The sequence below is a fragment of the Pseudophryne corroboree genome, chromosome 4 (genome assembly GCF_028390025.1).
Source record: "Pseudophryne corroboree isolate aPseCor3 chromosome 4, aPseCor3.hap2, whole genome shotgun sequence".
NCBI lineage: Eukaryota > Metazoa > Chordata > Amphibia > Anura > Myobatrachidae > Pseudophryne > Pseudophryne corroboree.
In genome coordinates this window covers 503,923,899-504,068,077 of record NC_086447.1, presented here as the reverse complement: position 1 = coordinate 504,068,077, position 144,179 = coordinate 503,923,899, and the positions used below count along the sequence as shown (strand labels likewise).

The following is a 144,179-nucleotide window of genomic DNA, read 5'->3' as shown; positions in this document are numbered from 1 at the left end:
GTAGAGAGGGCTCAGGCCAGAGACCTGGAGGGGACTCAGGCAGAAGGCCTGCCTACCGCGGGCACAGGCCAAGGGAGCCTGATTGTACCTGCAGGCCTAGCGCCTGTCCCTGGTGGTCTAGTGTGGAGCTAAAGGTAGGTGGAGGTGGCCCAGGGCCGCCTACCTGTCTCGGAGGGAGAGGCTGCAGCGGGGAGCTTTGTTAGCTCTTTTGCTCTCCACACGCTGCAGCACTCTCCGCCGGACTCCCGCCGCTGGTCGCCGTCTTCCGCCTTCCTGTTCTCCACTGACGTCTTCTTCCGCTTTGCCGACGTCTTCCTCCGCTCTGCCGACGTCTTCTTCCGCTCTGCCGCCGCCGGACCCGCTGGCTTCCGCTGGAGCTCTTCTCCCGTCGCCGTCCGCCGCTCGACTGACTCTTCCCGCTCCGCAGCGCCTCTTATATGACGCTGGGAGCGGGCGGAGCTATGATGCGGCGAGCCCCGATTGGCTCGCCGCGGCGAGCTCTGATTGGTGGCCAAGGCGCGAGCCCTGATTGGCTCGCGCTTGGCGCGCCGTTTGAAATGAGCCGCTGTGATTGGAGGGGCTTGAATCCTTTCGGATGCAAGCCGCTCCAGACTGGGACCTGCCCACCGCGCCGCCGCCCGTCGCTCCGTTCGGGAGAAGGGGGCAATCCCCTTCACAGAGACAAGTCTCTAGATTTGACCAGAGACCTTGGAAATTTCTTCCCAGTGTGACTGCTCCCCAGCCTCGGAGGCTTGCGTCCGTGGTCACCAGGACCCAGTCCTGAATGCCGAATCTGCGACCCTCTAGTAGGTGAGCACTGTGCAGCCACCACAGGAGAGATACCCTGGTCCTGGGAGACAGGGTGATCCTTTGAGGCATTTGTAAATGGGACCCTGACCACTTGTCCAAGAGAAGTCCTTGAAAAGTCCTCTCATGGAACCTGCCGAAGGGGATGGCCTCGTATGAAGCTACCATCTTCCCCAGAACCCGTGTGCAATGATGCACTGAAACATTTTTTTGGCTTTAATAGGTTCCTGACCAGGGCTTATGAGCTCCTGAACCTTTTCGATCGGAAGAAAAACCTTTTTCTGGTCTGTGCCCAGAATCAGGCCCAAAAAGGTCAGACGCGTTGTAGGGACTAGCTGGGACTTCGGTATATTGAGAATCCAGCCGTGTAACTGCAACGTCTTCATGGACAGAGACACGCTGTCCAGCAACTTCTCCCGAGATCTCGCCTTTATGAGGAGATCGTCCAAGTATGGGATAATTGTGACACCCTGCCTGCGCAGAAGCACCATCATTTCTGCCATTACCTTGGTGAAAATTCTCGGGCTGTGGAAAGCCCAAACGGCAACGTCTGAAATTGGTAGTGACAGTCCTGCACTGCAAATCTCAGGAACGCCTGGTGAGGGGGAAATATCGGAACATGAAGGTAAGCATCCTTTATGTCCAGGGACACCATCTCCAGGCTGGCGATGACCGCCCTTAGTGATTCCATTTTGAACTTGAACCTCTTCAAGTACAGGTTCAGGGATTTTAGATTTAAAATGGGTCTGACCGAACCGTCTGGTTTCGGAACCACAAACAGGGTTGAGTAATATCCCTCTCCTTGCTGGAGATGAGGAACTGTGATAATCACCCGTTGAATATCCAATTTTTGGATTGCAGCCAACACTATCTCCCTCTCTGACGGGGAAGCCGGCAGAGCCGATTTGAAAAACCGGCGAGGAGGCAAGTCTTCGAATTCCAGCCTGTATCCCTGAGAAACAATCTCTAATGCCCAGGGATCTACCTGCGAGCGAACCCAGACGTGGCTGAAAAACCGAAGACGAGCCCCCACTAGATCTACCTCCCCCCGGGAAGCCCCAGCGTCATGCGGTGGACTTTGCAGATGCAGGGGAGGACTTCTGCTCCTGGGAACTAGCTGTGTGCAGCCTTTTTCCCTTGCCTTTTTCTCTGGCAACAAAGGACGATCCCCGTACCTTCTTGCTCTTATTGGAACGAAAGGACTGCATTTGATAATGAGGTGCCTTTTTTGTATGCTGCGGGGGGACATAAGGTAAGAAATTTGACTTACCAGCCGTAGCAGTAGAGACAAGGTCCGAGAGGCCGTCTCCAAACAACTCATCCCCCTTGTAAGGCAAGGACTCCATATGCCGGTTTGAATCGGCGTCTCCCGTCCACTGTCCGGTCCACAAGAGCCGCCTAGCAGAAATAGACATAGCGTTTATTCTGGAGCTTAGTAAACAAATCTCTCTTTGAGCATCTCTCATATACAAGGCAGCCTCCCTGATATGCTCTATGGTCATTAAAATGGCATCCCTATCTAAGGTGTCAAGCTCCGTAGATAAGGAATCTGCCCATGCCACTACAGCACTACAAACCCAGGCCGACGCCATAGCAGGTCTAACAATAGTACCGGAATGAGTGTAAATGTGCTTCATAGTAATTTCCTGTCTGTGATCAGCAGGATCCTTGAGGGAAGCCGTATCCTGCGAAGGCAGTGCTACCTTTTTGGATAAGCGTGTCAGCGCCTTGTCTACTTTAGGCGAAGATTCCCATCGTATCCTATCCGTTTGTGGAAAAGGATACGCCATAAGAATCCTTTTGGGAACTTGTGGTCTCCTATCTGGAGATTCCCAAGCCTTTTCGCACAATTCGCTCAGCTCAAATGAGGACGGAAAGGTGACCTCAGGCTTTTTACCTTTATACATGTGTACCCTAGTGTCAGGGACAGGGGGTTCCTCAGTAATATGCAAAACCTCTTTAATGGCAATAATCATGTACCGAATACCTTTTGCAACCTTCGGCTGTAATTTTGCATCTTCATAGTCGACACTAGAGTCAGTATCCGTGTCGGTATCTGTGTCATCGATCTGGGATATGGTGCGCTTCTGAGGCCCCGAAGGTCCTGGCGCCACAGGGACAGGCATGGTCTGGCTACCTGACTGATCCCTAGCTTCAGCCTTGTCTAACCTTTTATGCAATAGATTGACATTTGCATTTAAGACATTCAGCATATCCATCCATTCCTGTGTCGGCGCTGCCGACGGCGATATGACATTCAAGCACTCCCCCTCCACATTAAGCGAGCCTTCCTCGTCAAACATGTCGACACACGCATACCGACACACTTCACCCACACACAGGGAAACTCTTTTCTGAAGACAGTATCCCTTTTAAGGCCCTTTGGAGAGACAGAGAGAGAGTATGCCAGCACACACCCCAGCGCAATGACCCTGGAGACCAACACAAAATGTTTTTCCCCAGCCGCACTGTATAATATGTTATCCGCCAATTATGTGTGTCCCCCCTTCTCTTTTAAACACCCCTTCAACGTGTGTAAGCAGGGGAGAGTCCGGGGAGCTTCCTCTCAGCGGTGCTGTGGAGAGAAAATGGCGCTGGTGAGTGCTGAGGGAGAAGCCCCGCCCCCTCGGCGGCGGGCTTCAGTCCCGCTCAAAGTTATTAAAAAATGGCGGGGGCTCTTTTATATACATGTACAGTGCCCACCTGTACATGTATATTGTCTTTTGCCATAAGAGAGGTGTTATATTGCTTCCCAGGGCGCCCCCCCTGCGCCCTGCACCCTTTCAGTGACCGGAGTATGTGAGGTGTATGGGAGCAATGACGCACAGCTGCAGTGCTGTGCATTACCTCAGTGAAGCTCTGAAGGCTTCTGCCGCCTGAGACGTCTTCTGACTTCGTTTCTTCTGGCTCTGTGAGGAGAACGGCAGCGCGGCTCTGGGGGTGGACGCCCAGTAAGAACCTGCGTTCACCCCCTCTGGAGCAAATGGTGTCCAGTAGCCGAGGAAGCAGAGCCTATCAATTAAGAAGGTCTGCCCCTCTCTCCTCAGTCCCTCGATGCAGGGAGCCTGTTGCCAGCAGTGCTCCCTGTAAAAATGTAGAAAAAATCCAAACAAAAATGCTTCCTAGGCATAGAACTCCGGGGAGCTTCCTGCAGTGCACCCATCTCGCTCTGGGCACAGTGTAAAACTGAGGTCTGGAGGAGGGACATAGAGGGAGGAGCCAGTGCACACCCAGAATCCAAAGCTTTCTTAAAGTGCCCTATCTCCTGCGGAGCTCGTCTATTCCCCATGGTCCTTACGGAGTCCCCAGCATCCTCTAGGACGTTAGAGAAATAAAGGGAACACTAAAATAACACATCCTAGATCTGAATGAATGAAATATTCTTATTAAATACTTTGTTCTTTACATAGTTTAATGTGCTGACAACAAAATCACACAAAAATTATCAATGGAAATCAAATTTATTAACCCATGGAGGTCTGGATTTGGAGTCACACTCAAAATTAAAGTGGAAAAACACACTACAGGCTGATCCAACTTTGATGTAATGTCCTTAAAACAAGTCAAAATGAGGCTCAGTAGTGTGTGTGGCCTCCACGTGCCTGTATGACCTCCCTACAACCCACACAAGTGGCTCAGGTAGTGCAGCTCATCCAGGATGGCACATCAATGCGAGCTGTGGTAAGAAGGTTTGCTGTGTCTGTCAGCGTAGTGTCCAGAGCACGGAGGCACTACCAGGAGACAGGCCAGTACATCAGGAGACGTGGAGGAGGCCGTAGGAGGGCAACAACCCAGTAGCAGGACCGCTACCTCTGCCTTTGTGCAAGGAGGAACAGGAGGAGCACTGCCAGAGCCCTGCAAAATGACCACCAGCAAGCCACAAATGTGCATGTGTCTACTCAAACGATCAGAAACAGACTCCATGAGGGTGGTATGAGGGCCCGACGTCCACAGGTGGGGGTTGTGCTTACAGCCCAACACCATGCATGACGTTTGGCATTTGCCAGAGAACACCAAAATTGGCAAATTCGCCACTGGCGCCCTGTGCTCTTCACAGATGAAAGCAGGTTCTCACTGAGCACGTGACAGACGTGACAGAGTGGAGACGCCAAGGAGACCGTTCTGCTGCCTGCAACATCCTCCAGCATGACCGGTTTGGCAGTGGGTCAGTAATGGTGTGGGGTGGCATTTCTTTGGGGGGCCGCACAGCCCTCCATGTGCTCGCCTAGGGGTGTGCAGCATGCTGCGATTGTGTTCGCCAAGGCGCAATGCCCTGCGGTACCAACAACCTCTCAGGATGGTGGAAGCGGCTCTGACGTCTGAAGAGACCGGTAACCGTCCTCCACCTAACTCCCATGGTGTAGGTATACTGTTGCCCAAACAATATACAGAAAATAACAAAGTTTGAAATAAACTAAAGAAAAAATCCTTTGGAGCTCCAGAGTGTGCATCCTCTCCTGAGGGTACATTTTTCTAAACTGGCTGTAGGAGGGGGCATAGAGGGGAGGAGCCAGCACACCCAGTTGAAGTGCACTGGCTCCTTTGGACCTCATCTATACCCCCTTCATACTAAGTGAACCCCAGTATCCCTTATGGATGTTAGAGAAATAGAGATTTCACCATTTCAAGTTCAGGGTGGGTCTCATGGAGCAGTCCAGCTTCGGAACCACAAACACTTTTGAGTAGAATACTTACCATCAATGATGCAATGGAACTGGAATCAGTATTTCTGAATCCCGAATGTGCTGCATCACTTGCTGGAGTACCACCCATTTCTATGTGGAGATCGGAAGACCCATAGTGAAGAATCGCACAGGGGGTGAAGCTGAAAAATCTATTTTGGAATCTAGGGACATCAGATTCCAAATCCAAACTGCTGAGGAAGTCTGGAACCAAGCCTCCCTGAGCCATAATAGGCAGGCACCCACCATGAGAGCTAACAGGTGGTAAAGGAGCCCATCACGATACGTTCCTGTCAGTAGGCTTGGGGTCCTGATGATGTGCAGTGGTCTGCTGATGACCTCTGCCCCTAATACTTCTACCAGTCGCAGCGGCTTCTCTGGGCTGTCCACAATAGGAATGTGGGGCCCAAAAGGAGCAACCACCATAGTTACGGCAGGGAGTCAGAGTAGCATACGGTAGACTTACCACCCGTAGCCTGGGAAATCCATTTGTCCAGATCCGGACCAAATGTTCTAACCTTAAATAGTTTAAGACAGAGTGCAGAACCCCAAAGGAACCATCATCAACCAGCATGTGCACGCCGTCGAATCCCACTGACGTCACGGTCTACGCAACACACGCCTCCCAGTGCCATTGCCATTGTGACCTGTCCTACGTGAGCTGAAAGAATGCAACATCAAAATAGAATACAAAGTGTAGTGCGCAAAAAGGTGGCAGCAGAGCTACAGCAATGTATTACTTACTATGTGATGAATATGCACATAATACAGTCACGTGCACTTGATAGGACGTTCTGGTGGGCGAGTTGCTTTTTCATGTATCTTTGGAATTTAATATAAAACCAGTGCTACCGGGTATTCACGTTTCAGTGCATATACACTTTGTCAGTACTGTATTGTTGCGTGACTCCAAAAGATAGTAAGTCATCCAGCTCTTCTTTAAAAACCTGGGTAGGATCAGAGTGTAATTTTCAATAGACGATGGGGTCTTTAAGTTGTTCTAATAATTCATCTCGATAGTAGTCTAAATCAAGAACCACTACACCCCCGCCCTTGTCAGCGGGGCGTATTACAATAACATCATAAGAGCTTCAATTGTTGAGTGCAGTTCTCTCAGCTCTCAAGAGCAGTGACGTGCGGTGGGGTGAGGCAGAGCCTTTCATACTGTTTGCACCAGAGTTTTGACTGTATAAAGTATATGAAAACACAAAGAATGTGTTAGAAATATCTTCGTTGTATTATTCTAGTCATTTTTATAAGCAAAACTCTGGAGGAAAAAATAAGATTTTACACTTACCGGTAAATCTATTTCTCGTAGTCCGTAGAGGATGCTGGGACTCCGTAAGGACCATGGGGATGCTGGGACTTCGTAAGGACCATGGGGGGATAGACGGGCTCCGCAGGAGACATGGGCACTTTAAGAAAGACTTTAGACTCTGGGTGAGTACTGGCTCCTCCCTCTATGGCCCTCCTCCAGACCTCAGTTAGAGAAACTGTGCCCAGAGGAGATGGATAGTACGAGGAAAGGATTTTTGTTAATCCAAGGGCAAGATTCATACCAGCCACACCAATCACACCGTATAACTTGTGATAAACTACCCAGTTAACAGTATGAACAAACAACATAGTCTCTGTCCAAACCGATTAACTATAATATAACCCTTATTTAAGCAATAACTATATACAAGTCTTGCAGAAGAAGTCCGCACTTGGGACGGGCGCCCAGCATCTTCTACGGACTACGAGAAATAGATTTACTGGTAAGTGTAAAATCTTATTTTCTCTAACGTCCTAGAGGATGCTGGGACTCCGTAAGGACCATGGGGATTATACCAAAGCTCCCAAACGGGCGGGAGAGTGCGGATGACTCTGCAGCACCGATTGAGCAAACAGGAGGTCCTCCTCAGCTAGGGTATCAAACTTATAGAACCTTGCAAAGGTGTTTGATCCCGACCAAGTAGCTGCTCGGCACAACTGTAATGCCGAGACCCCTCGGGCAGCCGCCCAAGAAGAGCCCACCTTCCTAGTGGAATGGGCCTTAACCGATTTTGGCAATGGCAATCCTGCCGAAGAATGTGCTTGCTGAATCGTGTTACAGATCCAGCGAGCAATAGTCTGCTTTGAAGCAGGTGCGCCAACCTTATTGGCTGCATACAAGATAAACAGCGCCTCTGTCTTCCTGACCCTAGCTGTACTGGCCACATAAATCTTCAAAGCCCTGACCACATCAAGTGACTCGGAATCCTCCAAGTCTCGCGTAGCCACAGGCACGACAATAGGTTGGTTCATATGAAAAGATGAGACCACTTTAGGCAGGAATTGAGGAAGGGTTCTCAATTCTGCCCTATCCACGTGAAAAACCAGATAGGAACTTTTATATGACAAAGCCGCTAATTCCGAAACACGCCTTGCAGAAGCTAAGGCCAACAACATGACCACCTTCCAAGTGAGATATTTCAACTCCACTATTTTGAGTGGTTCAAACCAAGGTGACTTGAGGAAACTTAATACCACGTTAAGATCCCAAGGCGCCACCGGAGGTATAAAAGGAGGCTAAATATGCAGCACTCCCTTCACAAATGTCTGTACTTCAGGAAGAGAAGCCAATTCTTTTTGAAAGAAAATGGACAAGGCCGAAATTTGAACCTTTATGGATCCTAATTTTAGGCCCAAATTCACTCCTGTTTGAAGGAAGTGAAGTAAACGGCCCAAATGGAACTCCTCTGTAGGAGTAGTCCTGGCCTCACACCAAGAAACATATTTTCGCCATATGCGGTGATAATGTTTCGATGTCACGTCCTTCCTAGCCTTAATCAGGGTAGGAATGACCTCCTCCAGAATACCTTTTTCCGCTAGGATCCGGCGTTCAACCGCCATGCCGTCAAACGCAGCCGCGGTAAGTCTGGGAACAGATAGGGCCCCTGTTGCAGTAGGTCCTGCCTTAGAGGAAGAGGCCACGGATCTTCTGTGAGCAACTCTTGCAGTTCCGGATACCAAGTCCTTCGTGGCCAATCTGGAACAATGATGATTGTTCTCACTCTTCTTTGCCTTATTATTCTCAACACCTTGGGTATGAGAGGCAAAGGAGGGAACACATAGACCGATCTGAACACCCATGGTGTCACCAGAGCGTCTACAGCTACCGCCTGAGGGTCTCTTGACCTGGCGCAATATCGCTTTAGCTTTTTGTTGAGACGGGACGCCATCATGTCTATCTGAGGCAGTCCCCACCGACCCGTGATCTGTGTGAAGACTTCGTGATGAAGTCCCCACTCTCCCGGATGCAGGTCGTGTCTGCTGAGGAAGTCCGCTTCCCAGTTGTCCACCCCCGGGATGAACACTGCCGACAGTGCGCTTACATGATTCTCCGCCCAGCGAAGAATCCTGGTTGCTTCTGCCATGGCCACTCTGCTCCTTGTGCCGCCTTAGTGGTTTACATGAGCCACTGCTGGGACATTGTCCGACTGAATCAGAACCGGTTTGTCCCGAAGTAATACCTCCGCTTGACGTAGGCCATTGTATATGGCCATCAACTCCAGGACGTTGATGTGGAGACAAGTCTCTAGAGTTGACCAGAGACCTTGGAAATTTCTTCCCACTGTGACTGCTCCCCAACCTGGGAGGCTTGCGTCCGTGGTCACCCGGATCCAGTCCTGAATGCCGAACCTGCGGCCTTCCAGGAGGTGAGCACTGTGCAGCCACCACAGGAGAGATATCCTGGCTCTGGGAGACAGGGTGATCCTTTGATGCATTTTTAAATGAGACCCGGACCATTTGTCCAGTAGGTCCCATTGAAAAGTCCTTGCATGGAACCTGCCGAAGGGGATGGCCTCGTACGATGCCACCATCTTCCCCAGGACACGTGTGCAGTGAAGCACTGAAACCTTTTTTGGCTTTAATAGGTTCCTGGCCAGAGCTATGAGCTCCTGAGCCTTTTCCATCGGAAGAAAAACCTTTTTCTGTTCTGTGTCCAGAATCAGGCCCAAAAAGGTCAGACGCGTTGTAGGAACCAGCTGGGACTTCGGAATATTGAGAATCCAGCCGTGCTGTTGCAACGTCCTCAGACAGTGACACGCTGTCCAGTAACTTCTCTCGAGATCATGGTGCAGGAGCACCATCATTTCCGCCATTACCTTGGTGAAAATTCTCGGGGCCGTGGAAAGACCAAACGGCAACGTCTGAAATTGGTAATGACAGTCCTGTACCGCAAATCTCAGGAACGCCTGGTAAGAAAAATCGGAACATGAAGGTAAGCATCCTTTATGTCCAGGGAAATCATCCAATCCCCCCCCCCTCCAGGCTGGCGATGACCGCTCTGAGCGATTCCATCTTGAACTTGAACTTTTTCAAGTACAGGTTCAGGGATTTCAGATTCAAACTGGGTCTGACCGAACCGTCCGGGTTTCGGAACCACAAACAGGGTTGAGTAATACCCCTTTCCTTGCTGGAGAATAGGAACCTTGACTATCACCTGTTGCAGATACAATTTTTGAATTGCAGTTAACACTAACTCCCTTTCTGACGGAGAAGCTGGCAGAGCCGATTTGAAAAACCGGTGAGGAGGCATCTCTTCGAATTCCAGCCTGTATCCCTGAGAAACAATCTCTATTGCCCAGGGATCCACCTGTGAGTGAACCCAGGCGTGGCTGAAAAATCGAAGAAGTGCCCCCACTTGAGCTGACCTTCCCAGGGAAGCCCCAGCGTCATGCGGTGGATTTTGCAGACGTAGGGGAGGACTTCTGCTCCTGGGAGCTAGCTGTGTGCAGCTTTTTTCCCTTGCCTTTACTCTGGCAAGAAAGGACGATCCCCGTACCTTTTTGCTTTTATTTGAACAAAAGGACTGCATTTGGTACTGAGGTGCCTTCTTAGTATGTTGTGGGGGAACATAAGGTAAAAAATTCGATTTACCAGCCGTAGCAGTAGAGACAAGGTCCGAGAGGCCTTCTCCAAACAACTCCTCCCCCTTGTAAGGCAACGACTCCATATGCCGCTTTGAGTCGGCATCCCCCGTCCACTGTCGGGTCCACAAGAGTCGCCTAGCAGAAATAGACATAGCATTTATTCTGGAGCTTAGTAAACAAATGTCTCTTTGAGCATCCCTCATATATAACGCAGCATCCTTGATATGCTCTAGGGTCATTAGAATGGTATCCTTATCTAGGGTCTCAATCTCCGTAGACAAGGAATCTGTCCATGCTGCGACAGCACTACAAACCCAGGCCGATGCCATAGCCGGCCTAACAATAGTACCAGAATGTGTGTAAATGTACTTCATGGTAACTTCCTGCTTACGATCCGCAGGATCCTTGAGGGTAGCAGTATCCTGGGAAGGCCACTAGTGCCACCTTCTTGAATAAGCGTGTCAACGCCTTGTCTACTTTAGGCGAAGATTCCCATCGTATCCTGTCCTTTTGTGGGAAGGGATACGCCATAAGAATCCTTTTGGGAACTTGTAGTCGCCTGTCTGGAGATTCCCAAGCCTTTTCGCACAATTCGCTCAGCGCAAATGAGGACGGAAAGGTGATCTCAGGCTTTTTCTCTTTATACATGTGTGCCCTCGTGTCAGGGACAGGGGGTTCCTCAGTCATATGCAAAACCTCTTTAATAGCAATGATCATGTAACGAATACCTTTAGCCACTTTTGCCTGTAATTTTGCATCCTCATAGTCTACACTGGAATCTGAATCCGTGTCGGTATCTATGTCAGTGATCTGGGATAATGTGCGTTTCTGAGACCCAGAAGGTCCCGGTGCCACTGGGACAGGCATGGTCTGACTACCTGACTGATCCCTAGCCTCAGTCATGTCTAATCTCTTATGCAATAAATTTACATTAGCATTCAAGACATTCCACATATCCATCCAGTCCGGTGTCGGCGTTGCCGATGGCGACCTGACATTCATGCACTCCCCCTCCTCCTTAGGCGATACTTCATCGTCAAACATGTCGACACACGCATACCGACACACTCCACACACACAGGGAAACTCTTTTCTGAAGACAGGTTCCCCTTTAGGCCCTTTGGAGAGACAGAGAGAGTATGCCAGCACACACCCCAGCGCTATATGACCCCCCTCTACTTTAAAACCCTCTTTCACCGTGTGTCAAGCAGGGGAGAGTCCGGGGAGCTTCCTCTCAGCGGTGCTGTGGAGAGAAAATGGCGCTGGTGAGTGCTGAGGGAGAAGCCCCGCCCCCTCGGCGGCGGGCTTCTGTCCCACTCAAACTTTGTAAAACATGGCGGGGGCTCTTTTATATACATGTACAGTGCCCACCTGTACATGTATATAGGTCATTTTGCCATAGGAGAGTTATTCATTGCTGCCCAGGGCGCCCCCCCTGCGCCCTGCACCCTTACAGTGACCGGAGTGTGTGAGGTGTATGGGAGCAATGGCGCACAGCTGCAGTGCTGTGCGTTACCTCAGTGAAGCACCTGAAAGGCTTCTGCCGCCTCAGAGTTTTCTTTCTTCTTTTCTTCCGGCTCTGGGATGAACGCCCAGGACGAACCTGTGTTCCACTCCCTCTGGAGCTAATGGTGTCCAGTAACCGAGAAGCAGAGCCTATCATTTAAGTAGGTCTGCTCCTCTCTCCTCAGTCCCTCGATGCAGGGAGTCTGTTGCCAGCAGTGCTCCCTGAAAATAAGAAAAAACCTAACAAATATGCTTTCTTAGCAGGAAACTCAGGAGAGCTCCCTGCAGTGCACCCATCTCTTCTGGGCACAGTCTAAAAACTGAGGTCTGGAGGAGGGGCATAGAGGGAGGAGCCAGTGCACACCCAGAGTCTAAAGTTTTTCTTAAAGTGCCCATGTCTCCTGCGGAGCCCGTCTATCCCCCCATGGTCCTTACGGAGTCCCAGCATCCTCTAGGACAGGCATGTCCAAACTGCGGCCCTCCAGCTGTTGAGAAACTACACATCCCAGGATGCCCTGACACAGCTTTAGCATTCTCTGACAGCAAAACTGTGTCAGGGCATGCTGGAATATGTAGTTTCACAACAGCTGGAGGGCCGCAGTTTGGACATGCCTGCTCTAGGACGTTAGAGAAAAAGTCTATTGCAGGGGCCAATCTTTTCCACACTTCTCTGATCAAAACTCAGCAAATTTCCAGGTGTTTATTCTGCTGCACCTTTGTATAAGGTCTACATGAACCCTTTGGCTCATATATTGTGTAAATCTGGCTCTGGTGCTAGCCATTTACCTCACATGCCATTTACCTCACTTCTCTGCTCGAGAGGTTGTTAGGCGGTGCTGGTAACTTAAGTGTATTTTTCATTACTCCTTGATTCAGGATTCTTGAGAAGACTCTAATGCAGTGATTTTCAACCTTTTTAAACTCGTGGCACACTAAATGAGATTTTAAAATTGCCAAGGCACACAGTTTTTTCAACTAATATACTGATATTTCCCGCAGTAATAAAACAGACACATTGGCCCCCATTGTAATAAAAAATTCATTCACCTCCACAGTAATAAAATATAGTAATAGTAATTCCCCCACACACTGCCACCCACAGTAATGTCACACATTGTGTAGCCCCCCCAGTAATTCCACCACACACTGTTCCCCCAGTAATGTCACACACTGTGTCCCCCCCAGTAATTCCACCACACACTGTTCCCCCAGCAATGTCACACATTGTGTGTGTTGTCCCCCAGTAGTTCCACCACACTGCCCCCCCCCCAAGTAATGTCACACATTGTGTCGTGTCCCCCCCCCCCCAGTAATTCCCCAGCAATCAATTAAATAAATAAAATACATTGGCCCCAACCTCAGGTTTCTCGCTCAGCACGGAGCAGGGGAATGGGTAGGTGCGGCGAGCAGGAGAGCTGACGGCCGGGGCAGGCGTGCAGGAGAGCTGGCGGCCGGGGTAGGCGGGCAGGAGAGCTGGCGGCCAGGGTAGGCGGGAAGGAGAGCTGGCGGGCAGGAGAGCAGACGGGTAGGCGTGACGTGCGTGACCTATGAGTCACCCCACGTCACCATAGGTCATGGGCCGGGCCACGGAAGAGAGCAGTGTGCTGCCCGAGCCCAGTAGCAATAATAGGGGCAGCAGAGCGGCAGACATCTCTGACGGGCGACAGGCAGCGGCACATCTGACAACCGCACGCGGCACACTAGTGTGCCGCGGCACAGCGGTTGAAAAACACTGCTCTAATGCATGGGTCTTCAACCTGTGGCCCTCAAGTTGCTGTGGAACTCCACATCTCAGCATGCTCTGCCACAGTTTAAGCATGCCTTAATAGCATAATTGTGGCAGGGCATGCTGGGATGTGTAGTTCCACAGGCACAGCAGCTGGAGGGTCGCAGTCTGAAGACCTATGCTCTAATGGATTGATTATTTGAGGGAGGGTCAAAACGCGATGTGGGTTTTTCTTTATAAAATTTTTATATCTATTCATCATATATTGTATGAGAACGTCTGATAATTGTGTCATTCGTGACTTAATTAGCTGTCTCTTGCTTATTTATATTCATTTATGTGCATATTCATCACATAGTAATACTGCATTGTTGTAGCTCTGTTGCCACCTTGTGCTGTTTTTTGAGCACTACACTTTGTATTCTATTATGGGGTTGCCTTCTTTCAGCTCACGTAGGATAGGTAACCAAGGCAATGGTACCAGGAGGCGCGTGTCGCAGAGACCGTGACATCTGTGGGACCCAACCGCATGCACAGGATGGTTGGTGATGGTCCCGTTGGGGCGTCTTCACCTTCCTAAACTATTTAAAGTAAGAACATGTGCCTTCTGTATATCCCGACTAAATTTTAGAAATTGAAATGAAACATTGACTTATTCATCCGAGCACTGAGAGTCCTGCTAAAATGCTGTGGACTGTTATGTGACCGATAACTGGATATACAAGACCTGTGAGGTCCGCAGTCTTTGATCCACTGTTATCTTTAACCATTGAAGGCATCGTTACTATATTACACACATATACAGTGCATCCGGAAAGTATTCACAGCACTTGACCTTTTCCACATTTTATGTTACAGCCTTATTCCACAATGGAATAAATTCATTTTTTCCCTCAAAATTCTACACACAATACCCCATAATGCCAATGTGAAAAAAGTTTTTTTGCGTTTTCTGCAAATTTATTAAAAATAAAAAACGAAGAAATCACATGTACTGTACATAAGTAATCACAGCCCTCAGGTGCATCCCATTTCCACTGATCATCCTTGATATATTCCTACAGCTTAATTGGAGTCACTTGTGGTACGTCGACATATTGCCTGTCAACATTTTAACAATGTCGACATCAAAACGGTCATTATGATTGACAAATTTCATTATGGATGGACATCATAATAGGAATAAACTTTTGAAAATTAAAATGTATTGCTCTTAACATTTGAAACATACACCAATTAGCCATAACATTAAAACCACCTCTGTTATATTGTGTAGGTCCTACTCATGCTGCCAAAACAGCTATGACTCGTCGAGGCATGATCTCCACAAGAGCTTTGAAGATGACCTGGCATCAAAACATTAGCAAAAAAACACTTTCAAGGTTGGGCCTCCAAGGCTCAAACATATGCTCGATAAGACTGAGATCTGAGGAATTTGGAGGCTATGTCAACATCTTGAATTCTTGGTCATATTCCTCAAACCGGAGGTTCTCAAACGTGGCCCTCAAAGCACCCCAACAGTCCAGGTTTTAAGTTTATCCATGCTTAGCCACATATGACTCAATTAGCACCTAAGTTAATTTGATTTAACCATCTGTGCTGAGCCATGGATTTATCTAAAACCTGGACCATTGGGGTGCCTTAAGGACCGCTTTTGAGAACACCTGCCTCAGACTATTCCTGTAAATTGTTTGCAGTGTGGCAGGGTGCATTGTCCCGCTAAAAAAATGGCAATGCCGTCAGGGAATATGTCACGGCCGCCTCGCTTACCCTGCCGGGTGCGCTGGCCTCCAGGACAGTCTCTCTCCCTGCCAGCTCCTGGACCCCGGCGTGCGGGTGCGCTGCCGCCGGCGGTTCCCCATTCCATGGGTGCCGCCATGTTTGATCACACGTGGGGGCAAGGGGGGCTGGTGATGTAATCACTGCTCCCCCTCCAATGAGAAAAGGGCAGGAGGTTCAAAAGGAGACACCGGGCAATGCCCATCACCTGAGTATCGTTGCTATTGTGCTACCCCCCAGGCTCACGTCCCACAGTGCTCCCAGCGTCTAGCAGGTTCTTTCAGCTTCAGTGACTTAATGTTTCCAGCATTTCAGCGTGTCTCTCGGACACAGACTCCAGTGCTTCCAGCATTTCACAAGAACTGGGTATCTGCACACTTAAAATATATTAATCTGAGTGTATGTGACTTATCACCATGCACTCACTAGCGTACACCCCTATTTAATATTGGAAACAGTGTTTGATGTATTTAGGGGGTACTGTCAACTATAGTATATCAGAACTAGAGTGTGAAGGGAGAAGCAAGAGGAAATCTGTATTGTCGACGCACTAGAGGAAAGTTAATTCTAAAATATAACCTTTATTAGATATGTATTAAAATGTGATTTAGATTGATTTATTATCCCGGACTACAGTGAAACAGAGGTTAAAATCACAAACTAACAAATAAGTGAATCTAAAAGAGAAATTGAGAAAATGTGAAGAGAGAGTTTAAAAAAACGTGTCCACGTGTGTTTATTTGTGTTCTTATACTTAGGGTTACTGTATTAGTATATGTACTGTCAGTATTTATTCATCCATCCAATAGTATTCGGCCACTATCACTATCTATAATAGATAAACCCACTATTCTAAATTTTCAATCTTGAGGATCATATATAGTACTTGATCACCAAATGAAGGTTAAATCACCTATAGCTGTATTACCAGATCTAATTCCATATATCAGGAGCCTTTCACACCAACTGTCTATTTTATTGGAAGATTTATTTATGCATGTGGATGAGTTGCTTTAAGGGGTATAGCAATCCCCGCTTTTATAAGAAGCAACTAACATATACAGTGGTGCTGTTCAATTATGTAGTATCTACCTCTGATAAGAAAGTATTGTTGACTCTAGTGCGTCTACAATACAGATTTCTTCTTGCTTCTCCCTTCACACTCTACTTCCAGCATTTCAGCATGTCTCCCGGCCACAGAATTCTTGTGTCTTCAGCATCGTTCTCAATCATTTCTTCATTCAGAGTTCATCAGCATCGTTCTCAAAACATCAATTACTTCTTCATTCAGTAATCTTCAACATTGTTCATTCATTATCAACCATTTCGTTCCGTGATTTCTGGCATTGTTCTCAAGCATCTGCTATTAATAAAGCTGCATGAGGAAAACCTACATCCGTCCGTCTTTATTGCGAACCAGCTACGGTTCCTCTTCCCGACCATCGGAAGAATCCCCGAGTACCCAACCCTCTCAGCCCAGGTCTGCGATAGTATACTGAGGCCAGATGGACTCGGAGGATCGGAACGCGGAGGCAAGCGTCATACAAAGTCTGGCTTCCCATGTACAGAGTCAAGAGGCAGCACACGGTCAGGTGATGCAGTATCTCCAGGAGTTGTCTGGTCGTTTGGATCAAATACAGGCAACTTTGGCTTCCGTGGTTCCAGGTCTTGCTCCAGTTTCCGCTCTGGTAGTAGATTCCAGCAGTGTTCAGCCTTCGGCAGTGGGTAGGTCTCGTCTCCAGCTTCCTACTCCTTCCCGATGTAATGGAGATTCAAAACATTGCTGCGGGTTTTTGAACCAGTTCGAGGTGCACTTTGAGTTACTTTCCCACAACTTCCCTATGGATCGTTCCAAGGTGGCGTACATCATTTCCCTGAGCGAGGGTTCAGCGTTGGATTGGTTATCTCCATTGCGGGTACGTTCGGACCCATTAGTCTCCAATTACACCGATTTCATAGCTTCTTTTGGAAGAATTTTTGATGAGCCTGGAAGGTCTACCGCAGCTTCTACTGAATTGCTCCATGTCCGCCAGGGCTCCCGCCCCGTAGGGCAGTACGTAGTCCAATTCCAGACCATCACTTCGGAGTTGCACTGGAATAACGAAGCCCTCAGGGCTGCCTTCTGGAGCAGGCTCTGGGATCGCCTTAAGGATGAGCTGGCCACCAGGGATCTACCTGATCAACTTGAAGAGTTAATTCCGCTCTGCGTCAAGGTGGATCTTAGCATGCGGGAGCATGGTAGTGAGCAAAGCTGTTCGGATCGGCCTAGGTTCCGGCCTCTTCCTCCCAGGCAGTCTGCACTACCGGGACAGGACAAATCCATGCAGATCAATCGATCCCGCTTATCTCCTGAGGAATGCCAGGGACGTTGTGAAGGGAAACTTTGCCTTTACTGTGGGGCTGCTGATCATTTTATTAAGTTCTGTTAGTCACATCCGGGAAACGGGCAAGCCTAGCTTGTTCCGGAGGAGTCAAGTTGGGTGCCACGTCTAAATCTTCTCCAGCAGAGGACTGTTTACTTTCAGTAACATTGTTCTCGGAATCTATCACTAAATCCTTCTATGCCTTGCTAGACTCCGGGGCCACAAAGAATTTCATTTTTGCCTCGTGCCCAGGAAATGGGTCTAAAGCTGAAGTCCATCGAACGACCCATAATGCTGACTGCCATCAATGGTACCCAAATCTCCAATGGTCTCATTTCTAGCCGCACGGAATCGACCAAGCTGCAGGTCGGAGCTCTGCATCAAGAACATCTAGAGTTCCTGGTGATCCTGGAGACGCCTCATGACATTGTTCTCGGCTTACCCTGGCTCAAGACCCACAACTTCCACATCAATTGGAAGTCCTCGCAAATCTGGTCTTGGAGCTCCTATTGTCGTTCGAGTTGCCTCACGCCCATTTGTCTGCTTCGTGCATCCTCCAAGTCAGACAAAGAATCTATTGCCGCAGGCTATCAGGAATTTGAAGACGTATTTTCTGAGCAAGTAGCCGATCAGCTACTGCCCCATAGACCCTGGGATTGTCCAATCGATCTAATTCCTGGAAAGATGCCGCCCCAAGGTTGCACGTATCCACTGTCTTTACCAGAGACCCAAGCCATGACAGATTATATGAAGTCAAATCTTCAAAAAGGTTTCATTCGTCCCTCTACGTCCCCAGCTGGTGCTGGTTTCTTTTACGTAAAGAACAAAAGACGGGGGGGGGGGGGGTTAAGACCGTGTATCGACTATCGTGGCTTGAATGATATTACCATCAAGAATAGGTACCCGTTGCCTTTGAGCACGGAGCTTTTCGATCGGGTTCGGGGAGCCCACGTCTTCACGAGGCTTAATTTGAGGGGAGCGTATAATCTCATATGCATCAGACAGGGGGACGCATAGAAGACCGCTTTTAATACCAGGGATGGGCATTACGAGTATTTAGTAATGACGTTTGGCCTCAGTAATGCTCCTGCCGTCTTTCAAGGATTTGTGAATGAGATCTTTCGCGACATGCTATATCAGAGTGTAGTGATTTACTTGGACGACATTCTAATCTTCTCCAGGAATCCCACAGAACATAGAGTACAGGTCAAAGAGGTACTTCACAGCCTGCGTATGAACCATCTATACGGCAAGATCTCTAAGTGCACCTTTGAGGTACCGTCAATCCCTTTCCTCGGTTATATTATCTTGGGCACGGAACTTCGCATGGATCGGGAGAAGGTTAAGGCCATTCGGGACTGGACTCAACCCCTCTCCTTGAAGGCGGTGCAAAGATTCCAGGGATTTGCGAACTATTATAGGAAATTCATAAAGGGGTTCTCCACCATTGTAGCACCTATTACAGCTTTGACCAAGAAGGGGTCCAATCCGGGTCTGTGGTCTCCCGAAGCCGTGGTAGCATTTTCTCAGTTGAAATCGGCCTTTATGTCTGCTCCGGTGCTCCGGTGCTCCAGTAGCCAAATCTTGGGTAGCCGTTCTTCTTGGAGGTTGATGCATCCTCAGTCGGTGTCGGAGCTGTCCTTTCACAGTACTCTTCCGATGGGAGATTGCATCCATGTGGTTACTACTCCCGAAAGTTTACGCCTGCAGAACACAACTATTCCATAGACCAGGAGCTTTTGGTGATAAAATCTGCATTGGAGGAATGGAGGTATTTATTAGAGGGTGCTAAGCATCTTATTACCATCTTTACCGATCACAAGAACCTGCTCTACATTAAGACCGCTCAATGCCTGAACCCCAGCCAAGCTAGATGGGCACTCTTTTTCACTCGGTTTTCATTCGTTATTAAATACAGGGCCGGGACTCTCAATGCTAAAACGGACTCCTTGTCTCGCTCTCTAGCCGCCTCTGACGAAGAGAATTCAGTTGAAAGGAGTCTTATTCTCAGTCCAGTCTCCATCTCCGCAGCTCCCACCTCCCTAGGTCCTCCTACTGGAAGGTCTTCCGTTCCGGTGAAGCTTCGCCCAAAATTGTTGCAGATGGCTCATAACTAAGTTTTTCGGACACCCAGTAGTACAATTTTTTTTTAAATTCCTGCAAAGGAATTATTGGTGGTCCACTATGAGAAAGGATATACAGGATTTCGTCATCTCGTGCTCACAATGTACCCAACATAAAGTTCCACATCTGCCTCCTGCCGATTTACTCCGTCCTTTGGCCATTCCTAAAAGGCCTTGGACTCATATCTCTATGGACTTCGTCAATGAGTTACCTCTTTCCAAGGGATATAACACCATCTGGGTGATCGTTGATCAATTTTCAAAAATGGCACATTTCGTTCACTTGACAGGTTCCCTACGGCTCCCAAGTTGGCCCTATTGTTCATCCGAGAACATTTTCGATTGCATGGTTTACCACAGGAAGTGGTCTCTGATCGAGGAGTGCAATTCACTGCAAGGTTCTGGAGAGCTCTCTGTTCTGCTCTACAAATTAGACTCAAGTTTTCTTTTGCTTACCATCCACAAACCAACGGACAAACTGAAAGAGTCAATCAGGACCTGGAGACTTTCCTTCGCATTTACCTCTCCCCATCACAAAACAACTGGGTGGCGTTATTGCCCTGTGCAGAATTTGCCCATAACTATCAGTACCATACTTCTACTGGCGTGACTCCATTCTACATCAATTACGGATTCCATCCGCGTGTTCCAGAATCACCGCATTTCTCTTCTGAGGATGTACGAGCCGTAGCTGCCACGCTCCAAAATTTCAGTCACATCTGGAATAAAGCCCATGTCCATCTCAAGAGTATCTCCTCCAGATATAAACTCTTTGCGGACAAAAAGCGGCGGGCAGCTCCTCAATACAAAGTTGGCGACAGGGTATGGCTCTCTACCTGCAACCTTCGTCTAAAGGTTCCTACTATGAAATTTGCTCCGAGATTCATAGGTCCTTATCCTTTTCTGCAAGTCGTGAAACCTGTTGTCTGCTAATTGGAGTTGCATTCCCACTTTCGAATACCGAACTCATTCCATGTCTCTTCTACGTCCTCTCATTCTAAATCATTTCCAGTCAGATTCTTCTAGATCAGCTCCAGTGGAGACTGTTCCATTTTCAGAGTTTGAGGTCAAGAGTATCCTCGATTCTATTGCAAGAATCTGCAGTATCTAGTGGAATGGAAAGGTTATGGACCTGAGTAGAGAAGTTGGGTTAAGTCCTCGGATGTCTCTGCCCCTCGACTTGTGCGGATCTTTCACTCCAACCACCCAACTAAACCGGTGAAGTGTCCAGAAGCCACTCCCAGAGGAGGGGGCACTGTCACGACAGCACAGCAGGGCTGCCACTTACCCTGCCGGGTGCGCTGGCCTCCAGGGCGGTCTCTCTCTTTGCCAGCTCCTGGACCCCGGCATGCGGGTGGCGCTGCCGCCGGCGGTTCCCCGTTCCATGGGCACCATGCTTGATCACACATGGGGCGAGGGGGGCTGGCGACGTAATCACTGCTCCGCCTCTAATGAGAAGAAGGCAGGAGGTTCAAAAGGAGACACCAGGCACTGCCCAGTGCCTGAGTATCATCGCTATTGTGCTACCCCCCAGGCTCACGTACCACAGTGCTCCCAGCATCAAGCAGGTTCTTTCAGCTTCAGTGACTTAGTGCTTCCAGGATTTCAGCGTGTCTCTCAGCCACAGACTCCAGTGCTTCCAGCATTTCAGCGTGTCTCTCAGCCAGAGACTCCAGTGCTTCCAGCATTTCAGCGTGTCTCTCAGCCACAGAGACTCCCGTGCTTCCAGCATGTCTCTCAGCCACAGAGATTCCCGTGCTTCCAGCATTTCAGCGCGTCTCTCAGCCACAGAGACTCCCGTGCTTCCAGCATTTCAGAGTGTCTCTCAGCCAGACTCCCGTGCTTCCAGCGTGTCTCTCAGCCACAGAGACTCCAGTGCTTCCAGCATTTCAGCGCGTCTCTCAGCCACAGAGACTCCAGTGCTTCCAGCATTTCAGCGTGTCTCTCAGCCAGAGACTCCAGTGCTTCCAGCATTTCAGCGTGTCTCTCAGACACAGAGACACCAGTGCTTCCAGCATTTCAGCGTGTCTCTCAGCCACAGAGACACCAGTGCTTCCAGCATTTCAGCGTGTCTCTCAGCCACAGAGACTCCAGTGCTTCCAGCATTTCAGCGTGTCTCTCAGCCACAGAGACTCCAGTGCTTCCAGCATTTCAGCGTGTCTCTCAGCCAGAGACTCCAGTGCTTCCAGCATTTCAGCGTGTCTCTCAGCCACAGAGACTCCCGTGCTTCCAGCGTGTCTCTCAGCCAGAGACTCCAGTGCTTCCAGCATTTCAGCGTGTCTCTCAGCCACAGAGACTCCCGTGCTTCCAGCATTTCAGCGTGTCTCTCAGCCACAGACTCCAGTGCTTCCAGCATTTCAGCGTCTCTCTCAGCCACAGACTCGGGCTTCCAGCATTTCAGCGTGTCTCTCAGCCACAGAGACTCCAGTGCTTCCAGCATTTCAGCGCGTCTCTCAGCCACAGAGACTCCCGTGCTTCCAGCATTTCAGAGTGTCTCTCAGCCAGAGACTCCCGTGCTTCCAGCGTGTCTCTCAGCCACAGAGACTCCAGTGCTTCCAGCATTTCAGCGCGTCTCTCAGCCACAGAGACTCCCGTGCTTCCAGCATTTCAGAGTGTCTCTCAGCCAGAGACTCCCGTGCTTCCAGCGTGTCTCTCAGCCACAGAGACTCCCGTGCTTCCAGCATTTCAGCGCGTCTCTCAGCCAGAGAGACCCCCGTGCTTCCAGCATTTCAGTACGTCTCTCAGCCACAGAGACTCCCGTGCTTCCAGCATTTCAGTGCGTCTCTCAGCCACAGAGACTCCAGTGCTTTCAGCATTTCAGCGTGTCTCTCAGCCAGAGACTCCAGTGCTTCCAGCATTTCAGCGTCTCTCAGCCACAGAGACTCCAGTGCTTCCAGCATTTCAGCGTGTCTCTCAGCCACAGAGACTCCAGTGCTTCCAGCGTCTCTCATTTCAGCGTGTCTCTCAGACACAGAGACTCCAGTGCTTCCAGCATTTCAGCGTGTCTCTCAGACATAGACTCCAGTTCTTCACATGCATTTATGAGCCTAGAGCACCAGTGACCCTGTTGATGGTTCACCAGTCATCCTTCCTTGGACTTTTTGGTAGGTACTAACCACTGCATAACGGGGACATTCCACAAGACCTACCTGATTCAGTCATCTAAACGTCATAATTTGGCCCTTGTCCTAGTCAGATCTATACACTTGCCCATTTTTCCAGCTTCCAACACATTCACTTCTAGAACTGTTCACCTGCTGCCTAATATATACCACTCAGAGGTGCCACTGTAATGAGATACAGTAACCAATGTTATTCACTTCACCTGTTATGACTGAAGGGTGGTACAGCATACAAGTAAACAGTTGATCGTCATGCTATGGAAAGTGTACTATGCAACACAAAGGAGAACAACAAAAAATAATATTTTACTTACCGGTAAATCTATTTCTCGTAGTCCGTAGTGGATGCTGGGGACTCCGTAAGGACCATGGGGAATAGACGGGCTCCGCAGGAGACATGGGCACTTTAAGAAAGAATTTAGATTCTGGTGTGCTCTGGCTCCTCCCTGTATGTCCCTCCTCCAGACCTCAGTTAAAGAAACTGTGCCCGGAAGAGCTGACAGTACAAGGAAAGGATTTTGGAAATCCAGGGCAAGACTCATACCAGCCACACCCATCACACCGTATAACTTGTGATAAACTTACCCAGTCAACAGTATGAACAACAACAGAGCATCAGTTCAACCCTGATGCAACAATAACATAGCCCTTATTGCAGCAATAACTATATACAAGTATTGCAGAAAAAGTCCGCACTTGGGACGGGCGCCCAGCATCCACTACGGACTACGAGAAATAGATTTACCGGTAAGTAAAATCTTATTTTCTCTAACGTCCTAGTGGATGCTGGGGACTCCGTAAGGACCATGGGGATTATACCAAAGCTCCCAAACGGGCGGGAGAGTGCGGATGACTCTGCAGCACCGATTGAGCAAACAATAGGTCCTCCTCAGCCAGGGTATCAAACTTGTAGAACTTTGCAAAAGTGTTTGAACCTGACCAAGTAGCAGCTCGGCATAGTTGTAATGTCGAGACCCCTCGGGCAGCCGCCCAAGAAGAGCCCACCTTCCTAGTGGAATGGGCTTTAACTGATTTTGGCAGCGGCAATCCAGCCGCAGAATGAGCCTGCTGAATCGTGTTACAGATCCAGCGAGCAATAGTTTGCTTTGAAGCAGGAGCACCCAGCTTGTTGGATGCATACAGGAGAAACAGTGACTCCGTTTTCCTGACTCTAGCCGTTCTGGCTACATAAACCTTCAAAGCCCTGACCACATCCAGTAACTCGGAATCCTCCAAGTCACGAGTAGCCACAGGCCCCACAATAGGTTGGTTCATATGAAAAGATGACACCACTTTTGACAGAAATTGTGGATGGGTCCGCAATTCTGCTCTATCCATATGGAAAACCAGATAGGGGCTTTTATGTGACAAAGCCGCTAATTCAGACACACGCCTAACCGAAGCCAAGGCTAATAGCATGACCACTTTCCATGTGAGATATTTTAACTCCACCATTTTAAGTGGTTCAAACCAGTGTGATTTAAGGAAAATTAACACCACGTTAAGATCCCAAGGTGCCACTGGAGGCACAAAAGGAGGCTGAATATGCAGCACTCCCTTCACAAACGTCTGAACTTCTGGTAGAGAAGCCAACTCTTTTCGAAAGAAAATGGATAGGGCCGAAATCTGGACCTTAATGGAACCCAATTTTAGGCCCAAATTCACTCCTGACTGTAGGAAGTGAAGGAAACGGCCCAGCTGGAATTTCTCTGTAGGAGCATTCCTGGCCTCACACCAAAAAAGATATTTTCGCCATATACGGTGATAATGTTTCGCTGTCACGTCCTTCCTAGCCTTTATCCGCGTAGGAATGACCTCGTCCGGAACGCCCTTTTCTGCTAGGATCCGGCGTTCAACCGCCATGCTGTCAAACGCAGCCGCGGTAAGTCTTGGAACAGACAGGGCCCCTGTTGCAACAGGTCCTGTCTTAGAGGAAGAGGCCACGGGTCCTCTGTGAGCATTTCTTGCAGATCTGGATACCAGGTCCTTCGTGGCCAATCTGGAACAATGAGGATTGTTCCCACTCCTCTTTTTCTTATCCTCCTCAGCACCTTGGGTATGAGAGGAAGAGGAGGAAATAAATAGACCGACTGGAACACCAACGGTGTCACCAGTGCGTCCACAGCTATCGCCTGAGGGTCTCATGACCTGGCGCAATACCTCTGTAGCTTTTTGTTGAGGCGGGGTGCCATCATATCCACCTGTGGCAGTTCCCACCAACTTGCAATCTGCGTGAAGACTTCTTGATGAAGTCCCCACTCTCCCGGGTGGAGGTCGTGCCTGCTGAGGAAGTCTGCTTCCCAGTTGTCCACTCCCGGGATGAACACTGCTGACAGTGCGCTTACGTGATTCTCCACCAAGCGAAGAATTCTGGTGGCTTCTGACTGAATCAGAACCGGTTGGTCGCGAAGCAGGGTCTTCGCTTGACGTAGGGCGTTGTATACGGCCCTTAGTTCCAGGATGTTGATGTGAAGGCAAGTCTCCTGACTTACCCACAGAGCTTGGAACTTTTTTTCCCTGTGTGACTGCTCCCCACCCTCGGAGGCTTGCATCCGTGGTCACCAGGATCCAGTCCTGAATGCCGAATCTGCGGCCCTCGAGAAGATGAGCACTCTGCAGCCACCACAGGAGAGACACCCTGGCCCTGGGGGATAGGGTGATTAACCGATGCATCTGAAGATGTGATCCGGACCACTTGTCCAGTAAGTCCCATTAAAAGGTCCTCGCATGGAACCTGCCGAAGGGAATGGCCTCGTATGATGCCACCATCCTTCCCAGGACTCGAGTGCAGTGATGCACTGACACCTGTTTTAGTTTTAATAGGTTCCTGACCAGTGTCATGAGCTCCTGAGCTCTCTCTATCGGGAGATAAACCCTTTTGTCTAGAATCATGCCTAGGAAAGGCAGATGAGCCGTAGGAACCAACTGCGACTTTGGAATATTTAGAATCCAGCCGTGTTGTCGTTACACTTCCATTGAAAGTGATACGCTGTTCAGCAACTGCTCTCTTGATCTCGCTTTTATGAGGAGATCGTCCCAGTATGGGATAATTGTGACACCTTGCTTCCGCAGGAGCACCATCATTTCCGCCATTACCTTGGTGAAGATTCTCGGGGCCGTGGAGAGACCAAACGGCAACGTCTGAAAATAAGAATTTACTCACCGGTAATTCTATTTCTCGTAGTCCGTAGTGGATGCTGGGAACTCCGTAAGGACCATGGGGAATAGCGGGCTCCGAAGGAGGCTGGGCACTCTAGAAAGATCTTAGACTACCTGGTGTGCACTGGCCCCTCCCACTATGACCCTCCTCCAAGCCTCAGTTAGGTACTGTGCCCGGACGAGCGTACACAATAAGGAAGGATTTTGAATCCCGGGTAAGACTCATACCAGCCACACCAATCACACCGTACAACTCGTGATATGAAACACAGTTAACAGTATGAAACAATAGAGCCTCTCAACAGATGGCTCAACAATAACCCGATTTAGTTAACAATAACTATGTACAAGTATTGCAGATAAACCGCACTTGGGATGGGCGCCCAGCATCCACTACGGACTACGAGAAATAGAATTACCGGTGAGTAAATTCTTATTTTCTCTAACGTCCTAGTGGATGCTGGGAACTCCGTAAGGACCATGGGGATTATACCAAAGCTCCCAAACGGGCGGGAGAGTGCGGATGACTCTGCAGCACCGAATGAGAGAACTCCAGGTCCTCCTCAGCCAGGGTATCAAATTTGTAGAATTTTGCAAACGTGTTTGCCCCTGACCAAGTAGCTGCTCGGCAAAGTTGTAAAGCCGAGACCCCTCGGGCAGCCGCCCAAGATGAGCCCACCTTCCTTGTGGAATGGGCATTGACAGATTTTGGCTGTGGCAGGCCTGCCACAGTATGTGCAAGCTGAATTGTACTACAAATCCAACGAGCAATAGTCTGCTTAGAAGCAGGAGCACCCAGCTTGTTGGGTGCATACAGGATAAACAGCGAGTCAGATTTTCTGACTCCAGCCGTCCTGGAAACATATATTTTCAGGGCCCTGACAACGTCTAGCAACTTGGAGTCCTCCAAATCCTTAGTAGCCGCAGGCACCACAATAGGCTGGTTCAGGTGAAACGCTGACACCACCTTAGGGAGAAACTGGGGACGAGTCCTCAATTCTGCCCTATCCATATGGAAAATCAGATAAGGGCTTTTACATGATAAAGCCGCCAACTCTGACACTCGCCTGGCTGAAGCCAAGGCCAATAACATGACCACTTTCCACGTGAGATATTTCAGATCCACGGTTTTTAGTGGCTCAAACCAATGTGATTTTAAGAAACTCAACATCACGTTGAGATCCCAAGGTTCCACAGGAGGCACAAATGGGGGCTGAATATGCAGCACTCCTTTCACAAATGTCTGAACTTCAGGTACTGAAGCTAGTTCTTTTTGAAAGAAAATCGACAGAGCCGAGATCTGTACCTTAATGGAGCCCAGTTTTAGGCCCATATTCACTCCTGCTTGCAGGAAATGCAGAAATCGACCTAGTTGAAATTCCTCTGTTGGGGCCTTTTTGGCCTCGCACCATGCAACATATTTCCGCCATATGCGGTGATAATGCTTTGCCGTAACATCTTTCCTGGCTTTAATAAGCGTAGGAATGACTTCCTCCGGAATGCCCTTTTCCTTCAGGATCCGGCGTTCAACCGCCATGCCGTCAAACGCAGCCGCGGTAAGACTTGGAACAGACAGGGGCCCTGCTGCAGCAGGTCCTGTCTGAGCGGCAGAGACCACGGGTCCTCTGAGATCATCTCTTGAAGTTCCGGGTACCACGCTCTTCTCGGCCAATCCGGAACCACGAGAATTGTGTTTACTCCTCGCTTTCTTATTATTCTCAATACCTTTGGTATGAGAGGTAGAGGAGGGAACACATAAACTGACCGGTACACCCACGGTGTCACTAGAGCGTCCACAGCTATCGCCTGAGGGTCTCTTGACCTGGCGCAATACTTCTCTAGTTTTTTGTTTAGGCGGGACGCCATCATGTCCACCTGTGGACGACCCCATTGATTTACAATCATTTTGAAGACTTCTGGATGAAGTCCCCACTCTCCCGGGTGGAGGTCGTGCCTGCTGAGAAAGTCTGCTTCCCAGTTGTCCACTCCCGGGATGAACACTGCTGACAGTGCTAGTACATGATTCTCCGCCCATCGGAGAATTTTTGTGGCTTCTGCCATCGCCGTCCTGCTTCTTGTGCCGCCCTGTCGATTCACATGGGCGACTGCCGTGATGTTGTCTGACTGGATCAGCACCGGCTGGTGTAGGAGCAGGGATTTTGCTTGACTTAGGGCATTGTAAATGGCCCTTAGTTCCAGAATATTTATGTGAAGGGCAGTCTCCTGACTTGACCATAGTCCTTGGAAATTTCTTCCCTTTGTGACTGCCCCCCAGCCTCGAAGGCTGGCATCCGTGGTCACCAGGACCCAGTCCTGTATGCCGAATCTGCGGCCCTCCAGAAGATGAGCACTGTGCAGCCACCACAGAAGAGACACCCTGGTTCGTGGAGACAGGGTTATTAAACGATGCATCTGAAGATGCGATCCGGACCACTTGTCCAACAGGTCCCACTGAAAAATCCTGGCATGGAACCTGCCGAATGGAATTGCTTTGTAAGAAGCTACCATCTTTCCCAGGACCCGCGTGCAGTGATGCACCGATACCTGTTTTGGTTTTAGGAGGTCTCTGACTAGAGAAGACAACTCCCTGGCTTTCTCCTCCGGGAGAAACACTTTTTTCTGGGCCGTGTCCAGAATCATTCCCAGGAACATTAGACGTGTCGTGGGGACCAGCTGTGACTTTGGGATATTCAGAATCCAGCCGTGCTGGCTCAGCACTTTCTGAGATAGTGCTACTCCCACTAACAACTGTTCCTTGGATCGTGCCTTTATTAGGAGATCGTCCAAGTATGGGATAATTAAAACTCCCTTTTTTCGAAGGAGTATCATCATTTCCGCCATAACCTTGGTAAATACCCTCGGTGCCGTGGAGAGTCCAAACGGCAGCGTCTGGAATTGGTAATGGCAGTCCTGTACCACAAATCTGAGGTACTCCTGGTGAGAATTGTAAATGGGGACATGCAGGTAAGCATCCTTGATGTCCAGGGATACCATGTAATCCCCCTCGTCCAGGCTTGCAATAACCGCCCTGAGCGATTCCATCTTGAACTTGAATTTTTTTATGTATGTGTTCAAGGATTTCAAATTTAAAATGGGTCTCACCGAACCGTCCGGTTTCGGCACCACAAATAGTGTGGAATAGTAACCCCGGCCTTGTTGAAGTAGGGGTACCTTGATTATCACCTGCTGGGAATACAGCTTGTGAATCGCTGCTAGCACCGCCTCCCTGTCTGAGGGAGCAATCGGCAAGGCGGATTTTAGGAAACGGCGGGGTGGAGTCGCCTCGAATTCCAGCCTGTATCCCTGAGATACTATTTGAAGGATCCAGGGATCCACCTGTGAGCGGGCCCACTGATCGCTGAAATTCCTGAGGCGGGCCCCCACCGTACCTGGCTCCGCCTGTGAAGCCCCACCGTCATGCGGCGGACTTGGAAGAGGAAGCGGGGGAGGACTTTTGTTCCTGGGAACCTGCTGTTTGCTGCAGCCTTTTTCCCCTGCCTCTGCCTCTTGACAGAAAAGACCCTCCTTTTCCCCGCTTGTTTTTCTGGGACCGAAAGGACTGAACCTGATAAAATGGCGCCTTCTTAGGCTGTGAGGGGACATGGGGTAAAAATGCTGACTTCCCAGACGTTGCTGTGGAAACTAGGTCGGAGAGACCATCCCCAAATAATTCCTCCCCCTTATAAGGCAAGACTTCCATGTGCCTTTTGGAATCTGCATCTCCAGTCCACTGGCGAGTCCATAAGCATCTCCTAGCAGAGATAGATAATGCACTTATTTTAGATGCCAGCCGGCAGATTTCCCTCTGTGCATCTCTCATGTATAAGACTGAGTCTTTTATATGGTCAATTGTTAGCAGGATCGTGTCTCTGTCTAACGTGTCAATATTTTCTGACAGTTTATCTGACCACGCAGCGGCAGCACTGCACATCCATGCTGACGCAATAGCTGGTCAGAGTATAATGCCTGAGTGTGTATATACAGACTTCAGGATCGCCTCCTGCTTTCTATCAGCAGGTTCCTTAAGGGCGGCCGTATCCTGGGACGGTAGTGCCACCTTTTTAGACAAACGTGTGAGCGCTTTATCCACCCTCGGGGGTGTTTCCCAACGTAACCAATCCTCTGGCGGGAAAGGGAACGCCATTAGTAGCTTCTTAGGAATTACCAATTTCTTATCAGGGGAAGCCCACGCTTCTTCACACACTTCATTTAATTCATCTGACGGGGGAAAAACTACAGGTAGTTTTTTCTCCCCAAACATAATACCCTTTTTTGTGGTACCTGGATGTAAATCAGAAATATTTAACACCTCTTTCATTGCCTCAATCATGCAGTGAATGGCCTTAACGGGCATTAAATTTGACTCATCGTCGTCGACACTGGTGTCAGTATCCGTGTCGACATCTACTTGTGCCACCTGAGATAACGGGCGTTTCAGAGCCCCTGATGACTTTTGAGACACCTGGACAGGCACGAGCTGAAGACTCGGCTGTCCCACAGTCGGCATGTCGGCAAATTTTTTATGTAAGGAGTCTATACGTGCACTCATTTCCTGCCATAATACCATCCACTCAGGTGTCTGACCCCAGGGGGTGACATCCCTGCTAAAGGCATCTGCTCCCCCTCCACATCATTATCCTCCTCAAACATGTCGACACAGCCGTACCGACACACTCCACACACACACAGGGAATGCTCAAATAGAGGACAGGACCCACAAAAGCCCTTTGGGGGGACAGAGTAAGAGTATGCCAGCACACACCAGAGCGCTATATATATATATATATATATATATATATATATATATATATATATACAGGGACTAACTGAGTTATGTCCCTAGTAGCTGCTTTTTATATAATATACTGTATACAGTGCCAATTTTAATGCCCCCCCTCTCTTTTCCCTCTTACTGTACTGTAGAATTGCAGGGAAGAGCCAGGGAGCTTCCTTCCAGCCGAGCTGTGAGGGAAAAATGGCACCAGTGTGCTGAGGAGATAGGCTCCGCCCCTTTTTCGCGGCCTATTCTCCCGCTTTTTATGGGATTCTGGCAGGGGTATTTACCTCATATATAGCCCCAGGGGCTATATATTGAGGTATTTTAGCCAGCCAAGGTGTTTTTATTGCTGCCTCAGGGCGCCCCCCCCCCAGCGCCCTGCACCCTCAGTGACCGGAGTGTGAAGTGTGTATGAGGAGCAATGGCGCACAGCTGCAGTGCTGTGCGCTACCTTGGTGAAGACAGGATGTCTTCATGCCGCCGATTTTCCGGACCATCTTCTTGCTTCTGGCTCTGTAAGGGGGACGGCGGCGCGGCTCCGGGACCAAACATCAAGGCTGGGCCTGCGGTCGATCCCTCTGGAGCTAATGGTGTCCAGTAGCCTAAGAAGCCCAATCCGGCTGCAAGCAGGCGAGTTCGCTTCTTCTCCCCTTAGTCCCTCGCTGCAGTGAGCCTGTTGCCAGCAGGTCTCACTGAAAATAACAAATTCTAAGACTATAACTTTCTAAGAGCTCAGGAGAGCCCCTAGTGTGCATCCAACCTCGGCCGGGCACGAAATCTAACTGAGGCTTGGAGGAGGGTCATAGTGGGAGGAGCCAGTGCACACCAGGTAGTCTAAGATCTTTCTAGAGTGCCCAGCCTCCTTCGGAGCCCGCTATTCCCCATGGTCCTTACGGAGTTCCCAGCATCCACTAGGACGTTAGAGAAATTGGTAATGACAATCCTGTACCGCAAATCTGAGGTACGCCTGATGAGGTGGATAAACGGGGACATGAAAGTATGCATCCTTTATGTCCAGAGACACCATAAAATCTCCCCCTTTCAGGCTTGCTATGACCGCTCTTAGCGATTCCATTTGAACTTGAACCCTTTCAGGTATATGTTCAGGGATTTTAAATTCAATATGGGTCCGACCGAACCGTTCCGGTTTCGGGACTACAACATGGTCAAACAATAACCCCCTCCTTGTTGAAGGAGGGGAACCTTGACCACCACCTGTTGAAGATACAATTTGTGAATTGCAGTTAACACTATTTCCCTCTCGTGGGGGGAAGCCGGCAGGGCCGTCGGTGAGGGGGCATCTCCTCAAAGTCCAGCTTGTATCCCTGAGACACAATATTGCCCAGGGATCCAACAGGGAGTGAACCCACTTGTGGCTGAAATTACGAAGACGTGCCCCCACCGGGCCTAGCTCCGCCTGTGGAGCCCAGCGACATGCGGTGGATTTTGTAGAGGCCGGGGAGGACTTCTGTTCCTGGGAACTAGCTGTGTTGTGCAGCTTCTTTCATCTGCCCCTGCCTCTGGCAAGAAAGGACGTACCTCGGACTTTCTTGTTTCTTTGTGATCGAAAGGCTGCATTTGATAATGTCGTGCTTTCCTAGGCTGTGCAGGAATATAAGGCAAAAGATCAGAATTACCAGCCATAGCTGTGGAGATCAGGTCCGAGATCCCTTCTCCACACAATCCTCAGCCTTCCATATGCCTCTTAAGTTGGCATCACCTGTCCATTGCATATCTACAGGACACGTCAAGCAGAAATCGACATAGCGTTGACTCTAGAACCCAGTAGACTAATGCCTTTTTGGGCATGTTTATATATATATATATATATATATATATATATATATATATATATATATCTCTTAAGACAGCATCTTTAATATATATATACATATACACATACTAGGGTCTCAATCTCTGCTGATAAGGTACCTGTCCACGCTGCTACAGCGCTATAAACCCATGCCGACACAATCGCCGGTCTGAGTAGTGTACCAGAAGGTGCACGCTATCTGCAGGATCACTGAGGATAGCTGTTAAGTCAGGGCTACCTTTTGGGCAAACGTGACACCCTAGGGGAAGATTCCCATCGTATCCTGGCCCTAGTAGGGGAAGGATACTCCCTGAGAATTCTTTGTGGGAAACTGCAGTCTCTTGTCTGGAGATTCCCGCTCTTTTTCATCATGAGAGGAGGGAAATTTACCTCAGCTTTCTTCCCCTTAAACATGTGTACCCTTGTGTCAGGGACAGATGAGTCATCAGTGATATGCAAATCATCTTTTATTACAATAATCATATATTGAATACTTTCCTGCCATTTTGGCTGTACTTTGCATTATCGTAGTCGACACTGGAGTCAGACTCCGTGTCGATATCAGTGTCTATTATTTTGGATAGTGAGCATTGAGAGACTCTGAAGGTCTCTGCGACATAGGGACAGACATGGGTAGATTCCCTGTCTGTTCTCTAATCTTTTGTGCAATAAATTCACCTTAGCACTTAATTACACATATCCAAACAGGTGTCGGCGTTGTCGACGGAGACACCCCTCACACACATATTTGCTCCATCTCCTCCTTGGGAATGCTTCCATCTCCTCAGGGAATGCTCATCTGAAGACAATTCCCCCACAAGGCCCTTTGGAGAGACAGAGAGAGCGTATGCCAGCACACACCCCAGCGCTATTAACCCAGGAATAACACAGTAACTTAATGTTAACCCAGTAGCTGCTGTTTATAATGATTTTTGCGCCTAATTATGTGCCCCCCCTCTCTTTTTACCCTCTTCTACCGTGTATCTGCAGGGGAGAGGCTGGGGAGCTTCCTCTCAGCGGTGCTGTGGAGAAAAACATGGCGCTGGTGAGTGCTGAGGAAGAAACCCCGCCCCCTCGACGGCGGGCTTCTGTCCCGCTTAAATATACATTTTCTTGGCGGGGGCTCATACATATATACAGTGCCCAACTGTATATATGCTAAACTTTTGCCAAAGAGGTCCCAATTGCTGCCCAGGGCGCCCCCCCCCCCCCCCCCTGCGCCCTGCACCCTTACAGTGACCGGAGTATGTGAGGTGTGTGTGGGAGCAATGGCGCACAGCTGCAGTGCTGTGCGCTACCTCAGTGAAGACTGGAGTCTTCTGCCGCCGATTTCGAAGTCTTCTTGCTTTTTATGCTCACCCGGCTTCTGTCTTCCAGCTCTGCGAGGGGGACGGCGGCGCGGCTCTGTGATCGGACGACGAGGGTGAGATCCTGTGTACGATCCCTCTGGGAGCTAATGGTGTCCAGTAGCCTAAGAAGCAGGACCTATCTTCAGAGAGTAGGGCTGCTTCTCTCCCCTCTGTCCCACGATGCAGGGAGTCTGTTGCCAGCAGAGCTCCCTGAAAATAAAAAACCTAACAAAATACTTTCTTACAGCAAGCTCAGGAGAGCTCACTGAACAGCACCCAGCTTGTCCGGGCACAGATTCAAACTGAGGTCTGGAGGAGGGACATAGAGGGAGGAGCCAGAGCACACCAGAATCTAAATTCTTTCTTAAAGTGCCCATGTCTCCTGCGGAGCCCGTCTATTCCCCATGGTCCTTACTGAGTCCCCAGCATCCACTAGGACGTTAGAGAAACAAAAATTTATATAAATATTCCATTCTAGTTAATATCACATATAAGCCAGCACCAAATATAAAGTATAAACTTACAAGAATATGGTGTCAAATCTAGAAATACAATTTAACTCAAATAACTGATTTTAAACCAATTTATTCAGCATCAACTTTGAAAGTGATCAGAAGAATATTCTCCTGATAATTAAAATAGGACTTAAAAAAAAAAAAAAAAAAAACAACAGCAGTGAGTGTATACGTATTAATAGTCACAGATACTGTGACCATTTTATTACAGGACTTTAGTCACTTTCTATATCAATCGGGTTAAAGTCTGGATCGTCTTCATCATCAAGTTCTAAATCATCCAAATCTTGGAATAGAGATTCATCCACTTCAACACTGTTTCCAGCTGTAAGGTAAAGATGACAGTTTATGCATTTCATTGTCAATATTTGCAAACGAGCATATTTGATCTGGTGTCACAGTATTATATAAAATAAAGCAAACAATTACTGATTGTAACTCTGTAACAATCAGGAAATGACAAATGCTGTAATAAGGGGGAGATGTATTAAATCTTCGAGAGAGATAAAGTGGTGAAGTTGCCCAAAAGAAAATCAATCAGCTTCTAGCTATCATTTATCTAGCACAGTCTATTAAATAACCGATAGAAGCTGATTGGAGAGATATAAAGTGGCAACTTCTCCAATTAAACTCTCTCCAAGGTTTGATACAGCTCCCCTTATGAGGCGATAGAATCAGAAATGTAATGTAAACACAGATATTGTAACAGTGGCAGAGCATGTCTGACACAGCAGTGTATAGGCTATGTGGTGTTACACTGTTTAATTAGATTCATTAAATAAATCATTGATAGTTGTTCCGTTGTAATGTAGCTGACCACATCACCCTCAATATTACCTACTAGGTACGTATAACAGCCTGGGAATTCTCTCACCGCATACAGTGATGTTATTCCCACAGTGAACAAGACCACAAAGTTATACATCAGATATGGCATAGTACACTTGCCACAAATCAACAGAACACAAAAACTCTACTAAACCATAAAGAACTGTTGCACATGATCATTAAAAATTAACATGAGTGTAAAACAAGCATAATGAGTGTAACAAGTATGAAAATGAAAAGAAAAACTTTATAATATAATTAAACTGTACAGGGACAGGATTGAACAGGGAAATGGTAGTGGAACTTTCAAAGACTAAAGTGATTTTATTTTTTGTAATAACTTTGTAACAGTAACTTTTTCAGTTAGATTTAGGTGAGGATGTAGAACAGATATAAAGACTCATATGCCATCTAGTGGCTGCATCTTCCAGTTCCCTACAGAATGGAGTTGCAAATAATTATCATCCTGTAATAAATATCATCCTTTAAAATTAATTCCGAATCCCAATAAATTGCACAATATTTTGAAGGCTTGAATTTACAGGTATTAGATCTACACTAAAAAGGTCTACCGTTAATAGGTCTACATACATTAGCTTTACAAGGTCAAAAGGTTGACATATAATAAGTAGACAGTAGAAAAGGTCAACAAGGTCAAAAGATAGACATGGAAATGGTCGACAGAAAAAAGGTAGACTTTTTTTTTTTTTTTTGGGGGGGGGGGGGGGGGGTTTGTTACTTTTCTGCCACAAGCAAGCCCCATTAGTGAACTGCATCCCCTCGCATGTCTTCGGGCAAGGTTACCATTTCCAATTGTAGTCCACGTGGATGGTAAAGTTTGAAACAGTTGAAAAAAATGTATGTATGTATGTATGTATGTATGTATGTATGTATGTATGTATGTATGTATATACAGGTTGAGTATCCCTTATCCAAAATGTTTGGGACCAGAGGTATTTTGGATATGGGATTTTTCCGTATTTTGGAATAATTACATACCATAATGAGATATCATGGTGATGGGACCTAAATCTAATCACAGAATGCATTTATGTTACATATACACCTTACACACACAGCCTGAAGGTCATTTTAGCCAATATTTTTTATAACTTTGTGCATTAAACAAAGTGTGTATACATTCACACAATTCATTTATGTTTCATATACACCTTATACACACAGCCTGAAGGTCATTTAATACAATATTTTTAATAACTTTGTGTATTAAACAAAGTTTGTGTACATTGAGCCATCAGAAAACAAAGGTTTCACTATCTCAATCTCACTCAAAAAAGTCCGTATTTCGGAATATTCCGTATTTCGGAATATTTGGATATGGGATACTATATATATATATATATATATATATATATATATATATATAAAAACATGCGTCGACCATGTGTGTCAGCCACAAAGGTCATGACAACATTTTGACTCTGTTGATCTTTTGAACCGGTCTACCTTTTGCATGTCTACCATTGGTGGTCAACCTATTGACTCTAGACATTTTTAATGTAGAGCTATACACCGGATACCTGAATTTACAACATATACTTCAATGTTCTAAACAACATACCCATAGGATTTGCAAAAGTCCTTTGGATGCCCCAAAAAACTACAGTAATTGGACACAAATACTTTTTTTGGTCAATTTAGCTGTTTACCAACACGTACTCATGTTACAGTTACTGAGAGATAGATATATATATATATAGATATATATATATATATATATATATATATATATATATATATATATATATATATATATATATATATATATATATATAGTATTTACAGCCAAATTGGAAAAAGGGTTATAGAGTTACAGCCGTTTAATGTATAACCCCCTCTTTTTCAAGGGACCAAAAGTACAGATGTGTCCTCATACATCTTTGTATTTCTATTTTCATTGCCACAAAAATTAAGGTACTCAACACATCGGTGGTTAATGCAATATTACTTTATGGTTCAGAATCATGGACAATCCTTAAAAACGGCCTGACAAGGCTGGAACGTTTCCAAATGACATACTACAAGCAAAAAGAGGATTTTGGTACTTACCGATAAATCCATTTCTCTGAATCCTCTAGGGGACACTGGAACAGTACTTAGACATTAGGGGTGTGAAGCTTGCAACCGGAGATGTGGCACAATCTAAAATTAGCATTGTCTGCACAGCCGGTTCCTCCCCCTTCACAGCCCTCCTCCCTCAGTTTGGAAAATTTGACTGAGAGAATAGGACATGACACTTGAGCACATGGCACCGAACCGTACAACCTATCAAACAGCACCCAAGAACTCTTAACTGGAAAATCAACGCTGTTTGGACAAACTTCGTAAAATCAATATTAGGCACAGAGCCACAATGTGATTTGATCCTATGACCTTGTTTGTCAAAGTCCTGGGACTAACTACGCGAGTCACAAGAGTCCTTTGAACAGGAAGTGTGAACCCAGCAGACTGATAGCACCGAGGCGGGCGTCCAGTGTCCCCTAGAGGATTCAGAGAAATGGATTTATCGGTAAGTACCAAAATCCTCTATTCTCTTTCATCCACTAGGGGACACTGGAACAGTACTTAGACATTAGGGGACGTCCCAAAGTTTACTCCCAGGGAGGGAGTGCTGTCGGTTGGCTGCAAACTTAAACGTCCGAACTTAGAGCCCCCGGACGCAAAAAGCATCAACCTGTAAAATCCTGCGAACATGTGGGCTGAGGACCACAATGCCGCCCTGCAAAGTCGAGCCTTGGAAACCCCTCTGGCCGCCGCCCAGGAGGGTGGTAGAAGCACTCGTCTGAAACGGAACCTGTTTGTTTGCCGAAAGGCAAGACTAGACCCAGACTGCTGAGATGCTGGCTAACGGTTGTGAGGCTCATCACAAAGAACCAAGACATAGTCCGACTTTCTGAAGGATGATGTAACCCTGTAGGCAAACCCGGTAAACTCGGACAACAGCCCAGGACACGTCTCTATCTGTGAGACCCGGAAAATATGATACTACAATTGGTTGAGTTACTCGAAGTTCAGAAACCACCATAGGAAGGAAAACTGCTTTTGTACTGAGTAATGCCCTAAAGCTCCCAACCTAGAAACCCGCCTTGCCGGAGCCAAGGCCAGCAGTAACGTGACCGTCAAAGATAGCTATTTCAGGTCTGTTTAAACACCAAATTTAAATGCCAAGACGCAGTAGGAGAACGAAGAAGGGGGTTGGATACCCCGAACCCTTTGTAAAAAGGTTTGAAACTCTGGCAAGGATGTCAACCGCTGTTGAAATAGGACGGATGGACCCGAAACTTGGCCGCTCAGAGAACCCAGCCTCTGTCCTACTTCCTGACCTGCCGAAAGGAACAGTAGAAGTCAGAAGAAGTGGAAGAACGCTGAAATTCACCCACCTCATGACACTAGCCTTAGCAGAACCTCTACTAATTCCTGTAGTAATGTATGTCTGTTACCGGCTTCCTAGCAGCAATCATCGTAAGAATAGTCGATCCCGGTCGGTATCCCTCTGTTTCAGAGGATCCGGTTTTCAATAACCGCGCCTTAAACAAAAACAGCCAGTTTCTGGATGTTGGCAACGGTCCCTGAGATAGCAGGGCCCCTCACTGAGGTGACTTTCAAGGATCTGCCGTTAGTAACCCACGCAGCGGGCCAATCTGGTGCGAATAGAATCACCGACCCTAGCTCTCGTTTCAACCCACTTCAGAACCCTGAGAATGAGTTGTAAAGGTGGAAAAAAATGTAAACCTTCCTATAACACCAAGAAAGTGTTAATGTGTCCACTCCCTTAGCTGCTGGATCTCTTGTCCTGGACACATCCTTTGTGGCTTCCTCTAACGCCATTCCGTTCCTCTTTCCTCCTTGACGGTTTCCGTATGCCGTCATCGTGACGTTGTTCGACTGCATCCTTATGTGTTGACCCATGACTTGGCCCTTTGGCCAAGAAAGAGGTATTCTCCAGGAGCGTCCAACTGTTCTGAAACTAATGCTATTCTAAGACGGCACCCCAACCTTTGAGGCTGACGTCTGTTGGCAGGAACCACCAATTTCAACTGCCGAATCTCTAGCCTGCTGCGAGATTCCTGTGCAATGGCAAATAAAGTAAGGAAGCGTGTATGCGTGGTGGTAGTCGGAGTCTGACCTTGCTCTTTGAGCAATGAGGTTCATCTGTAATGGACGAGAATGAAGCCTGCCACCAACTGCCTGAAAAATTTCCACACAGAGGTGTAGAAAATAGTCTGTGACCTCAGTACCTGAGCCACTAATCTCTGTAGGTCCTGGACCTTGTTCCTTTGTAGGAATCCTCACAGTTGTACCCTGTCCAATAGGAGACTGAGGAATTGAATCCGTTGAGCTGGCCAGAGATTGGATCTCTGGAAATTCAAAATCTCCCCAAGTTGAACGAGAATTGGATGGGATGTCTGAACATCTCTGATCAACTGGTCCTGAGAGGATGCATTGATTAGCAGGTCGCCTAGATAAGGACCTATCGTGACTTCAACAGTCCCGAGTCTGCATCCATGAATGCCATGATCCTCTGTAAAGAGTCTTGGGGCCAGTGAGAGACTGAACGGCAAGGCCCTGAATTGGTATCGATCCATCAGCAGTGCAAACCTTAAGAAAGCCTGGTGAGAGGCCCAGATTGGGATATGTAGATATGCATGTTCTAAACCAGCAATGATCGACTGGATTGATTCCAGCTTGAATTTGTAGACAGTTACTGGTTTAAAACTTTTAAATTGAGTATCGGCCGGACTGTCCTGTCTGACTTGGTATGACCAAAGGATTGGAGTAGAGAGCCATTTCTCACTGAGAGGCGGCAACCGGGAGAATGACCTCTGAACGTAGCATTCTTTCCATTGTCGGCCGTAGCTCTTATTCTTCCTGAGGGCACCGAGGCAACTTCAGACCTTCGACCACCAAGGGGAATCCCAGGTGAGCCGTGAGACCGTCCTGCCACGGTCTTGTCAGCAGATTTATCCCGCTTTCTGGCTGCCTGTGAGCGGCCTCTACCTCTGCCCCCACGTACTTGTGTACCAAAAACTCTTCCTCGGGCTCGCAAGGACTGAGCTCTCAAGGAATTACACGCTGGTCCCGATAACCTTTCCTAACCTGTGTAATGGTTCTTGTATAAGGAGTAGGCAGACAAGTGGATGCTGTAGCTTGCAAATACACTTGTCCAACACTGGACCGAAAAACATCTCATCCTCAAAGGGTGGTATTCTACCGCACCTTGGTGTCAGAGTCTCCACGCCATTCTCTGTTCGTCTAGCCGATCTGGCTAATGTAGAGATGCGCGATGCTATTCTGTGAATATCCCCAGAGGCTTGACACAAGTGTGAGGCTGAATCTCGAATGTGTTACGCCAGTTAGGTTACTTCTTCCAAGCCATTTTCCCCCTAAATAGCCTGTACCATGCGTCCAGACCATACTCCCATGGCCTTGTCAACCCACGGCAGACGACCGTAGGCCTCTGTGCTGCACCTGCCATAAAATTTTGACATTAAAGCTGCGTCAACCTCTTAAGGTCGTTATATGAGGTAACGGTAAGATTGTCTTCTTCGACAACCTTCCTAGTAAAACACCCACAAGCTGCGGAAACTCCCACTTATGCTTATACTCTCAGGAAGGGGATAGGTTACTGGAAACCCCTTTTGGAAATTGAAAACGTTAGTCAGGTTGGTTCCCAAACCTCCTCCATTCGAGACTGGAGGGATTTAGGAATTGGAAAACGCTTTTGGAATTCAAACAATTCGAATCTACGGGCTCCTTTACTTCTTGGACCTTAAAGTCTAGGATCACAGATTGTTGTGATTGCCGTGTCCTCTTCTGGAAAATCGGCGTCTAGGCTAGATTCAATGAACTCACCCATCTTATCAATGAGAAGACCCGCTTCCTTCTTGTTTCCGGTACGAGAGGAAGAGGCCCGTCTAACTGCCTTGCACGTTGTTACCGCTTGCGTGAGAGGCGTTAACTGGATGAAAAATTCATCCATTGTCTTTGAGAATCCCGCAGCACTGATTGTTGCGTGCGGGATTCCGGTATCCCCTTGGAGATCCTATCTGCAAGGTTATCCTTGTCCTAGTTGGAGCACTGCTCCCGGGTGGAGCGTCTAAGTAGTAATCGCACACCCCGGGACTGCCTTCCTCGGGCTTGAACCCGTGTGCTCTTCTTGATACATTATGTACAAACATACCAGGTCTCTTCCCGTTGGAGTCCTTTGCATGGAAACCCCCTACGAGGATATTTCGTGGCGCTTTCACCCTTTAACTAGGAAAAGAAAGGCTGTGAGAAATGACGGAAGCAAAGTTATCGGGTCCGGCTGGAATTACTATTCCTTTCTTTATATAGAAACAAGAACAGGACAAAAATATATTTATATATACAAAAAAAAAAAAAAAACACAATAAAAAATAAAGTGAAACACCAGCCGACATGCGACCTCCATGCTGCGATGGTTGGGTTTGTATCCGCTTGCTTCTTAATATTTTCGTTAGGATCTTTATAATAGAAGTCCGTTGAAAATATAATTAGTATAGTAAAATTATATGTTCAGGAGATCTCACATTTCTGAGTATATGTTGGCACCAGTAGAGGGAGCTAGTGCTACACATGCAACATGATAGTTATACTAGTGGGAGGGCTTACCCTACCCTGTAGCTGGCGCCAGATAGGGATTAATAAAATGTCTGACATTGAAATTTTCATGCCACTTCATTATGTACTGGCCACTAGTTTAAGGGATATGAGTTAAACATATGGGGAGGCACGCCTATGTACTGAGTGCCCTCCATTCTTCCTTTTATCACAGGGTCATCTAAGTTTAAACCGTTCACCCGGGCTGAATGATCTCTTCAGCCATTCTGAAACTGCAGTGTCTATGGCGCGCTACGGGACCGTTAATACCAAGTCCCGTAGCGGCGCTGTCTCTGCGCGGCTCTCTGCACTCTATGGATCGCTTCTCTAAGACCCGCAGTGGCACAGGGTCCTATGCTCTATGTGGCTCTCTGCACGCTACGGGATCGCTTACCAAGTCCCGTAGCGGCGCTTCTGTCTCTCCTGGTGACACACGCTACGGGATCGTTTCACTCAGTAGATAATGGCTACATATCGTTGTAATAGCTGTTATAGGGAAAATAAAATCAATATACCACCTAACTGCTGCGGGGGCCATTTTAAAAACAATCTGTACTTACAGTTGTTAAGGAGATGCAGACCCCTTCATCTGCAATCATTGTCTCCACTCCTGAACTTTGTCCCCCTTTTACTAGGGGGACGCAGTCTTTTTATCTGGTAAAGCCTGCACCCCCTTTCATTTAGGTGGGATAGGGCATTTACCATCTTTTAGTTTAAAATCCTGCACCCTCCCTTTAGTTAGGAGGGATTGAGTCAGTATAAAAAAGGAAAAAGAAAGAAGAAATCAAATAAATCTTCAAGGAGCAGGAGCTCCCTTCTGTACTTGCACCTCCTTTGGCACAATTTTCCAAACTGAGGGAGGAGGGCTGTGAAGGGGGAGGAACCGGCTGTGCAGACAATGCTAATTTTAGATTGTGCCACACCTCCGGTTGCAAGCTTCACATCCCTAATGTCTAAGTACTGTTCCAGTGTCCCCTAGTGGATGAAAGAGAAACTAACAGACCACTGGAGAAATTAAAACTTCTGAAAACTATGCCTAGACCAACACACAAATGAATCCTATATAAAAAGACAGTGTTTAAAGTGGTTCGGACATGTCTGCAGAATGGAGCCTAAAAGAATACCATATCGGTGCCTAAATAACACGCCTAGATGGATAGCACGTGATGTGCCATAGAAAACATGGCCAAAGCAGGTTTGCCCGAGACCTTCAACCGTTGCACTTCCATAGTGATGATACCAAGCAAGCCACCCTAAATCAATCCTATTGGCGTGAGATTATTAGAGAGTCCCTGCATTTGGCTGTCACAGTGCCGGTCAGCTTACCATACTGGCACAAATGACAATTAACTCTAAGTCTATGCATCTTTTCTGCAGTCATACCAAACAGCCCCTCTTAGCACATAAGGTCCTGTGAGACTCTGCTAGCTTGGGGCGTCTCTTTTGCAGACAATGCGCACCAGGAGACTGGGCTGATTAAGCTGATATGCAACACTTGTATATCTGTGTGTGACCGAGTCTATAAATCTGTACACGCAATGCTATGATGCAGTGGCCGTAGCATTTTTCCATACAAATTTTGGTTGTGCTCCATATACAGACTTAGGGGGTCAGTCCGACACAATCGCTTGCTGCAGTTTGTCACAGCGAATCGATCGGGTCGGAATTGCGCATGCGCCGGCGCCTCAGTGCGCCGGCGCCTGGCAGACGTCGGTGACCAGCGATCGCCTCCGAGACAGAGGCGGTCGCTGGGCAGGAGGGGGCTGAACGGTGGCGTTAAGCCACAGTTTAGTAGGCGCGGTCCGGCCAACGCAGGCGTGGCCATACCGTTGGGGGGGCGTTGAGAGACGTCTCACGCAGCCGCTGCGGCCAGCGGCAGACAACTCTCGGCCAGCCGCTTTTGTATTTGTGCGGGAAGGGGGGGGGGGGGGGGGGTCAGCACTGACATGCAGGGCAGACTAGCCCTGTGCTGGGCGTCCCCCCGCATGCCTGAGTTTACGATTGTAGCTGTGCTAAATTTAGCACAGCTACGATCAACTTGGAATGACCCCCTTAGTCGTATACAGCTATACAAGTGTCGCATATCAAATTCATCAGTACAGTCTAACCTGTGCATCCTAGCTGCATCATACTGCATTTGCAACGCATTTAAGGCAAAAAAAAAAAAAAAAAAAAGGCACCCTATGCTAGTGGTGATGCACCTGAACTATCATTTCACTCATGTCACACATCTCCAGCTGTGTGGCGTACGGAGGCAAGATGTATGAGGACACATCTGTATTGGACAATTGACCAAAAGCTATTTCCTGACAAGGTCTGATCTGTCCATTTGAGATTTCTTCATCAATTAAGCAAAGAAGAAAAAAAAAAAAGGTTTGGAGTTGATTCCAAGTGTGGAATTCAGAAGTTGTTGCTGTGAAGGCACAAGAAGTGAAATATTCTGCAATGGCTGAGTCAGTCACCTGATCTCAACCCGATCAAGCATGCATTTCACTTGCTGCAGACAATACTAATACTAAGGGCAAAAATAACAACAAACAAACAAACAAACAAACAAACAACTGAAGACATCTGCAGTAAATTCCTGGAAAAGCATAACAAGGAAACCCAGGTATTTGGTGATGTACATGGGTTCCAGACTTCAGGCAGTCATTGTCTGCAAACATTCTTGACAAACTATTTAAAATGAAAATATTTATCCAATTACATTAGAGCCCCTAAAAACAGGGGACGGTGTATAAAAATGGCTGCAATTCCTAAACGTTTCCGTGTGCGTGAAAGGGCGGCACTCTAAGATTTCTTAGTATGGTGAAAAGTGATGTTTTACACACACACACACACACACACACACACACACACACACACACACATTCTAAGATCAGCGCACCACATGCTGAACCACATATTGGTGGACCCAGTTCGGATTCTATTACACGGTTTACTAACATTTACAAATTCTCAAAATTATAATTGTGTATTAATCACTGATATATTATGGCTCCACATCTGTCTGACATACATATTAAACTGGACCTGTCATTCCTAATTAAACCCATGAAGACAGATGGTTAATTTACTTGGTGGTATTAACTTTGTACTGACCTACTGTGTTCACAGCTGAGACTAAAGTGGGAAGGTAAGCTTTCTTTATAAACTATGGGATTGCCTTTCTGCTCCTCCTTCTCTTTTGTATATAATGTTGCTTGCAAAAGAGTTGGCTAGACACAAGTTAAAAGGCAACAACATACTGAAAAAAAATTTAAAAAAAAAAGGGAAAAGATGAGAGGGACAATGGCCCCTTCCTCAGCACAACATGTTGCACTGCGGAAGGGGCTATCGATTTGCCTGTTTTATGATGTGTACCTGTACATTATGTTGTATTCATAAAAAGCTCACTTAAGATGTTTTGTTTAAAAAGATTTATTGTTGGCGAATAAGGTTACAAGGTTATGCTTCACTTATGTGCTCAATACTAAAGTTTGAGAAGACCTAGATTTGTAAGAACTCTGCCCCTCCACAATGCCTGCTTTAGACACAAAGGGGTATATTCGATTAAAGACGGATCCATTTCGACATGTATCTGTCAGAATGGATCAGACAACCCCTATTCAATCCCATCTTAGGGGGTAATTCCAAGTTGATCGCAGCAGGATTTTTGATAGCAATTGGGCAAAACCATGTGCACTGCAGGGGAGGCAGATATAACATGTGCAGAGAGAGTTAGATTTGGGTGGGTTATATTGTTTCTGTGCAGGGTAAATACTGGCTGCTTTATTTTTACACTGCAAATTAGATTGCAGATTGAACACACCCCACCCAAATCTAACTCTCTCTGCACATGTTATATCTGCCTCCCCTGCATGCAGTGCACATGGTTTTGCCCAATTGCTAACAAAAATCCTGCTGCGATCAACTTGGAATTACCCCCTTAATTCGACTTTTTCAAGCGTGCTGGAGCCGGGTGGAAGCTGCAGTGAGGTCGGGCGGCTGAGTGATATCCAGCTGCAGCGCTACTGTAGCGCTGATCTCCCTGTATGCCCGCCGGCTGTCCCCCCGTCTCCCTGCGGCTCTTCCCCCTCGTCTCCTCTGGGTCCGCATCTCAGTCCGACATCATTTTGATATCGGACTGAGATGGTCGAAAAGGGGGCAAAACCGACACAAGCACGTGGATCGGCAGCTATTCCACCGATCCACGTGCTTTTCGACAAAAATTTAGGGAAATATTGAATAGGTCGAATCAGGATTCGACCTTAAAAAGTCGAAAACTGCCGTCTTTTCGACAGACGGCAGTTTTCGACTTCAATTGAATATACCCCAAAATCTAGCATTTGCTACATAAATGACTAGCATGTTAAAAAAGCAGTTTGTTAAAGAAAAAAATCTAGTGCGCAAATGTGTGCTAAGAACTTCAATTATACTCCATGCTAATTGTGAAGGTTTATTTAAATTATTTTTACTATCAGTGTGCTTAGTGCTAGGAGTGTGCATCTGCATCTCTCTTCCCCCAGCACAGTATTAGAAGCCTCAGCATGATAGCACCTCTTGATATCTTTAGTAATAGGATGTGCAATCCAGGTTCCCCCTTTTTTCCTCTATATTTGTGTATATATTGTACACTGGAAGGCAAGGCTTCCTTCCTCTGGTATTGGCACTCCTCCCAGTCACCCTCAGGTGTTTTAATTAGCTGGGTTCCTGCACTTCAGATCACACATTGATAAGGCCCTATTTAGAGGTAAGTCCTGTATAAATTTATATAATGTGATAGTCTTAGGAATGTTAGGGACCCATGTGATGAAGTCACCTGGTCACGGTACATGGGCCCGCATATTTGCGCAAATGTGTGCTAAGAGCTTCAATTATACTCCATGTTAATTGTGAAGGTTTATTTAAATTATTTTTACTATCAGTGTTCTTAGTGCTAAGAGTGTGCATCTGCATCTCTCTTCCTCCAGTCTAGTGTAATGTAAGCAGTCCATTTAGCAAATAACTGTTTCAAAATGACATTTGTTTTCTGTGTTGATACAGTATATCTAAACATTATGTACAAATAAAGCGGGCAGGATAATAGCTTGCATACAGATATGCTATGGAAGAACCTGCTCTGTAGTCTTCTAACCTGCTTACCACATATAAAAAAAAAAAATCAACAAACCTTCTTCCAAGAACTTGATGTCAGATGTATCGAGGTTATGATCTGTTTCAAATAATTGCTTTCCTGGACAAACACAAAAATATTGCAGATTAAGTGGTTAAAAAAAAAAAAATATATACAAATGTAAAAAAAATGCGTCACGTGTTAAAAATAACAAACAAAAAAAATTGTATTAAATGAACCACGGGAGGAATATGAACACAGCAGGAAGCATAAAAAGCCACATTCAGAGCTGATCACTATGGCTACAATTGCTCTCACTGCTGTCCGCACAAGGGCAATGGCTGCAGTGCGCGGGCTGTCATGATGCGATCGCATCCCAGAAGGATGCGTTTGCATCATGATTAACAGGTGACAGAAGTCCGGGGGCGGCGATGCAGCATTGGGAGGGAGGAGAGCAGGAAACGCAGGCATGTCATGGCAATTTTCGGGGCCAGCTGATGATGCCGCCTGAGATAGGAAACATTGCGCCAGAACACCTGAATACGCAGCCATGCTGCGAAGGCAGGGGTCAACCTTTAGTTGAGGTTTTGGTGATACGATCTCAATTGATTTGCGATCGTATCGCGGGGCAATGCCACACATGCTGGACAGCCTTGCCCTGTGTTGGGCAGCCCCCAGCACGTTAGTAGAACAATCACAGTTTTTGCTAATTTAGCAATCAATGCGAGATATTGCAAAATTTAGGAAAGGTTATATGATTGCAAGAACTTCCACAATACATTGTCTACAAAATGAATTATTAAAAGTCGTAGGATAGCTACATGTCCAGATAAACACCTTGCCTATCTGAGCACTGAAGAACAAATGGGACCATGCTGTAGCCGTAGCGGAATCAATATCATGCAAGTTGTGACGGGCTTACCTGTTAATTTACTTTTTCCCGATTGTTCCTCTTCCTTCAGTTTTTTCCTACTCATTTCTACTAATTCTGCTTCAAAATTAGCTTTCCAATTCAGAAAGCTTTCTATAGATACAGGAGTTCCATGGAACACAACCTAAGAGAATTATCAGTTAGTGATGCTGAAATATTCCTGCTAATCTGTAGGAACTGTGCATCACACTAGATTTCTTGTACATCAAAATGTTACATCAGTTATACAATACAACTTAAAAGGTTTTTTCTGGTTTACTACTCTCATAGCGTGCCAAGGACACCACTAGTAACAGGAACATTGTGGAACATCCAACAATGTGATCACTTCTTCTTTCAGCACAAATCTGCCCCCAGCACCCATGTACAGTATGCACATAACAGAGATACTGATTTACAGCTTGTAACACATTTTTCAGAGTTACCATCGCCTACAAGCAGGATACAAATTCATATACCCTGCTCAACACATTATTGAGCACATGAATATAGACAGATAGTGTTCATTCTAGAACCCTGCACCTATTTAGTAAGGATGGAATATTTTAATTCTGAAGGGAAAAATGTAAGATGTTATGTATCGCTACACCATCATGTCTAAAATTCTGCCCTTCAAAAATAAAATAAACCCTCCTCATTTAATAAGTGCAGGGTTCTAGAATGAACACTATACAGACATATAATTGTTGCCTGATAGATGCATGTAAAATCTTCCCCAAAGAGGGTTATCGTATTGTCATGCTAGAAGCAGTGGCTCTCAAACTCGGCCCCCACACAGTTCACATTTTCCAGGTCACCCAGCAGGTACACGGTTGCACTCATTTCTCACTGACACATTTTAGAACATCCATAGGTGGAACCAATTGTTTCACTTGTGATTCTGTGAGGAGACCTGGAAAAAATGAACTGTTTGGGGTTCTGAGGACAAAGTTTGAGAACCTGTGTGCTAGAGTACGGTTTCTACCATTTGTGTAGGAACTAGAACAGATATATAAGGAAAAACAAATAAGTAAAACAAAAATACTATAGCAATATCAGCACTGTAAATCCAACTAACAAGACCCAAGCAAATGCATAAATAATTGAAATGCGTCCATTTAGAGAACAGCAAACATTTCTGCTACATATGGAGCAGCCCAGGACATGACAGTCTGGTCTGTTTAATACACTTGGATGTATTTTTAGAAAACATTCCAAAAGACTATTTCCTATACACAACTAGAGTATTGGATGGATTAGGTATTTCAGCTTTACCCACTCCCAATGCAGTGTCATGTCAGCATGACTGCTTACAAGCAGCACATACAGGGACAGGCTTCACGTTGCACAAACTGTTTAACATATCTTTACTCTATCAGCATATTCTAATCCGATTTGCATTTACAGCCCTGATAGCGACAGGCAATAAACTATAGCACTACCCCTTGCAAAGCATATCTGCTTCTTGAAAAATACTGGGGCAGATGTATTAACCTGGAGAAGGCACAAGGAAGTGATAAATCAGTGATATGTGCAAGGTGATAAACACACCAGCCAATCAGCTCCAATATGTAAATTAACAGTATGATCTGATTGGCTGGTGCCTTTATCACCTTGCACATATCACTGGTTTATCACTTCCTTATGCCTTCTCCAGGTTATTACATCTGCCCCAATGTTCCTATAGTTCGTTATGACTCATATCATCATCATGCAAGCGACATGCGTACCTTTTCTGCTTCTTCTGCCTCTTTTTCCTTCTTGACTTTTTCCTCTTCTATTCTGGATTTTATTTGGTCTACAATTTCATTTAGTCTGTCTTGGACTGCAGACACTAAAGTAAAAATCATCACCATTCCCAGGTTCTCTTGAGCCTAGAAAAGTTTAGAATATGGCATTTAATCCATCAAGTTAATTTTTCTGCATTTACCATAACATACTGGCTTGCTCACTATCTTTAGGCATGTGCAGAAAACACATCTTACTCAATCTTACAAAAATCATTACATTTCATTATGGTGTTCAAGACTTGTACCCATCGGCCCTTTTACTGTATGTATCTGGAAAGAATGGGTACCTCATGCCATTACAGAAGTCTTGGGACAGTCCCATAATATATTAATACTTTAATTTCTAGCACGGCTGCAAAAGTAACATATGGTTTCGATTCAGAGCATTATTTGTTTTAGTCAGTGGGATATTGTGTAGAGGGTAGCACAACATATTCTAAACACAGGCAAACAGTACAAAAAAAACACTCATGTCAGTAGAGAGGTCCTTTCTCCTTTATGCATCAGACCAAACTGCCAAATGTTCTGTTTACTGTATATGGGCCCTCATTCCGAGTTGTTCGCTCGGTAATTTTCTTCGCATCGCAGCAATTTTCCGCTAATTGCGCATGCGCAATGTTTGCACTGCGACTGCGCCAAGTAAATTTGCTAAGAAGTTTGGTATTTTACTCACGGCATTACGAGGTTTTTTCTTCGTTCTGGTGATCGTAATGTGATTGACAGGAAGTGGGTGTTTCTGGGCGGAAACTGGCCGTTTTATGGGTGTGTGTGAAAAAATGCTGCCGTTTCTGGGAAAAACGCGGGAGTGGCTGGAGAAACGGAGGAGTGCCTGGGCGAACGCTGGGTGTGTTTGTGACGTCAAACCAGGAACGAAACTGACTGAACTGATCGCAGTGGCAGAGTAAGTCTCGAGCTACTCAGAAACTGCAAAGAAATTTCTAATCGCAATTTAGAGAATCTTTCGTTCGCAATTTTGCTAAGCTAAGATACACTCCCAGTAGGCGGCGGCTTAGCGTGTGCAATGCTGCTAAAAGCAGCTTGCGAGCGAACAACTCGGAATGAGGGCCATAGCACGATATAGCTCACGAATCGACAGGTGCCAGGATGACCAAGATTTTGCACCTGGCGCCGGGAATGATGGAGATCTCAGCTATAAACCTAAAGGTTGCCTGGCAGGGACTCCATTTAACTGATGATTTTTTCCCCAAAAAAACACTCCGAAATTTTCATTTTTTTTTCTTTATTAGTGAATTAGGTGAAGAACAGGAATATAACCTTATCCAAAATGATTTTAGCAAGAAAAAATGTTTTTTTCCTGTAAAATATAAATTTCTTAAACATCGGAACATTGGTCGGGAAGGTCGCTAACATCAGTAACATCGCGACCATCACAATGTCACGTTTTACCCCCAAGACAGCTGCCAGGTACACAGGGGGGTCATGGAGTGGCTTCGGGGTGGGGTTGTTTTACACATTCCCAGCAGCTGCCATTGTCTGCAGCCGCTAAGTGGGGGTCCTGCTGTGCTGACCGATCAGCAGTGATCGGCAGCACGGAAAAACTGATGGGAGGGTGCAGGGAGGCACCATCCTGTGTCGCACCTTCCGGTCCTTCTGAGAGCAGCAGCAGAGAGAAGTTACTCTTCCCTGCAGCTGCTAACATTGTTTATCTGACTGGTCGCATCCTGTGCGACCAGGTCAGATAAAGCACTTGCTGGTATGGTCGCATCTGATGTGACCACGCCAGGCAAATGGTTAAAAAATAAAAATAAAAAAAAATGTGCAGGTCCAGTTTCTCAGGCTAGATGTTAGACAAGGAGTGATCAATTGACAGCGCTCACTCAGATAGCCGGGAGGCTAAGAAATGTATTGGCCGGACACAGAGTATGAAATTCCCCCCCTATCCACTCTGATCTGCTACCAGTGACATGGTGGCGGAAGCGCCATCCAGGCTGTACCAGCAGCAGGCGAGATCAATTCTGCCGTGAGAAGGAAGTGGCGTAGCCCAGTCAATGGAGCCTTAGAAGTCTCCCTGTTCTACTGTGACGTTGCACATTGCGTACTGCAGTGGTGGAAGCAGGAAGGGGTACTCAGACATTCTTTAAGACAGACACATCTCTCTATAGACGGACTGCAAAACAGCACTTCATAAGAAAGCTCTCATCTGCAGCTTAATTTCGGCCTTTTAGTCCCAGCGATTGGTTCACTGTCTCCATACATTAGGTTTCTTAGAGGATTCATAGGCCCTTCCTGACATGAGCAGCTAACTACAGCTGTCTGACACTATCTGTTATTCTAGCAGGGACATGCGGTGAGGTAAATGGTTGAGGAGGCACTGGCTAGCACCAATGCCAGATATACACACAATATATGAGCCAAAGGGTTCATGTGGGCATTATGCACAGGTGCAGAGGTATAAAAACTCCTGGAAATTTGGTGAGATTTGATCAGAGGAGTGCGGAAAAGATACACAGGTGAGGCACTGCCTCACCTGCCATAGACTTTTTACTACAGAGTTTTGACTATAAAAATGATTAGAATAAAACAAAGAAGATATTTCTAACATATTCTTTGTATTTTTTATATACTTTATACAGTCAAAACTCTGCCTCACCCAACCACACGTCACTGTATTCTAGTATAATAAAACAACACTGGCTCTATAATATAATAAAATGAATGGCAGTATAGGACCCTCCACTTCTAGGATTGTCCAAATGCATTCCTTACTTCGGCACTGCCGGAGCTGAATGGTCTGTAGCATAACCCTCTACTCACTTCATATCAGAGTATCATAAGCAGCATAGTAACTGAACGCATCATAAAATGGTTCTCCTATTTAAAGTCTAAGTAAAGAATTTGGTCTGTTTGATGTTATCAGGACTGCAGTAGTTGTGATCATAGGGTTTTTACCTTGTAAATGCTTGCATTATAAATTTCTAGTGAGTAGGGTATGTTTTCAGAATTCTTATATCTTATGTGTTTTCCCTGCAACATTTGCTATGTGGTCTGATCTGTAAATATGTATATTATTCACATCTGGGTTGTCTGTTCATTTATTTTAGATTTTTAATATCACTGATCACTTCGCTAATATGCTTTCGGGATTATGACATCACAATGGAGATACCATGAATCAGGGGGGCACTGCGCCGTGTCATACCATGAATCAGGGGGGCACTACGCCGTGTCATACCATGAATCAGGGGGGCACTACGCCGTGTCATACCATGAATCAGGGGGGCACTACGCCGTGTCATACCATGAATCAGGGGGGCACTACGCCGTGTCATACCATGAATCAGGGGGGCACTACGCCGTGTCATACCATGAATCAGGGGGGCACTACGCCGTGTCATACCATGAATCAGGGGGGCACTACGCCGTGTCATACCATGAATCAGGGGGGCACTACGCCGTGTCATACCATGAATCAGGGGGGCACTACGCCGTGTCATACCATGAATCAGGGGGGCACTACGCCGTGTCATACCATGAATCAGGGGGGCACTACGCCGTGTCATACCATGAATCAGGGGGGCACCACGCCGTGTCATACCATGAATCAGGGAGGCAATACGCCGTGTCATACCATGAATCAGGGGGGCACTACGCCGTGTCATACCATGAACTGGGTTCTGGAGATGAATATGTAGTAGGGTCTGATGGCATGAAGCATGAGGGGCATGTGTATTCTAAGGAAGATTTCATATATTTTGGTTGTGGATGAAAGTCTGGCTCCTAGACTTTAGAAAAATTTGCGAAGCCCTGATAGTTATTATATATAGCACTAAACTACTCCTAATGTTCGCTCCATCACATGTGTCGAACAGAAGCACGAACAGTTAGATTTAACACAGAAATATGCAAATCCAGAAAAGGGGGGGGGGGGGAAGACACTAAATGCTATCAATAAGCTTTCTATCAGTAGCACTCAGGCTGAGCAAATTTCATAGAAAAGTCTAGGACTTACCTGCTCCTCTAATACGGTCAGTATACCAGATGCATCAGAATCTTCAAGGTTCTCTTGGGAAACTATTTCATAAAGAGGAGCTTTGTCTGGATACGACCCCACATAAGTAAACTTTAGTGTTACTTGTACATCTGTAAAAAAAAAAAAAAAAAAACACAATCATGGCATATTGAAGAAATATCTTCACAAAAATGTTGGCCTTAAATACCAGCAGATTCATATTCACAATGATTTAACCAGAGCGGCACTGATAATTTCAGCTTAGATGCCTAGACAGATGATTTCAGATGAAGTCCTTTTCACAAGCATAATAATGAATATAGCAAAATCTTGTATGATTGCTAATGCATTTATTGAAGATGACAAAAAAGGTATAAAGCTACTAAAGCAAGCATATCAGTTTACACAAGGTGCACACACTACTTTATAAATCTTCATATTTTAGGATATGACATTTGTGGACTTCTATTTAAACATAACAAATCCAAGGTAGGCCTTCTAAATGAAAGTAATTAGCTATCTAAAGCCATTAGTTAAATACATAACAACTGGAGCCAAATTTAATACTGTGCACCATTCCGGTGAAATACTCGCTGAAGTTTGGTTGTTGCTGCCTTTAAATTAATTGCTGCTTTAAAGCTAGCAAATACCTTGCTGGTTCCATCAAAACATGGGTTATTACATTTGGCCTCACATGTATGTTTCAAAGATAGGAGCAATATGACAAAATTTGGCACCCCCATTTATCAAGCCTTGGAGAGTAATAGCATGGTGATAAAGTACCAACCAATCAGCTCCTAACAGATATTTTTCAAACTAAGGGGGACATTTACTAAGCAGTGATAAGAGCGGAGAAGTGAGCCAGTGGAGAAGTTGCCCCATCAACCAATCAGCAGCTCTGTATCATTTTATAGTATGCAAATTATAGAAGTTACTTCAGTGCTAATTGGTTCCCATGGGCAACTTCTCCGCTCTTATCACTGCTTAGTAAATGTCCCCCATAGCCTGTGACATGGCAGTTAGGAGTTGATTGGTTCGCATTTTATCACCGTGCTGCTTATCACTCTCCAAGGCTTGATAAATCTGGGCCTTTTTGTTTACTTATAATTTACTCTCTCTGTCTTTCACATATGCATTAGCAAAATAAATTCAACAAGAATGGAGGAGTTCACTGGTGCCTCTTATAACCAGGATGCATCAGCACAAATTGTGATAGTAACAGCGTACAAAAATAATGTTCATTCAAGAAAAAGATTCCACACACATACTTTCTTCATCTTCTGCTGCTTCAGATGTCACAGTGATAGAGAAACTTGCTGGCGATTTAGACAACACTGAAACAAAATAAGATGTATTGTGCATGAAAATGACATCATGACCAGTTCACATCAGTGTGGCACGAAGGTTGTATACATATGTTAGCTAAAGGGGCAACATGTTTGATGGTAACAAATATTCCCAACAGGTGTGATACAGAAGATAGACATTATAAAAGGTCCACAGCACTAGGTCCACAGGGTCAAAAGGTCGACATGAAAATGTATTCTTCTTTTTTTTGTTATTTTGTGTTTGTTAACATATTTCACCATGCTTTGGCCTCTGTGGCTCACTCCACTCACCACAAGGTTAGTAAAGGTAATAGTTTGTGATATGTCTAGCGACCACCTCCAATCCCCACATATCCTCACAGATCTCAACATGTGAGAGTTCTGCCCCTCATATGCTGTAGAGATTACAGCTTGTTTTACAATACTAAAAAACTTTTCTCCTAAAAATACCATTAAACCTAAAAAATAACTTCACTGATATGAAAAGAACTCTGAAATAAAGGTGTATATATTCTCATACCAGTTACCAAGTCATTTTTCTTACTGAAGATCCAATGTGATGTGCTGAAGCAGTGGGGTCAGTATGATTGACCGCGGGATAGGATGCCGGCAGTCACAATACAGACGCTGGAACACCAATATGTGAAACATGCTTACCTCACCCCGACTGGTCCCCCCCTCACCCCTAACCCTCCGTATCCACAACCTGACCCTAACTGCCCTGATAGGTTTAGGCACTAACTCCCCCTTCCCCGAAGCCTAACCCTCCCCCCTTAGTGCCTAAACCTAATCTCATCCCAGTGGTGCCTAACACTAACCCCACCCCCCTCCACAGCCTAACCCTAACCTCCACTCAACATGGCCTAAACCCAAAGTGTGGCGCCTAAACCTAACCCCCCCGGCCCTATCCCTAACCCGCAGTCTATACTTAAGGGAGGGATGCCGGCTGTCGGGATTCCGACGTCGGTCTCCTTACCTTGTCGAGATTCCACTATCTATATTTTGAGGGGTGTCGAGATTCCGGCATCAGTATTCCGACTGCTGGGATCCCTACAGCTGGCATCTTACCCGCATAGATAACAAAACTTAGAGTCAGTGCCTTTTCTCACCATCAGCTTTATATAAAATGAAAAATTCGGGTGAATTTCTGAATAGTGAATTACTTTCTAAAGCAATGTGCGAGGATCCTCATTACTAGTTACAGGTTACCGATGCCAGTACAATGTCAATGACAATTGCAGCACTTGGCTAAATGTCAAATCAACGCAGACCAAGAGTTTTCCCTTGATGCAGCCGTAATTAAGTATTCAAGAGACTTGTTTTGTATGCCCAACTTCTCATCCATTCCCAATGTGTGTTATGCTGCTGCTCTCATTCCCATGCCAGTGGGTGCAGAGGGTGGCAGAAGCCGTGCCTATCACTACTGCACCAGGCACCCGAGTACCCGCACTGCCGGGGTAACTGCTGCCATACAGCACGCCCATAGGTGACAGCAGCCGCAGACTATACGGGACAGCGGGTCCGATCCCCGAGCGCAAGAACAGATGCCGGCAGCGGGTCAGTGCCCGGAACACAGCTGAGGGGAGCCGCATATCACATCGCGCCCGACAGGGGAGCCGCGTATATATGGGGGAGGCAGGGGCGCTGCTCACCTGTGAAGGAGTCGGCATATATAGACTCCAGAGCTTCAAGCTCATTGCGCTGTTCCTCTGCGTAGTCCGTCATGGCTGGTCGGCCATGGGGCGGGCACACGGGCTGCTGCTCGGCGTGGTGCGGCCTTCCCGGTGCCGGGTCCTGGCTATGACTGTGGAGCCTGTAGACGGCTGCCGGCCACGCTTAGAGAAGGAGCGACCGCTCCAGCATCGATTGCTTCTGCCTAGGCCGCCGCCCGCCCCTGCTGCTGCGAGTGCTACAGGTGCTACAGCACAGCTGAGGGCAGGGAATGTGTCGCACTGACGGCGCTGGTGCTGACGGAAACACTGCCGCCCATTGCCATTCTACTCCGATCTACATCACACAAGGGATTCATGTACATTAGGCAGAAAGTACACAGCAGGCCTGTTATTGATTAGTTAAGTCTTAAACGGCGCTCGTTATGATGTCATTAGAAAGCGCCGTTGGCACGTTCTGCTGCTGTTAGAGTAGACGGAAAAGGTCCCTTAGGCCACTTGGATCTAGCATCAACCCTCTGAGCATAGCCATAGCGGATATAGGGCATCTCTATCAATGCTTTGGAAGAGGTAAGTACCAACCAATCAGCTCTAGTCGTTGTACAGGCTGTGTTTGAAAAATGACAGGAGCTGAGTAGTTGGTACTTTTCATCTTTCCAAGCATTGTCACACATGCCACACAGTAGGCTCACCATACTGTCCCTTTAAACTGGGACACTAATGAATTACATAGGTTGTGTGACCAATGAACTACATAGGTTGAATTAAATCCTGCCTTCAGGGGTGTATCTTCCTATTGGCCAGGATGGCACTTGCCAGGGGCGCCGGCCAAGAGGGGGGCGCCGCCCGGCAGTGCCACCCGCACCAGAGGGTAGAATGACATAGTATTTCTCACTGAGTACATCCCTTAGCAGTGCTCATCCACTGCCGGACTTTCAGAAGCGTATTGCACTCTGACACTCTCTGTGACTACAGTCACAATGATGGTGAATATTGCCAGGGAGCAGGGCACTTCCAGGTATGGGGAGGGGCGAAGCACCTGCTCTTCCTCATCCGCTCTCCTTCTCATTGGTCCCACACAGTATGTCACTAAACAGCAGCCACTACAATCAGCACCATACCCTCCAACATGACCCGCCCCACTAGGTACAAAATGCTCTGTTTCTGGACTTCCCTCTTAATTTATTATTGCCATCACCTGTGAAGAAACAGCTTTCTTATCATGTAACTAGTTCAACACAGGTGATGGAAATCATAAATTAAGAGGGAAGTCCAGGAACAGAGCATTTTGTACCTAGTGGGGCGGGTCACGTTGGAGGGTCTGAAGCACCAGTCAGCAGTGCAGCATGAGCATACCTGTACATTTTCTGGGGTACCATAGCTGCACTGCATGGTCTATCCTGGCTGTCTGGATTACAGGTTACAAAGAGCTCTGTATGGAGAGGTATCTAGACCAGTGACTGCCTGTCCAGCTGTGTTGAGACTACAAGTCCCAGCACACCTTGTCAATTGGAGTTGCTGGGACATATAGTGCAATCTCACCTAGAGAGGGGTTTTTAACTGTATGTATGTGTGCATATATCCCCTTGGTGCCCCTGTCCACACCCTCCTTGTAATTCCCCCTTAGTGTCACTGCCCGCACCATCCCTGTAACTGCCCCCTCAGTGACCCTGCCCATACACTCCTGTAATTCACTCAGTGTCCCTGCCCGCACCCTTCCCATAATTCCCCCTCAGTGTCCCTGCCTGCACCCGCCCCGTAATTTCCTCTCCGTGTCCCTACCAGCACCCTAACCGTAATTCCCCCTCAGTGTCCCTGCCTGCACACTCCTCGTAATTCCCCCTCAATCTCCCTGCCTGCACCCTCCCCATAATTCCATCTCAGTGTCCCTGCCCGTATCCTCCTCATAATTCCTCCTCAGCAGAGCCGTAACTAGGTGTGTGCCAGCAGTGCATGGCACACAGCGCACATGAACTGTGGGCGCAGTACCGCTGGTAACACCCATAGTTCCGCAATGCAATGTGAGCCTGCGGTAGTTAAAGTGCAGCCGCGGGCAGTAAAGCTTTGCCCCCACCCTCGGAAACATGATTTTACAGTACAGCCAAACCACTCGCCCCCCCCCCCCCCCCCCTCAACCAGAGGTTATAATGAGCCGCAGCAATACTGCCCAATCCCCACCGCCATCACCGTAGGTTAAAGTGAGCTGTGGGTTGCTGTAGTGCCTGATCCTCCCCTCACCTCACTCCGGCTCCTGCCAGAGTTACAATGCAGTCCATACAACGGCATGTCTTCCCCCTCCTGCCTGGAGGTTACAGTGATGATCTTCTGCACTCCTGTAGACCTGTAATCCCAGGGGACATGCCGGCGGAAAATCTCTAGATCTACAAGCACACACAGCGGCAGTGAGCGGTCAGCGAGCTCCTGGACTGCACCTAAGCAGCCCCTCTGCCCCAGCCTGGGCTTGTCAGTGAGTGGCCTGGTCTCTGGGCAACGGATTGACAGTGTCCCATGAGATCAGGATCATGCTGCAGCCACACAACTACAACTGGGTGAGCAGAATAGCAGTGAGTGGTAGGGACACTTCATGCCAGCCCTTAGAAAGGTGAGAGGACAGTAGTACCTGGGTCCTGATGCTGTGGAACCACAAGTCCCATCATGCCCTGACAGACATTACATGATAGAGCATGCTTGGACTTGTGGTTCCACCATAGCTGGAGAGCAGACATTGCCTACCTCCGAGTTCTCATGATTTTTGTACAGGGCCGTAGCTAGGTGTATGCTGAGTATTCTCGGCCCACAGCACATAGGCACTGAGGACAGAGAACCACATCTAATGCGTAAAAGGGAGCTCTGCCTGACGTAACATGTAAAAGGGAGCTCTGCCTGCCGTAATGTGTAAAAGGGAGCTCTGCCTGCCGTAATGTGTAATATGGGCTCTACCTGGAGTAACGTGTAAAATGGGGCTCTACATGGTGTAATGTGTGTAAGTGGCGTCATTTGATTAATGGAGACCACTGTGCAGCATAATTTGAATTGGTATTATTTTGTTGCCACGTCCCTAACACAAAGCCACATCCCTATAGTTTTGGCGCACACCTACAGTGCGCACTGCCCCTTTCTCTAACGTCCTAGTGGATGCTGGGGACTCCGTCAGGACCATGGGGAATAGCGGGCTCCGCAGGAGACAGGGCACATCTAAAAAGCTTTTTAGGTCACATGGTGTGTACTGGCTCCTCCCCCTATGACCCTCCTCCAAGCCTCAGTTAGGTTTTTGTGCCCGTCCGAGAAGGGTGCAAACTGGATGGCTCTCTTAAGGAGCTGTTTAGTAAAGTTTTTTTTTAGGTTTCTAATCAGTGATTCCTGCTGGCGACAGGATCACTGCAACGAGGGACTTAGGGGAGAGACTTGCAACTCACCTGCGTGCAGGAGGATTGAAGTTTTAGGCTACTGGACACTGAGCTCCAGAGGGAGTCGGAACACAGGTCAGCCTGGGGTTCGTCCCGGAGCCGCGCCGCCGATCCCCCTTACAGACGCTGAAGAAAGACGGCGGAACGGAGGTCCGGAAACAGGCGGCAGAAGACTTCACAGTCTTCAGAGAGGTAGCGCACAGCACTGCAGCTGTGCGCCATTGTTGCTACACGGCTCACTGACACGGTCACGGAGGGTGCAGGGCGCTGCTGGGGGCGCCCTGGGCAGCAATATAAATACCTATTTGGCAAATAAATACATCACATATAGCCATTAAGGCTATATGTATGTATTTAACCCAGGCCAGTTTTCCTAATAACCGGGAGAAAAGCCCGCCGTGAAAGGGGCGGAGCTTATTCTCCTCAGCACTCAGCGCCATTTTCCTGACCAGCTCCGCTGGTGAGGAAGGCTCCCACTCTCCCCTGCACTACAGAAACAGGGTTAAAGAGAAGGGGGGCATAAATTGGCGATATAATTATATATTAAGAGCCCATATATAGAAACAACACCTTCTAGGGTTGTTATATACATTATGGCGCTTTTGGTGTGTGCTGGCAAACTCTCCCTCTGTCTCCCCAAAGGGCTAGTGGGTCCTGTCCTCTATCAGAGCATTCCCTGTATGTGTGTGCTGTAGGTCGGTACGTGTGTGTCGACATGTATGAGGAAAATGTTGGTGAGGAGACGGAGAAAATTGCCTGTAATGGTGATGTCACTCTCTAGGGAGTCGACACCAGAATGGATGGCTTACTTATGGAATTACGTGATAATGTCAACACGCTGCAAGCCGGTTGACGACATGAGACAGCCGGCGGACAAATTAGTATCGGTCCAGGCGTCTCAGACACCGTCAGGGGCTTGTAAAAACGCCCAATTACCTCAGTCGGTCGACAGACACTGACACGGACACTGACCCCAGTGTCGACGGTGAAGAAACAAACGTATTTTTCCTTTAGGGCCACAAGTTACATGTTAAGGGCAATGAAGGAGGTGTTACGTATTTCTGATTCCACAAGTACCACAAATAAGGGTATTTTGTAGGGTGGGAATAAACTACTTGTAGTTTTGCCTGAATCAGATAAATTAAATGAAGTGTGTGATGATACGTGGGGTTCCTCCGACAGAAAGTTATGGGCGGTATACCCTTTTTCCCGCCAGTAGTAAGGGCGAGTTGGAAAACACACCTTAGGGTGGACAAGGCGCTCACACGCTTATAAAAAACATGGCGTTACCGTTTCCAGATACGGCCGCCCTCAAGGAGCCAGCTGATAGGAAGCTGGAAAATATCATAACAGTATATACACACATACTGGTGTTATACTACGACCAGCAATCGCCTCAGCCTGGATGTGCAGCGCTGAGGGGGCTTGGTCGGATTTCCTGACTGAAAATTTTGATACCCTTGACAGGGACAGGATTTTATTGTCTATAGAGCATTTTAAGGATGCATTTCTATATATGTGTGATGCGCAGAGGCATATTTGCATTCTGGCATCAAGAGTAAATGTGATGTACATATCTGCCAGACGAAGACACGACAGTGGTCAGGTGAGGCAGATTCCAGACGGCATATGGAAGTATTGCCGTATAAAGGGGCGGTCCATTGGACCTGGTGGCCATGGCAACAGCTGAAAAATCCACCTTTTGTTACCCCGAGTCACATATTGGCAGAAAAGGACACAGTCTTTTCAGTCTCAGTCCTTTCGTCCCCATACGGGCAGGCGGGCGAAGGCCAGTCATATCTGCCCAGGGGGAGAGGAAAGGGAAGAAGACTGCAGCAAGCAGCTCATTCCCAGGAACAGAAGCTCCTCACGGCTTCTGCCAAGTCCGCAGCATAACGCTGGGGCCGTACAAGCGGACTCAGGTGCGGTAGGGGGTCATCTCAAGAGTTTCAGCAACACTCGCAAGGGAACTCCGGGATCCTACATGTAATATCCCAGGTGTACATTGGAAATTCGAGACGTCTCCCCCTCACACAATTCACAGGCTGTATTCCCAGCAGGTGATAATCAAAGTACCCTTCTTACAACAAGGAAGGGGGTAGTATTCCACACTATATTGTGGTACTGAAGCCAACCGGCTCGGTGAGATCTGAAATATTTGAACACTTACATACAAGCGTTCAAATCAAGATGGAGTCACTCGGAGCAGTGATAGCGAACCAGGAAGAAGGGGACGATATGATGTCACTGGATATCAGGGACGTTTACCTACAGGTCCAAATTTGCCCTTCTCACCAAGGGTACTTCAGGTTCCTGGTACAGAACTGTCACTATCAGTTCAGACGCTGCCGTTTGGATTGTCCACGGCGCCCCGGGTCTTTACCAAGGTAATGGCCGGAATGATGATTTTTCTTAAAAGAAACATGGACGCTTTCCTGATAAGGGCAAGGCCCAGAGAACAGTTGGAGGTCGGAGTAGCACTATCTTAAGTAGTTCTACGACAGCACGAGTGGATTCTAAATATTCCAAAATCGCAGCTTTTTCCGACGACACGTCTACTGTTCCTAGGGAAGATTCTGGACACAGTCCAGAAAAACGTGTTTCTCCCAGTGGAGAAAACCAGGGAGTTATCCGAGCTAATCGGGATCCTCCTAAAACCAGGAAAAGTGTCAGTGCATCATTGCACAAGAGTCCTGGTAAAAATGGTGGCTTATTACGAAGCAATTCCATTCGGCAGATTTCCCGCAAGAACTCTTCAGTGGGATCTGCTGGACAAATGGTCCGGATCGCATCCTCAGATGCATCAGCGGATAACCCTATATCCAAGGAAAAGGGTGTCTCTCCTGTGGTGATTACAGAGTGCTCATCTTCTAGAGGGCCGCAGATTCGGCATTCAGGATTGGATGCCGGTGACCACGGAGGCCAGCCTGAGAGGCTGGGGAACAGTCACACAGGGGAAAAAAAAAAAAAAAAAAAAAAAATTTCCAGGGAAGTGTGATTAAGTCTGGAGAATTCTCTCCGCATAAATAAGCTTAGAGCAAATTTATAATGCTCTAAACTTAGCTAGACCTCTGCTTCAAGGTCAGCCGGTATTGATCCAGTGGGATAACATCACGGCAGTCGCCCACGTAAACAGAAGGGCGGCACAAGAAGCAGGAGGGCAGTGAAAACTGCAAGGATTTTTCGCTAGGCGGAAAATCATGTGATAGCACTGTCAGCAGTGTTCTTTCCGGGAGTGGACGACTGGGAAGCAGACTTCCTCAGCAGGCATGACCTCCACCCGGGAGAGTGGAAACTTCATAGGGAAGTTTTTCAACATGATTGTGGACCGTTGGCAAAGACCAAAGGTGGACATGATGGCGTCCCGCCCGAACAAAAAACGGGACAGGTATTCCGCCAGGTCATGAGACCTTCAGGCGATAGCTGTGGATGTTCTGGTAACACCGTGGGTGTACCAGTCTGTGTATGTGTTCCCTCCTCTGTTTCTCATAACCAGGGTATTGAGAATTATAAGACATAGAGGAGTATGAACTATACTAGTGGCTCCGGATTGGCCAAGAGGGACTTGGTACCCGGAACTTCAAGAAATGCTCACAGAGGACTAAGGGCCTGGGGAGCTAAGAAGGGACTTGATTCAGCAAGTACCATGTCTATTCCAAGACTTACCGCGGCTGCGTTTGACGGCATGGCGGTTGAATGCCGGATCCTGAGGGGAAAAGGCATTCCATAAGAGGTCATACCTACCCTGGTCAAAGCCAGGAAGGAGGTGACCGCACAACGTCATCACCACATGTGGTGAAAATATGTTGCGTGGGTGAGGCCAGGAAGGCTCCACGACGGAAATTCAACTAGGTCGATTTCTACACTTCCTGAAAACAGGAGTGTTTTGGACCTCAAATTGGGGTTCATTAACATTTAAATTTCGGCCCTGTAGATTTTCTTCCAGAAAGAATTGACTTCAGTTCCTGAAGTCCAGATTGTAAAGGATGTATTGCATATACAGCTTTTTTGTGCCCCTAGGGGCACCGTGAGATCTCAACATAGTGTTGGGATTTCTTAAAATCATATTGGTTTGAACCGCTCAAATCTGTGGATTTGAAATATCTCACATGGAAAGTGACCATGCTGTTGACAAATATCTCACATGGGAAGTGACCATGTTGTTAGCCCTGGCCTCGGCCAAGCGATTGTCAGAATGGGCGGCTTTGTCTTACAAAAGCCCATATTAAAATTTTCCATTTGAACAGGACAGAACTGGGACTCGTCTCCAGTTTCTTCATAAAGGGGTGTCAGCGTTTTCACCTGAAACAACCTCTTGTGGTGCCTGCGGCTACTAGGGACTTGGAGGACTCCAAGTTACTAGACGTGGTCAGGGCCCTAAAAATATATATATATATATATATATATAGTTAGGACGGCTGGAGTCAGAAAGTCTGACTTGCTGTTTATACTGTATACACCCAACAAGCTGGGTGCTCATGCTTCTAAGCAGTCTATTGCACGCTGGATTTGTAGTACAATTCAGCTTGCACATTCTGTGGCAGGCCTGCCACAGACGAAATATGTAGATGCCCATTCCACAAGGAAGGTGGGCTCATCCTGGGCGGCTGCCCGAGGAGTCTCGGCATTACAACTTTGCCGAGCAGCTACGTGGTCAGGGGAGAACACGTTTGTAAAATTTTACAAATTTTGATACTCTGGCTAAGGAGGACCTGGAGTTCTCTCATTCGGTGCTGCAGAGTCATCCGCACTCTCCCGCCCGTTTGGGAGCTTTGGTATAATCCCCATGGTCCTGACGGAGTCCCCAGCATCCACTAGGACGTTAGAGAAAATAAGAATTTACTTACCGATAATTCTATTTCTCGTAGTCCGTAGTGGATGCTGGGCGCCCATCCCAAGTGCGGATTGTCTGCAATGCTTGTACATAGTTATTGTTACAAAAAAATCGGGTTATTACTATTGTTGTGAGCCATCTTTTCGGAGGCTACTTCGTTTTGTTATCATACTGTTAACTGGGTTCAGATCACAAGTTGTACGGTGTGATTGGTGTGGCTGGTATGAGTCTTACCCGGGATTCAAGATCCTTCCTTATTGTGTACGCTCGTCCGGGCACAGTACCTAACTGAGGCTTGGAGGAGGGTCATAGGGGGAGGAGCCAGTACACACCATGTGACCTAAAAAGCTTTTTAGATGTGCCCTGTCTCCTGCGGAGCCCGCTATTCCCCATGGTCCTGACGGAGTCCCCAGCATCCACTACGGACTACGAGAAATAGAATTATCGGTAAGTAAATTCTTATTATTTTAAATATGGTGGTGGGGGCGCTGAGGCTGTTTCTTGCACACAGTGCTAAAATGTCTAGTTACAGCATTGCTCCTCAGTGTCCCTGCCTGCACCCTCCCCATAATTCCATCTCGGTGTCCCTGCCCGCACCCTCCTCGTAATTCCTCCTCAGTGTTCCTTCCCGCACCCTTCCTGTAATTGCCCCTCAGTGTTCCTGTCCTCAGCCTCCCTGTAGCCCCTCCCTTTCATTTTCCCTTCCCAAACCCACCCTGTAATTCCCCCTTTGTGTCCCTGACTTCCATCTTCCTGTGACACCCTGCTCAGTGTCCCTGCCCACACCCTCCTGTAATTCCACTTCAGTGTCCCTGCCTGTATCCTCCACATAATTTCCCCTCAGTGTCCCTGCCTGCACACTCCTGTAATTCCCCCTCAGTGTAACTGCCCACACCCTCCCTGTAATTGCACCTCAGTGTCCATGACCTCAGCCTCCCTGTAAGCCCTCCCCCTCAGTGTCCCTACCCGCACCCTCCCTGTAATTCTCCCACAGTGTCCCTGACCTCAGCCTACCTGTAACTCCCCCCTCCGTGTCCCTGGGTGGGGTAGGTGGGGGGCGCCAGTTCCTTACTTTGCCATGGGCGCTCAGACCCCTAGATACACCCCTGCCTGCCTTCCTCCCTGGTTCAGCTACGCAACCTGTGTGATCCATATGAGCGCCCCTATTTAAAGGGATGGGATGGTAAGCCTACCCCACAGCGACTATGGAGGGGGGGGGGATTAAAGTAAGGTACAATTTTCTGTTTCTGCAACCTATATACACAGCTAACGTCGCTGGGGTATGGGGTATTTTGCGCAGCTCCACTCCCCTGCACCTAGAGGAAAAATAAACATTGCTAACTAAGCAATCGGTGAAGAGCCATTGGGTCTCTGTCATCAATGGTCATTGACGATAAAAGGTCAATGGTCATCCCGCGCCAGCCAGTGTTTCTACTTTTAATTTCTACTTTTCTTCGGGGCCTATTCATCATCACTTAATGGCTCCTTATACATGCAGAAATGCTAGTTTCCTCATACTGTATTTTATGTTATGAGCCACTCATCATTTGTGTTTGATAGGGCAACCTAATATTCAGCAAACTGTGAAAATTCAAAGTTTCTGCAGCAGGATACATTGGTTTCCACAGGAAAACATCGGGGTGTAGAGTGGATCTTGATCCAGAGGCACCAACAGGCTAAAGCTTTAGGCTGTCCCAGGATGCATTGGGGCCTCCTCTATAAACCCCACCTCCAGCCACTGGAGCTCAGTTTCAAGTTGGTGGCTTCAGCAAGCAGGTCTCCTAACAGGAGGGCTGCACTGGGCAGCCCTGTAAAAGCTAAGAAGGTTTCTCTAACGTCTTAGTGGATTCTGGGGAACTGTACTTTAGTAACGTGGGGTATAGATCGGGTCCACTGGAGCCTGGCACTTTAAAACCTTTAGTGTTTGTATGTGTGTGCTGGCTCCTCCCCTCTATGCCCCTCCTACCAGACTCAGTCTAGGAAACTGTGCCCGAGGAGACGGACATACCATGAGAGAAGAAAACATGTACAACAGCGGTGAGGCAACAAGCTAACGCACAACCAAAAGCAACAAAGGAGCGCTAAGCGAAAACAGGGTAGCAACGTCCATAACAACAAGGATAGCACAGCTAAACTAAGAAAACCAAGGGACCGAAACGGTGGACCAACCAAAACACTTACAACTAGTAAGCAGGATTCGAAACACTGAGGCAGGCGCCCAGTATCCACTACTGACTACGAGAAAAGGAATTACTGGTAGGAGAATAGCCTCCCATCAGAGGTGGTAGAGGCTAAGACTGTAGAGCAATGTAAACATGCTTGGGATAGGCATATGAATATCCTTACAAAGAATTAAGATTCAAAAAGGGTTGAGATTAAAAAAAGGGGGCAGAATAGATGGGCCAAGTGGTTCTTTCTATGTAATTACCGGAGTTTCCCATACCTTCCTGTCTTCAGCGGGGAGGGGAAAGGAAGATAATCTCTGAGGCGTTTTGAATTTCTTGTCAGGCTTCACCCATGCCTCCCTGGCCAGGGAGTATAGTTCCTTTGACACAGGAAATGTGGCTGGGGATTTTGGCTTTACATGAAAGTACAATTCCTCATCAGGTTCTGACTACTGATCGGGTATGTTAAGAACTTCCCTTACTGCATAAATGAGGGCCTCCACCCCAGGGGATAAGGGCCCTACACACTGGCCGAATTTTTGAAAGATATGAACGATCTCGTTCATAAATGAACGAGAACTCGTTCATATCTTTCAGTGTGTAGACTCCAGCGATGAACGATGCGCGGCCCCGCGCTCGTTCATCGCTGGTCTCCCGTCGGCTGTGCATGCAGGCCAATATGGACGATCTCGTCCATATTTGCCTGCACTTCAATGCAGCCGCGTGACGGGGGGAGTGAAGAAACTTCACTCCCCCCGTCACTGCCCCCCCGCCGCCGGGTCGCTCGTCGGCCGTATCCGCCGTCGGGCAGCTCGGCGGCGGGTCGGCCAGTGAGTAGGGCCCTATAGAGAGCTGTCCTCATCCATATCATCTGTTTCATCTAAATCATGCAAATCAGAATCAGACTGGAGCACCTGTGGAAGTGAGTGTTTATGAGGGCCCAACAGAGGAGGCTGAGAAGCCTTTCTGTTATCAGCAGCCTTAGCAATACAATCCACAGATTGTATCAACACCTGTCTCTCTCCTAGCTGCAGCCAGTTCTGAATATACATTCCGAAGCATGCTCTTAAATGTTTCCAACCAGTCAGGTGCCTGGGAGCTGTTTCCCTGTTGGGGATAATTAACACTGGGGGTTATTCTGACCTGATCGCTTGCTGCAGTTCTTCGCAGCGATCAGATCAGAACTGCGCCAGCGCCACAGTGCGCCGGCGCATGGCTGACAGCTGATGGCTGTCGTTGCCTAGCAATCGCCTCTGCCTGATTGACAGGCAGAGGCGGGAGGGGGCGGCACAGCAGCCATTTTGTGGGCATGGACCGGCCAACGCAGGCGTGGCCGGACTTTGCGGAGGGGGCGAACTGCTGCGTGATGTCACACGCAGCTGCTGCGAGCCGGGCAGCGATGAGTATCTCCCGGCCAGCACGCAAAAGCTGCGCTGTCCGGGAGCTACTCCTGAGGTACAAAAGCTTTGCCTCTGTGCAATGCTTTTGTACTTCAGCGATGGGGCAGGAACTGACATGTGGAGCGGGCTAGCCCTGTGCTGGGCATCCCCCCGCATGTCTGTGTTCCTGATCGTAGCTGTACTAAATTTCACACATGAGGGACCCCTCAGAAGAAGGGGTAGAATTGCAAGCAGTACACATCAGTTTGTTAGTAGATATTATGGAAACAATGACAATGCAGCGAAAACCCACTGAAAACTCCCACACAGACCCCAGAGAGCCATTGGAGTGATATAGAGGAAAAGGAGACCAGCACAAAAACACAGCAGTGCAGTGTATAACTGAGTATGTGGATCACACTATTTTATGTGCAGCGGTGCTATCGCTGATGTGCTCCCCCCTTACTATGACCCCCTGGTACCTGTACAGAGTCTGTAACAGCCTGGATCCATGGAGGAGCAGAGTGCATGCAGCCTTGTGATACGCAGCAGCAGGAAATGGCGCCTTCCCGCATCTTATCCTGCTCTCCGGGAATCCCCGTAATGGCGCGCGGTCCCTATTAGATTATACTGGCTGAAAACATGTAAAAACAGTAACAGAACGTATACTGACAGATGCTGGGCACCCTGTAGAGCATAGCTCACTTCTTAGCGAGTGTGGTCTGCGGCAGGCACCGCAGCTCGTGGCCAGTGACCGTCGCGTGACACTGCCACCATCCTCACCGGGGACCCGCTAACCGAGACCCTGGTGTTAACACTCTCCGCACCTGCGACTCTTCGGCATCTGTTAGAGGGTGGCGGCTTGCTGCTGGTGTGGGCACACACAGTGTGGTGTGTGAAATAGCACCTCAGGAGCTCAGTGTCCTCTCAGCAGGGATTATGAACCAATAACCCTCAGGAGGTTGGTTGGGTCCCCCCGCTAAGTCCCACAAAGCAGGTAGACTGGTTGCCAACCAGTACTACCTGAAAAAAACAAACGAAAATAAAAAATAAAGGAAACTCTCTGGAGCTCCAGAGGAATGCACCCGGCTCCTTGGGCACATTTTTCTAAATGGAATCTGGTAGGAGGGGCATAGAGGGGAAGAGCCAGCACACACACTAAAGGTTTTAAAAGGGCTCTGCCTTTGCCGACGTCTATTCAGGCCCACTCGATGAGGTCTGTGGGTTCTTCCTGGGTGGCTGCCCGGGGTGTCTCGGCCTTGCAGTTGTGCCGAGCTGCTACTTGGTCTGGTACGAACACTTTTGTAAAGTTCTATAGGTTCGACACCTTGGCCAAGGATGACCTTCAGTTTTGTCAGGGGGTTTTACAGGGGTCTCAGCACTCTCCCACCCATTTTGGCTGCTTTGCGTCTAATCTGCCTTTCACTACTGTCACCTCACTGAAGGAACAGACAGATAAGCGTGTGGAGGGATGCCTGAAGTCTATTTACTCCTTTACAGGAGCTGTGCCTAGGCCCACTATTGCTGCTTCGTGGGCTGCAAAAGGTATTGAAGCGTGGGTTCAGGCAGGGCCGGTGCTAGGGTGTTCGGCGCCCCCCTGCAAACTATAAATTTGCGCCCTCCCATATTCCTTTGGCGCGCGCCGGGAAAAGGGGTGTGGTGTCACAAGTAAGGGGCATGGCCACACAGTAGTACCCCCATTTAAAATTACGCCACAATGTAGCACAATCTTATTAATCTTATACGTAATGCCCCACCCGTAGTAGTAGCGTCCTTATACGTAATGCCCCACCCGTAGTAGTAGCGTCCTTATATGTAATGCACCCCAGTAGTAGTAGCATCCTTATACATAATGCCCCCCAGTAGTAGTAGCATCCTTATACATAATGCCCCCCGAGTAGTAGTAGCATTCTTATACATAATGCACCCACAGTAGTAGTAGCGTCCTTATACGTAGTGCACCCCCAGTAAGAGACGCGTCCTTATACGTAATACCCCCCAGTAGTAGTAGCGTCCTTATACGTAGTGCACCCCCAGTAGTATTAGCGTCCTTACACGTAATGGCCCCCCCAGTAGTAGCGTTGTTACACGTAATGCCCCCCTGTAGTAATAGCGTCCTTATATGTAATGCCCCCCCAGTAGTGGCGTCCATAGAGCGTGCGTACAGACATACCTCACACACACACACAATTCACACATATATACACACACATACACACCCACAATACACACACACACTTCTCTCTCACCCTCCACTTACCTAATCCAGTCTCCCTCTGTACAGCAGCCAGGTCCGTGTAGCTCCGCCCCCTTATGGACCGTTTAGTCACGGCCCCTACCGTCCCGTGTAGCTCCGCCCCCTTCTGTCCCGTACTCGGCGCTCTCATACAGATGAGATGAGGTGAGGGGAGGGAGGAGGCGTATCATGCTGCAGGTGCCCGCTGCCAGTGCCTGTCATACAGTGACAGACACAGCAGTGGCAGCAGCAGCAGCAGCAGGGGGGACAGGACGGCGCAGCAGGGAAGGAATGCAGAGCAGTGGAAGCGCCTATCCGTTCCAGCGCCTCCCTGCACTGCATCCCTTCGCTGAGCGGGTAGCGCCGGGCCTGGGTTCAGGTATTAGAGGAAGAGCTGCCTGATGATATTTCTGACAGCGCCCTGTCTCACATTTCCACCGCCGCCTATTACATTCAGGAGGCGTCCTCTGAGGCTGGTGTGTTGGCGGCCATGGCGGCGACTACGTCTGTCCTGGTGCGCGGTATTCTGTGGTTGAAGTCATGGAAAGTGGACCTAGACTCTGAAAAGACCTTGGAGGTACTTCCCTTCACTGGGGACATTTTGTTTGGGGAAGACTTGAATAAAATTGTGTCTGAGTTAGCAGCTGCAAAGACTGCTTTTCTCCCAAATACTAATCCATCTGCACAGAAGGCAAAGGGTACCACTTTTCATTCCTTTCAGACTCAAGGGAGAGCAAAATGTCAGACAGCCTCGTGCTCCCAATACCACCAAGCCCAAGCAATCCTGTGCGGCCTGACGGCCTGCTTCTAAACAAGACAAGCCTGCTGCATGATGGGGCAGGCCTCCCCCTGGGGGACCCCAAAGTGGGAGTCCGACTTCTACAGTCCACCTAGGTCTGGTTAAAGATCACTTCAGACGCATGGGTGCTGGAAGTTGTCTCTCACGGGTACGCTGTCTCTTTCAAGAGACGTCCCCCTTGCCAGTTTTGCACCACGGTTCTACCTTCGGATCCGTTAAAGGTGCAAGCTTTGCAAATAAGTGTCAGTTCTCTCCTGAGTACAGGAGTGGTTATGTCAGTACCTCAATCCCAGACAGGCAGAGGTTATTACTCGACCCTGTTTCTAGTCCCGAAACCAAATGGGTCATTCTGGCCTATACTCAACCTCAAATGCCTTAACAAGTTTGTGAGAGTGCCCAAGTTTCGTATGGAAACACTGCACTCAATTATAGTGAATATGGACCCAGAGACTATATGGTATCCATGGATATACAGGATGCATACCTGCATATACTTATTGCCATGTCTCACCAGCAGTTTCTGTGGTTTACTATTGGCAACCTACATTATCAATTCCAGGCTCTACCATTTGGACTGGCCACAGCTTCTTGGATCTTTACCAAGGTCATGGCTGTGATGACGGCCCATCTCCGTTGCCAGGGGATCAGAATCCTGCCGTATCTGGATGACCTGCTGATTCTGGCAAATTCCCAAGATGTCCTTCTCAGTCATCTGCAAATGATGGTAACCTTCCTGCAAGCCCAGCTTATCAATTGGAAGAAGTCCTCACTGGTCCCAGCTCAGAGCATGGTGCACTTCTGGACACACACAGTCAATGGCTATTTCTGTCCCCAGAAATGGTCCTGAAGCTTCAGGACAGGATAAGATGCTTCCTTTGTCGCCACAGACTGTCGATACACTCGGCGATGCAAGTACTTGGCCCGATGGTGTCAGCATTCGACATGATAGAGTACGCTCAATTTCATTCCCGTCCATTACAGAGGTTAATCCTTTCCAAATGGGACAGCCAACCTCATTGGATCAGATCTCAGATGATAAATTTAACTCCGGAGGTTCGTCTGTCACTGACCTGGTGGCTATTTTGAGGAAAGGACAAAACGTCTGAAGGATAATGCACAGGTGTTTTTACAAAAATTTACATAAGTAATTGTAGTTAACCAACCAATAGATGAAATGTAATGAGGGCTAAGAAAAAGAGAAGCCCTAGTCAAATTGAAACTGGGTTGGAGGTGCGCCACTAAGCTGAGTATGCAGTGTTTTTCTAAACGTTATTAGTGTAAACCACTAGTGGGTTTCTCACTAAAAGAAGGCTTAGTGTGTGGCGCACTCTTTTGAAATATAAATACAGTGTTAAAACATAACTTTTATTTAATCTTTTAAGATAAATCTCTGTAGCCAGGCAAAACAAGTCATCTGATAGCCTGAGAGTGCGAAGTAATAAGGTATTATATTAACCCCAAATTTTAAAATACTATAATAATAGTAATTCTACAATGAGATTAAAGTAAATGAAATATTGAAATACATATATTATTAATAAATTAAAAATACAGATTTTATAACCAAGCTGTGTGAATATTTATTCAGAAATTATAAATGCTACTAGGCTATTAATTAGGAGAGTTATTAACCCATGCGGCTCATTAAATTAATAGTCCTTTATTATTTCTAGGACCCAGACTGCTGCAAGGCAAAATTTGTACCTAAAAGGAAAATGTGAAAGTATTGTAACATAACGCCATCTTTTACACCAGTCTACTGTTCAAGACTGTGTAAATAGTGCAGATGTAAATTGATACAAAGTTATGTCCACCAACTTGCAACAATTATATGGCTGACATAACAACAGATACTAGAGAACAGATAATAAATGAACTGTCTCTTGTAAAAATATTAATGAGAACTGTGAGGGAAAAAAGGGGGGGTCAGGTTATAAACAAAATAATTGATACTCCTGATGATAAATACAGTCTCACAAATGATCATTAATTTATCAAATATAAATAGACACAATCAGATGTTAGATGCTGGTCTCGGTCCATCAAATAGACAAATTTATCGTGTATATAGAAAGGTACAACTGTATGATTAGACTCATTTGTCCATATCTCAGAATCTCCACATTTACAACAGCTTTTATCATTTATATGGTAGTAAATGGTATTAATAGGTTGCTATACCAAGGAACTGGTTATTAATATTGCAGCCTATTATTCAAAATCCCATATAACACTGTATGTTATTGAAATATTCAGGAAGTGCATCAGATAGGGAGAAACAGATATAAACAGGAGCCCTTGGTGTGTGGAAACGGATACCCTTTCTACTGTTGCCCCATATACCACAGTGGGCAGTGGTGTGTGCAATGAGAGCGGGGAAGAGCCGTCCACCAAGGACTGAAAGGACAGAGTAGTGCGAGCTGCTTCTGCTGTCCACGTTCTATGTTCCCCCTCCCCTGTTGCATATGAGCATTGCAGGGGGGGCCGCAAACAAGAGAACAGTGGATGAGAGGGCTGCTCTGAGTACCTTTCTGATGTCCCGTGTGGTGTGTCTGTGTCAAAACGAGGAGGATTCCCCGTTAATCCTATGGAGCCACTGCCACGGTGAAGCACCTGGTCGAATCAATCGCAGCCGTAATTATAACCAAACACTGGGTCTGCACCTGGAGCGGGTAGTGATCTTCGTAGTGACAGGGAGCCAAGTCGGCAAACCTCCGTCTTAGCAATACACAGCCGAATCTCACTAATATTCCGTGCTGAGTATAATTGCCGGTCAGCTAGAGAGCCGCTATCCAAATAGGGCGCCGGGAGTATAACATACCGGGCTGGGTATTATTACCCGTCTTTTGGAGAGCCACTACCCCAGTGAAGCGCCGTGAGTGTAGCGTGCCGGGCTGGGTATAATTACCCGTCTGTTAGAAAGCCGCCTCCGTCTTAGCAGGGAGCCGTAAGCAATACACACCCGAGTCTCACTATTATAACGTGTCGGGCTGAGTGTAATTGCCGGTCAGTTAGAGAGCCGCTATCCAAGTAGAGTGCCGGGAATGTAGCATACCTGGCTGGGTATAATTACCCTTCTTTTGGAGAGCCACTACCCCAGTGGAGCGCCGTGAGTGTAGCGTGCCGGGCTGGGTATAATTACCCGTCTGTTAGAAAGCCGCTGCCTTAGTAGAACACCGGGTCAGGGTTAATCTCTGCACCCCTGTGTGTGGTCTCCGTCTTTGCAGGGAACCGACAGGTTTGTTTCCCTGCAGCGAGCCTGTACAGGAGATGGGCGCCGGGTCGGGTATAATTCCCGAACCTCCGTAGGAAGTACACGCCCACGTCCCGCTGATGACGTACGTTTCACAAAAAAGCTTGATCACATCAGGCTATCAGATGACTTGTTTTGCCTGGCTACAGAGATTTATCTTAAAAGATTAAATAAAAGTTATGTTTTAACACTGTATTTACATTTCAAAAGAGTGCGCCACACACTAAGCCTTCTTTTAGTGAGAAACCCACTAGTGGTTTACACTAATAACGTTTAGAAAAACACTGACCTGGTGGCTACAGGACCAGCGATTAAACAGGGGCCGTTCCTTCTGGTTCCCCGACTGGGTCCTGCTAACAACAGACGCCAGTCTGAGGGGATGGGGTGCGGTGTTGGAGCAACACTCGTTTCAGGGTCGCTGGACCAAGGAGGAATCACTCCTCCCAATAAACATTCTGGAGTTGAGGGCAATGTTCAATGCATTATCTCTCGCCCTGCCTCCGGTACAGAACAGGCCTGTTCAAGTACGGTCAGACAACACCACCACGGTCAAAAAACCTTTGTTGGGCAGAACACCATCTGCTAGTCATATCGGCAGTGTTCATTCCGGGCATCCTAAACTGGGAAGCTGCTTTTCAGAACAACTGTCCCTGCACCAGAGAAATGCTGAATTGCTCCAGTGAAAAGTATCCACCGCCTCAATTTGCAGTGAACTGTATACTTAATCTTTGATATCTTATTTTCTCTTACGTCCTAGAGGATGCTGGGGTCCACATTAGTACCATGGGGTATAGACGGGTCCACCAGGAGCCATTGGCACTTTTAGAGTTTGAGAGTGTGTACTGGCTCCTCCCTCTATACCCTTCCTACCAGACTCAGTGTAGAAAATGTGCCCGGAGGAGCCGGTCACAGCTAGGGGAGCTGCATAGGAGTTCTTTTATTTTATTTTTAAGAGTTTAGGCACAGGGAGGCTGCTGGCAACAGTCTCCCTGCTTTGAGGGATTAAGGGGGGGGAGTAGTGTCCGCCCTGAGGGGTCTGAGCCACTTTCTCCACTAAAAGGACACTGAGCTCCTGAGGGGATTGAACGTTCACTGCCACAGGGGATCACTCACCCCGGCAGCATGCCACCACCCCCTTACAGAGCCAGAAGACTTCAGTGGCGAGTTAGTCACCGGCCCCCCTGGCAAGCAGGGAGCCGGTGTGAAGATGGCGGCAACAGGGTAGGGAGCATAGTACTAACTGCGCTTCGGGGCTCAGCGGTACATGGTGCGGCGCTGTGTGGGGCGTCCTGAGCCAGCGTCTACACCCTACACTGTCCAGCAAGCCTGTCAGGGTCCCAGGATCGCTGCCAGCACAATTCCTCAGGCCAGTATAAACTACAGGAGAGCGGGAAGCAGCGCAATGAAAGGGGGCGGAGCTTCTCCTCAGAGGAACTCTGAGTCATATGCTGCAGAGGATAATTCCTCTCAGGATGATCCCATGCCATGTAATCAGGATTGCACTGTTTTAGCGCAGATCCCTGCAAGGGAGCCTGAGTGGTTAGCCTCTCTTAAGGATATGATTTCTCAGATTTCTACTAGGGTTGCACAGACTGAGACTGCAACTCAGGCTTTACAGAACTCTATGGCAGTTTGGTCCGGTTCTGTTCCTTCAGGGACCCTAACGTACACTCTCAAAAACGTGCTCTTGCCCAGATTATGCAAGATGACACGGATACCGATTCTGACACGACAGACAGTGATGGGGATGTGCTGCAGAGGCGGCATCCCTTGCAAAAGGGGTGCAGTTAATGATTGAGGCCATTAGAGATGTGTTGAATATTGCTGACACAACACCTGAGCAGGTTGAGGAGGCTTACTTCACTGACAAGAAAGCCTCGCCAACCTTCCCTGCGTCTAAAGAATTAAACACTATATTTGAAAAATCCTGGGAAAACCCTGAGAAAAAATTCCAGATCCCCAGAAAGGTTCTGGTTGTTTTTCCGTTCCCTGAGGAGGATAGAAAGAAATGGGAAAACCCACCCATAGTTGACGCATCTGTTTCCAGACTCTCAAAAAAGGTGGTTTTACCTGTTCCGGGATCTGCCGCGTTAAAAGAACCCGCTGATAGAAAAATTGACACTACGCTCAAATCCATATACACGGCTTCAGGGGCGATACTACGACCTACTATTGCCTGTGTAGGGATCTCTAAAGCTATAGTAAAGTAGTGAGGCACGTTACTTGAGGATTCGGATACAATGGATAAAAGTGACGTTGAATTGTTTTTACGTAACATACAGGATTCTGCAGGATTTATGGTGGAATCCATTAAAGACCTGGGTTCGATGGCTGCAGGGATATCTTCCATGTCTGTCCCAGCTTGCAGAGAACTTTGGCTGCGCCAGTGGTCTGCTGACGCGGAATCCAGGAGAGGTGTGGAGAACCTACCCTACACAGGTCAGGCTCTATTTGGGGAAGCGTTGGATGAGTGGCTTTCCACGGCAACCGCGGGTAAGTCACCTTTTCTTCCCACAGCTGCGCCTGCTACGAAGAAACCTTTTTCTTCAGCTGTGTCACAGTCCTTTCGGACTGCTAAATCCAGAAAGACCAAGCCCCTTAACACCTTCTTTATAGGAGGTCGGGCAAAATCCAAAAAACCTGCTACTGCGGGTTCCCAGGAACAGAAACCTGCTTCGGGTACATCAAAATCCTCAGCATGACGGTGGACTGCGCGGCCTGGAGGTCGGGCCGGTGGGGGCGAGGCTCAGACGTTTCAGCCACGTCTGGGTGTCGTTTGGCCTGGACCCCTGGGTGCAGGATATTGTGTCGCAGGGGTACAGGCTGGAGTTTCAACAACTCCCGCCTCATCGGTTCTTCAAATCAGGCTTGCCAGCTTTGCTGGCAGACAGGGCTGTCCTACAGGAAGCCATCCAAAAGTTGGAAGAGCCAGAGGTCATTGTACCAGTTCCTCCTCATATGCAAAAGAAAGGTTATTATTTGAACCTTTTTGTGGTACCGAAACCAGATGGTTCGGTCAGGCCCATTTTGAACTTGAAATCGCTAAACCCCTTGCTAAGGGAGTTCAAGTTCAAAATGGAGTTTCTGAGAGCGGTGATCTCAGATCTGGAGGAAGGGGAATTCCTGGTATTCCTGGATATCAAGGAAGCATACCTCCACATTCCGATTTGGCTGCCACATCAGGCTTATCTCCGATTTGCACTGTTAGACAGTCATTTTCAGTTAGAGGCACTGCCATTCGGCCTCTCCACAGCATCGAGAGTGTTCACCAAGGTGATGGCGGAGATGATGGTTCTCCTCTGCAGGCAGGGGGTGAACATAATCCCATATCTGGACGATCTGCTAATAAAGGCATCGTCCAGGGAGACGCTGTTGCAGTCCATTGTTCTCACAACTCAACTGCTCAGGGTACACGGTTGGATCCTGAACCATCCAAAGTCACATTTGGAGCCAACAAGGAGATTGTCTTTTCTGGGAATGATCCTCGACATGGAAGTGCAGAGAGTATTTCTGCCAGAGGAGAAAGCGCTGGCAATTCAAACAATGGTCCAGGACATCCTGAAGCCAACCCGGGTATCGGTTCATCAGTCCATTCGCCTTCTGGAGAAGATGGTTGCCTCTTACGAGGCTCTACAGTATGGAAGGTTTCATGCCCGGCCCTTCCAGCTGGATCTCCTGGACAAGTGGTCGGGATCTCATCTACACATGCACCAGAGGATACGTCTGTCGCCGAAAGAAAGGATTTCACTCCTATGGTGGGTGCAATTACCTCACCTTCTGGAGGGCCGCAGGTTCGGGATTCAGGACTGGATTCTCTTAACCACAGATGCAAGTCTTCGTGGTTGGGGCGCTGTCACTCAGGGGGAAACCTTCCAAGGAAAGTGGTCAAGCATGGAATCCGGTCTTCCAATAAACTTTCTGGAACTAAGAGCCATCTACAACGGTCTTCTCCAAGCAGCTCATCTTCTGAGAGATCGAGCCATTCAGGTGCAGTCAGACAATGTAACGACGGTGGCCGACATAAACCTACAGCGCGTAATGAAGAGCAGAGCTGCCATGTCAGAGGTAACAAGAATCCTCCTCTGGGCAGAAAAGCACGCATTGGTGCTGTCAGCAATCTTCATTCCGGGAGTAGACAACTGGGAAGCGGACTTCCTCAGCAGACACGATCTCCATCCGGGGGAGTGGGGCCTCCATCCGGAGGTATTCACGGAGGTGACAGATCTTTGGGGTGTACCTCAAATAAACATGATGGCCTCTCGTCTCAACAAGAAGCTTCGGATGTACTGTTCCAGGTCAAGGGTGTCAGCGTCCGGGGTCTTACCGGAAAGCTGGGGCCGCGGGGCGGGCTTCACGGGCGGCCGGGCAGCGGCGGTGGAGGGCTGCGGCGCTGGGTTTAAGGGTACAGGCAGCGCTAATGGCGTTGAGGGGGTCCGCTCGTGGCGGAGGGACGCCGCTGCAGCAGCTTGCTCTCGCTAAGTCGTTGCCTAGGAGACCAGGGGCAGTGAGCAGCATGTTGTCAGAAAAGGTCTGCATTACTGGGCGCCGCCATGTTGGAGACCAAGTTTCTGACATAATTCCTGTTCCTAGTTTTCCAGCCAATCCAGGGAGACTTCTTCCTATAAAAGGGGGCTGGTTTAGGACAGGGATGCCAGTGCTTCAAGTTACAACCCTGTTGTAGGTGCTTTAGCCTGTGCTCCCAGGATTCCTGCTGTATTCTGGTACTTCTAACCCTGCTTTGCCAGTTCTCAGTTGCTGCTGCAGTTTTCCCGTTCCTAGCCTGCTGCTGCCCGTGGAGACGCTCTTGGAAAACCCGGTTCAGTAAGACCCTTTGGGCACGGATGACCCCGGGTCTCTTGCCTCGTCCTCCAAGCCACAGTCTGCAGATTCTTGCTTCCAGCCAAGTCCTCGAACCACCATTCACAGTCCTCAGCTCGTTATCTCCAGCTTCATCTTTCAAGCCACAGTCTACAGTTCTCAGTCTCCAGTCACGACCCAAACTACTGTCCACAGTTCTCAGCTCCTCTACCGCAGTTTCATCTCATAAGTCGCAGTCCACGGTTCTTGTCTTCAGCCTCGTTTTACTCTCACCCACAGTTCCACAGTGCTTTGTCTACGACCACATTCTCAAGTCACCGTTCATCAACCTCAGTTTTCTACCTCTGCTCTGTACATAATAAATACTTTTCATTGACTCTCAAACTCCGCCTACATCCTTCATTGCTCCGTATCCCATGCAAAGGAACTATATCGAACCGCCTCATTTTGTTCTTCCCCAGCCTGCTACCTCCTTGGGCAAGTCTCAACTGCCGGATCCCCAAACTTTGCTAGACGTGACAAAGGGACCCACAAGCAGTGTCAGTGGATGCCCTGGTGTCTCCATGGGTGTTCCAGTCGGTGTACGTGTTTCCTCCACTTCCACTCATTCCAAGAGTTCTAAAACTCATAAGGAGAACAGGGGTTCAGGCAATCCTCATTGCTCCGGACTGGCTGAGAAGGGCTTGGTACGCGGATCTTCTGGGTCTTCTGCAGGAAGATCCGAGGCCTCTTCGGGAGGACCTACTGCAACAAGGGCCGTTCGCTTATCAAGGCTTACCACGGCTACGTTTGACGGCATGGAAGTTGAACGCCAGATATTAGCTCAGAAGGGCATTCCGAATAAGGTTATCCCTACCCTAATACAGGCTAGGAAAGGAGTAACGTCTAAACCAGGCATTTTCAACCACAGTCCTCAAGGCACACCAACAATGCAGGTTTTAGTGATATCCAGGCTGCAGCACAGATGGTTAAATCAAAATAACTGAGCTACTAATTAAGTCACCTGTGCTGGAGCCTGGATATCACTAAAACCTGCACTGTTGGTGTGCCTTGAGGACCATGGTTGGGAATGCCTGGTCTAAATATTACCATCGCATTTGGAAAAAGTATGTTTCTTGGTGTGAATCCAAGAAATTTCCTACGGTGGAGTTTCAACTGGGACGGTTTCTCCTATTCCTGCAAGCAGGTGTGGATATGGGCCTGAGGTTGGGATCCGTGAAGGTCCAGATTTCGGCCCTACCCATTTTCTTCCAGAAACAACTGGCTTCCCTCCCTGAGGTTCAGACTTTCTTGAAAGGGGATCTGCACATCCAGCCTCCCTTTGTGCCGCCAAAGGCGCCCTGGGATCTTAACGTGGTGTTACATTTATTGCTGTGTCCAAAATCTTTTAAGGCCCACCCTACTCGTAAGGTGGGTTCTCCCTGGGCGGCTGCCCGGGGTGTCTCGGCTTTACAACTTTGTCGAGCAGCTACTTGGTCAGGGTTGAACACGTTTGCTAAGTTCTACAAGTTTGATACTTTGGCCTCTGAGGATCTAAAGTTTGGTCAATCAGCTGTGCAGGAGCCTCCGCGCTCTCTCTCCCGTTCTGGGAGCTTTGGTACATCCCCATGGTACTAATGTGGACCCCAGCATCCTATAGGACGTAAGAGTAAATAGGATTTTAATTACCGACCAGTAAATCCTTTTCTCGTAGTCCGTAGAGGATGCTGGCCGTCCGCCCAGTGCATCGTTATCCTGCAGTGGTTATCTGGTTCAGTTCGACTTAGTTCTTAGTTAAGTACTGCCTTGTTACTTGGTTAAGTAATGTTTTTCAGCCGTTGCTGAGTTTCAAGCTAGTTAGCTTGGTCTGCCTTGTATGTGTGTGCTGGTGTGAATCTCACCACTATCTGTGATTAATCCTTCTCTGGAAGATGTCCGTCTAATCGGGCAGTGGGGGCATAGAGGGAGGAGCCAGCCCACACTCTTAAAGCGTAAAGTGCCAATGGCTCCTGGTGGATCCGTCTATACCCCATGGTACTAATATGGACCCCAGCATCTTCTATGGACTACGAGAAAAGGATTTACAGGTAGGTAATTAAAATCCTATTATTTATTCCCTGTTAAATATTGCAGTTAACATGCCGTAGTATACAAACATAGGGGTCAATCCAATTAGCTGCGAAGGGTGCGTTGCTGGCACCCAGCCTCGCACCCTTCGTAGCCTGGATTCTGCAAGAATTTGCACAAAATTGCTCGCTACCCACTGGGGCAGCAAGCACTTTTGAGCAAGATCGGGGTGCCGTAAAGTGCGGCCATTGTCACAATGATTTGCTCCTACGATATTATCGCGGCTAATTGGATTGACCCCATAATATATGTAGGCTTGCCGTAATATTACTAAGGGGGCAATTCAGATCTGATCACTGCTGTGCCTTTTCGCACAGCGGCCGATCAGATCTGAACTGCGTATGCACATCAATGCGCAGGCGCGGCAGACTGCTGCAAAGTGGATCGTTTGTGCAAAGAATTTATTCGCACGGACATTCGCAAGGAGATTGACAGGAAGAGGGCGTTTGTGGGTGGCAACTGACCGTTTTCAGGGAGTGTCTGGAAAAACACAGGCAGGACCAAGCATGTGAAGGGCGGGTGTCTGACGTCAAATCCGGTCCCAAACAGCCTGATGTGATCGCAGCGGCTGAGTAAGTCCTGGGCTGCGCAGAGTCTGCACAAAATCAGTTTGTGCAGCTCTGCTACACATGCGTTCGCACACTTGCACAGCGAAAATACACTCCCCCTGTAAGCGGTGACTATCTGAACGCAGGACAGCAAAAATCGTAGCCTAGTGATCAGATATGAATTACCCCCTAAATTCAGGCTTGCATTTCATTTGGTTTTATTTAACCAAATAACCTGTGTGTGTGTAAATCATAGGTTAAGGTGATGTTATGGCAGGCCTAATAATATGAAAACTAACAAAAGTAAGTACAGTTAATATAAAACAAAAAACTGTAATGGTCAGATGGTATAAGTTCAACAAGATTTTGTCCTGATTAGAATTAAGTTTCCATCTAGTCAGAAAAAAACAACTCTAGCCATAAAGGGGGGCGGGGGGAGATGGTAAGTGGTAACACTGACTGGACTCCCATCATATAGTTGACAATGCAGGAAAGGTGAATGTAGTTGTAATTATAAATTGGCCAGGAAACTGCCTTTTAAACCAGTTGGAGACCTAGAGGTTTAATTTACCTATTGACAGTTTCACCATTTTGTTTAACCACTTAACTGGCATGGTCAGATCACATGCGACCGTGCCACCCCACTGTGCTCCCCAGTTTTTGACGAGGAGATCAATTCTTCAGATGTTCATAATACTTACATATTTTTTTCAAAAAACATTTTCAACTATATTACATTTAAAAAAATAATAATTGTATGAACGATTTTGAAGGGAAAAATCATCATTTAGCTGGTTAAAGCCATTACGTGCCATGTATTGCCTTTAAAAGATTTGCTTTGAAGCCCACAGCAAAACCCCAGAATAATAAATACACTACTGATAAGAGTATGATTGCTGTATTGTCTCTGTTAAATAAATCTAATGCATTTCCCTGCACAGTAGCCATTACTCAGGTTAATTAGTATGAGTTTAACTGTAGTGCGGGATACTGCCTGAACTTGGACTGTTTTTAAAGGGGCAATCCTGTACAAGGCATGGTTTAGCCTCATACATGATTGGCCCTTTAAAAAAAGTTTGAATTCGGCCGACATCCCACCTGGCCGCTGAGCTCGGACTTAATTTCATCCCGGCCCTATTTTGATTATTTATGTGCTCACTGTATATTTTGGAGCTTTCTGTGATTCCTTTTTTTCTGCGCAGGTAGGTAGCTACTCGTCAAGTACAAAAGCATTGCTGCTGTGCGATGCTTTTGTACTTATGCAAGCATTTGTGAAGTAGAAATAACACACATCCTCATGCTTGTATATCTGAGTTTATCATCTCTCTCTGGCTACACTTTTCACACCCTAAGAAAGTTTGTCTGCAACTGTCTGTGATCTGTCTACAATGCAAATCCCCTCTGTTAATTAGCTGAACTTCTTTCTCTATCATCCATAAGGGATACTGGGGTCTTAGTACGATGGAGTGTAGATGGGGTCCAAAGGAGCCGGTGCACTTTAAATTTCTTCAACTGGGTGTGCTGGCTCCTCCCCTCTATGCCCCCTCACACAGCCAGTTTAGAAAAATGTGCCCTCCCGAGAGGATGCACACTCTGGAGCTCCAGAGGATTTTTCTTCAGTTTATTTTAAACTTTATTATTTTCGTCATGCTGTTTGGGCAACAGCATACCGTCCCGAGAGGTTGTGGTACCGCGGGCACGGCGCCTTAGTGAATGCAATCGCAGCACGCAGCACACTTCTAACATTGCCTGAAGGTGACAAGAGTGGTGAGTACAAACCGGGGGCCACCCTACGGGGGTCCCCTGGTTCTTGGTGCAGCGTTATTGCAGGGGCAGCATCCAGACCTCCCCCTGGGGGATCCCATAGCCCCCTGCATAAACTGGCCAGCGGTTTGGTGAAAACAAGTATTCATACTCTGTTTCTCTAACGTCCTAAGTGGATGCTGGGGACTCCGTAAGGACCATGGGGAATAGCGGCTCCGCAGGAGACTGGGGAATAGCGGCTCCGCAGGAGACTGGGCACATCTAAAGAAAGCTTTAGGACTATCAGGTGTGCACTGGCTCCTCCCCCCATGACCCTCCTCCAAGCCTCAGTTAGATCTGTGCCCGAACGAGAAGGGTGCACACTAGGGGCTCTCCTGAGCTTCTTAGTGAAAGTTTTAGCTTTCCAGTGGGACCTGCTGGACAAATGGTCCGGGTCGCATCTTCAGATGCATCAGCGGATAACCCTGTCACCAAGGACAAGGGTGTCCCTTCTGTGGTGGTTGCAGAGTGCTCATCTTCTAGAGGGCCGCAGATTCGGCATTCAGGACTGGGTCCTGGTGACCACGGATGCCAGCCTGCGAGGCTGGGGAGCAGTCACACAGGGAAGGAATATCCAGGGCTTATGGTCAAGCCTGGAGACATCACTTCACATAAATATCCTGAAGCTAAGGGACATTTACAATGCTCTAAGCTTAGCAAGACCTCTGCTTCAAGGTCAGCCGGTGTTGATCCAGTCGGACAACATCACGGCAGTCACCCACGTAAACAGACAGGGTGGCACAAGAAGCAGGAGGGCAATGGCAGAAGCTGCAAGGATTCTTCGCGGGGCGGAAAATCATGTGATAGCACTGTCAGCAGTATTCATTCCGGGAGTGGACAACTGGGAAGCAGACTTCCTCAGCACGACCTCCACCCGGGAGAGTGGGGACTTCACCCAGAAGTCTTCCACATAATTATAAACCGTTGGGAAAAACTCGACAGGTATTGCGCCAGGTCAAGGGACCCTCAGGCAATAGCTGTAGACGCTCTGGTAACACCGTGGGTGTACCAGTCAGTGTATGTGTTCCCTCCTCTGCCTCTCATACCCAAGGTACTGAGATTGATAAGATGGAGAGGAGTAAGCACTATATTCGTGGCTCCGGATTGGCAAAGAAGGACTTGGTAACCGGAACTTCAAGAGATGCTCACGGAGGATCCGTGGCCTCTACCTCTAAGAAGGGACCTGCTCCAGCAAGGACCCTGTCTGTTCCAAGACTTACCGCGGCTGCGTTTGACAGCAGGGCGGTTGAACGCCGGATCCTGAAGGAAAAAAGGCATTCCGGATGAAGTCATCCCTATCCTGATCAAAGCCAGGAAGGATGTAACCGCAAAACATTATCACCGCATTTGGCGAAAATATGTTGCATGGTGCGAGGCCAGTAAGGCCCGACTGAGGAAATTCAACTGGGTCGATTCCTACATTTCCTGCAAACAGGAGTGTCTATGGGCCTGAAATTGGGGTCCATTAAGGTTCAAATTTCGGCCCTGTCAGTTTTCTTCCAAAAAGAACTAGCTTCAGTCCCTGAAGTTCAGACGTTTGTAAAAGGGGTACTGCATATACAGCCTCTTTTTGTGCCTCCAGTGGCACTTTGGGATCTCAATGTAGTTTTTGGGTTCCAAAAGTCACATTGGTTTGAACCACTTAAATCTGTGGAGATAAAATATCTCACATGGAAAGTGGTCATGCTGTTGGCCCTGGCCTGGGCCAGGCGCGTGTCAGAATGGGCGGCTTTATCCTGTAAAAGCCCTTATCTGATTTTCCATTCGGACAGGGCGGAATTGAGGACTCGTCCTCAGTTTCTCCCTAAGGTGGTTTCAGCGTTTCACCTGAACCAACCTATTGTGGTGCCTGCGGCTACTAGGGACTTGGAGGACTCCAAGTTGCTAGACGTTGTCAGGGCCCTGAAAAAATATATATTTCCAGGACGGCTGGAGTCAGGAAATCTGACTCGCTGTTATCCTGTATGCACCCAACAAGCTGGGTGCTCCTGCTTCTAAGCAGACTATTGCTCGTTGGATTTGTAGTACAATTCAGCTTGCACATTCTGTGGCAGGCCTGCCACAGCCAAAAATCTGTAAATGCCCACTCCACAAGGAAGGTGGGCTCATCTTGGGCGGCTGCCCGAGGGGTCTCGGCTTTACAACTTTGCCGAGCAGCTACTTGGTCAGGAGCAAATATGTTTGTAAATTCTACAACATTGATACCCTGGCTGAGGAGGACCTGGAGTTCTCTCATTTGGTGCTGCAGAGTCATCCGCACTCTCCCGCCCGTTTGGGAGCTTTGGTATAATCCCCATGGTCCTTACGGAGTCCCCAGCATCCACTTAGGACGTTAGAGAAAATAAGAATTTACTTACCGATAATTCTATTTCTCGTAGTCCGTAGTGGATGCTGGGCGCCCATCCCAAGTGCGGATTGTCTGCAATACTGGTACATAGTTATTGTTACCAAAAAAATCGGGTTATTGCTGTAGTGAGCCATCTTTTCTAGAGGCTCCTCTGTTATCATGCTGTTAACTGGGTTCAGATCACAAGTTGTACAGTGTGATGGGTGTGGCTGGTATGAGTCTTACCCGGGATTCAAAATCCTTACTTATTGTGTACGCTCGTCCGGGCACAGTATCCTAACTGAGGCTTGGAGGAGGGTCATGGGGGGAGGAGCCAGTGCACACCAGATAGTCCTAAAGCTTTCTTTAGATGTGCCCAGTCTCCTGCGGAGCCGCTATTCCCCAGTCTCCTGCGGAGCCGCTATTCCCCATGGTCCTTACGGAGTCCCCAGCATCCACTACGGACTACGAGAAATAGAATTATCGGTAAGTAAATTCTTATTTTTACACCATAGGAGATATTTAATAGTATAAATAAATGCATGGCTCCGGTGCCATTACAGGGGGTGGAGCTTACTCAGAGCGGGACCAGCGGCTTCTTGGCACCTTCCTCTGCTTACAGTTGCAGCAGCAAGGGACGCAGCTCCTTCAGGACACTTAAGATACACAGGAAACTGGTACAGGGGTGTAAATAACGGGGAGAACTGCTATTATACATGAAAATAGTGTCCTGAAAAGGACAAACTCCGGTATTACACCAAGCTAATTACAGCCTGCAGTCTTACTGAGTCTGGTAGGCTTGGGTGTGCTGGTCTCCTCTCTCTGGGTCTCCTATTCACATACCAGTCTGGGCAGGCTTGCTATATATACTTGTCTGTGTGTTGTGTGTGAGTGTTTTGTCTCCTGTAAACATGGTAAAACACCAATTATGTAAAATATGTAATACCAGATTCTCTCCATCTGTTGCTGGTTCCCTCTCATGTGAACAATGCAGCCAGTCCTCCCAAGTTAGTGAGGAAGCTGGGGGGAGGTTCAGGAGCCATCCTGGTTAGGTACTATAATAACCATGATGGCTGATATGTCTTCTCAGCTCACTGCAAATAGTCTAAAGACACAGCAGCTGCAGCAGGCTGTAGCAGACCAGGCTGCAAAAGCGGATGACAGAACCCTCTCCCTAGCTCAGGAACACATAAACGTGGGCTCCCTGACTTATTCTCAGAATCTGATGAAGAGGGACTAGAGGAGGGGAGGAGCTGGACCCTATTACAGAGGATTAATCTCCAGCACAGGGGATTGAACCCCCTCATACTTGCTATCAGGGATGTATTAAAAATCCCAGTGGAATATGATGCAGCACAGCAGTCGTTCTTCTAATCCCAGAAAAAGGTTAGCGTCACTTTCCCTGTTTCTCAGGAATTAGATGACATGTTTAAATTAGCCTGGAAAAACCCTGATAGGAAATTCCAGGTGACACGGTGCTTTTTAAGTACTTTCCCATTTACTCCGGATGGCAGGAAAAATTGGGAAGATCCCCCGGCTGTGGACGGGTTGTATTACCAGTCCCGGGCGCCTCTGCCTTAAAGGACCCTGGGGATAGGAAAATAGAGACTACATTAAAGTCTATTTACACAGCAGCTGGTGTATCACAAAGGCCTGTAATAGCGGGTTGCTGGATGACATATGCCATTCACACATGGGCAGGCCAGATTCAAGAGGGCTTTGTGAGGGATATGTCTCTGGTGAATATGGTTACACTGATAAAACACATTCAGGATACTGCACGTGTCCTGTGTGATCCTACCAAGGAGACAGGCGTTATTAATGCTAGGACTACTGCCATGGCAGTTTCTGCACACATAGCTTTATGGCTGCGTCAGTGGATAGCAGATGCAGATTCCAAGCACAGTGTGGAGTCTCTTCCTTTCTCAGGAGAGTGGCTATTCAGGGTTGAGTTGGATACGTGGATTTCGAAAGCTACTGCCGGTAAATCCACATTTCTCCCCTCTGGGGCCCCACCGGTCAGATGCTCCTACCCGGGGCCATCTGCACAGTCCTTTTGGACCAGTAGATTTAGGTCAAGAACCAGAGGCGCCTCAAACGCTGCAAGAGGCACCAGGGGCAAGACAAGAAAACTAGCCGCCGCCGCTGGTTCTCAGGAACAAAGCACAAGCTCTGCTTCCACCAAGGCCTCGGCATGACGGTGTTCCCCCATCCCGAGAGAATCTCGAGGTGGGAGCTCAGTTGCGTCACTTCAGCCGCATCTGGAAAAGCTGCCAGGATGCCTGGGTAAAGGAGCTAATTTCACAGGTCTACAAGCTGGAGTTCGACAGTGCTCCTCCCCAACGATTTTTCAAATCAAGCTTACTAGTTTTGGAGGATAAGCGAGTTACACTGCAACAGGCCAGTACTGATCCTGTACCATGCAGTGCTGACGCCACAGATTGCTCAGAGGAAAACATAGCAGCTGAGGGTTCAGGTACTGGGGGTTCTATACCCCTCAGTCAGTCTGCAGCACCGGGAGCACACCAAGACCCAACTTGGGCTGCCTTTTCTAATTTACTGACTACACTAGTAACTAGACTTGCGCCCCCTGTGGGACCTCCTGTGCCATTACAGCCACGTATTGTCCCTGCAGTTAATCCGCCATAGGCAGATAATTTGTCCTCTCAGTTACAGCAATTAAATCAGTCATTGGCAAAACAAAAACCTAACCCTCGCCCGCCTAAGACCAATGGGTACTCTAAGCGAGCCATTACTTCTACACAATCCACATATGTTTTGGATGCTTCATCCGATGAAGATGGTGCATATACTAGCCCCTCAGACACTGATGCAGACGCTTCTGATGGGGAATCTATTACAAGTGGATGTTCCTGACCTCTTGGAAGCTATATGGCTGATCCTTCAAATTGATGATGAAGTAGAGCCTCCAGATACCTCTAAGAAATTCAAGCATCAGAAGGTTACTAAATTAGTTTTACCCCATTCTGACCATTTGGTTGATATATGTCAGGAATCCTGGGAGTATCCAGGAAAGAAATTATCTCTGTCTAAGAAGATGCTAGCTCGTTATCCCCTCGCTGCAGAGTTAAGTAAAAATTGTGATACACCGCCGCCGGTGGACTCACAGGTCGCGCGTCTGGTGGTGTCATCTGCTCTACCTGTCACTACCGTCACCTCTCTGAAGAAACCGACAGATAAGCACGTGGAGGGTTGCTTGAAGTCTATTTACACTCTTGCAGGAGCTGTGCATAGGCCCACTATTGCGGCTTCTTGGGCTGCAAAAGCTATTGAAGCCTGGGTTCAGGAAGTAGAAGCGGAACTACCGTCTGATTTTCCTGATAATGCTAGACAGTGTCTTTCATATATTATTACAGCCTCTCATTATATTCAGGAAGCGGCATCTGATGCTGGTGTCCTGGCGGCCAAAGCGTCTACTACGTCCATTCTGGCTCACCGGATTCTTTAGTTGCGGTCCTGGTCTGTAGATCTGGACTCTAAAAAGACCTTGGAGGTGATCCCCTTTGAAGGAAACATCCTTTTTGGGGAGGATCTCGACAAGATTGTTGCTGACTTAGCATCCGCTAAGACTGCCTGTCTGCTTATTACTAATCCTTCGGCTCCGAAAGCTAAAAGTACTTCCTTTCGCTCCTTTTGACCTCCAAGTAAAGCAAAGGGTCAGGCGTACCCGAAACAGGCTCGCACTTCCAAATCAACTAAGCCCAAACCTAAACATTCCTGGGCTGTCCGTCAGCCTGCTTCCAAAACAGACAAGCCTGCTGCATGACGGGTCGGGCCTCCTCCTGGGGGACCCCAGCGTGGGAGGCCGACTTCTGCGGTTTGCTCAGGTATGGTTACAGACCACTTCAGACGCCTGGGTACAGGAAGTCGTCACTCATGGATACGCCATCTCTTTAAAGAAACGTCCTCCTCGACAGTTTTCTCTCCATTTGGTGGTACAATCCCTCCTAGACATAGGGGTGATAGTGTCGGTGCCTCTGGCTCAGAGAGGCAGGGGGTAAAATTCAACACTGTTCCTAGTTCTTAAACCGAATGGGTCTTCTTGGCCCATTCTCAACCTCAAGTCATTGAACAAATTTGTGAAAGTTTCCAAATTCCGTATGGAAACTCTTCGCTCTATTGTTCTGGCTTTGGAGCCCATGGACTATATGGTGTCTCTGGACATACAGGATGCTTACCTGTATATTCCTATTGCCATGTCGCATCAGCAATACCTGCGGTTTGCTATTGGCAACCTACATTTTCAATTCCAGGCCTTACCTTTTGGTCCGACCACGGCTCCGAGAATCTTCACCAAGGTCATGGCGGTCACGATGGCTATGCTCCGCCATCAGGCAATCAGGATCCTGCCGTATCTGGATGACTTGTTGATCCTGGCGAACTCTCCAGAGGTTCTCCTCCGTCATCTGGAACTGACGGTCCACGGGTGGCTCATCAACTGGAAGAAATCCTCACTAGTCCCTACTCAGAGCATGGTGCACCTGTGGGCATTAGTGGACACCCACAACCAACAGTTGTTCTTGTCTCCAGAGAAAGTCCTGAAACTTCGGGAAAAGATAAGATGCATCCTATCTCGCCCACGTGTGTCGATACACTCGGCGATGCAAGTACTTGGCTCAGTTTCATTTCCGCCCTCTGCAGAGGTTAATCCTTTCCAAATGGGACGGCCTGCCACACCGGATCAGGACTCACATGATCTCCTTGAGTCCGGAGGTTCGCCTGTCACTGACCTGGTGGCTACAGGACCAGCAATTGAGCAGGGGTCATCCTTTCTGAATCTCTAACTGGGTCTTTCTAACGATGGATGCCAGCCTGCGGGGTTGAGGCGCGGTGTTTGAGCAACACTCTCTTCAGGGTCGCTGGACCAGGGAGGAATCTCTCCTCTCGATAAACATTCTGGAGTTGCGGGCAGTGTTCAGTACGTTGGAACTGGCCCTGCCTCTGGTACAGAACAGTCCTGTTCAAGTACAGTCAGACAACGCCACCACGGTGGCGTACATAAATCATCAAGGCGGCACTCGAATGATGGAAGTGTCGAAGAATCTTCTATGGGCGGAACGCCATCTGCCAGCCATATCAGCAGTGTTCATTCCAGGGGTCCTCAACTGGGAAGCGGACTTCCTCAGTCATCAGGAAGTACGTGCCAGAGAGTGGAGCCTTCATCCAGAAGTATTTCAACTCCTAGTGGACAAGTGGGGCCTACCAAATGTAGACCTGACACAATCACAAGGTTCCGGTCTTCGTAGCAAGGACAAGGGATCCTCAAGCAGCGTTCATGGACGCACTGGCAATTCCATGGAACTTTCAGCTGCCGTACGTGTTCCCTCCGGTATCACTCCTGCCCAGGGTAATAAGGAAGTTCAAGCAAGAAGGAGGAATCCTAATTCTGATCACTCCAGCGTGGCCCAGACGGCATTGGTTCTCAGACCTGCAGGGTCTGAGAACCAATGTGCACTGCAGGTGGGGCATATATAACATGTGCAGAGAGAGTTAGATTTGGGTGGGTTATATTGTTTCTGTGCAGGGTAAATACTGTCTGCTTTATTTTTATACTGCAATTTAGATTTAAGTTTGAACACACCCCACCCAAATCTAACTCTCTGCACATGTTACATCTGCCTACCTGCAGTGCACATGGTTTTGCCCATTAGAGAAAAATATTGCTGCTGCGATCAGGTCTGAATTAGGCCCAAAGTTCCCTGCACTGCGCTTCCCTGGAGCATACACTCCAGAATGCCAGGCGCACAGCATTATGGGGTATTTCCACCAACGGGTAGGATGTGAGATTTCGATGCAATGTTTACACATTTTTCAGCATTGTGTTTCACAATACAGATGAACTATGAGAAATATGTACTGTGAAAGCAACCGAGGAGTTTTGTACGGCAAAGAAGTAGAGATGTGCGGCGGGCACTTTTCGTGCTTTGGTTTTGGATCTGGATCCCCGCTTGTGTTTTGGATCTGGATAGGTTTTGCCAAAATCGCCCTTTTGGGTTTTGGATCTGGATGATTTTTGAAAAAACATAAAAATAGATAAAATCACAGAATTTGGGGGTAATTTTGATCCTACGGTATTATTTAACCTCAACAACATTAATTTCCACTCATTTCCAGTCTATTCTGAACACCTCACAATATTGTTTTTAGGCCTAAAAGTTGCACCAAGGTCGCTGTATGACTAAGCTAAGCGACACAAGTGTGCGGCACAAACACCTGGCCCATCTAGGAGTGGCACTGCAATGGCAGACAGGATGGCACTTATCTAAACTAGGGCCCCAAACAGCAATCATGCAAAGAAATAAAAGAGGTGCAATGAGGTAGCTGGATGACTAAGCTAAGCGACACAAGTGGCCCATCTAGGAGTGGCACTGCAGTGGCTGAATGTCGAAAGTGGCCCGCAATTTTTCAGGCCACCGATAGCATCTCCTGCACGCCCCTGTCATTTCTAAAAAAATTCTGCACCACCAAATTAATTGTATATGCAAAACATGGGACGTGCTGGAATTTGCCCAGATGTAATGCATGCACAATATTGGTTGCATTGTCCGATACCACAAATCCCCAGGAAAGTCTAAGTGGGGTAAGCCATTGTGCGATGATGTCCCTCAGTTTCCATAAGAGGTTGTCAGCGGTGTCCCTTTTTCGGAAAGCGGTGATACACAGCGTAGCCTGCCTAGGAACGAGATGGTGTTTGTGAGATGCTGCTACTGGTGCCGCTGCTGTTGTTGCTGCAGGAGGCCATACATCTACCCAGTGGGCTTTCAAAGTCATGTAGTCCTTAGTTTGCCCTGCTCCACTTGTCCACATGTCCGTGGTTAAGTGGACACTGGGTACAACCGCATTTTTCAAGACAATTTTCTTAATGTCCCTATACAGCCCGAGAATCTCTTTCCTACTGAAGTGGAATCTAGATGGGATTTGGTACTGGGGACACACTACCTCCATCAATTGTCTAAATCCCACTGCACTAATGGCGGATACCGGATGCACGTCTAACACCAACATAGCTGTCAAGGCCTCAGTTATCCGCTTTGCAACAGGATGACTGCTGTCATATTTCATCTTCCTCGCAAAGGACTGTTGAACAGTTAATTACTTAGTTGAAGTAGTACAAGTGGTCTTCTGACTTCCCCTCTGGGATGACGATTGACTCCCAGCAGCAACAACAGCAGCTGCAGCAGCAGCAGTAGGAGGAAGTGGTTCTTGATCTTTCCCTATTTTGTCTTCCAAATTTTTGTTCTCCATTATTTTTCTGGAGTTATATCACAATATGCAGCACAGGAGAGTGTACCTCTACACCACACAGGGCAAACACTGTAAAAATTATTTGGATTAAATATTAATAACCCCTTTATTTAGAGTAAATAATATATAGCACAGGACAGCACCACTGAATTTATATGGCAGCACCACTGGACTGGACTTATACGGCAGTACCACTAGACTGGATTTACACGGCAGTACCACTGGACTTATACGGCAGTACCACTGGACTTATACGGCAGTATCACTGGACTTATACGGCAGTACCACTGGACTTGATTTATACGGCAGTACCACTGGACATATACAGCAGTATCACTAGACTTATACGGCAGTACCACTGGACATATACAGCAGTATCACTGGACTTATACGGTAGTATCACTGGACTGGACTTATACGGCAGTACCACTGGATTTATACGGCAGTACCACTGGACTGGATTTATACGGCAGTACCACTGGACTTATACGGCAGTACCACTGGACTTATACGGCAGTATCACTGGACATATACGGCAGTATCACTGGACTGGATTTATGCTGCAGTACCACTGTATTTATATGGCAGTACCGCTGGACTTATACTGCAGTACCACTGGACTTATACGGCAGTTGCACTGGACTTATACGGCAGTTGCACTGGACTTATACGGCAGTACCACTGGACATATACGGCAGTATCACTGGATTTATACGGCAGTACCACTGGACTGGATTTATATGGCAGTATCACTGAACTTAACGGCAGTACCACTGGACTTATACGGAAGTATCACTGGACTTATACGGCAGTATCACTGGACTTATACGGCAGCACAGGGACACTACCACTGGACTAATGCAGGACAACACAGCACCACTGCAATGGACTGGACTTATACAGCAGCACTGGACATATGCCTGCAGAGGACACCACCACTGTGACTGGACTGATGCAGCACAAGACACAACCACTGCACTGATGCAGCACAACACAGCACCACTGGATTGGACTTATACAGCAGCACTGGACATTGGGCAGCAGAGGACACCATCACTGTGACTGGACTGATGCAGCACAAGACACCACCACTGGACTGATGCAGCACATGACAGCACTGGAATGACACACATAAGACAGAACAGGTCGCCTCACCACTTTCCCACACAGACAGACACTGAGGAGAGACACGTCTGATCGCTACACTCTCCAGGACTGAAGTGAAAATGGCGGCGACACGCGGCTCCTTGCATGGAATCCAAAACTTGTGAGAATCGAAAAGCGGGATGATGACATTTTGCCTCGTTCTGGTTTCCTAGTCTGGCGGGAAGTCCCGAGCTGGACTCGGATCTGGGCTCAGGACGTAATGTTCGGTAGGGTTCGGTTCTCAGAGAACCGAACCCGCTCATCTCTACAAAGAAGTGGAATATTTTGCAATGACCGAGTCAATCATCTGATCAAAAATGCATTTCACTAGCTGATGCAAACTAAAGGTAGAAAGACCCATATAAACAAACAACTAGAGATCGCTGCACTAAAGGCCTGGCAAAGCTTAACAAATGAGGAAACCCAACACTTGGTGATGTCCATGGGTTCCAGACTTCAGGCTGTCATTACCTGCAAAGGATTCTCAACAATGTTTTACAAAGGAACATTTTATGTATGATTATATTCATTTGTCCAATTACATTTGAGCTCCTGAAAATTGGGCACTGTATATAAAAATGGTTGCAATTCCTAAATGTTTCATACAATATTTATGTTTAACCCCTTAAATTAAAGCTGAAAGTCCTAACTTCAATTGCATCTCCATGTATAATTTCAAATCCACTGTGGTGACATACAAAACCAAAACTATGAAAATTGTGTCAATATATAAGGACCTAACCGTATATCAAAATAATATTTTAGCAAAAAACTTTTTAATCAAAACTACATTCCCTATGGCGATTGAAACTTTATTCTAGCACCCAGCAAAGTGATCAGATTCTAAAGACTGCTTGTCATTATATTTGCAACTTCTTGCCCAACGACATCTCATTGTTTTCAGTAACCAGGATCCTTATTAGTAGCTAATGACAACAGGACTTTATTTAGCCTCTAAGCACTGATGTGAGTGCACATTATTTTAACTGCATTTCGGTGATGTCTGCTGTAATGATTTTTCCCTTTGTGGGAACAAAAAAATCTGAAGCACAATGATCCAGTTTTACAAACTGAAGACCACTAAACAAAGATGTCTCCTGATGTAAAATGATCTACTAATAGTCACAAATATTGACAGAATTAAGTCAATGTATTTCATTTACATTTGATGTGCTGCTGAAAGCTTATTGTTCTGCCATGTAAACATTTTCTAACTGAAATTTTGCCTTATGAGACTATGGATACATGGCGGCAACGCCCCTGCCTACGCATTGTGGGGCGGTGCCCTGTGCTGGGCGGCCCACAGCATGAGTAGAATGATTGCAAATTTTCCTGCAATAGCAAAATCTGCGACCATCTCTGAATAACCCACACAATCACTACCTTACATTGTTACATATGTATTTATAAGTACTGTTAGTAGCTTTTTTAGATGAACTTCTATTTTAGCCACAGTAGTCCATATAAAGGTACTGTTTTTTGTTTTTTTATTATTATACTTTTACATCAGGCTGGTCAGTGTGTGTGAAACATACTCTTTTCTTCTGTCTATCCCAGCAATTCTCAACTTGTGGTATGTGTTAGTGATGAGCGGATTCGGTTTTACTCGGTTTTACTCTGTTTTACTCGGTTCTCAAAACGGCATCTTATTGGCTCACGGATGTCACGTGTTTTGGATAGCCAATAAGATGCCGTTTTGAGAACCGAGTAAAACCGAGTAAAAACGACGTTTTGAGAACCGAGTAAAACCGAGTAAAACCGAACCTCGCTCATCACTAGTATGTGTGCCTCTGGTGAAACAATTAGCAAGAAAAGGTGCTACTTGAGCCTTGAGTACCACCTACACCGGGGGTGGTCAAGACATTGGGTGGTATGTAATGAAGTCCGAGTTTGGTGGGCGTGCGAGATGCCTTTCCGAACATGGACATTTTTGATAGGGGCAATCATGTACAAGGTAGAGTTTAGCCTTGACATGATTACCCCTTTAAAAAAAAGTCCGCTTTCGGACAGCATCCCGCACGGCCGCCGACATCCCACATGACCATCATCATCTGTAGTTGCCTATTCAGAGCAAGTCCGCCAAGCACTGGCCCCAGTATGGAGTGACAGGGACAGAGCCGTCCCTAACCAATATGATGCCCTAGGCAAGATTTTGGCTGGTGCCCCCTCGCACCGCCGCTAGTTCTGCAGGAGATGCCTGGCATGAGTCAGCTGGCAGCTGTGCTAAGGTCAGCTGCCTTTTGTTTATGAAAATGCATCCCATTATTTGCATTACTATGTGGCTAGGATACACAAGCAGCTTCTGCTGATTAAAATGATATGCAGCATGCCTATATTCTGTGTGCGACTGCGGCTGTATCTGCATACAAAATGCTACATTACAGTGATTTCCAAGAATACACTGCAACGTAGCATTTCGTATGCAGATACAGCCGTAGTCACACACAGAATATAGGCATGCTGCATATCATTTTAATCAGCAGAAGCTGCTGGTGCCCCTAAGCATACCAAATGCCCTAGGCATTTGCCTAGTTTGCCTATGCCTATGGCCGGCTCTGGACAGGGAGCATCGACAAGTCCTGTTTTCTAGGGGGTTTTATGTGACATCGCACTGCTGAAGGTAAGAGACGGAGCTACTGTAGGAACATGAGTCATAGCATGCAGAGGACTGAGCAGGCCAGGCAGCTAGAAAAACATCAGAGAGAAGGTTAGAGTGTATCTGACAATATAATTGTGAGAAGAATCATATAGGTGCTTAATAGTAAAATAGTTTTGACAAAAGCGATTCTGAATGGCATCCTCTGCCTTCCAAAGAAGGCTGAGGCTATGCGCCTGTGAAATCCATTTGTATTGTCACATGATTTTTTGCTGAGTGTAAGGTGAATATGCAGAAGCTGATTTGTGTTGCTTACTCATATGTGTAATATTTTAACATTTGTTTTCAAAGAGTGGATATGAGGCTGAAGACACGGGTGATCATGAGGCTGGAGAAGCATTGGGGAGGCATAAGGCTTGAAAGAGACAGAAGCATGAGGCTACAGAGAGACAGGGAGACAGGCTAGAGAGAGATGGTGACTTGAGGTTGGAGTACTACAAGGAGGTATGAGGCTGGAGAGACGGGGCAAGAGGCTAGAGATTGAAGCTATATTCAAAGGAAATTGGTATATTTTGTAAAGAAAGAACATCCTTCATGAGATCCTACCGGAGAGACTGAAATTCAACAAGGGCTTTATAATGCCCTCTAAGTCTCCGGTAGGGGCGGGGTTCTTCTTTGCCACCAAAAAAGACGGTAGTCTCAGACCCTGTATTGATTACAGGGCCCTGAACAAGATCACAATCAAGAATACATACCCTCTGCCACTGATCTCTGTTCTTTTTTACCATCTTCGTGAAGCAACCATGTTCTCCAAAATTGTTCTGCGGGGTGCTTACAACCTTATCTGCATCCAGGAGGGTGATGAGTGGAAGATGGCATTTAATACCCAGCCCGGGCATTATGAGTATTTGGTTGTGCCCTTCGTTCTCTTATTATAGACAATTTATCTGCTTATTTTCTGTATTAGTGGCTCCAATTACTGCTCTGACCACGTATTGAGCTGACCCATCCAAATGATCCCCTCAAGCCATCCAAAACCTTTGAAGCTTTAAAACAAGCTTTTGTCTCTGCTCAAGTTCTCCGGCATCCAAACCCAGAATTACCCTTTGTGATGTGGGTTAATGCCTCAGAAGTAGGAGTTGGAGCAATTCTGTCTCAGAGGGACTCCAAGGATAATAAGTTACACCCTTGTGCCTTGTTAAGGAAATTTTCGACTGCAGACGTAAACTACTATTGCTAGAACTTATAGCAATCAAATTGGTCTTTGAGGATTGGATACATTGGTTGGAAGGAGCCAAGCACACCATTACAGTCATTACAGTCCACAAAAATGTACTGTATATTGAATCAGCCAAGCGACTTAATTCCAGATAGGCATGATGGACTTTCAGATAGGCACAACTTTTTTATTTACCAGAATTAATTTTGTGATTATTTATAGACCAGGGTCAAGAAATATCAAAGTAGATGCCCTATCAAACAGCTTCCTTAAGAACATGAAACTGCTGCCGCAAAAATCCCCATCGTCCCTGCAAATTTCATTCATGCTAGATTTGTCATGCACCGGGGACTCGCCTCCAGTGATGGTCTCCGGGGGCTCTCTGTCAGATGGCTAGCGCTGTGGCGCCGGAGGTCTGTGAGGGCCGCTGGTGTGCTGCAGCTGAGAGGGAGCTGGTGACTGTGCGGCCTGCTGCCACTGGAGCACTGTTCAGGTCGACTGCCTGTGTACAGGGCCGGATTAACAATGGGGCTGATGGAGCTGCAGCTCCAAGCCCACCCTGAAAAATAGGCCCACGGAATCTGCAAATGTCTTTGCTGCTGTAAACAGGATTTTTTTCCCCCTGCTACGGCAGCCTGCAGTGCACCCTAGGGCCCGCCCCCTCCGGCATCACCAACACCAGCCGGACCCCCCTCACCCCCCAGCATACTTGCCTACCTGACCCTCTCCATGAGGGAGAAAATGCTCTGTTCCTGGACTTTCCTGGTAATGTATGATTGCCATCACCTGTGGTGAGATAGTTAATTGATAAGAAAGGCGTTTCACCACAGGTGATGGCAATCATACATTACCAGGAAAGTCCAGGAACAGAGCATTTTCTCCCTCATGGAGAGGGTCAGGTAGGCAAGTATGCCCCCCAGCCGCAGCGCCGATCAGTGGCACATGATAAATCAAGTTTTTTTTCATGTTTGCCTCCCACTGCCGTAGCTCCGCCCCCTCGCGGCATTAGGCCACGCCCCCTCACGGCATTATGCCCGCGATCTGCTAGCCTGTTGGTAAGTGAGTCCCGCTGCTGACAGGTATTCCAATGTCAGGAAGGGAGATAAAGACATTTTTTTTTAGCCCTAACTGAAGGAGCTTCATCACCAGGCTTCCCGGCAAAAGCCCTGGTGCCAGAACAGGAAATCTATTGATCAGCACTGCAAATGAATTGTGGCTCTGTACTTGCATCCTCCTTCTCCCAAGGAGAGAACCGGTGGGCTAATTGGTGTGTGTGGCCGCCTGTCATCTGTGGCCCCGCCTACCCCACCCACGCGTCACTAACTTAGTGTACGTTGCCTTGTGCGCTGTGGCCGCCGGTCGCTAACAGGTGAAGAGGTCCCGCCCCCACACCACCCGGCTGTCAGGAAGAGGTCTGCATGCCGAACTCCGCTGACGTAATCGCGCGTACCTCGGAGGAAGAGACAGTGCGGCTGCAGTGGATCCAGCAGGATTGGTGAGTATGAGTCTTCTCTAATCTCTCTGACCTCTGCCTACAAACAAAGTGCTCTTGTGATAGAGCAGTACTATCACTCCCCTCCCCCCCCTTCCCCCCCCTTCCCATCCCCCCGCACACCCCACTCACGTCACCCCCCGCCTGCGGTGTACTGTGAGTAACAGATGTTGCTGGGCGATGTAATATGAGTATCGGTTAACACTGGGCTTTGTAATGTAAGTAATACACGTCGCTGTGCGGTGTAATGTGAGTAATGGACACCTCTGTGCGGTACAATGTGAGTAATGGACGCCTCTGTGCGGTGTAATGTGAGTAATGGACGCCTCTGTGCGGTACAATGTGAGTAATGGACGCCTCTGTGCGGTGTAATGTAAGTAATGGACGCCTCTGTGCGGTACAATGTGAGTAATGGACGCCTCTGTGCGGTACAATGTGAGTAATTGACGCCTCTGTGCGGTGTAATGTGAGGAATGGACGCCTCTGCGCGGTGTAATGTGAGGAATGGAGCCTCTGTGCGGTGTAATGTGAGGAATGGACGCCTCTGCGCGGTGTAATGTGAGTAATAGACGCCTCTGTGGTTAATGTGAGTAATGGACGTCTCTGTGCAGTATAATGTGAGTAATGGACGTCTCTGTGCGGTGTAATGTGAGTAATGGACGCCTCTGTGCGGTGTAATGTGAGTAATGGACGCCTCTGTGCGGTGTAATGTGAGTAATGGACGCCTCTGTGCGGTGTAATGTGAGTAATGGACGCCTCTGCGCGGTGTAATGTGAGGAATGGACGCCTCTGTGCGGTGTAATGTGAGTAATGGACGCCTCTGCGCGGTGTAATGTGAGTAATGGACGTCTCTGCGCGGTGTAATGTGAGTAATGGACGTCTCTGTGCAGTGTAATGTGAGTAATGGACTCCTCTGTGCGGTATAATGTGAGGAATGGACGCCTCTGTGCAGTATAATGTGAGGAATGGACGCCTCTGTGCAGTGTAATGTGAGGAATGGACGCCTCTGTGCTGTATAATGTGAGGAATGGACGCCTCTGTGCGGTGTAATGTGAGGAATGGACACCTCTGTGCGGTGTAATGTGAATAATGGACGCCTCTGTGCAGTATAATGTGAGTAATGGACGCCTCTGTGCGGTATAATGTGAGTAATGGACGCCTCTGTGCAGTATAATGTGAGTAATGGACGCCTCTGTGCAGTATAATGTGAGTAATGGACGTATCTGCGCGGTGTAATGTGAGTAATGGACGCCTCTGCGCGGTGTAATGTGAGTAATGGACTACTGTGCGGTGTAATGCGAGTAATGGACGCCTCTGTGCGGTGTAATGTGAGTAATGGACGCCTCTGTGCGGTGTAATGCGAGTAATGGAAGCCTCTGCGGTATAATGTGACTACGCTGTATTGTGAATAATATGACGCCGCTGTATGGTGTAACGTGTGTGACGGATGCCACTGGACGGTGTAATGTGATGCTGCTGTACACTGTCATGTGAATAATGTGACGCTACTGTGCGGTGTAATGTGAGTAACAGATGCCGCTGTGTGCTGTAATGTGAATAATGTGACACCGGTGTCCAGTGTGATGTGAGTAACGGATGCTGCTGGGCGTTGTAATGTAAATACCGGATGTCGCAGAGCATTGTAATGTGAGTAACAGACATCACTGGGCGCTGTAATGTGAGTAATGGATGTTGAAGGGCGCTGAAATGTGACGCTACTGTGCTCTGTAATGTGAATAACGGATGCCTCTGTGCGGTGTAATGTGAGCTAGGGACGCCGCTGGGCGTTGTATTGTGAGTAATGGATGCCGCTGGGCAGTGTAATGTGAATAACAGATGCCACTGTGCGTTGTATTGTGAGTAACGGACGTCGCTGGGCGGTGTAATGTGAGTAATGAATGCTGCTGGGTGACGTAATGTGCATAAAGGATGCCGCAGTGCACTGTAATGTGAACAATGGATGACGCAGTGCAGTGTAATGGGAATAAAGGATGCCGCTGTGGGGTGTAATGTGATGCCGCTGTACACTGTAATGTAAATAATGTGATGCTGCTGTGCGGTGTAATGTGAGTAAAGGACGCTGTTGTGCGCATAATGTGAACAATGGGTGCCTCTGTGCAGTGTAATGGGAATAACGGATGCCTCTGTGGGGTGTAATGTGATGCCGCTGTACGCTGTATTGTGAATAATGGACGCTGCTGTGCAGTGTAATATGAATAATGGACATTGCCGGGTGGTGTAATGTGAATAACAGATGCCACTGTGCGTTGTAATGTAACTAACGGACATCGCTGGGCGGTGTAACGTGAGTAACAAATGCTGCTGGGTGACGTAATGTGCATAAAGGATACCGCAGTGCGTTGTAATGTCACAGTGCTGTGCGGTGTAATGTGAACAACGGATTCCGCTGTGCGGTTTAATGTAAGTAACGATCGTCGCTGGGAGCTGTCATAAATAAATCTATCTACACACAGAGATGGGAGAGATGTACTAAGCCTTAAAAAGTGATACATTTCACGGTGATAAAGTACCAGCCAATCAGCTCCTGGGTGGTATTCAGTATACCGGTTGTTGGGATCCCGGCGCACAGTATACCGGCGACGGAATCCCAACACCCGGCATACCGACACCTTTTCTCCCTCTTGGAGGTCCACGACACCCCCGGAGGGGCTCATTTGCGCTCACCCCACTGTCGGCAAGCCAGCAGTCGGAATCCCAGCGCCGGTATGCTGGCCGCCGGGGACTCATACTACACCCCAGCTCCTAACTGCCATGTTACAGGCTGGGATTGAGAAATGACAGTTAGGAGCTGGTTTCTTGGTACTTTATCACCGTGAAATTTATCACTTTTCAAGGCTTAGTACATCTGGCCCAAATAATTATCCAGTAAAGGAGCGCAGCACACCACACTCATTTCTTTTATTTAAAACCACTCAGGTTTAAATAAAAGCCGCTGAGGTTACCATACCACAAACAGACTGAGACCTCCCGCAATCAGCGCCAGGTGAACTGGAGCTATTGGTTACTAGGGGCTACATAATCTGAATGTGACCACACAGACGGATCCTTCTTAGCAGACCTTGGTCAAGCGGTTACACTCTGATTAGAACAGCCCTATTATTTGAACCGCTTCACACTGTTCCTGCAAGTTACTGCCCCCCATACATCAACGGCAAGCGATTCTCCAATACGTCGGCACCGCTGATCTGCCGATCAGTGATCCATTGAGAAATCGGGGAAATTACATGTTAAAAAAATACCTGATTTGCCGATCCCGACTGTTTTTTAGTAGGAAAGTGTGAGGTGTGTCCAAACTGATGGCTAAATGTATTATACATGCCACTCTAACACTTCCTGCTTCACATCATTAACTAGGCGAAGTAGGAAGTGACATCAACAAGATGTATTAACATCTTTTCTGCCTAGTGCTCCCTCCTCCGGCGATGTTCCCCTGAGCACACAGCGCATCAGCTCAGTGCTGACGCACTGTGTCTCCCTGCCCGGCCGGCTCCACTGTGAATGCGCGGTATCTCAGACTCACGCGAGATCCCCTACGCAGTCCCAAGCCGGCACCCGCCACAGCCAGGGACAGCTCTATCCCTGCTGTGGTGTATGGGCATCGCCACCTGCAGTTGTTGAAACTGTTAGATAGCAGTGCCGATATGGACAGGGCTCTATCTGAGCTATAAGGTGCACTGATACTGCTCCCCCATACCGGAGGGTAATACATTTACCACTATAATCTAAATTGCAGTGTAGAAATGAAGCTGTCCAGTATTAGTGGGATACAACCCACCCAAATCTAAATCTCTCTGCACGTTGTATCAGCCCCACATGGTTTTGCCCAGTTGTGTTCTTTTTACCTTTGCTTGCAACTCTGAATCAGGCCCTGTGCCTGTTTTTACTTCTGCCTGATTGAAAGACTGAGTGACACCACCACTTCCACATGCTGTTTGATTCATTGGATGGGCACCAGAGCATGTCGGTAAAATATTGAGGTGTGCCAAAAACGCTGTGACTGGTTTTGGTTTTGTAATTCAGCCAAAAATTTACAAAAAAGCTAGAATCACATAATTTGGGCCTTTTTTGTGTTCCCAGAGTATTACTAACCTCAATAACATTCATTTTATTTTATTAATAAACCATAGTTTGTGTTTTTTGTGTTGTTTTTCTTTAGACAGGTATATGCTTCATTTAAGCAAAGAGGTGAAGGAGATTGAAGTGGGTAAAGGAAGGTGGGTAGCTATGCCCTCCTTGGTGCTAGTTACACCTCACGGCACAGACCACACCCCCATATCAGTAGTCACACCCCCTGCGGCAGCCCACAATAGGCCCTTTATAAATTTCAGCTCCAGGCCCATCAGGACCTTAATCTGGCACTGCCTGTGTAGATCCCATGCTCTGGAGCACTGTGCAGTGAGGTTGCCTGAGCAAGATCCCCTTTTCTGGCGTGTCTGCAGTACTGGGAGCTGCCATGTTGGAGACCAATTCACAGTATGCCAGTGGGATTTGGTCTCTGGTCTCTTCCACCCAACCACAGGCTGAGCTCTCTGGTAAAAGGGGGCAGTCCGGTTTCAAACCTTGCCAGTGCTTTATATTTCTGTCCCAGTATAGGTGTCTTAGCTCTGCGCTCCCACAGTTCCACCTGTGTGCCTTTCAGTGTCCCTTGGATTTTCAGCTCCACAGAATTGTCACCGGAATTGTCTCCAGGTGCTCTCTGTCAGATGGCTAGCGCTGTGGCGCCGGAGGTCTGTGAGGACCGCTGGTGTGCTGCAGCTGAGAGGGAGCTGGTGACTGTGCGGCCTGCTGCCACTGGAGCACTGTTCAGGTTGACTGCCTGTGTAGATCCCATGCTCTGGAGCACTGTGCAGGGAGGCTGCCTGAGCAAGATCCCCTTCTCTAGCGTGTCTGCAGTACTGGGGGCCGCCATGTTGGAGACCAATTCATAGTATGCCAGTGGGATTTGGTCTCTGGTCTCTTCCAGCCAATCACAGGCTGAGCTCTCTGGTAAAAGGGGGCAGTCCGGTTTCAAACCTTGCCAGTGCTTTATGTTTCTGTCCCAGTATAGGTGTCTTAACTCTGCGCTCCCACAGGTCCACCTGTGTGCCTTTCAGTGTCCTTTGGATTTTCAGCTCCACAGAATTGTCACCTCAGCTGTCGTTTGCTGCACAACTGCCAGTGGTTACCGGGTTACAGTGTCTCCTGAAGTCCTATCTGCAGAGGATTTCCCAGCAGGCCTGCAGTGCTCTTCAGCCACGTCTAATAATCATTCATTCTGCAAAACTCCTTCAGTGTTCTTCATTCACAACAATTAACTATCCAACGTACAAACTCTTTCAGTATTCACTAGTCATATCAGACAATCATTTATGATACGGACTCTTTCAATAACTCTGCCCATGAATACTCTGCATGCTAATATTTTGGCATTCCTCATCTTTGTTCTTTAAATATTTGCTCTTATATGTCTTTTCATTAATAAAAGCATATCAGAAGAAACTACATTTGTCCTCCTCGTTTTCTCCTCGCAGAGGCATGCACTTCTACTGCTAGCACACATCCAACGGATTCACAAGATTAGCATTAGGCCTCTGTACACAGCTGCAGTCTATGCTAACTTAGGCTCCTCCATGGACCTCATGTGGACTTTTGTTAGAGCGGCTAAGGAGTACTGTCTTATCAGAATTTCATTTCAACAAAGCTTCCGGACATCCTGGGGTTTCTAAGATGCTGGAATTGCTTTCTTGATCTGGTGGACCACTATCTCTCTGGGTGTCAAAGAATTTATCAAAGCTTGTGAGTTCTGTGCTAAGAATAAAATTCCTCGAACAACTGGACAATTTCTTCCTCCAGCCATTTCCACCAAACTATGGTCACATATTTCAATGGATTTCATTGTGGATTTACCAGTTTCCTCCAGCTGTGATACCATCTGGATAGTGGTGGATCACTTCAGCAATATGGCCCACCTCATTCCATTATCTAAACTCCACAGTGCTCAAGATCTGTCCTCTCTGTTTATACAGCATGTTTTCAGACTACACGGGTTACCTTCAGATATTGTTTCGGATAGAAGTATGCAATTTATTGCCCGATTCTGAAAGGCCTTCTGCACCTTGCTGGAGATTAATCTTAGCCTATCATCTGGTTAACATCTGCAATCTAATAGCCATAGCGGGTAAATGAATCTCTGGAACAGTATTTGTAGTGCTACATTTCCAAGCTACATAAAAATTGGGCAGAGTATCTGCCTCTTGCAGAGTTTGCTTATATTGTCACTCTTCCACTAGGGTTTTATCTTTAGTTATTGTTACCAACCCAGAGCAAATTCTTTTACCCCTTAGTTGTCCACAAAGGTGCCCTTAACTCTGACCACAGTCTGAGGGCCTAAATTAGACCTGATCGTAGCACAGCGGCGATGCTTTTGCACTTCGGGAGTAGCTCCTGGCCAGCGCAGCTTTTGCGTGCTGGCCGGGAGATACTCGTCACTGCCTGGGCCACAGCGGCTGCGTGTGACATCACGCAAATGCTGCGGCCCGCCCCCGCATGGTCCGGCCACGCCTGCTTTGGCCGGAGCGTGCCCACAAAATGGCGGCCAAACGCCGCCGTGCCACCCCCTCCCGCCAGCAACCGCCTCTGCATGTCAATCAGGCTGAGGCGATCGCTAGGCAATGACAGCCGTCGGCTGTCAGCCATGCGCTGGCGCACTTCTGACGTGATCGCTGCGCTGCGTTGAACGTCAGCATGCGATCAGGTCAGAATTACCCCCACTTATCTCAGTGCTCTCTGTCAGGGCTATCTGGAAGGTGCATGCTGCCCATAATTAAGTGCCCTTCCGAGGAAGGTTCTTTGCAAACAATCTCTGCAAACCTTGTATATTTAAGTTGGCGACAAAGTGTGGTTGTCCACTCGCAACATTAAACTTCGTCACAGAAGTTTGGTCAAAATTATATTGGGCCTTTCATAATTCTCAAGTGGGTGAATCCAGTGGCATTCTGCCTCAAGTTGCCCAAGTCCTTGAAAATTTCGAACACCTTTTATTGCTCCCTATTAAAACCAGTTGTATTTTCCAGTTCAGTTTACTTCACCCCAGAAGACCTTCTCCAGTTTTAATCCAAGTCATCAGGAATATGTTGTGGAGAAAATCCTGGATTCCAAGTATGTTATGTTCAAGCTTTATTTTTTAGTTTATTGGAAAGGTTATGGACCTGAAGAAAGACCATGGGTACCGGTAAGGTATCTTCATGCAAACAGACTCAAGTAGGCTTTTTTTCAAGGATAAACTCAGGTTTAGGGTTTTTTTAACCCCTCATCAAGGGGGGAGGTACTGTTATGAGCCACCGTCATGGCTCATTCCTGCAGCAGGTTCTACCCATTACTAGGCGACCAGAACACTGCATCGCACAGGCCGCGAAGGTTGCTGGTCCCGCTGGTTGCTGGGCAACGGGGACTCAGAGTGGCCATGATGAATCTTGGTTTCACTTGTTGCTAAGCATCCTGGATGCAAGTGTCTACAAGCAGTTTCTCAGAGACATTAAGTTAAATTAGGGGCTGGTCTGTCTCATTGGTCCCTACTTTTGGTAAAAGGTAGCCAGCCCTGCTCCTCCCAGTTATAGTTTAATTCTGCAACTCATTGCTGTGTTGTATGCTTCCTGGTACAGTTTTGTGTCCTGAAACCCTGGTCCTGGCTTGGGTGAAAGATCCAGACTATTCCTGTTCATTTCTGTCTGTGTCTTGTTCTTGTACTCTAACTGGATGTCACGAACCGATCTCTCACCTCTGCGGGTTCTGGGGTTCATCCGTTGCCGGTGCGGTTGCTCGCGGTGCTGTGCGGCCGTGTGGGGACGCGGCGTGATCAGTGGCACAGGTCATGCACGATCTGGGAGCTGGGAGTGCGGGGACCAAATGACCAAATGGCCAAAGGCACCGCTGTGTGTCTGCAGTAGGCGGCCATGTTGGAGACCAAATAAGCAATACAGAGCACTTGTGAAAACACCTGTGGGTAAGTGTAAGCCAATCCCGTGCTTGTGCTGCCTTTAAGTAGGCTGGGATTATGCTACTCTGGGCCAGTGCTTTGTTGTATCTACTCTATGCCCTAGCTCTGTGCTCTCTCCGTGCATTCCTTTGTGATTCCCGTGGTCCAGATATCGCCTCCGCTCCCAGAGGTCCGTCTGCAGCCTTCACTGCTAAAAATCCTCCAGCTCCCTGCTGTGCTGTCAGTCAATCACTCTCCCAGTGGCAAACAAGTGGATTCCCAGAGTCTTGCAAGAGGTTACCCTGTCTGCCTGCTTCAACCACACAGACTTTGGAGGATTCTACTAACATCAGCTGTTCGTTTGCTCTGCTCTAAACTTAACCCATTCATCACCGTTGTCGTCTGCTGCAGTTTCACAGTGATCTTCAGAACTCGCAAGTAACCCATTTCAGTACTGTATTTTCTGTGTTGCTACAATCAAGGACAATTCTTCACAGCCTTTCAGTTAAATCTCTAAACTTCATTACAAATCTCTACAGTTACTTATTTATGTCTGCATTATCCAGTTAACACACTTTACAGTTCAGCATCAAATCTTGTTTCTTTTGGACAATTCATCATTCATTCACAAGCCTGCTTAAAACTCAGTTCTATGAACATTACCTCAATGTATCTTTAAGATTGTTCCTGCTTATCATTTCTACCACTTTATGCAATACGTCAGTTTATATATGGTGATTAATAATTTGTCATGTAACTCCTTACTGGAATTGTTGCTTACAATAAATATATGAAACGGAACTTTCTTCGTCCTCCCTGCTTTCATCATACCCCAGCACCTAAACCTTTGGTTGGTCCAGGGTTAACGGATTCACAAAAACACCCGGCCCTGACAGTAAGCACTGGCCCCATGGATCCGTCAGGTGACCAATTCGCAGGAGGCGGTGCTACGACAGACATCCTTTCCCGTCTGGAAAAACAGGAGTCTATACAGACACAAATAGTTCAGTTTATGCAAACTATGGCAGATCGTTTGGAGGTTCTTCATACGGCTATAAAGACGTCTCAAGTCCAAGTCCCAACTCCGGTTGTTTCGGCTACCACAACGGTTTCTCCTGTGACGCTGCCTATGTCCCGTTTGCAGTTACCCTCTCCGAGTAAGTTTGACGGGACTCCAAAGCTTTGCAGAGGATTTCTGAACCAATGCGAGATCCAGTTCGAACTGTTGTCCGCTAGTTTCCCATCAGCCCGTTCTAAGGTCGCATATATTATTGCCCTCCTGTCCGGTCAGGCTTTGGAGTGGGCGTCGCCACTATGGGAGAGGGGAGATCCTATTCTCTCTAATTACAAAGAGTTTGTATCATCCTTCCGGAAAATCTTCGATGAACCAGGCAGAACCACCTCAGCATCTTTGGAGATTCTCCGTCTACGTCAAGGTTTACGTCCTGTCAGTCAATATATTATTCAGTTTCGCACGTTGTCTTCAGAGTTAAACTGGAATGAGGAGGCCCTGATCGCTGCGTTTTGGAATGGACTTTCAGAGAGAATCAAGGATGATTTAACCATTCGGGATGTGCCAATTAAGCTGGATGAATTGATTTCTATCTGTAATAAACTTGACCTACGCTACAGAGAGCGATGTTTAGAGAAATCCAAGGCAGAGCGATCTAGTCCACGCTATCATCCTAGACCTCGACAAGATTCTTCATCTCAGTCTCCTGTAACGACAGAAGAACCTATGCAGATCGGGCGCTCTCGCCTCACAGAGGAGGAACGAATTTGTCGTCGACAGGGTAACCTCTGCATGTACTGCGGGTCCTCCGAACATTTAGTTAAGTCTTGCAAACTCCGGCCGGGAAACTCTCGCTCCTAGCTTATTCAAGAGAGGTTAAGCTAGGAGTTACTTTGGAATCACGTTCTGGGAAAGAGCCGACTTTGCCTATTCATTTAGAAGTTCCAAGTTCTACAGTTAAAGTTTCAGCTCTTCTAGATTCCGGTGCAGCCGAGAACTTCATCACCTCAGCCTTTGTCATACGATCTAAAGTTCAAACTATGCCTCTGGGAGCGGCAGTTGCTGTTACAGCAGTGGATGGAAGTCAAATTCCAGATGGTATAATTACTCATCGAACCGTATGTCTCAAGATAAAAGTAGGTGTGCTCCATTCCAAATATATTTCCTTCTTCGTGATTCCCAAAGCCTCTCATGATGTGATACTTGGATTACCTTGGCTACAGAAACATAATCCACAATTTAATTGGCAAACCATGGAAGTTCTTTCGTGGGGTAAATCCTGTACCAAGGACTGTTTAGCTTCAATTATACCTCTCCGGTCAGTTAGTCTTCCCGACTTACCCTCAGTCTATCAATCCTTTGTGGATGTTTTCAGTAAACAAGCGGCAGACTCCTTACCCCCTCATCGCGAATGGGACTGCCCAATCGTTTTGGTACCGGGCAAAACACCTCCTAGGGGGCGAATTTATCCGCTATCCATCCCAGAGACTCAAGCTATGTCTGATTATATACAAGAGAATTTAACCAAAGGATTTATCAGACCATCTTCTTCACCTGCAGGAGCCGAATTCTTCTTCGTTAAGAAGAAAGATGGTGGGTTACGACCATGCATAGATTACCGTGGACTTAATGAGATCACTGTGAAAAACAAGTACCCATTACCATTAATTCCAGAATTATTTGACCGGGTAAAGGGAGCTACTGTGTTTACAAAATTAGATCTTCGAGGGGCCTACAATTTAATCCGCATCCGTGCAGGGGACGAATGGAAGACTGCCTTTAATACCCGGGATGGGCATTACGAATACCTTGTAATGCCCTTTGGTCTTTGTAATGCGCCTGCAGTTTTCCAAAGCTATGTGAATGAACTTTTTCGTGCTCTTCTCTACAAGTGTCTAGTAGTGTACTTGGATGATATCTTAATATTCTCCAAGGATCTGAAGTCTCACCGTCACCAAGTTAAAGAGGTACTGACACGTCTGAGGAAAAATCGACTATATTGTAAGTTGGAGAAGTGTACTTTTGAAGTATCCTCCATACCGTTCCTTGGTTACATCATTTCCGGATCAGAGCTATGTATGGATCCTGTAAAGGTACAAGCTATCCGAGACTGGTCCACTCCTACGACTCTCAAGGGGATGCAGCGATTCCTTGGCTTTGCTAATTTCTATAGGAGATTCATTAAGAATTACTCTACATTGGCCGCTCCCATCACAGCCTTGACTCGCAAGGGAGCAAATCCTATGAACTGGTCCTCTGAAGCAATCAAAGCCTTCTCTGTTTTAAAACAAGCCTTTGTGTCAGCCCCCATTCTTCGACAGCCAGATTTGAACCGTCCTTTTCTACTGGAGGTGGACGCATCTACGGAAGCAGTAGGAGCTGTGTTGTCACAAGTCTTTGAAGATAAAAAAGTTCATCCCTGCGGATATTTCTCCCGTAAGTTCCTACCGGCTGAACGTAATTATGCAATTGGGGAGCAGGAATTACTTGCCATCAAGTTGGCATTTGAGGAGTGGAGATACCTTCTAGAGGGAGCACAACATCGCATTACAGTATATACCGATCATAAGAATCTTCTATATCTGCAGTCAGCTCAGTGTTTGAATCCACGACAAGCTCAATGGGCGCTTTTCTTCACACAATTTAATTTCAAGCTCACCTATCGTCCAGGGTCTCAGAACAAAAAGGCAGATGCCCTTTCTCGGTCCTTCACTTCTTCTGAATTAAATAATGCTACCACGAATCAAGCCATTGTGAGTCCTACGTCCTTTTTAATGACTCGAACCTCTCCGGTTCCTCTGCCTGGCAAAACCTTTGTCACCACAAATCTTCGAAAACGACTGCTTACTTGGGCTCACTCTTCATCCTTCATGGGTCATCCTGGGGTTCTAAAGACTCTCAAATTTATTCAACAGTCTTACTGGTGGCCACGTCTTAAAGCCGATGTTCAAGAGTTTATAGCAGCATGTCCTAAATGTGCCCAACATAAGAGTCCAAGGGGTTCTCCGCCGGGTTTGTTACATCCATTATCTATACCCAAACAACCGTGGACTCATATCTCAATGGATTTCGTGACCGATTTACCTCCATCAAAAGGGCGGAATACCATTTGGGTGATAGTGGATCGATTTTCGAAAATGGCGCATTTCATTCCATTAACTGGATTAACATCAGCCCCTTCACTAGCCAGATTGTTCATTTCTGAGATCTTCAAGTTGCATGGCCTTCCTCGAGAGATCATCTCTGATCGGGGAACACAGTTTGTAGCCAAGTTTTGGAGGCCGCTTTGTTCATCTTTAAACATTAAGTTGAATTTTTCTTCGGCATATCATCCTCAGACAGATGGACAAACTGAGAGAGTAAATCAAGATCTGGAAACCTTTCTCCGGCTATACATATCGTCCTCACAGGATGATTGGGTTGACTACCTTCCATTGGCAGAATTTGCTCATAATAATCTCTTTCATTCGTCTTCAGAATCTACGCCATTTTATACTAACTTTGGTTTTCATCCTCGTGTGCCAGAGTTCCATCCGTTGCCAGCCCTAGAGGTTCCAGCAGCAGATACCCTGTCCAAACCTCCTAAAGTTCACTCTTTGCAGGATGAGGAATTTGAGGTTAAGGAGATTGTGGACTTAAGTCGCCGATATGGACGTCTGCAGTTTTTGGTCGATTGGAAGGGTTATGGTCCAGAGGAGAGGTCCTGGGTTTTTGCCGAAGATGTTCATGCTCCAAGACTGGTACAGAAATTCTATTCCAAGAATCCTGATAAAGCTCAAAGGTGTCCGGAGACCACCCTTAAAGGAGGGGGTACTGTCACGAACCGATCTCTCACCTCTGCGGGTTGTGGGGTTCATCCGTTGCCGGTGCGGTTGCTCGCGGTGCTGTGCGGCCGTGTGGGGACGCGGCGTGATCAGTGGCACAGGTCATGCACGATCTGGGAGTGCGGGGACCAAATGGCCAAAGGCACCGCTGTGTGTCTGCAGTAGGCGGCCATGTTGGAGACCAAATAAGCAATACAGAGCACTTGTGAAAACACCTGTGGGTAAGTGTAAGCCAATCCCGTTCTTGTGCTGCTTTTAAGTAGGCTGGGATTATGCTACTCTGGGCCAGTGCTTTGTTGTATCTACTCTATGCCCTAGCTCTGTGCTCTCTCCGTGCATTCCTTTGTGATTCCCGTGGTCCAGATATCGCCTCCGCTCCCAGAGGTCTGTCTGCAGCCTTCACTGCTAAAGATCCTCCAGCTCCCTGCTGTGCTGTCAGTCAATCACTCTCCCAGTGGCAAACAAGTGGATTCCCAGAGCCTTGCAAGAGGTTACCCTGTCTGCCTGCTTCAACCACACAGACGTTGGAGGATTCTACTAACATCAGCTGTTCGTTTGCTCTGCTCTAAACTTAACCCATACATCACCGTTGTCGTCTGCTGCAGTTTCACAGTGATCTTCAGAACTCGCAAGTAACCCATTTCAGTACTGTATTTTCTGTGTTGCTACAATCAAGGACAATTCTTCACAGCCTTTCAGTTAAATCTCTAAACTTCATTACAAATCTCTACAGTTACATATTTATGTCTGCATTATCCAGTTAACACACTTTACAGTTCAGCATCAAATCTTGTTTCTTTTGGACAATTCATCATTCATTCACAAGCCTGCTTAAAACTCAGTTCTATGAACATTTCCTCAATGTATCTTTAAGATTGTTCCTGCTTATCATGTCTACCACTTTATGCAATACGTCAGTTTATATATGGTGATTAATAATTTGTCATTTAACTCCTTACTAGAATTGTTGCTTACAATAAATATATGAAACGGAACTTTCTTCGTCCTCCCTGCTTTCATCATACCCCAGCAGCTACACCTTTGGTTGGTCCAGGGTTAACGGATTCACAAAAACACCCGGCCCTGACACTGGAATGGGGAACCCCAATTATCCCTACATAACCTCCAGCCTCCGTCAGTTGGATCAAGTACTACAGTGTACTATACTCTGCTCTTGCCATTTACACCACCTGTGACTTTTTATCAAGAAAATGCAGGGTTAACCCCATTCCGTTCCAGCACCTAGTTCCATCTCCATCCACTCCTGCTGCTAGCTAGTGATCACCCGACGATTGTATAAGCCCCTACTGGTCCATCTGTAAGTCTAGATGGCATCCTAATTACTGGTAAGTGTGTCATACTCTAAGGAATCGCTCAAGTGTTTCATAAAAGTATGCCTAAAGGGTTTTAGGACCTTGTTTCTTATGACATTGTATGAAGTGGACCTTTCATTAGCATAAAGTGTTAAATGTGCATGACATGACTAATACCTCTGCTTTAGCAATAAAAACTATGGGGATCATTCTGAGTTGATCGCTGCGCTGCCGTTTTTCGCAGCGCAGCGAACAGGTTACTACTGCGCATGCGTATGCACCGCAATGCGCACACGCGTCGTACGTGTACAAAGTGGATCGTTGCTGGGCGATGGATTTAACGAAGAATCCATTCGCACAGCCGATCGCAAGGAGATTGACAGGAAGAGGGCGTTTGTGGGTGTCAACTGACCATTTTCAGGGAATGTTTGGAAAAACGCAGGTGTGTCCAAGCGTTTGCAGGGCGGGTGTCTGACGTCAATTCCGGGACCAAAAAGACTGAAGTGATCGCAAGGGCTGAGTAAGTCCAGAGCTACTCAGAAACTGCAAAAAACATTTTCGTCCTGCTCGGCTGCACACGCGTTCGAACACTTGCAAAGTGAAAATACACTCCCCTGTGGGCAGCGACTATGCGTTTACACGGCTGCTAAAAGTAGCTAGCGAGCGATCAACTCTGATTGACCTCCTATATGCGATACAACTTATTTCTAGTACTTGTGTAGCAGTGTTGATGGAATTCATATATATTTTTGCCTATTCTCATGAACTACATTTTAGACACTTTATGATGAGCATGAGACACATGAACATAAGAGAGTCATCAGGTCAGTCAGTTAGACAATGCATGCTTTTCTGACTTCCTGTATTTCCACAGCAGTGTGTTTAGCTATAGAAAAATACAAAACAGAATTAGTAAAATAGAGAAGATCAAAGAAAATAATGCAGTAAAGTTTATGAATAAATATATATATATATATATTATTTTTTTATTATTTTTTTTAAAGCACAAACTGTACTTAGGGCCTTGTTTAGCTGCAGTTGCAGTTTTCCTGAAATAGCAAAACTGCAACTGCTATCTCTCGCGTGCTGGGTGGCCACCCATCATGCTAATAGCGGTATAGATGAATAACAGCGCTCAATAATAATTCACACAGAAATCCTCAATTAAAAAAACATTTAATACTGGATCAGCAAATATTTAAAATAGCATAATTCTGCACATATCACACACATTATACGTTTAAAAATAAACAACAATGATAGAATGCATATGTCCTTGTGTCCCCTTGTTTGTGGTCTATTTATATGGGTTATATTTAAAAGTCCTGGGCTGGATGAGTGCCAAATAGTAATATTGGATTTGGTCAAATGACCAATGGCAAATGTGCAATGGTGGAAATAGTTACCGGTCCAGAGGTAATTGACAGGGTGAGTTCCAATTTAGCGATGATCCAGATGGATACCAGCGGATGTTAGCCACAATTGTTTGGAGACCCTTAACCTTCAATGCTGGAACCTTGCACAATTGGAGATCCACATGATGAGGTGTCCAGATGGACAAGAAGACACACTTCAAACCCATTGACCATAGGGGTAAACACCTGACGCGTTTCGCTGTCTATGGGCAGCTTTATCAAAGGAGACACATGTGAGACACATGAACATGAGAGAGTCATCAGGTCAGTCAGTTAGACAATGCATGCTTTTCTGACTGCCTGTATTTCCACAGCAGTGTGTTTAGCTATAGAAAAATACAAAAAAGTATTAGTAAAATAGGGCAGATTAAATAAATAATGCATTAAAGTTTATGAAAATATATATATATTTCACACCTTAACAAAGGTAAGCAAAGTCCCGAAACGTTGGAATTTCATGTGACCACTTTTTTGTGTATAATACACATATTTTGATCATTAGACCCGGAGTGCCGCAGCTTCTTTCTCGTTTGTATTGTGCTTATACTGAGGGCACCAGGTCAACTATTATAGAGGTCCACGATAGATAGATAGATAGATAGATAGATAGATAGATAGATAGATAGATAGATAGATAGATAGATAGATAGATATATAGGATACAATGAGGCTGCACTCGGAGACTTCTCAATAGTGCTGTTTAATCATGTGTCAACGTTTTGGGGACGCAGCCCCTTCGTCAGGATAAGTGTATAACCAAACAAATAGTGCTTAAATACCTGTTTAAACTCGATCTCACCCGCCACCTCCAACCTCCCTCCGGGAAGACCGATCATTTCGGCCAGGGGATCATTATGCGAACCTTTATCTGTTTATTGTGATGCATTTTTACAACCTTGCATTCAGAATACTAGTACACATTTAAAGGACACATCTATGTTACTTAGGAAATTGGAAGGTATTGGTGTTCTTCCAGAACAGACTAGGCTCGCTTCCATTGATGTGACCAGCTTATACACATGTATACCACATGGAGCGGGGCTACAGGCTGTCAGGAGGTTGATCACCAATAATCCACTTTATACAGGCCCCGACATTGATTTTTTTATAGCATTGCTAGAATTTTCACTTATCCACAATTATTTTCTGTACGACAAATAATTCTATATACAGCACACTGGATGTGCGATGGGATCGGCGGTGGCGCCATCCTTTGCAAATACGTACATGTGGGAGGTGGAGCGAGATCTATTTTTACAGAATACGGCAATTGCAAATAGGATGTGTCTATACTTTCGGTATATAGATGATGTCCTTATTTTTTGGACAGGGAGACAGTCTGATCTAGAAATTATAGTGCATACCCATAACGCAACGGATAGTCCGATTAAACTTACCTTGCTAGTTGATACTAAAACAATAAATTTTTTGGATGTTTGTATCACTATTGAAGAAGGAAAGATCAGTACATCGCTCTATACTATACCCACGGATAGAAATAATCTGTTGAAACATGACAGTTTTCATCCTAGATCCACAGTTCGCAGTTTGCCGTTCTCACAATACCTTAGGGTTTGTCGTATTACCAATAAACCACAAGAGAGAGATCAGGCATTACATAATATGACACATTTCTGGAGAGAGGTTATCCTATTAAAAAGTTACAGGCAGCAAGGAAGAGAGCAGTAAGCTTTACTAGAGACCAATTATTACAACCAAAACCTCCTAAACAGCTTGAAGGTAAATTTTCTCGGGTCACTCAATATAACTCTAGCAGTCATTATCTGACCAAAAGGACCAAGCAAATATGGCCCATAGCGGCCACAGATAAAGGTTTGGGCGAGACCTACCAATCAAAATTATTGACGAGCTACTCCAGGAATCAAAGCATTAGAGATATTGTCGTTAAAACTGATATTTCTCAATTGAATGCTCCGAAAGAACATTTCCTCAGTAAAATAGCAGGTTGTTATCAGTGCAGTGGGTGCACGACGTGCAGCTTCATGATACCGGGCACAAAATTCATGCACCCCCATACAGGGAAATCATATAATATTAAATATCATCTGTCATGCGAACCAAAATTTGTGGTCTACTTGCTCACATGCCTTTGTGGCTTATCATATGTGGGCAAGACGGATTGCGCCTTTAAGACCAGAATGGCGCAACACAGATCCGCTATCCGTGAAGCAATAAAAATGGGGGATAGCGATCAACCAGTGGCCCGGCATATTGCCAAATTTCAACATAATATGGCCACACTTCGATACAAAATCATTGATCAGGTTCCCAAGTCCCTGAGAGGAGGAGACAGATCCAAAAAATTGTTGCAATTAGAGTCTCGTTGGATCCATGTACTAAATACATTAGCCCCAAAAGGATTGAACGAGGCTCTTAACTTAAAATGTTTTTTATGATTAGCAAAACAGGTCAATAGACAGTTGTGGCGCTTTAGTACATTTTGGCTATTGCATGAGAACTACATGATGTATTAACATTATATATTTTATAATATTATTAAATATATAGTGGCGTTTTCTCACCAGGTGGCGAACTGTTAACATGCTGATTTTGTCAATTATATGTTGTTATTGTATGTTGATTTTTTCACTTACATCGATCTAATATGTTCAACTAGGCATGTGATTGTTACTAAAGATTAGTAACGTATTAGATCGTCTTGGCATACTTACACTTGTATTGGATATGTTTTATTGTCTTAAGTATTAGTTTTCATTCATGATCGACATTGACCGGTATATTCACCAATGGAGGCAGACATATTGTTTACATGTTTCCATGGTTTCTCTCTTCTAGCCACAACGTATGCGCTGGACAGGCCGGCGTGACGTCACTTCCGGCGGGACCGGGAGGATGTGACCGGAATCCGGGCGGCGCGATTGGAGGCGGCGGGTGAGACCGAGTTTAAACAGGTATTTAAGCACTATTTGTTTGGTTATACACTTATCCTGACAAAGGGGCTGCGTCCCCGAAACGTTGACACACGATTAAACAGCACTATTGAGAAGTCTCCGAGTGCCGCCTCATATTATCCTGTATATCTGAGGGGGGCCGCCTCTCTAAGGAAGGCACCGTTAGCATTTATTTACCTGCGGTGGGGACCGCTCGAGTGCCGGGCCATTTTGGAAGGCTATATATATATATATATATATATATATATATATATATTATTTTTTAAAGCACAAACTGTACTTAGGGCCTTATTCTGCTGCAGTTGCAATTTTCCTGAAATAGCAAAACTGCAACTGCTATCTCTCACGTGCTGGGTGGCCACCCATCATGCTAATAGCGGCCAGCGATGTGATCGCAATTCAATTGCGATCACATCGCTGTTTTAGGGTAGCCCCCCTGCCACCTCAGCCTGGCTACAAAGGCAGTCGGACCACTCCCATGTTTCCAGTCACATCGGCCACGTGCGTCGTCACACGGCCGTCCCCAATCCAGTTTCCAACGGCATGACCCGACGCAATCAGTGCGATGCAAACGCAGTTTCTGGCCCGGGCACGCGCAGACCTTGCCTCAGATCGGGAAAATGTGTTCGCATCGTAGATGCGGCGCTTACTGAATAAGGACCTGAATAATCATTCTCACCAAAATGTTTATGCCTTAAATGCAACTTGTCAAATCAGTACTGTGCCTTGGTCATTTTCACTAAACGTTAGATGCAACATGCTCTCAATGGCCCTCATGCCGACCTGGTCGCATGCAGGCAGATTTTTGCACTGCTGCGACAAGGTAATCGCCGCCTACAGGGGAGAGGGTAAACGCTGTGCAGGGGAGCGATCGCTTGTGGAGAGAGCTGCACAAACAAAAGTTTGTGCAATCTCTGCACAGCTCAGGACTTATTCAGCCGCTGCGACGATCCGGCCTGTAGGTGACGTCAAGATCCCTCCGTGGACACGGCCGGGCACGCCTGCGTTCGGACGGACACTCCTTCAAAATGATGAGTTGACACCCCCAGCCGGCCTCTTCCTGTCAATCTTCTTGCGTTCGCCGCTGCAAATGCTTTCTTTGTTCTTGCGCTGTTGTGACCCGATTGCACGGCTGCTAAAACTGCAGTGTGCAATCGGGTCAGAATGACCCCCAATATCACTTAGTTTAAACTTTGTGCAGCAAACTGTTCACACTGAGGAGATTTACCAAGCCTTTGGGTAAAATTTCTAAGCATCAATTTCTGTTTTTCTATGAATTTCCATAAATTTGCAACCCAGAGATATACAAAAGTCAATTCCATTGGAAATTTGAATGAAAAACCCAGCTTTAGATGCCAATAGAACGCATTAGGCCAGTGGCTTCAGAAGGCGGGTGCGGGGGGTGCGCCCCGCACCCAGGTATCACCCACGGAAGGGGTGACACCAAGTGCTGGCTCTTCTGCAGTGACAGGAGCCGAGTGCTGCAGTGTGATAATCCTCTGCAGCACTCGGCTCCTGTGACAGAAAAGGAGCCAGCACTGCACGCTGCCTAGTCTCCGGGGGCAGCCAGCATTTCCAAGGAAGCTGGATACACCCCCCGGAGTGAAGATGAGGAGACCTGTGAGGCCACGCCTCTTTTAATTAGACCACACCCCTTTTTGTCCAGGCGGGGTGAGTGTGGGAAGGAAGGGGGGGGTGCTAGTGGTGGTGGTGTAGTAATGCAGAGTGAGCACCGGGTGTACCCACACCTGGTGACGCCTCTGCATTAGACCGTCCGTCTAACCATCAATTAATTTACTTAGGGGGTCATTCCGAGTTGTTCGCTCGGTATTTTTCTTCGCATCGCAGCGATTTTCCGCTAACTGCGCATGCGCAATGTTCGCACTGCGACTGCACCAAGTAAATTTGCTATGCAGTTAGGTATTTTATTCACGGCATTACGAGGTTTTTTCTTCGTTCTGGTGATCGTAATGTGATTGACAGGAAGTGGGTGTTTCTGGGCGGAAACAGGCCGTTTTATGGGAGTGTGTGAAAAAACGCTACCGTTTCTGGGAAAAACGCGGGAGTGGCTGGAGAAACGGAGGAGTGTCTGGGCGAACGCTGGGTGTGTTTATGACGTCAAACCAGGAACGACAAGCACTGAACTGATCGCAGATGCCGAGTAAGTTTGAAGCTACTCAGAAACTGCTAAGAAGTGTCTATTCGCAATTTTGCTAATCTTTCGTTCGCAATTTTGATAAGCTAAGATTCACTCCCAGTAGGCGGCGGCTTAGCGTGTGCAAAGCTGCTAAAAGCAGCTTGCGAGCGAACAACTCGGAATGACCACCTTAGACAGCAATAGAAACCCTGGATTTACTAACCATCGGGTTACTAAAACTGATAGAACCCACAGAAAAATCACACAACTGTAAAAATAAAGTAGCAAATACAGTAAGTGGCGGGTTTCTATGACAAACGTGCTCCTACTGCTCCTACTTTGTCCAAGCTTCATTATGATACAAATGAAAGGGGCCTAATTCACCTGCAGCAATGTGACTGTAAGAAATATGGCTGAAGAATGCATTTGGCGGGTGCTCACTACTTACTTTAGATACTCAGCACACCACCCCCCAACTGAAAGGGCTCAGGAGGCAGAAACAGAGGAGGATCAGCAGTTTATCGAGGTACTCCAAAACATATGCAGTCCTAGGTTCTTCAGTGGGTGGTTACATTTCAATGCAGCGTCTGGAGGGGTGACTTCCGCCTGAACCTTAACAAATTAATTAACTCTTGACACACAGAATGGTAGTTGCTTAAGTCATTGGTCCATTACATGTAAAGGATGGGTTAATCTAGACTTGAAAAATAAATATTCTCCCAACATACCATAGCAAACCAGCAAAAGAGACATACATCCTACATGACAATAGTAATTCAGAGATCTGTTACATACATTTGCAAACAAATGATAAGCACCATCCTTGGCAAGGTGTCTGCTCTGGTGGTCCTATGCTACATAATAGCACCTACTTTGAGTCATATAGTATTTCTAAATTGAAAGCCAAGTTACTTGAAGGCACCACAAGTTTCTTCAATATGGTACTACAAGAATCAGCAATGCTGATTCTTGTAGTACCATATTGAAGAAACTTGGGGTGCTGATTCAGCATACACACCAACTACTGATCCCATCCATGCCTCTCAGAACAGTGATACACCGAATGGTAGTTGCTCTAATCAATTTTTTGTTCCATCAAAGATGTATGCAATCCAGGAGTTAAAGTAAACTACATAAACAACATTCCCCCAGCACACCATAATGGACCTGCAAAAGAAACTTATTGAACCTGTATGACATCAGACACCGCAGGTGCCATATCAGGCCTGTACAAGCTGTGGCTGTTGCACCTGCTCTTTCCAGTCAGTCTCCTCTAGAGTGTTAGCATATCACAAGCGAACTTCTTCCATCATTTCCCCCTGGTGATGGCAGCCTTGTAGACCCTCTCCTGCACCTGTATTTTTTTTCCCCAGCCAGTAGTCACAGTGACACAAGATAAGGGTAACTTTCTATTGTCTCACAATGTCATCATCCTCGGTCAGTCACTCAGTAGTTTTGTACTACTGTTCTTTAGAAGTAACCTTCCCAGCCGCATTTAGTTCAATGTGTAAACATTTATAAACTTTGCGTTACCCTGTCTGAAAATAAGAAGCAGAAGTTTGTTTGAATTTTTTTTTTTTATAGAAATTCTCACCAATTAAGCATCAGGTACTTTCACAAAAATAGAAACTACAGGCAAGCATGACCTAACAAACACATATAAGAAGGCCAGCAATTACAATATGGTATGTTGGAAACTAGCCATCTAAGTTGCAAAAAAGGAGATTTATGGTAAGACTTACCATAGTTAAATCTCTTTCTGCGAGTTACACTGGAATACATCGGGGTGTAGAGTTGGATCTTAATCCGAGGCACCAACAGGCTAAGCTTTGACTGTTCCCAGGATGCACTGCACCGCCTCCTCTATAACCCCGCCTCCAGGCACTGGAGCTCAGTTTAGTTAACCAGTCCAATGCAGCAGCAGGTAAAGAGACGGCAGATGTTAGTCACATAGAACCACATTCTCACGACAGTAGAAGGGACCAGTGGATAATGCCATACCAACCCAAAGAAGCTAAGTGCGTCAGGGTGGGCGCCCTGTGGAATCCAGTGTACCTTGCAGAAAGAGATTTAACAATGGTAAGTCTACCATAAATCTCCTTTTCTGCAGCGGGGTACACTGGGATTCCATAGGGAATACATCGGGGATGTCCTAAAGCAGTTCCTCATGGGAGGGGACATACCGTAGCGGGCACAAAAACCCGGCGTCCAAAGGAAGCATCCTGGGAGGCCGAAGTATCAAAGGCACAGAACCTAATAAACGTGTTCACTGAGGACCATGGTAGCCGCCTTGCACAATTGTTCAGCGGACGCACCACGGCGGGCCGCCCAAGAAGGTCCAACAGACCGAGTAGAATGGGCTTTGATAGCAGCAGGAGCTGGGAGACCAGCCTGCACATGGGCTTGTGCAATCACCATTCTAATCCATCTGGCCAAGGTTTGCTTATTCGCAGGCCAGCCACGTTTGTGAAAACCAAAAAGTACAAACAGGGTATCTGACCTTATGATAGAGGCAGTCCTCTCCACGTAGATAAGGAAAGCCTGTACCACATCTAAAGACCATTCTTTGGAAGACAAACCAGAAGAGATAAAAGCCGGAACCACAATCTCTTGGTTAAGATGGAAAGAAGGTAAATAACCAGGACAAGTTTGAAGAACTGCCCAGTCATGGTGAAAAATCAAAAAGGGTGGACGACAGGACAAAGCGCCTAAGTCCGACACCCTCCTAGTAGAGGCAATAGCCAGCAGGAACACAACCTTAAGTGTAAGGCATTTAAGGTCCACAGACTCAAGAGGTTCAAATGGAGACTCTTGCAGGGCATTTAAGACAACAGACAGGTCCCATGGAACGACATAGGGAGGCTGAATCAGTAAAACACCCTGAGTGAACGTATGAACGTCAGGTATAGACGCAATTTTTCTCTGAAACCACACTGACAAGGCAGATATATGAACCTTGAAGGAGACCAGATGAAGGCCTAAATCTAGGCCTTGTTGCAGAAAAGCCAAAAGCCTAGAAGTTCTGAACGAATAGGCATCATAATTCTTAGCAGCACACCATGTAAAGTAAGAGTTCCAGACCCTGTAATAAATCCGTGCAGAAGCCGGTTTGCGGGCCTTCAACATAGTTTGAATAACCACCACGAAGACTCCCTTGGCCCTCAGGAGTGAATCTTAAAGAGCAATGCCATCAAAGCCAGTCTGGCCAGGTCCGGATAGATACAAGGGCCCTGAATGAAGAGGTCTGGGCGTTGAGGAAGTAGAAGAGGACAATGTATCGATAGACCCTGTAGGTCTGAGAACCAAAGCCGCCTGGCCCACGCTGGAGCGACTAGGAGTAGCATTCCTCTTTCTTGCTTGAACTTCCGTAGTACCCTGGGCAGGAGTGACACTGGAGGTTAACACGTATGGCAGCCGAAAGTTCCATGGAATTGCCAGTGCATCCATGAACGCTGCTTGAGTATCCCTTGTCCTTGATCCAAAGACCTGAACCTTGTGATTGTGTCGAGACGCCATCAAGTCTACATCTGGTAGGCCCCACTTGTCCACTAGGAGTTGAAATACTTCCGGATGAAGACTCCACTCTCCGGTGTGAATGTCCTTACGACTGAGGAAATCCGCTTCCCAGTTGAGGACTCCAGGAATGAACACTGCCGATATTGCTGGCAGATGGCGTTCCACCCAACGGAGGATATTTGACACTTCCAAAATTGCCATGCGGCTTTGAGTGCTGCCTTGATGATTTATGTATGTGGTGGCGTTATCTGATTGTACTTGAACAGGCCTGTTCTGTACAAGAGGCAGGGCAAGCGTCAATCCATTGAACACTGCCCGCAATTCCAGAATGTTTATCAGGAGGAGAGATTCCTCCCTGGTCCACCGACCCTGGAGAGAGTGTTGCTCCAAAACCGCACCCCAACCTCGCAGACTGGCATCTGTTGTCAGGAGTACCCGGTTGGAGATCCAGAAGGGACAGCCTCTGCTCAACTGTTGGTCCTGTAGCCACCAGTTCAGTGACAGACGAACCTCCGGAGTCAAAGAGATCATTTGAGACTTGATCCGAAGAGGTAGGCCATCCCAGTTGGAAAGGATTAACCTCTTCAGAGGGTGGGAATAAAATTGAGCGTACTCTACCATGTAGAAAGCTGACACCATGAGGCCTAGTACTTGCATCGCCGAGTGTATCTCACACTCTTGGGCGAGAGAGGAAGTATCTGATCCCGTCATGAAGTTTTAGGACTTTCTCTGAAGACAGAAACAATCTCTGGTTGTGTGTGTCCAGCAGTGCCCCCAGGTGCACCATGCTCCAAGCAGGGACCAGTGAGGACTTTTTCCAGTTGATGAGCCACCCGTGGGCTTGTAGGAATTTGACCGTCAGTTCCAGATGACTTAGGAGAACATCTTGGGAGTTCGCCAGGATCAGCAAGTCGTCCAGAAACGGCAGGATCCTGATTCCCTGACGGCGGAGAAGGGCCATCATCACGGCCATGACCTTGGTGAAGACCTGAGGGGGCCTTGGTCAATCCAAATGGCAGAGCCTGGAATTGATAATGTAGGTTGCCAATAGCAAACTGCAGATATGGCTGATGTGATAAGGCAATAAGTATATCCAGGTAAGCATCCTGTATGTCCACGGATACCATAAAGTCTTTGGGTTCCATGGCCAGTACAATAGAGCGCAGAGTTTCCATACGGAATTTGGACACTCTCACAAATTTGTTCAATGATTTGAAGTTGAGTATAGGCCTGAAGGACCCATTTGGTTTTAGAACTAGAAACAGGTTCGAATAGTATCCCCTGCCTCTCTGGTGTAGAGATTGTGCTTTCAACGGACCCAAAGGGATAACGGTTGAGCAGAACTGGCGAGGGGGACGTTTCTTGAAAGAGATTGCGTACCCGTGAGAGACAACTTCCCGCACCCAGGCATCCAAAGTGGTCTGTAACCAGGCCTGGGCGAACTGCAGAAGGCGGCCTCCCACCCTGGGGTCCCCCAGGGAGAGACCCGCCCCGTCATGCAGTAGGCTTGTCTTGTTTGGAAGCAGGCTGACGGGTGGCCCAGGATTGTTTAGGTTTGGGCTTAGTGATTTTGGAAGCATGAGCCTGTCTTGGGTACACCTGACCCTTTGCTTTCCCTGGAGGTTGAAATGAACGAAAAGTGGTACTCTTAGCCATCGGAGCAGAAGGATTAGTACTTGGGAGAAACGCAGTCTTAGCAGTCGCCAAGTCAGTCACAATCTTGTTCAGATCCTCCCCAAAAAGAATGTCTCCCTTAAAAGGGAGGACCTTCAAGGTCTTTTTGAAGTCCAGGTCCACCTTCCAGGACCTTAACCACAGAATTCGGCGAGCCAAGAAAGACATAGTAGACGCCTTGGCCGCCATAACACCTGACTCAGAGGCCGCCTCATGAATATAGTGGAAGGCTGTGGTAATATAAGACAGATATTGTCTGGCAGTGTCAGAAAAATCCTGAGGCAGCTCATTCTCAATTGCCTGAACCCATGCTTCAATTCATTTCGCAGCCCAGGAGGCTGCCATAGTGGGTCTATGTACAGCACCTGTAAGGGAGTAAACAGACTTCAGGCACCCCTCCACACGCTTATCCATCGGTTCCTTCAGTGAGGTGACAGTGGTGACAGACAGAGTAGATGACACCACAAGACGGGCGATATGAGAGTCCACCGGCGGTGGAGTTTCCCACTTGTTACTGAACTCTGCAGGGATAGGATAACAAGCTAGCATCTTTTTAGACAGGGAAAATTTCTTTCCTGGAGACGCCCAGGATTCTTCACGTATGTCAATTAAATGGTCAGAATGTGGTAAGACTACTTTAGTAACCTTTTGACGTTTGAACTTATCAGGTTTCTTAGACACAGTAGTGGGCTCAATCTCATCATCTATTCGGAGAATCCGCTTAATAGCCTCCACTAGGTCAGGAACATCAACCTGGGTTGTAGATTCCTCATCAGAAGCGACTGTACCATTGTCGGATGGATCAGTGTATTCCCCATCCTCATCAGAAGAATCATCTGAAATAATAGTGGATTGAGAGTTAGAAATGGCCTGCTTAGATGACCCCTTGGCCCCAGAGGGGCGTGTGGTCAACTTTTGTCTAACCAAAGATGAATTTAGTTGTTGTAACTGGGTAGACAGAGTGTCCGCCTAAGGTGGATTACCCACAGGGACAATATGTGGCTGTAATGGCACAGGAGGTCCCACAGGGGGCGTAAGACGTGTCACAAGCGTATTCAGCATACTTAAGAATGCTGCCCAAAGTGGATACGGATGGCCACAGGTGCTGCGGGTTGACTGGGAGGTGTATGGCATCCAGTGCCTGAACCATCAATTAAAACTTCCCCCTCAGGTAAATCCGTGGTGCCAGCACTGCATGATGCAGAAGCAGCCGCGGATTTCCCGCCCTGTGTGGCAGACATTATAGGGAATGTAGCCTTAGAGAGTAACAGTACAATATAGCCAGACAAACACAATACCTGCAAATAAACCCCTGTGTTATGTGACAGTAAATATAGGGCACAAACAGAGGATTTAAGTGGTATGAGGTGACTGAAATGCACAGTAAAAAAATAGGATTTTAATACCTACCGGTAAATCCTTTTCTCTTAGTCCGTAGAGGATGCTGGGGACACTTCAAGAACCATGGGGTATAGACGGGATCCGCAGGAGACATGGGCACTTAAGACTTTTAAGGGGCGTGAACTGGCTCCTCCCTCTATGCCCCTCCTCCAGACTCCAGTTATAGGAACTGTGCCCAGGGAGACGGACATTTCGAGGAAAAGGATTTATTGTTAAACTAAGGTTAGATATATACCAGCTCACACCACAAACACGCCGTACAACATGGCATTTAACTGAATTCCAGTCAACGGCATGAACCATGTCAGCAACAGGCTGACTATAACAGAAACACAACCTGTGTGTAAACATAACTAAGAACAAATAACTGCAGATAGAGTCCGCACTGGGACGGGCGCCCAGCATCCTCTACGGACTAAGAGAAAAGGATTTACCGGTAGGTATTAAAATCCTATTTTCTCATATGTCCTAGAGGATGCTGGGGACACTTCAAGAACCATGGGGTTTATACCAAAGCTCTAGAACGGGCGGGAGAGTGCGGATGACTCTGCAGCACCGATTGACCAAACATTAAATCCTCCTCGGCCAGGGTATCAAACTTGTAAAATTTTGCAAAAGTGTTCGAACCCGACCAAGTAGCTGCTTGGCAGAGTTGTAATGCCGAGACCCCCCGGGCAGCTGCCAAGGATGAGCCCACCTTTCTGGTAGAGTGGGCCTTCACTGATTTCGGTAACGGCAATCCAGCCATAGAATGAGCATGCTGAATCGTTTTACAGATCCAGCGCGCAATAGTCTGCTTGGAAGCAGGCGTCCCAATCTTGTTGGCAGCATACAGGACAAACATAGCTTCCATTTTCCTAAGTTGAGCCGTTCTTGTGACATAAATCTTTAAGGCCCTGACAACATCAAGAGATTTTGACTCCACGAAGGCGTCAGTAGTCACTGGCACCACAATAGGCTGGTTCATGTGGAACGATGAAACCACCTTTGGCAGAAATTGTTGATGAGTCCTCAACTCCGCTCTATCTTCATGGAAGATTAAATAAGGACTCTTGTGAGATAACCCGCTAACTCAGACACCCGCCTTGCGGAAGCTAAGGCCAATAGCATGACCACTTTCCAAGTGAGAAATTTCAACTCTACCTTCTGTAAAGGTTCAAACCAATGTGACTGAAGGAAATGCAACACCACGTTAAGATCCCATGGTGCCACTGGGGGCACAAATGGAGGTTGGATGTGCAAAACTCCTTTCACGAAAGTCTGAACTTCTGGAAGGGAGGCCAATTGTTTTTGAAAGAAAACCGATAAGGCCGAAATTTGTACTTTAATCGAGCCTAACTTTAGGCCCGCATCCACACCTGCTTGCAGGAAATGGAGAAAACGCCCTAGCTGAAATTCTTCCGTAGGAGCCTTCTTGGATTCACACCAAGACACATATTTTCTCCAAATACGGTGATAATGTTTAGACGTTACTCCTTTTCTAGCCTGAAGAAGTGTGGGAATGACTTCACTGGGAATACCCTTTCGGGCTAGGATCCGGCGTTCAACCGCCAAGCTGTCAAACGTAGCCGTGGTAAGTCGTGATATACGCACGGCCCCTGCTGTAACAGATCCTCTCGTAGAGGAAGAGGCCAGGGATCTCTTATGAGTAATTCCTGAAGATCTGGATACCAAGCCCTCCTTGGCCAGTCCGGAACAATGAGGATCACCTGAACCTTTGTTCTTCTTATGATCTTTAGCACCTTTGGAATGAGTGGAAGCGGTGGGAACACGTACACCGACTGAAACACCCCTGGATGTCACCAATGCGTCCACTGCTATTGCTTGAGGGTCCCTCGACCTGGAACAATATCTCTGAGGTTTCTTGTTGAGGCGAGACGCCATCATGTCTATTTGAGGAATTCCCCAAAGACTTCTCACTTCTGTGAAGACCTCTTGATGAAGACCCCCACTCTCCTGGATGGAGATCGTGTCTGCTGAGGAAGTCTGCTTCCCAGTTGTCCACTCCTGGAATGAAGATTGCTGACAGAGCGCTTGTATGTCTTTCCACCCAGCGGAGAACTTTTGTGGCCTCCGCCATTGCCGTCCTGCTCTTTGTTCCGCCCTGGCGGTTTATGTGCGCTACTGCTGTTATGTTGTCCGACTATATTAGGATGGGCAGATTGCGAAGAAGACGTTCCGCTTGAAGAAGGCCGTTGTAAATGGCCCTTAACTCTAGAACGTTTATGTGTAAACAAACTTCCTGGCTTGACCATTTTCCCTGGAAGGTTTCCCCATAAGTGACTGCTCCCCAGCCTCGGAGACTCACATCTGTGGTTACTAGGATCCAGTCCTGGATCCCGAACCTGCGTCCCTCTAGGAGGCGAGAGCTGTGCAGCCACCACAGGAGTGAGATTCTGGTCTTGGAGGACAGGATTATTTTCCGGTGCGTGTGCAGATGGGATCCGGGCCACTTGTCCAATAGGTCCCACTGAAACACTCTGGCATGGAATCTGCCAAATTGAATGGCCTCGTAGGCCGCCACCATCTTCCCCAGCAATCGAGTGGATTGATGGATTGATACTCTCGCTAGTTTCAGAATTTGTTTGACCAAACTCTGAATTTCCAGAGCCTTCTCTTCTGGAAGAAAAACTCTCTTTAATTCCGTGTCCAGAATCATTCCCAAAAACGACAGCCGTTTCGTCGGATTCAACTGTGACCTCGGCAAGTTTAGGAGCCAACCATGTTGCTGTAGAACTGTCAGGGAGAGCGCAATGTCCTGCTCCAGCTTGTCTTTGGATCTCGCCTTTATCAGGAGATCATCCAAGTAAGGGATAATTGTGACTCCTTGTTTGCGAAGGAGAAACATAATTTCCGCCATTACCTTGATGAAAATCCTCGGAGCCATGGACAGACCAAACGGCAACGTCTGAAATTTGTAATGACAATCCTGAATAGCAAACCTCAGGTAAGCCTGATGTGGAGGATATATGGGGACATGTAAGTAGGCATCCTTTATGTCGACCGACACCATGAAATCCCCTTCCTCCAGACTGGAGATCACTGCTCGGAGAGATTCCATCTTGAATTTGAATTTTCTTAGTTAAAGATTGAGGGACTTTAGGTTCAGAATTGGTCTGACTGAACCGTCCGGTTTCGGGACCACAAACAGGCTTGAATAAGCCTTCTCCCTGTTGTGATGGGGGAACCCTGATAATGACTTGATTTAGACACAACTTTTGTATTGCATCGCTTACAACCTTCCTTTCAGGAAAAGAAGTTAGTAAGGCCGATTTTAAAAATCGGTGAGGGGGCACGTCTTCAAACTCCAGTTTGTACCCCTGGGACACTATTTCTAAAACCCATGGGTCCAGGGCCGAACGAGCCCAGAATTGACTGAAGAGCTTGAGACGTGCCCCCACCAGTGTGGACTCCCGCAGAGGAGCCCCAGCATCATGCAGTGGATTTGGCAGAAGCCGGGGAGGACTTCTGCTCCTGGGAACCTGCCACGGCCGGAGATCTTTTACCTTTCCCTCTTCCTCTATTGGCAAGGAAGGAATAACCTCGGCCTTTTTTGTATTTATTTGGCCGAAAGGACTGCATCTGAAAGTGGTGTGCTTTCTTTTGTTGTGGAGGAACATAAGGCAAAAATTACGACTTACCCGCGGTAGCCGTAGATACCAAATCAGTGCGACCCTTACCAAACAAGACACTACCTTTATATGGGAGAGACTCCATAGCTTTCTTAGAGTCAGCATCAGCATTCCATTGATGAATCCACAATGCTCGTCTAGCTGAAATTGCCATGGCATTGGCTCTTGATCCCAAAATGCCAATATCTCTCACCGCCTCCTTTAGGTAGGCCGCAGCGTCCCTGATATAACCCAGAGTTAAGAGGATGCTATCCCTATCTAGGGTATCTATATCAGATGACAAGTTATCTGCCCATTTTTCAATAGCACTACTCACCCACGCCGATGCAATGGTTGCGCACCTGTGGCGATGTAAATGGATTTTAACGTAGTCTCCTGTCTACGATCCGCAGGATCCTTAAGGGCTGCCGTGTCAGGAGACGGTAAAGCCACCTTTTTAGACAACCATGATAGAGCCTTGTCCACAATGGGGGATGATTCCCACTTATCTCTATCCCCAGAGGGGAACGGATACGCCACCTGAATCCTTTTGGGAATCAGAAACTTTTTGTCAGGATTTTCCCACATTTTTTCAAAAAAGGTATTCAGTTCATAAGAGGGCGGAAATGTTACCTCATGTTTCTTTCCCTTAAACATACAGACCCCAGTATCAGGAACAGCAGGGTCCTCCGTGATATGTAACACATCTTTTATTGCCACAATCATGTACTTAATGTTCTTTGGCAATTTTGGGTCTAATTTGGCATCACTATAGTCGACACTGGAGTCAGTGTCCGTATCTGTGTCTGCCAACTGAGCAAATGAACGTTTATGTGACCCCGAAGGGGTCTGGACCTGTGATAACACATCCTCCACAGATTTCTTCTATGCCTGGTTCTGAGATTCAGATTTATCTAATCTCTTATTAATAAGAGCCACATTAGCATTCAAGGCATTCAACACATTTACCCAATCAGGAGTCGGCGGTGCCGACAGGGTCACTCCCACAGCCATTTCTGTCCCTACCACAGTCTCCTCCTGGGAAGAGCACTCAGCCTCAGACATGCCGACACACGTGTACCAACACCCACAGACACACTGGGCAAATAGGGGACAGACCCACAGTAAAGCCTGTCAGAGAAACACAGAGGGAGTTTGCCAGCTCACAATCCAGCACTGAATCCCAGATCTGAAACTCTAATATAAAGCCCCAGACCAGCAGCGCTTTTATATTTGCACCAAATGATGTGCCGCCCCCCACCCCTTCCCGTTTTGCACCCTGTGACTTGTACAGCAGTGTTTGGAGGAGAGGACCAGCGTCTCTGCAGCTTCTGTGAAGAGAAAATGGCGCTGATGAGAGCTGTGAGGGCTAAGCCCCGCCCCCTTAATGGCGCACTTCAGCCCCGCTATTTTCTTAATATATAATACTGGCGGGGGTTCGGATCATGTGCCCAGGATCTCCAATCCACTCTTGCCAGCCTGAAAATGAGGATTTTATGCTGCCCAGGGCGCCCCCACCCCCGCGCCCTGCACCCTGTAGTGCCTCTGTGTGTGTGGGAGCATGGCGCACAGCGCGATTGCTGTGCGGTACCTCAGAAAGCCGTCACTGAAGTCTTCTGATCTTCTACTCACCTGTCTTCTGACTTCTGGATCTGCAAGGGGGGTGACGGCGGGCTCTGGGAGTGAACCCTTAGGCGTACCTAGTGTTCCAAACCTTCAGTAGCTAATGGTGTCCTGTAGCCAAGAAGCAGAGCCATTAAACTCATTAGAATTAGGTCTGACTTCTCTCCTCTAAGTCCCACGATGCAGGGAGACCGTTGCCAGCAGCCTCCCTGAAAATAAAAAACCTAACATAAAGTCTTTTCTGGGCACAATTCTAAAACTGGAGTCTGGAGGAAGGGCATAGAGGGAGGAGCCACCCCTTAAAAGTCTTAAAGTGCCCATGTCTCCTGCGGATCCCGTCTATAACCCATGGTTCTTGAAGTGTCCCCAGCATCCTCTAGGACGTATGAGAAATACCAAACAGTATATACTGTGTAGCACTATATATATAAATGAGACCCTGACACACCTAGCCCCCCAGGGTACAGAATATAGTGATAGCAAGTAGTGTGATACACAAGAATGAAATCCACACAGCAGCTACAGGCACACTCAGTCACAGGTACAATGCAGAAGTTATTATAGATAAACAATAAAACCGCACTGGACTAGTAAAACTACATATAGATATGTATGAATATAGATATAACAATGCACAGTAAACACTGGATGTATATCACAGAATACTTGTACTAAATATTCAGATAGCAGTACACTTGTACTTAACTAACACTGTCTAAAATAACATGTAGAATACTTAAGTGTCTGTAAATGCACAACGCTGTGAGACAGGCGGCTTTTACAGAGGAGACAGTGCCCTGCAGTCCCGGAGATCAGCTCAGCTATGTGAAGATGGCACAAAAATCTCTGTCAGGGAGTGAGGGAGAGTGAAATGCAGCTCCAGGGCGGGAACATCAGCAGTAGATGACGCCTGGAGCTGGGGGAGGGGCTACAGGTCAGCGCCTTATCCCCTATGCTGGTCCACACCACCGGGTACTATGGAGCCTATGTAAAACGGATTTTAGAAATTCCAACCTGTGCTCCCTGCCCTGGTGGATATAGTGGGGTCCCTGTGCAGTACAGTGTCCACGCCAGCGGCACGGTCCGTCTCCTGAGACCAACCGGACCGCGATTTACAGGCGGGTCCCACCTGAAGGACCCTCTTACTTCCTCCCTGACGTGCAGCCACGCGATCCTGGAGAGCGTCAGCGGTGGTGTGCCTGATGACCAGTGCGCCTCCGCTACAAGTACCCGGGAACCCGGCCGTGGGAGTATGCAGCGCTGCTGGGGAGGTGATGGAGCCGCAGTACAGTATGTCCCAATGACATATAAAGCACTGCGGCCCTTGAAGTCTTCTTAACGGAGGCAGTGCAGTGCATCCTGGGAACAGTCAAAGCTTTAGCCAGTTGGTGCCTTGGATCAAGATCCAACTCTACACCCCAATGTATTCCCTGTGGAATTCCAGTGTACCCAGCTGCAGAAATAAATGTTTTCTACATTTCTTATGTTCTCCTTTTAGGAAGCGATCTAACAGTGCTTCTCTGTACATAGCCACATCTTGGGTGGTGTTGTTCAGGATGAGGTAGTGTGTGGAGTTCTGGTTGTGGAAGAACTAGCCTGTGTATAACTACTAAAGGCCACCACACTCATGTTTAAATCTATTAGGGCATAGTTTGGGGCAGAGCCGGCCCTAACCAATATGATGCCCTAGGCAATTTTGGCTGGTTCCCCCTAGCACCACCGCTGGTTCCGCCTCTGACCTTGCACCTCTTTCCCAGCACCATCAACCCTCACCCATAGCAGTCCTTATATTTTTGTGTTTGTACCCCCTATATTTTTTTATATTTTATAAACGTTACTCCTCACAGTAGAGCCCCTTATTCATATTACATCACACTGAATTGCTCCTTATTCACATTACACTACACCCTATTGCTCTTTATTAACATTAGCTGACACAGTAGTGCCATTTCTATATGCAATGCCACATAGTAGAGCACCTTATACACATAATGCCAAACATTAGTAATGCATTTATACACGTAATACCACACAGTAATGCCCCTTACATTATTAATGTCCTTAAACATAATGTGCCTTACACATTATGACAACCATTATTAATGCCCTTTTACACATAATGTCTTACACATATGCCACACATTATTAATGCCCTTATACACATAATGACACACATAGTGCCCCCTACACATTTGCTGCACATTATTAGTGCCCCTATATACAGTAGTACCCTGTTACACATATGCCGCACATTATTAATGCCTTTATACACATAATGACACACATGGTGCCCCTTACATATATGTTGCACATTATTAATGCATTTTTACATGACACACATAATGCTCCTTACACATATTCTGAACACTACTGCACAACCAACCCACTCACATGCACATATCACTCACACTGCCACTAACACTGTGACCTCTGCCTCTGCTTGGATACAGATGTGTCCTCATAAATCTTGCCTCAATGCTAATGTCGGGCGCCTTTTTTTAATGAAAATGCATCTTATTTGCATTGCTATGTGGCAAAGCAGCTTCTGCTGATTAAAATGATATGCAGCATGCCTATATACTGTGTGAGACTGTGGCTGTATCTGCATATGAAATGCTACACACAGAATATAGGCATGCCACATATCATTTTAATCAGCAGAAGCTGCTGATGCCCCTAGGCATATCAAATGCCCTTGGCAATTGCCTAGTTTGCCTATGCCTATGGCCGGCTCTGGTTTGGGGATTCTTGTATTTTAATAAATGATTCTTGCACTCTAATGTTTGTATCATGCATTATGTTTTGACAGAGATTGACATTATTTACACTTAAACACAAGTACACTGGGCCTGATTCTGTTTTGCAACCAAAGCAAAAAAGGAACTGGGCAATACCGTGTTGCACTGTAAGTGGGGCAGATGTAACACGTGCAGAGTGAGATAGATATGGGTGGGGTGTGTTCAAACTGAAATATAAATTGCAGTGTAAAATTAAAGCTGTCTAACATTTTTGGGCTACATGCAGAAGCAGCCAGTATTTACCCTGCACAGAAATAATATAAATGCATTTTCTCCCCTTGCATGACACAAAGTAACATGCTTTTTTTTCTCTTTTCCGTACAAATCTAAATTAGGCCTTATGTATGATTTCTCCAGAATTGCCTATAAATTAGGCCTAATTGGCGTATTTAAGTTCCCTATAGTTCTACCTGTCTGTCCTCAAATGAGGAAAAAGCATGCAGAAATTGTGCCCCAGCATCTGCAACAGGTGTAGGCTTGGGTACTTGGGAATGATAGTGTTCATCTTGGTGCTGTTGGCGACGATTTATCAACAAAGTGAAGAGTAATCATGTCTTCTTCCTATCCATGAACAGGGCCTTCTGCAAGATCTGGTGCTGTCACTGGTGTGATCGTGATAAAAACTGCTGGCTCTGTTTGGAAAGAACAGGTAAGGGAGTTTTTGCAATCAATAGTTTTTCTCCCTGAATGCATATGGATTTGGGGAAATACAATCACTGTACAATAGGAAGAAACTAAACTGTTGCTTTACTCATGATTGTGCAGCAAAAATTAGAGCTAAAACTGCTGTTAAAATAAAATTGCAATTAGTGCAAAAAAAACATGCAGAAATCCTTACTATTTAAAGACAAAGGTGTTTTTCTACAGTAGTCTTTACATGACATGTGGCAAACATATTTGTGTTTACATTTTACATAGGAGCTTAGCACAAGGTGGAGTAGATGTGTCCCTTGAAGACTCAATGACCGGGGGCTTGGTGGAGTTGCACAAGGAGACGGTAGCAATGGTGGACGCAGAACAGCACTTGATGGGCCTACAGAAAACAGACCATGCTTTAATTACATTGCAAACTTGTATCATGTGGTCACTATACATACTAAATTGGTACATTTAAATTACTTGCCACCTCGTCATCTTGAATTCTAGTAGGCTTTGATTTAGCTCCCTTACCACGCTTTGAATAAAGAGAAAACGTGCATTAAATGCAATCGATTTGTTATACAAAAGTCATGTTTAAAAATAAGAATTTACTTACCGATAATTCTATTTCTCGTAGTCCGTAGTGGATGCTGGGAACTCCGTAAGGACCATGTGCACTGGCTCCTCCCCCCATGACCCTCCTCCAAGCCTCAGTTAGGATACTGTGCCCGGACGAGCGTACACAATAAGGAAGGATTTTGAATCCCGGGTAAGACTCATACCAGCCACACCAATCACACCGTACAACCTGTGATCTGAACCCAGTTAACAGCATGATAACAGAGGAGCCTCTGAAAAGATGGCTCACAACAATAATAACCCGATTTTTGTAACAATAACTATGTACAAGTATTGCAGACAATCCGCACTTGGGATGGGCGCCCAGCATCCACTACGGACTACGAGAAATAGAATTATCGGTAAGTAAATTCTTATTTTCTCTGACGTCCTAGTGGATGCTGGGAACTCCGTAAGGACCATGGGGATTATACCAAAGCTCCCAAACGGGCGGGAGAGTGCGGATGACTCTGCAGCACCGAATGAGAGAACTCCAGGTCCTCCTCAGCCAGGGTATCAAATTTGTAGAATTTAGCAAACGTGTTTGCCCCTGACCAAGTAGCTGCTCGGCAAAGTTGTAACGCCGAGACCCCTCGGGCAGCCGCCCAAGATGAGCCCACCTTCCTTGTGGAATGGGCTTTTACAGATTTTGGCTGTGGCAGGCCTGCCACAGAATGTGCAAGCTGAATTGTACTACAAATCCAACGAGCAATAGTCTGCTTAGAAGCAGGAGCACCCAGCTTGTTGGGTGCATACAGGATAACAGCGAGTCAGATTTCCTGACTCCAGCCGTCCTGGAAACATATATTTTCAAGGCCCTGACTACGTCCAACAACTTGGAGTCCTCCAAGTCACTAGTAGCCGTAGGTACCACAATAGGTTGGTTCAGATGAAACACTGAAACCACCTTAGGGAGAAAATGAGGACGAGTCCTCAATTCCGCCCTGTCTGAATGGAAGATCAGATAAGGGCTTTTACAGGATAAAGCCCGCCAATTCTGACACGTGCCTGGCCGAGGCCAGGGCCAACAACATGACCACTTTCCATGTGAGATATTTTAACTCCACAGAATCAAGTGGTTCAAACCAATGTGACTTTAGGAACCCCAAAACTACATTGAGATCCCAAAGTGCCACTGGAGGCACATAAGGAGGCTGTATATGCAGTACCCCTTTTACAGACGTCTGAACTTCAGGTAGTGAAGCTAGTTCTTTCTGGAAGAAAATTGACAGGGCCGAAATTTGAACCTTAATGGACCCCAATTTTAGGCCCATAGACACTCCTGTTTACAGGAAATGCAGGAATCGACCTAGTTGAAATTCCTCCATCGGGGCCTTACTGGCCTCGCACCACGCAACATATTTTCGCCAAATGCGGTGATAATGCTTTGCGGTTACATCCTTCCTGGCTTGACCAGGGTAGGGATGACTTCATCCGGAATGCCTTTTTCCTTCAGGATCCGGCGTTCAACCGCCCTGCCGTCAAACGCAGCCGCGGTAAGTCTTGGAATAGACAGGGTCCTTGCTGGAGCAGGTCTCTTCTTAGAGGTAGAGGCCACGGGTCTCCGTGAGCATCTCTTGAAGTTCCGGGTACCAAGTCCTTCTTGGCCAATCCGGAGCCACGAGTAAAGTTCTTACTCCCCTCCATCTTATAATTCTCAGTACTTTTGGTATGAGAGGAAGAGGAGGGAACACATACACTGACTGGTACACCCACGGTGTTACCAGAGCGTCCACAGCTATTGCCTGAGGGTCCCTTGACCTGGCGCAATACCTGTCCAATTTTTTGTTTAGGCGGGACGCCATCATGTCCACCTTTGGTTTTTCCCAATGGTTTACAATCATGTGGAAGACTTCTGGGTGAAGTCCCCACTCTCCCGGGTGGAGGTCGTCTGCTTCCCAGTTGTCCACTCCCGGAATGAACACTGCTGACAGTGCTATCACATGATTTTCCGCCCAGCGAAAAATCCTTGCAGCTTCTGCCATTGCCCTCCTGCTTCTTGTGCCGCCCTGTCTGTTTACGTGGGCGACTGCCGTGATATTGTCCGACTGGATCAGCACCGGCTGACCTTGAAGCAGAGGTCTTGCGTGGCTTAGGGAATTGTAAATGGCCCTTAGCTCCAAAATATTTATGTGAAGTGATGTCTCCAGGCTTGACCACAAGCCCTGGAAAAAAAAATTTCCCTGTGTGACTGCTCCCCAGCCTCTCAGGCTGGCATCCGTGGTCACCAGGACACAGTCCTGAATGCCGAATCTGCGGCCCTCTAGAAGATGAGCACTCTGCAACCACCACAGGAGAGACACCCTTGTCTTTGGTGACAGGGTTATCCGCTGATGCATCTGAAGATGCGATCCGGACCATTTGTCCAGCAGGTCCCTGTTATGATACCAGTACGTCTGACCAGAGGTGATCTTATGACGGAGGTCAGAGTACTGGAATGGAATGCTGGTTACGGGAGCAGGAAAGCCTAGTAACCCCTGGCGCCCTAACTCCGTTGTCTCGCCCGTGTTATCAGAAATCCCCTGCGAGACTATGGTTGCTTGAGCCCATGGCAGCCGCGTTTGAAGGGCGGATTATGTCTGCCCAACTCCGATGCCCCCTCAGGTCTTAATGGGAGACAAAGGGAAATCCGAGACAGGGTGATAACAAGGGGCCCTCTGACTAAGCAACCAGGCCAGGGGCTACAAGCTAACTAACTTAAACCAGAAGTATGTGCGGACAAACCGCCAGGGAAAAGGACAACCAAAAATCCACGAATCCGTTACTCCTATCCAGCACCGCTGGATACCAGAGTGGATTTGTGGGAGCGGAATCCTCCGCAAAAGCTCCGAAACACAATATAACCAAATAATAAATAGTAAGCGGTCAAGCCGCAACACACGGCTACGCCGCGACTCACGAACACCACAGGATGTTAAAGGTGCTCGGTCAGGACTCCAGGAAAAAATGACAACTTCCGAGTATTGGACCACTGAGGACAGGAACGACCGGATAGACAGGACTGGAAAACTCTCTGCAACAGACACAGCAAACAGGAAGCTATTACCGGCGTCTGTGAGAAGTCCAGAGAGTGCTTTTAACTGGGAGCTCTCCAATCAGGAGCCAGACAGGGTAATTAACAATCATGCCGTGCAGCTGCATGCTGCACGGCCAGGATACCAATGAGGTGATTAATCTAGACCCAGCAACGGGGAACGCGGTCCGACAGTGGCGTCCCCGTTGCTAGGGTCTGAGCGGCTCCGTGCGCCCGGCGTCTAGCGTTGCTAGGGAGCCGGCGGCTGTCCGCATGCGGCGTCCCTAGTTGCTAGGCGCCGGGCCGCACTGACGGGCGGACCCTCGGCGCCTAACAGTACCCCCCCCTTGAGGAGGGGTCAAGGAACCCCTAAGGCCAGGTTTCTGAGGAAATTCTCGAAAAAATGCCTTTTTGAGCCTCGGGGCATGGAGATCCTCATCCAGGACCCAAGACCTTTCTTCTGGACCATAACCTCTCCAATGTACCAAAAAATAAAGCCGACCCCGGGACAACTTGGAATCGAGAACCTTCTCCACCAAGAACTCCTGCTGACCCTGTACATCTATTGGTGATTTCCCCTGAGAGATCTTCCGAGGAAATCTACTGGAAGAAACGTATGGTTTCAACAGGGAGCAATGGAAAGTATTTCCGATCCGGAGAGTTCTTGGTAAACGTAACCGGAAAGCAACTGGATTGATTTTTTTTATAATATGAAATGGTCCAATAAATTTAGGGCCCAATCTGGCTGAGGTTTGTCGAAGTCTAATGTTGCGAGTCGACAACCACACCCTATCTCCATCTTTAAAAGTGCACGGCCGCCGGAGCCTGTCAGAAAAATTTTTCTCCCGAAATGCCGCTTTTCTGAGAGCAAGGTGCACTTTTCTCCAAATGAGTCTGAGATGAGCGGTCAAGGTCAGTGAGGAGACAGAGGAATGTTGAAAAAAGGAATTAGCTCTGGGGTGAAAACCAAAAACTGTAAAAAATGGAGACACATTGGTGGAGGAATGACAGGCATTGTTGTAAGCAAACTCCGCCAACGGAAGAAACTCGGACCAGTCATTTTGGAGTTTGGCCGAGTACAAACGCAAATATTGTTTTAATGATTGATTAACTCGCTCAGTCTGCCCGTTGGATTGGGGATGGTAGCCAGACGTTAAAGACAATTTCATCTTTAAAGAGGCACAAAAAGACTTCCAAAATTGTGCAATGAATTGTGGACCCCGATCAGAAACAATATCAGTGGGTAACCCATGGAGTCTGAAAACATGGCGGAGGAACAAAACTGCCAATCCCTGGGCAGATGGCAATCGGGGAAGAGCAATGAAATGGGCCATCTTGCTAAAACGGTCAACTACCACCCATATGACTCGGCATCCGGCTGACAGAGGGAGGTCCACCACAAAATCCATGGAAATATGAGACCATGGCCTGAGAGGAACATTCAAGGGCATAAGTTGACCGATAGGCAAGGAACGGGGAACTTTATGCTGTGCACAGACCTGACACGAAAAAACAAACTCCTTAATGTCTTTGGAAAGACCAGGCCACCATACTGAGCGGGAGACTAATTCCAAAGTCTTAGCGATCCCCGGATGCCCGGCAACTTTGCTATCATGAAACTCCGTCAAAACAGTTGCTCTCAAAAACTCAGGGACATAAAGACGACCAGCAGGAGTATTTCCAGGAGCTTGATGTTGAAGCTGCTTTAACTGGGTAAATAAATCTTGTGTGAGGCCTGCCCGAATGACTGAAGACGGAAGTATGGGAGTAACAGGACTGTTATCATGAACTGGAAGAAAACTGCGTGACAGGGCATCCGCCTTGGCATTCTTGGAACCTGGCATGAAGGTGATAATAAACTTGAAACGAGTAAAAAATAAAGCCCAACGAGCTTGCCGGGCATTCAGCCGTTTAGCTGATTCAATGTACTGAAGATTTTTGTGATCAGTCAAAACTGAAATGGTATGTGTTGCTCCCTCAAGCCAATGCCTCCACTCCTCGAAAGCCCATTTAATAGCCAGTAATTCCCGGTTACCAACATCGTAGTTGGATTCAGCAGATGAGAATTTCCTGGACATAAAGGCACAAGGATGTAATTCTAGAGAATCCGGATCCTTCTGAGATAGGATAGCCCCTACTCCAACCTCCGAGGCATCAACCTCAACAATGAAAGGCAATTCTGGGTTGGGATGTCTGAGGACCGGGGCTGAGACAAAGGCTTGTTTCAAGGCCTGAAAAGATAACTCAGCTTCACGTGACCAGTTGGTTGGATCCGCTCCCTTCTTAGTCAGTGCCACAATGGGAGCAACTAGGTCGGAGAAAGAGTGAATAAATCTTCTATAATAATTCGCAAACCCTAAAAAGCGCTGAATTGCTTTTAAGTTGGTGGGTTGCGCCCAACTAAGGATGGCTTGGAGCTTCTTCGGTTCCATACAGAATCCCCGAGGGGAAATAATGTACCCTAAAAAGGATACCTCCGTGACATGAAATTCACACTTCTCCAGCTTGGCATATAGGTGATTTTCACGTAATTTTTTTAGAACCTGACGCACCTGGGTAACGTGTTGTTCAATAGAGTCAGAATATATCAAGATATCGTCTAAATAGACTACTACGAATCTTCCAAGAAAATCACGGAGCACATCGTTAATGAGATCCTGGAAAACTGCCGGAGCGTTAGACAGGCCGAATGGCATAACCAGATACTCATAGTGACCCGACTGAGTACTGAATGCCGTTTTTCACTCATCCCCTGACTTGATTCGGATGAGGTTATATGCTCCTCTCAGGTCAATCTTAGAAAAAATCACAGCCGAACGTAGCTGATCAAAGAGGACAGAAATCAGCGGCAAAGGGTAAGTATTTTTTACTGAGATTTTATTCAAGGCTCTAAAGTCAATGCAAGGTCTGAGTGATCCATCCTTCTTCTCCACAAAGAAGAAGCCTGCACTTAAAGGGGATTTAGACGGCCTGATAAATCCTTTCCCTAGGCTTTCTTTAACATATTCATTCATGGCCACAGTTTCTGGTCCGGACAATGCATATAACCTTCCCTTAGGCAAAGTGGCACCAGGAATTAGCTCAATAGCACAATCATAAGGCCGATGGGGAGGCAGAATGTCCGCATTGCCCTTGGAAAATACATCAACAAAATCCTGGTATTCCACAGGAATGGGTGCGGGAATGACAGCAGCTATTCTGATGGGAAGCGTAATACATTCCTTATTACAGATGGTACCCCACTGTGAGATCTCCCCCGACTGCCAATCAATGATGGGATTATGAAAGGCCAGCCAAGGGTGACCCAGAACCACTGGAACTGCTGGGCAATGGGTAAGGAAAAATTCAATTTTTTCAGAATGAAGAGCTCCTACCGAAAATAGTACAGGAGGTGTACAGAGAGAAATAACCCCATTGGACAAGGGACTCCCATCTAAACCATGCATGGTGATACACCTACCCAAGGCTAACTGAGGAATACCTAAGGCCTTGGCCCACGTTAAGTCCATAAAGTTCCCTGCAGCTCCACTGTCAACAAAAGCCGACACCGAGGAATAGAGGCTGCCAAAGGAAACTTTAGCTGGGACTAACAGTGAATTATTTGAGGAGATAAGCTGCAGACCAAAGTGAACCCCCTCACAATTCACTTGGTCGAGGCGTTTCCCGACTTGTTCGGACAATTACGGGCAAAATGTCCCTTACTCCCACAGTACAAACAAAGACCAGAATTTTGCCTTCTGGTTCTTTCTTCAGGAGACAGCTTGGAGAGACCTATCTGCATGGGCTCCTCTATGTCCACAGGAATGGAAAAAACACCAGGAGTAGACCCGACAGATGCTCCTTTTTCAGCCCTCCGCTCTCTGAGACGACGATCAATCTTAATAGAAAGCTCCATGAGTTTATCAAGACTCTCAGGAGCGGGATACTGAAGGAGACTGTCTTTTATAGACTCAGATAAGCCGAGGCGAAACTGACTGCGCAGGGCTGGGTCATTCCATCCACAGTCGTTCGACCAACGGCGAAACTCCGTACAATAAATCTCTGTGGGATTCTTACCCTGTCTGAGAGCACGCAAATGACTCTCGGCGGATGCCTCTCTATCAGGGTCATCATACAATAGCCCTAAAGACCCCAGAAAGGCGTCTACAGACAACAATGCCGGATCGTCAGTTCTTAAACCAAAAGCCCAGGTCTGGGGATCCCCCTGAAGTAAAGAAATAATAATTCCGACCCGCTGAGATTCCGTACCTGAGGAGACTGGTCTTAAACGAAAATAAAGTTTACAAGACTCTTTAAAATTAAAAAACTGCTTTCTATCCCCAGAAAAACGGTCAGGCAAATGCATTTTTGGTTCAGGAACGACCCTCGGGGAAGTCCGTAACAGATCTTCCTGTGACCTCACCCGAAGGGATAGATCCTGAACCATCTG

General features: G+C 47.2%; 1 protein-coding gene and 1 long non-coding RNA gene across 5 annotated transcripts; one reads left to right on the top strand and one right to left on the bottom strand.

The window, feature by feature from the left end:
* Positions 1 to 34,791: 34,791 nt before the first annotated feature.
* Positions 34,792 to 57,079, bottom strand: RWDD1 (RWD domain containing 1). Its single transcript, XM_063917174.1, has 7 exons — positions 56,838 to 57,079; positions 55,126 to 55,191; positions 53,858 to 53,988; positions 49,828 to 49,971; positions 48,110 to 48,242; positions 47,245 to 47,307; positions 34,792 to 34,947 (listed from the first exon to the last, which is right to left on the bottom strand). The coding sequence occupies exons 1-7, from the start codon at positions 56,908 to 56,910 to the stop codon at positions 34,838 to 34,840; spliced, it is 720 nt and encodes a 239-aa protein (XP_063773244.1). The 5' UTR covers positions 56,911 to 57,079; the 3' UTR covers positions 34,792 to 34,837.
* On the top strand, positions 56,587 to 136,671 carry LOC134909854 (uncharacterized). 4 transcript variants are annotated; one of them, XR_010176043.1, is made up of 5 exons: positions 56,587 to 56,742; positions 97,889 to 98,041; positions 118,605 to 118,720; positions 136,056 to 136,129; positions 136,399 to 136,671. It is a non-coding gene; the product is annotated as an uncharacterized LOC134909854 (long non-coding RNA). The 4 variants fall into 4 exon arrangements; XR_010176044.1 differs by lacking the exon at positions 56,587 to 56,742 and adding an exon at positions 57,171 to 57,256; XR_010176045.1 differs by lacking the exon at positions 97,889 to 98,041 and having other exon boundaries at positions 56,601 to 56,742.
* The last annotated feature ends 7,508 nt before the right edge of the window (positions 136,672 to 144,179 follow it).

What these genes read in the sequence shown, in the direction of transcription:
- RWDD1 (XM_063917174.1), bottom strand. Translation starts at nt 56,910, where the DNA reads ATGACGGACTACGCAGAGGAACAGCGCAATGAGCTTGAAGCTCTGGAG. An exon ending in AGCAGCAGAAGATGAAGAAA is followed by an intron (nt 53,989 to 55,125) that starts GTATGTGTGTGG and finishes TTTTTTTTACAG; the next exon opens with ATGTACAAGTAACACTAAAG. An exon ending in GGGAAAAAGTAAATTAACAG is followed by an intron (nt 47,308 to 48,109) that starts GTAAGCCCGTCA and finishes GTGTTTGTCCAG; the next exon opens with GAAAGCAATTATTTGAAACA.